The sequence below is a fragment of the Mytilus edulis genome, chromosome 3, assembly GCF_963676685.1.
Source record: "Mytilus edulis chromosome 3, xbMytEdul2.2, whole genome shotgun sequence".
Lineage (NCBI taxonomy): Eukaryota > Metazoa > Mollusca > Bivalvia > Mytilida > Mytilidae > Mytilus > Mytilus edulis.
Window position 1 is genome coordinate 49,634,987 of NC_092346.1, and position 126,787 is coordinate 49,761,773.

Sequence of the window (126,787 nt, forward strand, 5' to 3'; positions counted from 1 at the left end):
ATTAATCCCAATGTTTTTAACAAAAGTTGAAGGTGAGACAAAGACAAAGACCATTGAGTCACAATCATATTTTCAGAAAGTTGTAAGATCTTTCTTCTCTGGTAGATTCAGTATTGTTGTAACACTAGTTTATTGTCAATACAGATCCATTGAGTTCAACTACCACTACTGGATACCCTTGAAACTCATTTAAAAACACTTGAAGTAAAGTGCCTATATAAGCACTAAAATATAACATGTTTGAAATATACATAATTTATTTACAAACTTTACATATTGCTAATTTACTACTTACATATTTTCAAACTGTCATTTGAAATATTTGTATAAATGAAAAGAATAAATGTATCATTTGTTGAATCAATACATGTTTCAAATGAGATTAATCATAACACCAAAAACTACAATAGGTTTTCCATCTCTATGTTATTTAGTACAAATACACTGCTTTTGGTGAATATGAAGTTTTGATATATCAGAGTTGAAACATTGACACTATGCGTGTCAAGTTCTAAACATAAGTTTTGAATTGACACTATGTGTGTCATGTTCTAAACATAAATTTTGAATGGACAAAATCAAAAATCAAAAGATATATTTCTTTGGAATTCCATGTTAAGCCTAATGCAAATTTCACCTTTTTCCAAATAGATTTAGCTCACAAAACCTTTTCTCCAAACAACCATATTCCTGAACCACTTGCTAACATCTCCATTGTATTTATAAAGCTAGGAGACTGGAGACTAACTTGTGAACCCTTTTACAAATCACCAAAAAAATATCAAAAAAATACCATCATAATCTTTAACAACGCAACAAAATACAACCATTTGATTTTCATAAACTGACATAATTAAACACCATAAATCTTACTATAGTTATATTAAAATATATATAATGCCTATATAATGTTTGATAAATTCAAAATGGAAAATCCTGACTGATGAGAAATCAAAGTATAAATTTATTAGATAATAAATCACTATTAGCATAATTACATAAAAAATAATAAAAATAAATTAAGAACATTGACTCTCCATTCCTTTCAATGTTAACCATAGCTTGTTTTTGAAACTTCGGTCAATCAAAATTTTCTTACCAAATGACCAAAATATAACTGCGTGTTTAATAGAGGCAGACTAAGGATATTTCATTTAATTCATGGACACAAATTAATTATTGTTTGAAATTTAGATGATATTTTGCTAATATGCCAAATCAATCACTAGCCATGGAGAACGACAATTGTATTTGGTGCCGACTTAAAGAAACCAATTTGTATCAAATAAGTTCAAATTATCAAAATGAATCTATGAAATAAATTCAGAAAGAGCTGTTGAATATTTCTGAAATAAAAAATTTGCGTCATGCCTCTGGTATCATTTAAAAAATAATGTATAAATTACATTTTTTTCAAAAATCAACATTCAATTCCATATTTGTCAAAGTTTCTAAGAACAACACCTATATTCATGTGAACATTGCCCATGGCAACTGTATTTAGTCTGTATCTATCAGCTCCACTGTAAATCAGATCAGGATTCTTCAGCTGTGGTCCTCCACCAACAAAATATTGAGAAACTTGTTCTCTAAATGTTCCTGCTGGTCTCCATGTTGGACATGAAATTTTATGGGTACCAGGTGATGTAGGCACATGGCAAAATCCATATCCATATAGTTCATTCCGTCCAAAAGAATCCTGATGCCAAACTTGAAAATGAATTTTTGGCCAACCTGAAAAAAGTTTTTAAATTTATTTAAAGATTTATCTTCAATCAAACTTGCAAGTTTAAGGAGTCATGTCTTGTATATTTTACGTGGAGTATTTATGTTCAAGTTGACAAAATAATTCATAAAATCAAAATATTCCTTGATGCAATTTTGTTTATTATATGTTTTGTGTTTATTGTCATTGTGTGTTTTACTATCTTTTATAAGAATTTTATAAGGCTAGTTGTTTTCTTGTACTTATTATCATAGTATCCTTTCATTGTCATTCAACTGTTAGAAGCCAAAAAAGGGAGGTTTACTTGTAATTCTTAAGATAAAACAGTAGTTCAGGCTGGCATATGTTCATGTGCCTGTACAATGTAAGGATTCTCACAATCCACTTCAGTGGTTTTTTTAACTTGTTTTGTCATTCAGGTTATTTGGTATTTATGACAACTGAGGCATAGCCAAGGTTGACAATGTCTTTTTGAGGGGTTACAATCTGCTCTATAACACTTTAAGATATATTTGTTATTTAATTCATTATACTGATTGTTCTGAAAGTTCTGTTATTACTGTCCTTTTAATTTTAAATTCTAAGTAATAAACTATGATGTCTTGTACATAACAACCATCTATACTAAATAAAACACACACTTGATAAAGCATCTCCATGAAGGGTAATAGAGTATTGGAAATTGGGTAGAGTCAATTATCTCCCTTGTATAAACCAATCAAAATCTGATATTTTGATAAGAACTGAAGTGTAATATTTAATATTGTTTTAATTGAACAAATTACCTTGTAAACCTTTGGTTGTAAAGTGAACATCTATTGGATGAGCCCAGTATGCTTCATCATAATTTTGTGGGTTATCTACTTGTGTTTGTCCTTCTCTTAGACCAGACAAAGCTTTCCATGCTCCTCCTGATAATACAAAATATATCATAAATATGAATTGATATATGAGGTACATGTAGTTTTACATAAAAAAATATCTTATAGTATAAAAACAAATAACTAACACTGGACTTTGACTTTGTGGTCTTCATTGGTGAATGTAAGTTAACACTTTAATCATGCACATTGTTTATGGATATACAATGTAGGTCAATAACAATGAAGAAAACTATTTACTGAATTTGAATAATGTGTATCCTGTGTTATCTGACATACTGGAGGACCAGAAAAAATGTTGGATTCAGCAGGGTGTCGGAATACTCTGGCAGGTTTTTTTTTTGCAAGGTTAAGCAAATTGGGACCATGAAAATGTGTCGGTTAAAGCAGGATGTTGGAACACTCAGGTGTCAGAAAAGTCAGGTTACACTGCATAATCAATCATAACACACTGAAAAAGGGCTAATATACAGACAAAACAAATTCTCTAATCAGATTTTCTTCAAACAGATTATTTTCTTCAAAATTTTGCTGAAGACTACAAGTAAGTTTAATTTTGAATGTTTTTTATGTTTGCTTGCTATTTCACAGTCTTTATAATTCTAAAGAACTAGTCAAAGTTTATTCAAAATAAGTTTTAAAAAAATGTATGTATATGTTGTTTAATAAGTCTATTTCAACACACCTGTATGTATACCCCATTTACAAAACAAACTATGATCTGGAAATCCATCAGCACCAAGAATCTGTCCTATGATATGTACTTCTGCCATGATTCTGTAAAAATAAATCAATTACTCTATTCAAGATTCAATTATGTCGGAGGAAAAAAATAAAATTACACAATTTAAAACTCACTTATTTCACATATATATATGTAATTCAATTGAATTCTCTCAAATACATTTCCAAAAGTACATTATATGTTCATGTTCCCCATTTCCATTCTTAATTTTATGTTGTACATTTTTATGTATAAAATGTATCAAAAGTCAAATTAAAGGGACTCCAAAATTACTAGTCATGCTAGTGTACACAATTCAAAGAGGGAAACCAACGATCTAATTTACATATATATACAAACGGGAAAATACATATGAACAGAACCACACCAACAAACGATACATGTTACTACTGAACAATAGACCCAGAATCAATGCGGACAGGTGCATAAACATGCAGTGGGTATGGATAGTTTCGTTCCGCTGGCATACAATATAATTGCAGTTGAAGGCAACTCTTCTCCTTCAGAAGTTCTGCATTCTCTATTTTGACAACGAACATTTTTTGATGGGCCGGGAATGTAGGTGAGGGGGAAGAAAACTAATGTACAGGTATTTTCCCCTTGTTATATATTTATATCAGAGCACTCCCACTTTGGATATATGGGTTTAATGTTTAATCAAATTTTTACAAAAACATTTACATAGTGTGGTGGGGTGCTTATAGGTTTAAAATCATTAAATACAGGTAAGCAGGTAAGACTGTGATTTTAAATTAAGGGTTAATATTTTTTTATAATATTTACCAAAAAACAGACAGGATTATATTTCCGGATGCGGGAAGCAGGAATATAAATCTTAAAATTTATTTCTGTTTCGAATAAAATAGGTGCGGCCAGGTCTGTCAAATAAGGAATTAAATTGATGTGGCCTCAAAGTCATTATTGCAGTACTAGTCTTCTTCTTTAAGGAAATTTGTAAATGGATTCATGTGATAGCTTTATGAATTATGTAGTATTGAATAACACAGAAAGTTCTCTCTTTGGTATTTACATATGTATTATAAACAATGTTTGCAACATATGCATTTTTCAATTATAACTCTAGAATCCGGATCCGTTCGCGCCCATTCACGTTTGCACCCACTCATGTTCGCCCCTTTCACTTTCCCACCCTACATGCTCGCACCCAAAGTCTGTTCGCACCCTACATGTTCACGCCCAATTTTAATTGGTTTTTTTTGTAATCATGCAAGTTTTGGTAAGAGTATTCTTCTTGTCATTGTCTTAAAATAAAGTGAGACAGCATTTTATTTTTGTGTTGAATAAATCTTAATCATGTTTTGGATAGTGTATTGTTAAAAAAAATATAATCCTTTCTATAAATAAAGTGGGATTCTGTCAACGTTTTATTTTGTGTTGAATAACTCTTAATCATGTTTTGGTTACTGTATTCCTATAACTTTGTTTCATTGACTTGTTTCAAAACAACTAAGTGAGATTTTGACTACGTTTTTTTTTTGTGTGTTGAATAAATTTTATCTTGTTTTGGTTATAATAGTGTATTGCTTTATTTTATTGTTTAATTGTTTCAGATCAAAGTGACCAAGCTATCAAAAACAATTATCTTTTGTGGTTTTTTTTTGGGCCCAAACGTGTAGAGTGCGAACGGACCTTGGGTGCAAACCTGCGAGGAGCAAACGTGTAGGGTGCGAAAGTGTATTGGGCGTTAACGGACCTGATACCATAACTCTAACCATCTGGTGTCTCTTTCCTTTTGTGATAAATATTTCAAACAGAAAGAAAGCAATTAAATGAATCTTGTAGTTAAATTGGCAAACCATTTTATTTGACATGCCCAACCCGTCTTTTCGAACATAAAAATCAAAAGTAATTAAAACCCGCTAGGAAAATTCAAGTTCGAACATGGCCAAGGCACTTTAAACTCTCTTTTTGCTTACCACGCCGTAATTTAAGTAGATAAAATGCTGAATTCAGTAATTTTGTTATTAAATGGTTAAAACTTTTCTGATTTAGGCTTCTCTGATATCTTATATATCAGGAAATTTCATTTTCTTTAGAATAAATTGTTAATGTTCATTCCTGTCCACCATTTTTGTTGACATTAACAATTTGATATTTTCGTATTTTGCATAAATCCTATTTATCAAAATAAATTGATCTTGGATGAATAATTAGTTGCTATTTAAAATGAAACTCTTTGTTAAACGCTTTTAAAAATAAAATATGAAATAATAACATCCGAAAATAATTAGTAAACAAATGCTGATTTGGCACATGTGTGAGTTCTATCAAGATAATGACAACTTATCATATTTGTCAGTGTAAAATTCATAGCTTATAAATAATCAACATCCTGCATCTCCCTCATAAACAATCATCAATCTCTCATATAAATTTACACGTGTGCTCTTGCATTTTACGTCTAATAACCAATTCCTGTTCTGGAGAAGGAATAAAACACATTGTCCAATGCTTTAAGGTTCATCATAACCTTTTGGCTAAAATGGCCTTATTTACACCCCAAATTTTACTCTGAGTACAGACTAACCTATACACCTGCAACAGTTTTAAGGGATGGCAGGAACTAGATATATAAATTTTAAATGCATTTTATGTTTCAGAAAATTATAAACTTTTCTAGATTTTGCTATCCATTTTTTTTCGTTCCTGCAGAAGGTGCAAAAATTAACTAAGTAGTGAAAACGATTGAGAAGCTCCCCTCATATAATGAATGTTGTGAGTAGTATTGATTTAAATGGACAATAGACACCTGTAAACAATAGGTGATTTAACAGGTTTAAACTGTGTCACTGAATGGACCGTATCAAATGAAACTCGGGTGTTTGTTTATTTTGCTATCTTCTGCAGACTGGAAAAAAATGAACATCAAAATCCAGGTAAGTTTTTAATTTTCTGAAACGTAGACTTCATATAACTTTTATATATCTAGTTCCTGCCATGCCTTAAAACTTTCCTGGATGTACCAGTTTGTCTGTACTCATAGTAATTTTGGAGGTGTAAACACGGCCATATTTTTCAATTCCTTATGATGAACCTTAAATACATGTATAAACAATAACGATAATAATTGATAAATTCTTTATTTTTAGAAATCTGTCTGGCATGACCCTGGAATCTGTTCCGCTTGAACGTTTGACATCATACAACAATCACTTTTCCATCAATCTAATTAAAAACCGATCTCTCATCGCTCCCGTTTTCTGATATGTCGCATGGGAGATCTAACGAAACCGGCTTTGAGGTCACATGTGAGTGAACTAAAAGTTATAAATTTATAATGATATGCAAATGAGTTGATGACCTATTAGTAAGCCAATCAAAAAAGTTTATGAATTATTTTGACTGACGATTTCGTCGTAAATAAAATGAGTTACATCCCTTTACCTTTCATTAAACTTTCAAGATCGTGGAAGACTCAATTTCATTGGTCGAAAAAGACACACCTACGAGGTCACTCACATGTGACCTCAAAGCAGGTTTCGTTAGATCTCCCACGCGACATCAGAAACAGGAGCAATAAGAGATCGGTTTTAATTAGATTGCTTTTCCATATGAGCATCACTGATGAATCTTATGTTGACGAAACGCTTGTCTGCTGTACTAAATTATAATCCTGGTACCTTTGATAACTATTTACACCACTCATGGGTCGATGCCACTGCTGGTGGACATTTCGTCCCGGAAGGTATCACCAGCCCAGTAGTCAACACTTCGGTGTCAACATGAATATCAATGATGTGGTCATTTTTATGAATTTCCTGTTTACAAAACTTTGAATTTTTCGAAAAAAACTAAGGATTTTCTTATCCCAGGCATAGATTACGTACTTAGCCATATATTTGGCACAACTTTTTGGAATTTTGAATCTTCAATGCTCTTCAACTTTGTACTTGTTTGGCTTTATAAATATTTTGATATGAGCGTCACTGATGAGTCTTATGTAGACGAAACACGTGTCTGGCGTACTAAATTATAATTCTGCTAGTGGTACCTTTGATAACTATTATGACTTTGTTTAAGACCCCAAACTAATCAATGGTAACAACAGGTGTCATAATCTGTTGTTACAGGTAATCTGTTTATTGGATGGGTCTTTAATGATTACTATATTAATTCATTCAAATAGAATCGATAGAAGGAATTTGCATATACATGTAACAACACTATGTACTGTACTTTCCTAGTGTAAGAATAATTTGTACCTCAGCCATTGTCAGCTCAGGCCAACAGAATGTATACAAAACTTTCCCAAAAAATCGGATTGTGTCTGTTGCTAAAGTAGACCTTTATAAAACTGAATCACCCTATACTAGTATATAAGAATCAATTGGATATAATTTGTAGAATATTCCGTATTGATTTAACCTTCCATTAATGGCCTGTTATTAATGAATGATAATTGTATATATTTAAGATTGTTTTTTGTGCATAAATTAATATTGTCATTTCTTCAACGTTGTACTTTATTTGGCCTTTTTAACATATTTTGATTCCAGCTTCACTGATGAGTCTTTTTGTAGACGAAAATTGTGTGTCTGGCATATATATAAAATTTGAATCCTTATATCTATGATGAGTTTATTCTATCTAGAACCTCCCAAAAAAGGGACAAACCTTGTTTATACTGTCCTTTGCTTTCTGATGTTGTCCCTTTCTATTACCAGGAGGTAAAAATAACCTATTTGTAATATGGTATGTAATTTAAAAAAATTCATGGTAAATTTATTTTTTTTAGGAAAAAAAATGTAAATTAAATTCCACACTTTGATATATATATTGGAATCATTTTGATCTTATGTCTGCAAAGGGAGGTCATCATGTATCTGATACAGACTCGGATATTACTGTTGGACCAGAAGATAGTGACGTGACCACTGAATCACCACACAAATCACCAGTAAATCTTCCGTCATTAAGTAAAAGAAGAAGTGAAGTTCATGAGATTTCAGAGTCTGAAGAGGAAAGTGAAGAATATTTCATTTTGAAAGGGACTTCTAAAGGGAAAGGAAAATCTTCATTATTTAACTCATTGAAATCCACATCTGAACAAAACGAATCTAAATCACTTGTTAAACAAAGTAATAAATCATCAGCAACTTTGACTAAGCTTAAGTCACAAGAAAAGACAACAAAATCATCATCAGAATGTTTTTCAAAGTCACTAGACAACAGAACAAAGCCATCATCAGAAACTTTGACTAAGTCAATCGAGAAGAGATCAAAGCCATCATCAGAAACTTTGACTAAGTCAATAGACAAGAAGACAAAGTTGTCACCAGAAACTTTGACTAAGTCACATGACAAGAGAACAAAACCATCATCAGAAAGTGTGACTAAGTCCTCTGAGAAAAAGACTAAGTCATTTACAGAAATAGAGAACTGGTTAGATAAGATTGATTCCAGTCCAGAGGCTGAAAAGGTTGATATTAAAAAAAGATTTGACAGTCCAGTGGAGAAAGGCAAACATTCTGATTATAAACCATCACCATCTAGTGGCTTGAAGAGAAAACAGACAGTTTTACTTGAAGAAGAAAAGAAGACAGTTAGTAGGAGGAAACCTCCTTGTCAGTATGGGTCAAAATGTTACAGGAAAAATCCATCTCATCTTCAAGAATTCAGCCATCCAGGTAATTAAATAGCAAAGTTAAAAAAAGAGGATTTGCATCAATTGCCTGTCCTATCAGGTAGTAGTAAAATTTAACAAAAGAACATTTGTTATCATTGTACAAAAACAACCTGCTTGTTTCTTGTTCATTGTTTAGTGGTAAAAGAGCAAGGTCAGTTTGTCAGTTATATGCTGAAAGGAATAAGTCAGATTATTTGAATAATAGGTCTATGATATAGAATGGAAATACTTTTCATGATTTGATATTGCATGTTGAGCATTTTGTTTCAGGGCAGTTTTCAAAGCCACTTGTCAACTACTGATCACATTCTTGTTCGACTATAAAAATGTCTGTAAGAAATCAAATATGCTTTCTCTAAGCATGTTTAACCATTGCTATGGTTGTTACATGTACTCTAAAAGTAGAGATATTTCCCATGATCAAAATTAAACAAAATTTCAACATTTATATATTGTACAACAATAATAAATATATGCCTCTGATAGTTCACTTTTGTAATGTATAACATAAACAAAAGATATCTTAGCTTGGTTTTAGTTAAGTATCATAGAATCACATTCTTCAGGAAACATTTTGTGTTTCAGATGATAATCAACAGACATCAGGGAGTGGTAGAACCACACAAGAATCTCCACCAAGAAAAAAGCCAAAGATATCCATAACAGGTCCTCTATCTCCAGATCAAGTCTATAGTGAAGGACAACCATATAGTTTCTTCCTAACCAAAGTTCATGGTATACAAAACCAATACAACCAAGTCTTAGCAATGGATATCAAAGGTGAGAGATGATACTTACAGTAATTAATCTTATATGAATTTTTCAAGTGCCATTGGTTATTCATCTTGTACTATAGGCGATATCATGTGGTGCACATTTACAGCATAACTGTCATACATTTCATTTACCATCATAATATAACAAAACAATATCGATGACTTAAAGTCATTAAAGTGCTGTGTGTCATATTAACTTTTATGTTTTTGTACTCCCACTCTATAAGTTCAACAGAGATGAAGGGCATCTGTTAGGCAATTAGAATATTGGTATCTTTTATATTTGGTAAATTCTTGTGTTTGAAGAATTTGTTTTCTTGTGAACAGCAATAGCTATTTATAATGCTGTTCCTTGCTCAGATTTAATTTTGTAATAATTTCATGAAAACTGCCTTTTTTAATGAGGCAACTCTCCAACCAAAATGCAATGTGTAAAAAGTAAACAATTACAGGTCAAAGTACAGCCTTCAACAAGGAGCCTTGGCTAACACCAAACAGCAAGCTATAAAGGCCCAAAAGACTAGTGTAAAACAGTTCAAACAGGAAACCAACGTTCTAATCTACATGTATATAAAAAACAAGAAACACTTATGAACCACATCAACAAATGACAACAACAGAATAACAGACTCCTGACTAAGGACAGGTGCATACAATAGCATACAATCATATCTACATTTGAAGTTGTAACATAGAAACTCAGAAAGGCTAATTAACATTACATTGTGCTTAAAAATAGCTGATTTCAAAACTTTTGAATGAGTTATTTTTATTAACATAATTATCTGAGTGTTTTAATTTCAGATATACTGTCACCAATTATGGGAACATTGCAAGCTTCGTGTCAGGTATGTGGTTCATACTGTTTATCTTGAAGTTATTTATAAATTTGATGGAATTCTTGTGGTTATGGTATTGTAAACATGTTAGCATTATGCCTATATACATATACCTTTATATATATATCTTTATTCTCATAAACCTTGACCTTATCGCTATTTAGACAAATCCAGAAAAATAAATAGTAACATAAACAACTTCCTCTTTGTGTCAAGTGACACAAAACCATAGGTTATCAGTCAGAAACTAAACATTTGGAAACATTTAAATATTATGATCCAATTTTTGAAAGTGTTCACGGTGGTCCAAACATGTCTCTTGGAAAAGTTTCATGCACAATACATTGCAAAAACAGGCTCCTAGATAGCTTTAACTGGTTTGTAGCATATTGAAAAATTTGTGTAATTTCAAAACTTGTCCCGGTAGGAATAAATAACAATAAGATGTATTTTTGTTTTTGTAATAATTGAAATATTGCTATTTATGATTAAAGGATAAAGCATTAAGCATTATTTAAACAGTTTTATGGCTGTTAGTTTTCTTGTTTATGTTTTTCATTTGTCATTTCAAGGCCTTTAAATTGTCTTGTGGTATACATTTTGCACTTTTCTTGAAGGCTGTAGAGTTCCCTATAGTTTCTTACTTCAGCATCATTTGTTCTATGTTTAAGGGTTGTCTCATTGTCAATCCTACAACTTCTTATTTTTATATTACAAGAATTAATTGATTTGAAAAATTGCCCTCATTCACCTTATCACACAATTTACTACCTGCTGCTGTATTTATGTAATAATTGTTATTTAGTGTATGAATTGTGATCACAAATTCAGATTTATGTTCTAATATTTGCAACTTAATGAACAATTTAAATGCAGAGGAGAGATAATTTGACATGCAATATATAGTGATACTTCCTTTTTCAATCATATTTTAAAATCTGACTTTTTGACAAACACTCTGTCAAATAGTATATTTTATCTAGACAATTTTATAGATCTACTTGACAAGTCAGCAAAACTTATGTGACTGCAAAAGTATGAATTGTGGAATCTACTAAGTTTTTTTTCGCCAGTAATACAAGTACCAATTACACCAATTGACAAAAATAAAATTAAAAATAAGTTGAATATTTATTAATGTTGAGAGCAACAAGCTTTTTGTACAATGCAATATACAGGGATCAATGTATTTCACCGTACCTAAATAAGTACTGTGTATACCTAAATAAGTATTGTGTAAACCTAAATAAGTACTGTGTACTTATTTTTATTTGTTTGATATCAATTTTTGTGGATTTGATGGATACCAGTATAGGTTATCCTCAAATTATAATTGCATAAATATGGATACCAGTATAGGTTATCCTCAAATTATAATTGCATAAATATGGATACCAGTATAGGTTATCCTCAAATTATAATTCATAAATATGGATACCAGTATAGGTTATCCTCAAATTATAATTGCATAAATATGGATACCAGTATAGGTTATCCTCAAATTATAATTGCATAAATATGGATACCAGTATAGGTTATCCTCAAATTATAATTGCATAAATATGCTTTTGCTTTATATGCTGCAGTCTATGACAAAACCAGGAAATCAAGTATCCACAAACAAACAGTTTTCACAATTCACAAAAATTGGTATCGACAAAAATAAATGAAGCCACAGTTTTGGCTCACTATTTGCCATTGAGAATATCTAAAGCTTTTAGATTTTTAAACAATGGTGAGACAAACCAATATTTTCATAAAAGTTTTAAACACTCACCTAATATTCATATATATGAATATTAAAAAAGAAATGAATAGCTTTTAATAAGTATGAATTCAAAAACAAATATTAGAAGGTGGAATTACAACAGTTATCTTAAAGTGAGTACAATGATCTTTAAATCATGTTCTATTCATAATGACATAGCAGTAGTCATATAAGCAGTGAAGATATTGAGCTAGTTTAAGATAATGTCTCAAAATATTAAAACTTAAATGTGAAAATATATATCTATGTATAACAATAGTTGCTTGTTACAACTGTTGAAGTCATGCATGCACTTTCTTATATTAGAATGATGAAGTATTTTTGTCTGTATCTTTATCAGTAAAAAAAATATTTGTACATTCCATATTTAGTAGCAGCACATGGTAATGTGACAGAATATAAGTTCCCCCATAATATTTGTTCCAAAGAACTTTTAGCATATGTGTCAAAAGTTCTATTGGGAACTTTCCTTATATAATATTTTATCCAATGCTATAAGAAAATTTTCTTCACAAAGGATAAAATATTACATAAAGAAAGTTCCCAATGGAACTTTTGTCATATGCTAAAAGTTCTTTGGAATATAATTATGGACAATGTTTTATATAAGTTCCAAAAATATTTGTTATATTATAAAAGTTCCAGGAAAATTTTTATATTTAAAAAAGCTCCAGGAATATTTGTTATATTATAAAAGTTCTAGGAATATTTGTTATATTCTGAAGATAATTAAAGTTCTAGGAATATTTGTTATATTATAAAACTTCCAGGCATATTGGAATATTGGCTATATTATAAAGGTTCCAGGAATAGTTATCATGGTTATTAGATAATTTAATTTCTAGAAATATTTATTTTATGATCGAAGTTCTAGAATTATATATACTACAAATTTCCAAAATTATTTCTAGCTACAAATGTATGGAAGTAAATTTCCAATAATAAAGTACAGGCATTTTCATCTGAAATTTGTGGCCAACTTCATGCTTGACTAATGTATAAGTTAAACTTTCTAAATTGGTACAGACTAATGGACCATTTAGTTTAGTTAGTCACAGTGGAGCGTGCAGTAATAAAAAAATAAAAATATATATTCGTACCTCGTCTAGAATAAGAGCCAACATTTAAATACGTAAAAAAAATTGTATTCCTCAGACTCCATTCTTTGTATGTACTACATGAACAGGTAAATGTCATGTGAGGTGTACATTAATTAAGATCTAATCAGGTATAAAAAATCAAATGACACTCTTTTTTAAAGGAACAAATATTATGAAACCATATGATGTTTAAGTTCCAGGAAAATATCTTATGAAGGTGGAATTAATATTATGTAATGTTTGTTCTCAAAAACTTCTGTTATACAATGTTTTGTTCCAGGGGGAACAAGTATTATGCGGAACAAATATATGTTCACAGTTACAGTTATTTCTATTTATTTTCAGTTTAATTACATGTTTGAAGTTCCATGGTTAATGAAACAGTACCCGGAACAGTTCAGGTAATTTTGGTAATGAAGGGGAAATAACAATATCAAATCAGATTTTTCTTAATCACAATTCAATATTATTTACGCACTCCAAATTTATTTCAATGATTGTTGTGCTCTTGTAAATAAATATACAGGCTACACTGGGCAAAACAGTAAATAATCTTCAGATCAATGAAGAACTACTGATAACCTAAAGAAGAATCAGAAGAAATATATCAATAGACAAATGATAGTCAATACACATAACATCATTGGGAATATTTTTAATTTAAAAAAAAACCAACATAACGTTCTGTGCTAAATTTTCATATCTGATTTCTTCATCAATCATCCAAGTGGCAATGGGTATCAATCTAAATAGACACCTACATGTAACAAGAAGACCTTTCGCAGAAAAAAAAGCACCAACATGACCAAGGGGAAACTATTTTAACACTGCTACATTCTGTGTGAACCTGTTTCATATCAGGAGCCTGGGGTTCAGTTGTTGTCATTTATTCATAGTTCCTTTTTGTTCATTGTTTTGTTCATAAATCAGGCCTTTAGTTTTTGTGTTTTAATTATTTTACATTTGTCAATTTGGGACCTTTTTTGCTGGCCATGCGATATGGGTTTTGCTCATTGCTGAAGTTTGTAGAGTGACCAATAGTTGGAAACTTCTAAATCATCCGGTCTCTGGTGGAAATTGTCTCATTGGCAATCATACCATATCTCCTTAATTTATCTATACAGTAATCCAACAACACAATATTAAACAACATTGAATTGATAATATTACATTGGCTTATCTTGATAAGTTTTGATGGAATCTTATATGTTTAGTTGTTTAAACCTGGGAACAGTATATCTAACATAATATATATGTTCCTGTTTAAACTGACAGGAATTTTGATTGACTGCTAAAAAATATTATAATGGATCCTTATAATCTTAAGATAGAAAAATGATATGAATAGAATGGATTATTTAACTTGACATTAATGAGACCAATTCTACAATACCTGGTACTTTAAAACCAAAAATAACACCAAGAGTGCTTATTTATACCATGTGTCTAGCTCTAAATATCTAGAGTCTAGACAAGTGAATAAATGACACTGCAATAACAGAAATATGCTTGTTACAAGTATAATTCATGGTTCTCTAACATTTGAAATGTGTTTTCAAATGGAGACTGAAATATTTGCTAACTAAGTGGATGTATCTTTTCAATTTTGCTTAATTTTAAGATACAGACACAATATTTGCCCTTGTGTGTTGAAAGCACAGAATATTGGTATTTCTATGTTTATAAAGTATTGTTTATATGTTAATGTTGCATGGACATAAGTGATTTTAAAATGAACTGCAGCAGTAAAAGTTCACCCCCATTACTGGATATCAAAAAGGTTCCTGTAAAATTCTAAAGTGGCGCAGATTTCCAAATAACAATAAAGTCCATTTGATATTGTGGCAATAGTGGCATGTATCTTGTTTGTCATGTCAGTTCATTTAGTTCTCCATATTCCCAACCATAGTTTTTTTGCAGTGTCAGGTAAAAATTAAAGTGTTGTTAGGTATAGACACCTGTCTTTTGGTGAAGGCTGTTTTTTTATATCTTAAATGTCTTTTGGTTATCGGTACTTTTATTGTTTATTTAATCTGAATTGACCTTTACCCCACATATTTTTCTATATACATGTAGATCAATTATTAACTCTTTTTTATTTGTTTATAAAAAATCATAACGTAAATACAAAATGAATTGGAATGTTTATTTTACAACTCAAAGTTAAAGTGTTAGATTTTGAAGCCAGTGAATGTAGACCAACCATTACCATGCATATTTTGTTGTGTCCCTTGTGTTTTTATGTAGACTTTATCCTTTGCTGCTAATTGAAGTACAACACTTTGTGTTGCTGTCATCCATTCCGTAGATATTCCTCTGGCAGCAGCATGATTCTTTGCAGCTATTTTATCATTGTGCAGCAAGTTTGTAAAGAAGGTTTTTTCATGCAAAGCAAGTGTTGTCCATGAAAAGTAATATAGACCTTCATAAGGGGCAATAAAGTGTCCATTAGAAGTATCATATCCACTGCCAATATTAGTGACGACCGTATCATAGATCACTTCTCCATTGAAATTTTGTATGTGCTTCTGACTTTTGACTAGAAACCCAACCATTTTATGAGTGTCTGTAATAAATGATATAATAGAATGATACATGAAAATTTAACAATATTGCTTATTATTGAGTAAGTTCAGATGATTTCAACAAACTGTCAGTTTTGAATTGTCATTGAAGAACTTATGGTTGTTGACCTGAGAATGTGTAGTTTATTGTTGTTACTTTGTGCATTGTCTTATTATTTGTTGATGTCTGGTCATAAAGGGGACCTTAAATCTGATGCCATTTGTAGAGAGAGTGTCACAGTCTCTGCACATCAAGAACCCTTGCAACAACTCTGAGGGGTCTGTAGGTGGCCTGTTGCATGGCTTAATTTCTTTCCCTATTCAGTACACCCTCAATTTCCTGTGGCAGATAAAAATTTCCTCGACCTGCAACCAAGTTGACTCTATTACTAGACATACCTGTTAATATGTTCTCGTCCTGAACAGGCATGAAATATTTTCCACTGGACGTTAAGCAATCAACAATCAATCAATTATATTATTTGTCATCATTTTACTCTTGACGAAAGGTCCAATCATGACTTTCACGCTTACAAGAATAAATGATAAACAGTACATTGATTGTGTGTATTTTTATTGGAAAGTTTAGTTACATATATATTGTATTGATATCTCAATAGCATGAGTTCGAATCCTGGTGAAGGAAAAACAAAATTGCTTCAGCAAATTTGCAGATTTAACATTGTTGTGTTGATATTTAGAATAATTACGTATATATTTACTTACTCAAACCCTGGGATCCACATTCACATCTTCCCTCAGAACTCTCAACTAACTTGAGTTGATATTGAATACTTTTCCAAAGGTTGGCATTTTTAGCACATTGCTTGTTAGAAATAACTGTTGCTGCAAAAGTTATCCAAGCAATTATTCTGAACAGACTGAAACAGAAACACAATAATGAATTACTTTTAAAAGATGATTTTAAGAACTAGATTTTTTTTCTGATTCAATTATAGGGAATATACATGGTTTTGTTAATGTGTCAGACAGAATTTTAAAGATTAACCCTTTCATGAAAGGAATCACATTTTCATATTAAGTCCTGTTGAAAAATAATTAATCTAATCTACACAATCAGAATTAGAAATAATAGATTACCAGTATGATAATATAATTATAAATACATGTATATATAAAGTAGATTATCATAATGACATGGAAAATTAAAGTCCAAACAAAATGGACGAACTAATAAAGAAAAGAAGCTGTCAAAGATAAAAACACTGTTCCTACCTCATAGTTTCTTCAAGGTTAAGCTGAAGGGTAAATTCAGGTTTTGAAACTGTTTTGTCCATTATGATATTTTCAGGTACTTTTATTTGATTCCATGTTATATGTAACATCTGTTTGGGACATGCAAAGTTCTCATTAGTGATATTCAATACTTCTGTAGAACTTCTGTGTCGCCGTTACGTGGAAAATTGTCACATTTTTTGTAATTTTGAAAACAAATCTATGTGTTGTTTAGAGCACACATTTGGGAATTTAAATGGAGAAATGTAAACACACCTTTAACAGAGACACTTTTAGTTGAAAACAACTGCCAAGGTTCCTGCTAAACATGTGGCAAAGTTGAAATATTTTTTAGTTCAACTCTCCCATTTAGATTAATCAGAAGAACAACATCATTTTAAGAAGAGAAGATATCAAAAAGTCAGTTCAGAAAAAAAAACAACTTTGAATTTAATCTTTAATACAGTGGATTCTTATATCAGTAAACAACATCTAATGAATTATTTGTAAAATTGTATGTGCAATTATTTATTGATAGCACGACAAGACAATTTACACAGCAATTAATGTATTAATTGTTTTTATGCCCTCGCAAAGGGAGCATTAGGTTTTACCCTTGTCAGTCTGTACAATTATCTGACATCAATATGTATGTACGTTCCGATGTTTGTTTCCATTCTCCAACTTAAGTTTGCATTCAACAAATGTTATGAAACTCATTACCTTAAAGTTCAGACCAAGTTTGAATTTAGGTGGTACCACTTTTACCATTCTAGAATTATGTCCCTTTAAAACCTTCTATGCAAGCAGGTGCATCATCTGTGTCCCATGGACACATTACCCATTTATTTTAAATCTAATTATTCCAGTTTTAATTATCGGTCATTATTGGGTATATCTTAATATTTTACAGGTCTAAACCTTTACTTCTTGTACATGGTTTTACTGCTGGTAATAAAACAGCCTTGGAAATAGAAGCCACTAAATACTCCAATATAAAATTTTGTCAGGTATGCACATTTAAGTACAGCTCTTTATAAGAACCAGGCAGCCGCAGAGTGCCATATACATGTGATATATGGGGGGTTCCAGATTTTATCTATAATTGGACAAATAGAAGCAATAAATGAATAAAGCTCAAAAAATAATTTTGAGTGTGAAAATATGAGTGGTTGCCATGGTAACGGACACACTATTTTTGGGTTGTGAAGCATTGCAAAATCATTAAAAAATCAGCTAAATCACCACATTTTAGAGCCTGATTATGAATAGAATCATGCATTTATCATTAATGTTCATATGTAACATTTATACAACTTGGTTTAAGCTTCATTTTAGTGAAGATTGCATGTCAACCAAGTTTGTATATTTTTTGAAAAATTTTGCGAAAAAATGCATATTTTCAACATTTCTGAAATTGGGATTTTTTCGAAATTTTCCAATTTTCTCAGGTGTTTTTAGAAAAAGTGCAAATGTGTACAGAATAGTTAGCACTGTAGTAATGAAGACTGGATACTACTTTACCAAATTAAATAGAAAAATGTGTGGGATTTGTTTTAGTTTTATCACCATAGCAACCGATTTTTTCCTTGGAAACAGAGTTTTTATTTGCAGAATATTGCAGTTTTAGAGCTTAAATGTCCTGAATTGTTTTATAACCAATAAGAAAATACATAAAAACCAACTCAAACTTTAAACTACTATCGTCAAGTGTTGTTGACTTCAATTGTTACCACGGAAACACATATTATCCATAGCAACATCCACTTAAAAACTGCAAAAATAGAAATTTATGTAAAAAAATACATCAGTAGAGGGTGTTTTTTTTTCAAATTGGAATATGGCTTCATTCTTTGCTTCACTCAAAGTCTTGTCTGGGTTTTTTTTCCTTCAGATTGTTCAATAAATGTAATATATAATGTAACATTAGGGTTGGAGGGGGGGAGGGTTTAGGGGGGTATGTTGATTTTTTAAAATGTTGCATACAAGTAGATACTTAAAAAGATAATTACATTTGGTCGGACTTTGTTCCGAGTTCATCATCTGATTATCAATTTTTGGAAGTTAGCAGATGATGAACTTCATGGGTTTACAATAACTGGGCCAACCTGGCTTATGGCCAGGCAAGATAGATATGGCCCTAACAATTGTAAGAAAATTCTTAATTTCTTATGGCACACACCCGTCTAAGATGTTATTCCAGCATAAATCACAAAATTGACCTGTAACATAATATTAACAAACCAATAATAGAATCATTTGGTCAAAGCATTTCTAAACTGAAACTTAAGTGTGATGGACGGACGGATAGACAGACAGGCAAATTGAACACATTTTAAGTTGGTGGTGACTTAAAAAAAATAATAATAGTCAATTGTTGATCGCCAATATCAGAAGTCCAGTATAATGGAATCCTCTTTAAATATACATGTACCTATTAACATATCATTAATAACTCCTTTTATGTAATACTATCCTGCTATTAAAATTCAGGATCTCCAAGATAGACAAATAGAATACATCTGCTAAGTTGGAATTGTGCTAATCTCGGTAAAATAATTATGCTATTACCGGCAAGATTATCATATCAAAATTATCAAGCAAAATAATTGTATCAATTATGAATTATGCGTCGTTCTACATACATCTCATAAGTTCAAGATTCTGATAACATTATATCTTGTTTTGTGTGTGTGTGTGTGTCAAAAGGAAGGTTGGGATTGATTTTTGGAGTGTTGGTCACAACAGTTTAGGAATTAGGGGCCAAAAAGGGCCCAAATAAGCATTTTCTTGGTTTTCGCACTATAACTTTAGTTTAAGTAAATTAAAAAATCTATGAAATTTTTACACAAGGTTTGTGACCACAAAAGGAAGGTTGGGATTGATTAAGGGAGTTTTGGTTCCAACAGTTTAGGAATTAGGGGCCAAAAAAAGGCCCAAATAAGCATTATTCTTGATTTTCGCATAATAACATTAGTATAAGTGAATAGAAATCAATAAAACTTAAACACAAGGTTTATGACCACAAAAGGAAGGTTGGGATTGATTTTGGGAGTTGAGGTTCCAACAGTTTAGGAATAAGGGGCCAAAGAGGGGCCCAAATAAGCATTTTTCTTGGTTTTCGCACCCTAACTTCAGTATAAGTAAATAGAAATCTATGAAATTTAAACACAAGGTTTATGACCATAAAAGGAAGGTTGGGATTGATTTTGGAAGTTTTGGTTCAAACGGTTTAGGAATAAGGGGCCCAAAGGGTCCAAAATTAAACTTTGTTTGATTCCATCAAAAATTGAATCCTTGGGGTTCTTAATTTTTGGTCCCATTTTCAAATTGATCTACATTAAGGTCCAAAGGGTCCAAAATTAAACTAAGTTTGATTTTAACAAAAATTGAATCCTTGGGGTTCTTTGATAATTATGCTGAATCTAAACATGTACTTAGATTTTTCATTATGGGCCCAGTTTTCAAGTTTGTCCAAATTGTGGTCCAAAATTTAACTTTGTTTGATATCAACAAAAATTGAATCTTTGTGGTTATTTGATATGCTGAATCTAAACATGTACTTAGATTTTTGATTATAGGCCCAGTTTTCAAGTTGGTCCAAATTGGGGTTCAAAATTAAATTTTGTTTGATTTCAACAAAATTGTATATTTGGGGTTCTTTGATATATGCTTAATCTAATCATGTATTTAGATTTTTGATGTTTGGGACCGGTTATCAAATTGGTCCACATTGAGGTCTAAAGGATCCAAAATTGAACTTTATTTGATTTCATAAAAAATTGAATTCTTGGGGTTCTTTGATATGCTGAATCTAACCATGTATTTTGATTTTGGATATTGGACCATAATAGGTAATGTCCAATTTAAAATTTAAAGCTTTTAAGTTTAAGTTCTGAAACCACATTCATTATGTGTCAGAAACCTTTGTTGTGTCAACTATTTAATCACAATCCAAATTCAGAGCTGTATCAAGCTTGAATGTTGTGTCCATACTTGCCCCAATGTTCAGGGTTCGAACTCTGCTATCTTATAAAGCTGCTCCCTGCGGAGCATCTTGTTTTAGGTTCAAATTTCAAAAAAAATATTTTGCTATTCTCAACGTTTTTTTAACCTTTACATGAATTACGCCCCTATTTTCTGTATCTGTCTCTGTAACCTTTATAAAAGACTGCATTATAATCCCGAGATTTGGAATGAAACCACTAAGCTGAGAATATTTGCATAAATACAAGATTAATAACAGTAATAATTTGAAGACAAATTCCACACATGGTCTTATTTAATTAAATGCAACACTAGAAACAGTGCAGTACATACCAATGTTATTTTTCTTTGTAATTATCAATGTTTTCTAGTCCCAACAAGTTGTAATCATTCATGAATACAAGACTTTAGTGTCCCATGTGTAAAAAAAGAATAAATTTCTGATGTCCCACGCGTTGTGCACACATTTGATCGATTCAAGGTACAATGGCAAAAACTAAAATAAACACTTTTATGGCCGCGCCGCAATTTGGGAGGGGGGAGGGGGCGTTGTAGTAGGTTTAATCCATGTCCGTCAGTACATTAGTCGTCACAAAGTTGATTTCTATTTTGCAATTATAGTTTGCCTCAATCAAATCTTATGAAACATGTATACACAATGCTTATTACCACAAAACAGAGATCAAGTTTGAATGTTGTTGGTTAACTATAAAGAAATTTCTAAAAGTGACCATTTGATCTTAAGATGTGGTATAATTGTTAATAAGACAACTCTCTACAAGATACCAATGATCATAAGAAAGTATCCAGAAGTAAATTTTGTAAAAATAAAATTCAATTTTTTTCCGTATTTTACTTACAAGAGTGCACACGCTGAAATGTCTTGCCTTCTATACTAATCATTGATATTATGTTGATAGTCCTAAGTAAAAAGCTAAGCTTTAATACAACTGTCACATAAACTTAACATTAACCAAGATAACTAAACAAAGACCAATGAACCTTGAAAATGAGGTCAAGGTCAGATGAACCATGCCAGGCAGACATGTACAGCTAAAAATGCCTCTATACAACATATATATAGTTGACCTATTACTTATAGTTTAAGAAAAATAGACCAAAACACAAAAATTTAACACTGTGCAATGATCCGTGAAAATGAGGTCACGGTCAAATAAAACCTGCGCAACTGACATAAAGATCATAAAATATTTCCATACACCAAATATAGATGACCTATGGCATATAGTATTAGATAAAAAGACCAAAACTCAAAAACTTAACTTTGACCACTGAACCATGAAAATGAGGTCAAGGTCACACGACATCTGCCCGCTAGATAGGTACACCTTACAACCATTCCATACAACATATATAGTAGACCTATTGCATATAGTAGTATAAAAATAGACCAAAACACAAAAATTTAACTATAACCACTGAACCATGAAAATGAGGTCAAGGTCAGATGACACCTGTCAGTTGGACATGTACACCTTACAGTCCTTCCATACACCAAATATACTAGCCCTATTGCTTGTAGTATCTGAGATATGGACTTGACCACCAAAACTTAACCTTGTTCACTGATCCGTGAAATGAGGTCAAGGTCAGGTGAAAACTGTCTGACAGACATGAGGACCTTTCAAGGTAGGCACATATCAAATATTGTTATCCTATTACTTATAATAAGAGAGAATTCAACATTACAAAAAATCTGAACTTTTTTTTCAAGTGGTCACTGAACCATGAAAATGAGGTCAAGGACATTGGACATGTGACTGACGGAAACTTCGTAACATGAGGCATCTATATACAAAGTATGAAGCATCCAGGTCTTCCACCTTCTAAAATATAAAGCTTTTAAGAAGTTAGCTAACACCGCCGCCGCCTCCGCCGTAGCCACCGCCGGATCACTATCCCTATGTCGAGCTTTCTGCAACAAAAGTTGCAGGCTCGACAATAAATGGACTTATTTTTTTCTGCAGGGAAACATTACATTTACTCTGTGGTTAAAGTTTTTAGAATTTTAATAACTTTCTCAAACTATCCTGGGCATGCTGGGTTTGTACCAAACTTGGACAGAAGCTTATTTATGATCATAAGATAGTAATATCAAGAAGTAAATTTTGTAAAAAGATAAATCCATTTTTTCCGTATTTTACTTTTAAACGGACTTAGATTTTCTTCCAGTTAACATGACATACAGTCTGCAGTAAAATTTTTTAAAACATTTATTAGATTCATAAACTATCCTGGATTTTTACCAAACTTGGACAGAAGCTTCTTACAATCAAAAGATAGTATCAAGAGGAATATTTAAACCGATTTTTTTCCTCATTTCTGTTGAGCCTGCGATTTACAGCAAAAGTAGGCAAGACACTGGGTTCCGCAGAACCCTTACAAATTTATTCTTAAGGCATTCAAATGAATAAAACTTGAGGTTTCCCAAAATCTGACAAAAATCCCAAAACATGACAACTACAATGTACCTTAACTTAGCTCTGAAGCTAAAACCAAGTTATATCGATGTTATATAAGAAATTTATGAGAGAAAAAAAAATGATTCTATTTATAATCAGGCTCGCCGACCAAACGTTATCTTTTCAAAAATCTTCATGTATGATATCTTTAAAAAAAACTGAACCTACCCCCCCCCCCCCCCCCCCTTTTTTAACCTTCTAACCCCAATATTACATTATATATTACATTTATTGAAAAATCTGAAGGAAAAAACAACAGACAAGACTGTGAGTGAAGCAAAGCATGCAGTTATGTTCCAATTTGAAAATAAACACCCTCTATTTATGTATTTTTTTACATAAATTTCTATTTATGCAGTTTCAGAGTGGATGTTGCTATGGTTAATATGTGTTTCTGTGGTAACAATTGAAGTCAACAACACTTGATGATAATAATTTAAAGTTTTTATGTATTTTCTTATCGGTTATGAAAAAATCCTAGACATTTAAGCTCTTAAACTGCAATATTCTGCAAATAAAACTCCGTTTCCAAGGAAAAAATCGGTTGCTATGGTGATAAAACTGAAGAAAATCCCACGCATTTTTCTATTCAATTTGGTAAAGTAGTATCTAAACTTCATAACTACAGTGCTAACTATTCTGTACACATTTGCACTTTTTTGAAAAACACCAGAGAAAATTTGTTAATTTCGAAAAAATCCCAATTTCAGAAATGTTGAAAATATGCATTTTTCACAAAAATTTTCAAAAAAATTACAAATTTGGTTGACATGCAATCTTCACTAAAATGAAGCTTAAACCAAGTTCTATCAATGTTAGATTTGAACATTAATGAAAAATGCATGATTCTATTCATTATCAGGCTCTGAATTGTGGTGATTTAGCTGTTTTTTGAAAGATTTTACCAAGCTTAACCACCAAAAAATAGAGTGTCCGTTACCATGACAACCACTCATATTTTCCCACTTAAATTTTTTTTTTGAGCAATATTCATTTACTGCTTCTACTAGGCCAATTATAAATAAAATCTGAAACCATCATATATCGCACTCTGCCTGGTTCTTACAAAGAGCTGTACTTAAACAATATATGATACAAGACATTTAATATTTTTGTTTGAGGGTTGTTTGGTGATCGATGGGTGCATGAGTTTGTAATTAATGACAACTATAATGTCTTCCTTACGTTAATGTTCCTGGGGAGATGATACTGAATTTGATATAAAAGAAATAAGCAAAAATAAATTATGTATGTGATAGCTTTATATTTTTACACTGTAAAAATGTCATTAGGATAGATTTCAAAGAAACACTTTTAAATTTTGAGATTATTATCTATATACAACATTCCTAGAAATGTAAATAATGAATCTCACATTTTTTTCCATATTTACATATTCATTGCTCAACAATCACTAAAATAAGTGTACACAAATATTGATGACATGGATATTGGTGACGTTATCCAATAAAAATGAGTGTTACAACCGATGTTGCATTAGAATAAGTATATACCGTAATAGATTTACAATCATAGATTAAGTTTGATTCAATATCATAAAAAGGGAAGAACAATTTTTATGGTCTTTTTTTTCTTTTTAGGCAAGATTAGAAATGATATATGGAACACACCACACGTAAGTATGAAGTTATATGAACTTGTATGTGTAAATTTTTTAATAAAACAATCACTTATTTCAATACATTCTATGTAAATTTTATATATTTTTGAACAAAATAGAAATCACATGTACATGTAAAAATAATTTTATATCGTAAGATTCTAATGAAATATACCAAAATTATTCATTTTTGCATATGTATGTTTTAAGAAAAGGTTGTTTAAAAATTGTTGGCGATCACAAAACATTTTCATAAATTTGAGAATTTTGAGAATTTTGAATTTTAGGGGATACAGAAAAATATATTATAGGAGGGGGGAGTATATTTATATAACTTTAAACTAACCTTAAAGAAATTTAATAAATTATTTTTATGAACTAAATTATTTCTCACAAGAAACTCACAATTTTGTCCTGCAGTCTAAGTACCGTGCTAATACAGGTTTTTTTATGATTGTAGAAACATGATTATACCTGTGTTTGAAGACAGTATGAGAGAAGCAATTGCATTCTGGGTAATAGCTTTTTTTTTTTTATTATTGTAGAAAGATGATGATACTACTGTATGAAGAGGGAATGAGGGTTGTTATCCACACATCTAACTTGGTAGAAAGAGATTGGTACCAGAAAACTCAAGGGTAACAAATGACATTGTCAGAAATGTTGTATTATGGGAAATGACTTTTTCTTATCATCATCATGTAAAACCTGACGATTTAAGCATCACTATTTAGGATGCTGAGGTTACACAAATAAAATGTCTTTGTATATCTTTGTAATTCGTTAATTTAACCTCTAAATGTGATTTGTTGTAGACAAATATAAAAATAAGGAGATGTGGTATGATTGTCAATGAGATAACTATTCACCAAATGAAGTGGATGTAAGCCTGTTCATGGTAATGGTTAAACTAAAGAAAATGTCATGATTTTGATAAATAAAGAAAAGAATGGCCACGACATCAGCATATCATTTATTACGCATGCTTTTGTTAAAAGAAAAGAATGGCCACGACATTAGCATATCATTTATTAATCATGCTTTTGTTAAAATGTCTTTAATTGATGAATTTAATTATTTATTCTTTTTTAGAATGTGGATAAGTCCATTATTTCCAAAGTTAAAGAAAGAGGAGAATAAAAGTAATTACTCTAGAGGGGAGTCACCAACAAACTTCAAGAAAGATTTGTTAGACTATATAGGATCATATAAAGCCTACCAACTGAAGGACTGGCAACAACATATAGCAGACCATGATATGTCTGGTGCTAAGTATGTTCCTTAAAGTTCCTTAATCACAATATACAATATGTTATTCCTGAAGATTTAATTTTGTATCTCATATGATAACACAGTTAAAGTAAGGTTTAACTATAAATTTACTGCAGTACAATCTGTTTTCACAAAAATTACCTTAAGCAGATACTGTTGATTTATTGTTTGTTGAAAACCAATTTGCTAGAATTATTGATTAAAGGTAAATCACGAATTTAAAAGGTCATGAAAGTACATGTTTTCTAAAGGCTTGTAAGCCAACTGTGGCAAATCCAGTATATTTTTTCCTCAATCCAGGAAAATTGGTATCAGGATAATAAATGAATCCAAAGTAGTATGAACATTTCTGATTTCAAACAACATGCACCTATAAAACGCACTATTATATCTTTATTTAAACACCTATTCTGTCACATATTTGTGCAAAATTCAAAGGATGTTGTTAAAGAACACTAAAATAAGCAGACTTTTGTTTCAGAGTAGTTATAATTGGTTCATCACCAGGCAGACATATGGCAGAAAATAAACACAAATTTGGCCACATGAGACTACGCAAAGTTTTAAACACACATGGACCACCAAAAGACTTTGTGAAATCTTGGCCTGTGATTGGTCAGTATTCCAGTATTGGATCCTTAGGAGCAACTAAAGAGGCATGGCTTGCTACAGAGTTCTTACAGTCACTGGCAACTGTAGAGGGATCTAGTTGTGTACCATTAGCATCAATAAATCTGAAACTTGTAGGTCATTAATACATTTTAATAAGGTTATTTAATCTAGCTCAATATAGATATATTTTCATCACAGATTTAATGTTTTTATAAACATAAAGGTCTAGTTTTGGGAATGCTTGATAATAGCTTTTTACATTCAATTGCGGGTTTGTTGTGTGTATAGAGATACTGGAATAATTTCTTTTGAAGTATTATGTTGTCTCTCTAGATTTTTCATTTCTTTTTTAACTGGGCTGAAACATACACCATAGTCTTTCTGTATACTGATGAAGTAGTGATGTCACAGTTTCTTTTAAAACCATAATTTTTTAAACCATTTTGAATTCTTTCTTTTTTTTCCTAAAGGTATGATTTAAAAAAGTTCAGAAGGTTATCTTTCAAAAAGGAAAAAAGGATTTTACATGGCTAACCCTATCTATAATTATAGAATTTACATCAAAAGATAATTTAAGATAAGTTCTGAATGTTATCTTTATAAGACGAAAAAGGGATTTTGCATAACCTACCCTATTTAACTATAGACTTCTCAACATACAAAAGATCTTGCAAGTTACAATTCAAAGGATAACACTCCAAGAATAAAAAAATTACCAGTAAAATATTTTTTATGGCTAATGTTCAAAATTTATTTTAGATATTTCCTACAAAAGATAATGTAAGATGCAGTTTAGAAGGCTATCCTGCTGGAGCCTCTATTCCATATAGTATTAATGTTGCCAAGAAACAAACATATCTTACTTCTTACTTCCAGTAAGTAAATCTACATTATAGAATTTTTTTTATCAGGGACAGGGAGTCACCATTTGTTTTACCCAACATCAAAATGCCAATATTAAAAAAGGCTATTGGGTTTTATCAATCCAAGTTAACTAAGCAAAATTTATCTGCACAACTATAAATATCTAAATTTCTATTGATTCTGAGACTTAGTGAAGTGATGATTTTTTCAGGGGCGTTTGTAGTGATTTTATTTTTTTTGTATGATAGTTTCAGTCAGAATTAGGATAAAAGCCACTATTAATGTCTGTATCATCATCAAAAGTAAGGTTGAAAAATTATCAATGAAATATTTTTCATATATCATTCTGTTCTACATGTATGTGGCAGAAGATTCATTTAAAATAGTTTTTAAAAATACAAAATAAGATGTACGCATGTGGTTCCTTTTGTTTAATGTAACATTATTATTGAATTGTTAAGCCTATAATGTTGCATCAGAGTTTAGTATTGTTTAGGTCATTTTTTTCTGTTTGGGTCAAAATTTACAATTTTCCAAACATTACAATTACAGCCATTGGATATCTAAAGGAAGAGGAAGAAGTAGAGCAATGCCACATATCAAGTCATATTGTCGACCTTCACCTTCATCACAGGAAGTGGCCTGGTTCCTTGTTACAAGGTATTATTAAATGTGTGTGTAAGGGTAAAGCAGAAAATTTCTTCATTATTGTTATTAATTACAACAAATGTATTTATTAGTTATTTCTTAGAAAAACCTGAAAAATTTTGTTACATTAAAAACTAAAATAAAAAGATTTTCAATCAAAGTCAGCTAGCTCTCTAAACATTCAGTAGTGATTATACAATTACATTACTGCCTTTACTGGACTTGTCAATAAGTATTGTTTTGATAGAAAATTAAAAGTTATGACTTGAATATCTTTGGTCTCAAGGTCAACAAATTGATTTGAATCTGAAGACTGCAACAATTGGGAAAATAGTTTAATTGTTTTGTATTTGTTCTAATACAATATGCTTCTTATGTGAATATTACATAATAGTTATCATAGTAAACTTGATTTATATATGTTTTAGTGCTAATCTGTCAAAGGCAGCATGGGGAGCCCTGGAGAAGAAAGGAAGTCAGTTAATGATAAGGTCATATGAACTTGGAGTATTATTCTTGCCAAAGTTCTTTGTAAGTTAATATATATTCATGCAAACCAACATTACAAATATAGATGATAGTATTGAGACCGTAAGAAAAAAATTATGGTAACTTTCCATACCTTTATAAATGTTTGTAGAAACTACATACACTTACATATCTGAATACAACAGTGATCAACATTAGTTTTTAAAGTGTTTCCCCATGTTGAATATGCAGGCAATGAACATAGTTTTTTTTATTTATATAGTTGAAGTGCATTTGCTATTCAATGTTACCATTAGAAATGTAAAATCTGATTATTTTTAAACATTTGCAAATTCAGTCATGCCTGTATAACTTCAAATATGGATTTATGCTGCAATAATTAGTGAAAGTAAAGCCCTGCTTAAGCTAGATACTTTGAATCAAAACCCTGTTTATAACACTTCATACATTGACTCCAAAAAGTTACCATTTATTGCAGAACTGTAGTTTTATTAAAAAATATCACAAGATAAAATTTGATACATTTACACACAAAAAATTGTAGTTTTGTATTTATGAAAAAATTCAATTTGGCATAATGTAAAGGAATTAAATTATGTTAAATTCAAAATTAGTGTATTTTTTTGTTGAATGTTAAAAGCGCATAAATAATGGAAATTATGCCAGTAAAACCCTATTACAAATATACTACATTATTTTAAATTTAATTTATCAATGATCAAGAGGTATCCACAATGTTGATATCACCCATTTATCTATTACTTTTCAAAATATATGACTGGAGGAAGTTCTTTATATATTTATGTTTTACTTTCATACAGGGAAGTAAGAAAACAATACCCATCTCCAGTGATATTAATGATACAGATAACCTTTTGTTGCCCTATGATTTACCACTGAAACCATATCAGAAGGAAGGTAAGTCGTTGTATAATGTTCATATGACTGAGTATACACAAGTTCTGTACATATGTCATAATAAAAAAATCATTGGCAGAAATTTTGGCAATTTTCCATTTCAGAATCAAATGAATTTAAGGAAATATTTTCAAAAATTTTACAGAAATCATTTGATTGGTTCAGTGGCTGATTTATAAATTTTCATAATAAGGGGACCATTGACTGCTTAAGAGTGGACCCGCTCCGGTCATTCTTCAGTGATTTCATATATAATCAACCAAATTTTTCCAAGAAAAGGGGGGCCTAGGTCCCTCATAATCTGCCCCTGTGGTTAAATCATCATCCGTCAACTCAATACAGAACTCATTGTTCCTGTAATTACTGTAAACCTATTTATTTTCAGGAGTGATTTATTTTTGAGACTTCGAGAGTAGAAAAATAACGAGAATATAAATTGTCCAAAATATTTTAAACTTGGATCTTACTTATCAAACTACATCAAGCCACGAAAGTGGACTAGAAAGGGTAAAACATGAAATTAAGTATCCGCAAAAAATAAGTTGGTTAACAGTAGTTAGTATGATTTTTTAAGTTTTGAGTATTTTAGAATTTTTAAGATGGACAACTGTCAATTATTTTATTTTTCAGATCGTCCTTGGATATGGGATATAGCTTATAAAGAATTACCAGATTGTAATGGGAACATGTGGTGCCCCAGCTGACATTTTGATTGGTGTAATGACATTATTTATGAAATAAATTATGGTGCTGTTTCTATAGGAATTTTTATTTAAACCAATCACACCATTGTGCATGAAGTTTTATCTGATTGTTTCCTTTACCAGTTCACAAGGTAACACCTATCAAGAAAAGATGTCACCCTAACCAGACACATAACTTCAAGCTGTCCAGTGTTGGTTCCAACTTTATTCAGTCTGCTTATTATCATGGCAAGCACAGTACTATTGTACAAATGTATCATGATACAAACAACTTACTCTATTTAAGTTCAAATCGCTTCACTAAAAAAATATCCCAATATCAAAGATCAATGAAAAAATATCACAATATCAAAGACCAATGAAAAGTTATCACAATACAAAGACCAATGTTAAGATATCACAATATCAAAGACCAATGAAATGTTATCACAATATCAAAGACCAATTAAAAGTTATCACAATATCAAAGACCAATGAAAAGATATCACAATATCAAAGACCAATGAAAAGTTATCACAATACAAAGACCAATGAAAAGTTATCACAATACAAAGACCAATGTTAAGATATCACAATATCAAAGACCAATGAAAAGTTATCACAATACAAAGACCAATGAAAAGTTATCACAATATCAAAGACCAATGAAAAGATATCACAATATCAAAGACCAATGAAAAGTTATCACAATACAAAGACCAATGAAAAGTTATCACAATATCAAAGATCAATGAAAAGATATCACAATATCAAAGATCAATGAAAAGATATCACAATATCAAAGACCAATGAAAAGTTATCACAATACAAAGACCAATGTTAAGATATCACAATATCAAAGACCAATGAAATGTTATCACAATATCAAAGACCAATGAAAAGTTATCACAATATCAAAGACCAATGTTAAGATATCAAAGACCAATGAAAAGTTATCACAATATCAAAGACCAATGTTAAGATATCACATTATCAAAGACCAATGAAATGTTATCACAATATCAAAGACCAATGAAAAGTTATCACAATATCAAAGACCAATGAAAAGATATCACAATATCAAAGACCAATGAAAAGTTATCACAATACCAGACCAATCAATAGATATCACAATATCTCTAAATATTAAAAAAAAGATGCTTTAGTTTGCCTTAACAAAACTGATGAAACTTATATACAAAATGCTTATTTCAACAAAATACAGATCTAATTTGAATTAAAAAAATTAAACATTTAAAACTTTGAAAATTGTTGAAAATCACAGTTATAGGGACTTTTTTTACAATACCCCTACAGATTTTGAGCTGATTTTTGATATGTGAGACTACCATCATGTTTGTATCCAAATGCGTTATTGAAATTGCAGATTTTTCAACTTCTTGAATACGGGGCCATTCGTGTCGCTTTGACACATCTAGTTTTTATTGGAGTTATGCCCTTTGCACTTATTGGCCTCAATAAACTACTGAAACAGAGTGTCATCGCAACTCCTTTAAAGTTCTGCACAGAATTTTATGAACTTTGTAGATAAATGTAATAAGGACAAATTATGAACATGTTGATATGCATGGCAACAGGATATTATGATTCAATTTTTGTTGAGCCTGCGACTTTTGTCACAGAAAGCTCAACAATGGGATAGTGATGTGGCATCGGCCGCTGCTACGGCAGCAGCATTAGCTAACTTCTTAAAAGGATTATATTTTAGAAGGTGGAAGACTTGGATGCTTCATACTTTGTGTATATGCCTTATGTTACGAAGTTTCCGTCTGTTCGTTCTCCTTGACCTCATTTTCATGGTTCAGTGACTACTTGAAACAAAAAAGATTTTTTGTATTATTAATTTCTCTTTTATTATGAGTAATAGGATAACTATATTTGTTATGTGTGTACTTTGTAAGGTCCCCATGCCCATCAGGCAGTTTTCACTTGACCTTGACCACAATTCATGGATCAGTTAACAAGGTTTAGTTTTGGTGGTCAAGTCAATATCTCAGATACTAGAAGCTATAGGCCAACTATATTTGTTGTATGGAAGGATTGCAGGCTGTACATGTCTGCCTGGCATGGTTCATCTGACCTTGACCTAATTTTTGTGGTTCATTGGTCAATGTTTAGTTTTCATTGTTAAGGCTGTTTCTTAGAAACTATAAGCAATAGGTCAACTATATTTAGTGTATTGAATGATTGCAAGGTGTACATGTAATTATTGTTGGTTTATATGATCTTGACCTCATTTTCTTGGATCATGTTAAGTTTCTGTGATAGTTGTAGTTTAAAAGCTTTATATTTTGGACTATCAACATAATATCAATGATAAGTAAAGAAGGCAAGACATTTCAGTGTGTGCACTCTTTGATTTTATAAGAGCACTGCCCATTTTAACTTATTAACCTCACTATACTGCAGTCCATCTGTCCTGTTCTTGTCATTGCAACTCCTCTGAAACCACACAACAGAATTTCATGAAACTATGTAGATAATAAGGACATACCCGGTACTACAACAAATGTATATAGACGTGTATATCAACAGGAAATTATGATTCCATTTTCTTTCTAGGAGTTATGCCCCTTTGCATTTAATATGTGATGGTAAGCATTTGATAGTGTTTATTTTTCTTGTCAAGTTATATTTTGTTAGTCCAGTGACAATATGAAGAGGAGGAGTATGTGAGCATGCTCACAAAGGTTCCTTAATTAATGTATAGAATGATGTAAACTAAATGTATCGGTATGGCAGGGTCAATCTAATCTGGACCTCATTGTTTTGGTTCATTTTTTGAGTTCATTGTTCCATGTCAAGTTTTTCTGGTTAAGTCTTTTTATACGACCGCAAATTTTGAAAAAATTTTCGTCGTATATTGCTATCACGTTGGCGTCGGCGTCGTCGTCGTCGTCGTCGTCGTCGTCTTCGTCGTCGTCGTCGTCGTCGTCGTCGTCGTCCGGCGTCCGAATACTTTTAGTTTTCGCACTCTAACTTTAGTAAAAGTGAATGGAAATCTATGAAATTTTGACACAAGGTTTATGACCACAAAAGAACGGTTGGGATTGATTTTGGGAGTTTTGGTCTCAACAGTTTAGGAATTAGGGGCCAAAAAAGGGCCAAATAAGCATTATTCTTGGTTTTCGCACAATAACATTAGTTTAAGTAAATAGAAATCAATGAAATTTAAACACAATGTTAATGACTACAAAAGGAAGGTTGGTATTGATTTTGGGAGTTTAGGTCCCAACAGTTTAGGAATTAGGGGCCAAAAAGGGACCCAAATAAGCATTTTTCTTGGTTTTCGCACCATAACGTTAGTATAAGTAAATAGAAATCTATGAAATTTAAACACAAGGTTTATGACCATAAAAGAAAGGTTGGGTTTGATTTTGGAAGTTTTGGTCCCAACATAATAAGGGGCCCAAAGGGTCCAAAATTAAACTTTTGTTTGATTTCATCAAAATTGAATAATTGGGGTTCTTTGATATGCTGAATCTAACTGTCATGACTGTGTATGTAGATTCTTAACTTTTGGTCCCGTTTTCAAATTGGTCTACATTAAGGTCCAAAGGGTCCAAAATTAAACTTAGTTTGATTTTGACAAAAAATGAATCAATTAGGTTCTTTGATATGCTGAATCTAAAAATGTACTTAAATTCTTGATTATTGGCCCAGTTTTCAAGTTGGTCCAAATCGGGGTCCAAAATTAAACTTTGTTTGATTTCATCAAAAATTGAATAAATGGGGTTCTTTGATATACCAAATCTAACTGTGTACGTAGATTCTTCATTTTTGGTCCTGTTTTCAAATTGGTCTACACTAAAGTCCAAAGGGTCCAAAATTAAACTTAGTCTGATTTTAACAAAAATTGAAATCTTGAAGTTCTTTGATATGCTGAATCCAAAAATGTACTTAGATTTTTTATTATGGGCCCAGTTTTCAAGTTGGTCCAAATCAGGATCTAAAATTATTATATTAAGTATTGTGCAATAGCAAGTCTTTTCAATTGCACAGTATTGCGCAATGGCAAGAAATATCTAATTGCACAATATTGTGAAATATCAATTTTTTTTTAATTAGAGTTATCTTTCTTTGTCCAGAATAGTAAGCAAGAAATATCTAATTGCAAAATATTGTGCAATAGCAAGATTTTTTTTTAATTGGAGTTATCTTTCTTTGTCCAGAATCAACTTAAATCTTTGTTATATACAATATACAATGTATATTCACTTTTTACTACCATCTGATAAATTAAAACAATCTTTACCATTCAGTGATAACAAGCAGTTTTTTTACATCTTAATATTTTATGATGTATTTAAATGAGTAGTTATTGTTGCAAACTCCATTAGAAATTTTAATTGAGATTAGTTTTGGAATAAGGGAAAGGGGGATGTGATTAAAAAAATTGGGTTCAATTTTTCTCATTTGAAATTTCATAAATAAAAAAGAAAATTTCTTCAAACATTTTTTTGAGAGGATTAATATTCAACAGCATAGTGAATTGCTCTAAGAGAAACAAAAATTTTAAGTTCATTAGAACACATTCATTCTGTGTCAGAAACCTATGCTGTGTCAACTATTTAATCACAATCCAAATTTAGAGCTGAATCCAGCTTGAATGTTGTGTCCATACTTGCCCTAACCGTTCAGGGTTCAACCTCTGCGGTCGTATAAAGCTACGCCCTGCGGAGCATCTGGTTCTTAAATACTAAGAGCAAAACGTTAACTATTTGTGTATAGCATGATTTGAAGGTGTACCTGTCCCTCTGGCAGAGTTCATCTGACCTTGACCTCATTTATATGGATCATTTATAATGTAAAGAATACATGATACCTAAATTCAGATCTAACATGTTGCAACATGTTTTACAATACCTTCTGCTATTCTCAGTATACAATGTATACAATGAAACGTGTAGCATTTTTTCCATTTGTAAAGGGGCGAAACTCTAGAATGGTAAACGTGAAGCTATCCAAATTCAAACTTGATCATTGTTTTGTGGTAATAAGCATTCCATATATCGGGTAAGTTTCATAACATTTGTTTGTGGCAAACTAAAGTTGAGAACGGAAAGAAAATTCAGCATTTTTTCAATTTGTAAAGGGGCATAACTCTTGAATGGTAAAAGTGATGCTACTTAAAATCAAACTAAATGTATGTTAAGTGGTATTAGGCATTGTGTATCTGTTTTAAAACATTTGGTTGAGGCAAACCTAAGTTAGGGAACAGAAATCAATTTGGGACCTACCTACGTATGGACGGACATAGGTACAGACAGACAAGGGTTAAACTTAATGCCCCCTTTGCTGCAGTGGGGGCATTAAATAAAGGCAACAGTAGTATACTGCTGTTCAAAACTCATAAATCTATGGACAAAAAACAAAATCGGGGTAACAAACTAAAACTGAGGGAAACGCATTAAATATAAGAGGAGAACAACGACACAACATTAAAATGTAACACACACAGAAACGGACTAAGCATTAGACAAAATCTGATTAAAACTTATGTTATGTTATATCTACTTATATACATTTATAGTGTGATTGTCAAGAGATATAATAATAAATGCCAGATTAAAGAAACATGTAAACAATTTCTCTTTATTAAAATCTGTCAAACAGTTATTCTATTCATCAATTCAAATGATCCAGTACCACATGTAACAAGTCTTCCTGTCACTAACTGAGCAGATGGTGATTTTAATGAATCATGACTTCCATGGATACTAGCATTCACTAGAAAGTGCATTGTTGTTTCAAAACTCATTTGTTGTAAAGGCGAAGAACATGTTTCCATAGCAACTCTATTGAATGGTTTGTAAGATCCTTCAAATGTCATATAGTCTGCTAACAAAGAAAGATGGCGGTAGTCTACATCAATACCATAAGCACCAAATACATTCTGTACTTCCTGTAAAAAAATGAAATAACAAAATATAAATTAATGTGCAACATTTACAAAATTGTCAGTTTCCCAAATCAGGTCTTCAGAATAAATAGACGTGCAGATTAAAAAAAACAACAGGATTGCACTGTATCTAGAGAATGGAAAAAATACTGTAAATTCAGAAATTATTGTGTGCATTTATTATTGGGTTTTTGCCATTTTAGACTTTTAAATGCAATTTTAATTTTTACGATTTTGAGAAAAATCCTATTTAATTCATATAAAATATTTTAAAATGCGAGTTTTAATTATTGCGTTTACAACTCTGCTTGCATTTTTTGCAATAATAAAAACCTCGCATTAATTTCTGAATTTACAGTACTCTATGCAGTATTCTGACTCAAATGACAAGTCAGTTTTGCCATTTATAGTTTTTTTTTAAATTCAATATTTATCCTTTAATAAAATTGAAATATAACTTTAATATACATCCCACAATCAACTCTTGAACCAACATTTGGTAAATGATTATTCAATAATTGGCAAAGAAGCAAAATGGGAAAAAATTGTGCAGACAAAAGTGAGAGGAAACAAATCACTTGTTTACAAGGTTAGGAAATACAAGTTTGGATAAAGGAACAAAGATGCAGACACATAAATCACAACATACCCTGCTTCAATACATTTAAGGAGGAAGTTGTACAAAAAACAAATGAAATTACCTTTATAATAACTCTGCCAGCAGCTTCTATACCATACCTCTCTGCCATAGCATGGATATCGTTACTATATAAACGGGATATATCCAGGAAATCAGAATATTTGTACACTTCCTACAACAAAAGTATTCAATTATGAGGCATTCAGTGCAAAAAAAAATAATTCCCTTATTTTACCATTGGAATTTAATGTTAGATTTGAAGGATTTGAGAATCATGAATACTTAATAACATAGTATCCATTTCTAATGCCACAGAATAACAAATAGAAATAGTCTTATTTTGTAAAGTAGTACTAGTTACAAACTTATTCAGAATGGTTAACATTTTAAATCAGTTACTGAGGTAAAAACTTCTACCAAGATAAACCTATGCATGTATATGAATTCAACAGCATTCCCAATATCAATGGTCAACTATTTAAACAATCAACTAATTAGCAAACAACCTTTAGATGTTGATAAAAATGAAAAATAAAAACATTTGACACAAGCAATATAAATTATTGTAAATGGAACCCTGCGTCTCACCGGCAATTGCTGCTGTTAGTGTAAACGTTTAAGAATAAAGAGTGAGTCCACTTATCAGTAAAATACAGAATTTAAAAACAAAATCAAACTTTTCCCCACCCGCTCCCCTTACATCACTCAATTGTAAGTTGCTTTAGCTGTTTGTATATTCCCATTTAAATAGAAAAGTTACCAAGATATTAATTCCTTCTGTTTTGAGATGAACTTCTCCATTTTTTTGTGTGGACAGGAAACACCTTGTAACACCTGGTACTTCATGGACTACTGCTTTTCTAATGTCAAGGTCAATCAATGATGGTAAATCTATCTTACTGTCCAATATATTAAACTGTAAAAATATACAATTAGATCCTGGATTATAATCTAAATGTTAAATGTTTACAATTTTCATACTAAAGGCAACCCTATCAAAAATACCCCCTCCCCCCCCCCCCCTTTCTTATAAAATTACTATTTATTGAATGTCAAAATGTATTGTCCTTTTTCCAGTAACAGTGTGTTACATGTATAAGCAATTTTTATATTGCACCACAACAATATCATATATGCATAGTCAGTATTGTTTTTGAAAGTTTTTTCTAGGTACATTACAACAAAAATAAATCAGTATTGAATTGTTTGTTTTCTCTATTTATCAATAACTTGGTTATACTTGTGAGATTTAGACCATGACTCTAATGCTTGGTCCTACAAATGTCAATTGTCACCCCTAAATGTCATTTTCATGAATTTTGTATTTTCTTGCTTTTTTTTACTCATTTACTTCTTATTCATGTTTTAAGATATATACCTGTAAAGTTACTTCACACCATTCCTCTTTTTTAGTATCAAATTTGTAATCTTTTACTACTGCACTTGACTGTAACACACTCTGCAATTTATATGTATCAAGTAGATGATATTTTGCTCTAACAGCGTCACATGAAATATACATGTATCAATATATTTAGGTTGTACTTGTGTAAATAAAAAAAGATAATGACAGAGATAGCTATGATTAAGAAAATATGTTAGGATTGAGAAGGATAACATCAACTAAAACAGGTTTGGAATTTAAGTATCTCCCATAATATTTAGTCCTATTTAAGACCTATTTAAGAAAATATGTTAGGATTGAGAAGGATAACATCAACTAAAACAGGTTTGGAATTTAAGTATCTCCCATAATATTTAGTCCTATTTAAGACCTATTTAAGAAAATATGTTAGGATTGAGAAGGATAACATCAACTAAAACAGGTTTGGAATTTAAGTATCTCCCATAATATTTAGTCCTATTTAAGACCTATTTAAGAAAATATGTTAGGATTGAGAAGGATAACATCAACTAAAACAGGTTTGGAATTTAAGTATCTCCCATAATATTTAGTCCTATTTAAGACCAGTTATTCAGATGAGACATATGGTATTAGAAGAATATAGAATGCAACCTTCATATTAGAGGTACAAATCTATTATTCTAAAACATGAAGTGTAATTGTTACAACCATTTATTTTCATTCATGAGTATAACTTCTATAAGTTATTATCTTCTTTGAATTACAATTATCTTGTACAATCAGAATAGAACTTATTTTCTATTCTAACACTCACATTAATTCTAACTTCAGTTTTCTTTTTCTCCACCTTTATTGTACTTGTGATTCCTTCTTCCATTTCTTCTTCTTCAAGGTCATCCTGTGTTCCTTCCATTTCTACTACTTCTGCTTCTCCCTCTGGGTCTGTAATAATGTGAAGTAAGTAATAAGTATCAGAATTTGATTTGATATAATTTTTAGATTTTTTTGTGTTTTAACATCACTTCTAAGCACGGCATTTAGGTTATTTCGTGGTATCCAGTTTTTATTGGTGGAGGAAGACGGAGCACCTGGAGAAAACCACCAACCGTCGATAGAAAAACTGACAATCCTAGTCAATTAAGATTGGAGTCGAGTGCACCTGCACAAGTGAGGATTGACTCACAACCTCAGTGTTGACTGGCTAGTGATTACAATAGTAACTACTTAGACCACTCGACCACCAAGCTTAAGGCCACCAGTATCAGAATGGAGATCTTGTCTGTCTTAAGCTTTCCTTGGATGGTAAACTTTAATTCAGTATCAAAGCTAACAGCATCAAGGTATTGTGATGCTACAAAAAGCTACCTTAATCATTTTATAATGATGCTGTGATGGATGTGATACTATAATTTCTTATATAAAATGTTATTTCAAAATTCTTGGTTTAACTGAATGTTATATGAAACGCTGTTCAAATGATAATTGTCACATAATAATACCACTTCTCTATATTTTTATATTTTTTGTTAAGTTAGCAGATAAAATTCACAAACTAAATGGACAACAAACAACATCACTCCTTTATGTCATAAAACAATTTACTTGAAAAAAAATATTTTAAAAAGTTAAATAACAACTTTTTTTACCATCAATATCCTCTGCTTGTGTTTTATTTTCTTCATCTTCTCCTTCCTCTCCATCCTCATATTCCTTCTCCTCTTCCATCCTTCCTCTCTCCTTCACAGCAACAGCATCCCCGTCATCCTCTTCTATATCAGATAAATCTTCCTGCAGAGCTGTAGCAGCATCATGATTCACCCTTGGTGGTGGCCTCTGTGCTATTGTCCCTGTACTAGTCAGCCTAAATCAAAAAATTAAAAAGTGTTATATAAACTATAAGTGTTTTTTAAATTGTTAAATATCCCTACCAGTCACATAAAAAGCATATATAATGATATTATAGTATGCTCCTTGTGAGCCCATTTTATGGAGATAAAGCATCTTCTTCTTCTTACTCTTCTTCTATACAGCACCTCTTACTGAGAGGCATCTGTTAAACTATGTTGAGTATATAATTATGCAGTAACTACCACATCCAAAAGTTTGGGACATCAGTTAGAAATAAATATATGTGGAACTATATGTATTTTATTTTCTCTGGACTCTCTCAAGAATATATTCATCAAGCAAACTGTTGTAAATTAGGGATATTTTTTTTAATTTCTGGTCAACTTTTGAATAAGGAAACATTAATGTTTTTTTTTAATTTCATACAGGACTTCAGTGCCAACAAAGATCTCAATGTTTGCTGAAAAAATAATAATAAAGCATAGAAAACACACAATTTTCTAAGTAACTATACCTTGCATCTTTTAATTCTTTGATCTTTTTCTTGATCAGTGAAATGAGATGTTTGATGTACACAGTTTCCATATAATGTAGAATATTTTTTGGTCTGACACACAACTTATTCTTATAGTTTGCTGCTGGTAAGAAGTTAAACTTTACTCTGAATACTCTACTTCTATGGCTGGAATAAAGATGAGAACAACACATGCATTTTTAAACCAAATTAAGTAAAGTGAATTCACAATTGGTATAAGGCCAAAACAAATAATATGTGTGATTCCTCTACATCTTTGAAAAAAATAGGGTAGTTATAGGTAGGTATTTTTTTTATTTTACTATTTTTTTTTACATTGAGTCTATCGGAGGGACATTATGACTTTAACAGTGCTTCTCTAAAAATGACAATAAACATTAGGGTAGGCTATTTTTGAGCTTTAAAAACAGGGAGGGTAGGGAAATAGGAAACACAAATATTTTTTATTTGGCCTAAGAAATCATCAACAAATTGTTCTTGAATACTGTGAATTCAAAAGTTATTGCAAGGTTTTATTTTTGAAAATAATGAGACTAGGTGAGTATTGCAATAAATTGATTGATTGATTGATCGATTGACTGCTGGTTGATTAACATCTCAACTTTGGTCTGATTTCAATTGATATTCAGACAATCTGAATAGCTGAACATATTGTATAATTTTCTTTTTATGACTACTGTATTTTTTTAAGGATCCTCCAAGTACTTTTTTCATGTACAAGTTAGCTAAATGTTTTCTGTGAAGTTGCTTCTAGTGTAAACAAAATTAAATGTAAATATATATAGATACCTTTTATTAACTCCTTTAACTTTCAAATATTCACACACATTTACATCTCGAAGTACCTGTCAAGCAAACAAAATCAGAAGCAAGTTTTCTATAGAACAGTAATGACACCAGTCCCTTTCTAAAGAAGATACAAAAACTCTTCCCTTTTGTCACACATATCGTTCATATTGGTTAATTTTGTGATTTTGGCTTATTTCAAAGTCTTTACATCTTTTTCAAATTTATATGGTATATTCCTGTATTTCCATGAAAATAAAGCAATCATACATGATTTGAAATAACAGGTGTTTCCCTGGACATTTTCAACAAGTGGCAAACAATTTATGATGAATTCCATTGGTTAAAACTGAGCTGATTATGTATAAATGAATTATATATAAATTTTTTTCTTCTATTTGCTACATCCAATTTCTGTGATAGCATGACCAACTTCAAACCAACTTTTTTTCGCAAATACTTTATTTCACGTTTAGCCCTAACTATCCAATTTTGCGATTTTTAAATTTGCTTGATGTTGTAAAATAAGGAAAGATCCAAGTTTTACATATTCCCATTATTTTTCTACTTGTGAAAATCACCAAAATAAAACGCTCGAGAAAATTAGTTGCTTTACAGTATTCTAATTTGCAGGGGTTAAAGTAATGCTGGCAATACACTAATGATATTGTGACATAAAATAACAATGAGAATTCTTTATCATTTTCTCTGTATAACATCCTTTCATTTTAGCAATTTATATTCAATTATGAAATAAACAAGTATACATCTCCTGAAGTGCTATTTATCTTCATCAAGATACATTTTCAATTTCTCAACATGGTTTATGTACCTACCTCATTTAACAATACTCGATTGAACTTCATCTGTAAATGTTTAGCAACTTGTCTGGCTTCGTCAGTATTATTGACAGGTATATCCATAGAGGGAGTTTTAATAGCTGCACTGGCTACCATCAGAATTTCTCTTAATCTAGGAATACCTAAGGTCACGTTCATTTCACCACGTCCAGCAAAATGAAAAGTGTTCAATGTCATCTGAGTTGAAGGTTCACCAATTGACTGAAATATATACAAATGCATAATAAACAAATTGAAGAATCTTAAGCTTTTAAAAAGATGAAATTTATGTTTCATTTCAAATCTGATACATGATCTTATGTCATTCATCATCAAAAATTTCAGAAACAGTTTCTCAGATTTATTTTTCAAGATATTGTGCACAATGTCTAATGTAACTTAATCCTATATCTTTTTAATTTAGTTTGAAAGCTTTCAGAAGATTCGACGAGAATCACAATAATTAGAATTCACATACTGATATCTGATATATGTATTTGTATGTGGATATTCAGGATATCACAAATAATTAATACCCCATTTTTGTCCTTCTTCAAAAATTGCAATAATAAATTCTCCCAATAATTTCTGAATTTACAGTATGAAATTGTTTTTGTTTATATAAACTGTAACTTTTAAGTTGCAAAATCATAATTTAACAGCAACATGAGCCTATACATACTTAGAACAAGAATAGGACACCTTACTTCATTGGCAATATCACATTTTATTATTTAGTGAACTCTAATATTTTGGTTTTATCCTATTTCGATATATACTTTTAAAGTTCACATCAAAATGAACATGCATATTAAGTTTCAAGTTGATGAGCCGAGCCCACAACTTCATGGTAAAATACTTTTCGAAAAGATTTTAACCTGATACAGGAAGGATGAAATGATAAATGGACAAACAAACAAACAGACTATAGTTTACAGTAATTATTTACCTGTGAACACAACAATCCTACAGATTCACCTGGTTGTGCTAGAGCTTGCTGTACCTTGCTGTATAACAAGTTTGTGAACTCTTCTGGTTTCACATCTTTTCCTGCTGGAAGCTGTAATAAATATATGCATAATACTTGGTAAAAGTATATAAACTTGTGTATAATTCATTTAAATATTAAGTGAGATAAAAACAAAATGTGATGAAAGTTTCCTTGGTACAACAAGTGCTGTAAAGTATCAATATATCAGCAAGTGGCTGCATAGCCTATGTAAAAATTCCTTAATTATCAACTTTATCAAGCTTCCGACCAAATATTAAATGATTTGGAAGATAAGAAAATTTTTACAAAAGTGTTCAACCCAAGGTCTTTCTGACAGACAGACTGACAGAAGAACTGAGACTATACTGGCTTTCGGCAACTCAAGTAAAAAACAAATATGAAAATGATTTGAGTTACCTTTCCGAGTTCTTGGTGAGCAAATTGTTCAATCATACTGCCCATTTTTTCTGTAAATACTCCATTCTTCTCAAATGGTAGATACTTGGATGTAACAGGATCAGGACAAGGTCCCTTATTACTACAATATCTGTAAAATAGGAAAATATTGAGTTATTCTAAGATCTCAATATATATATCATATTAAAATACAAGCCCTTGAAATATTTCTACATGAATTCAAACCCCAAGGTCTAATTGACAGAGGGGACTCAAATTCTGTGTTAAAAGGCTTTCAGGAACACTTATATTCATTACTACTCTGTATTGTAATGGAAAAAAATGAACAATTTACAATTACTTTTTTCTGTCTTAAAATCGTAATTGTCAACACATTTTTTTACTAGCGTGGCAGTGCGTTTAAACAGATTCTCCTACTCATCAATTTCATACTTTTTTTTAAAACAACTAGACAAAAGAGGACAATCCAACAAACACATGATGTGATAGAGAAGGGCATTACAGTGTATCAAATTATCTGTAATACAATATGAACAGATTTTTCAAAGACAAATAAAGACCATGATAAGAGTTGAATATTTTTTAAGAATTTAGCATAACCCTCACCAATTCTGAAGACCAGGGAATTCTTCATGATTTGATAAAGGTCTACAAGTTAAAAGCTTATTCTAATTTGATTTTGACTGTTTTTATAAACCTCCACTTTTTGAATAAACCATGATTAAGTATTTTTAGTTTTACATTTTTATTCTACACTTACTTTTCCTTTTCACCAGCGTCTAGATTTCTCCACATCTTGGCCAACTGAAGAGCACCCTTTGTACGTCCATGACTATCTATTGAATCATCGTCACCTTCAATATCACTGTTTTCTCTACAAAATTCTAGGAAGCCAGAATCTCGATGATTCCCATGATTTCTGTGCCATTTCCTTATCTAATGGTGAGATTATCGAAAATATTCAATATTTCAGTAAAACAAATCAAAATAGCTTATTAAGAAATATACACTACTACAATATTCTTTTCAAGGGTCATTGTCTATTCAACAAGAATGTGTTCCAAGTACACGGATGCCCCATCCGCACTATCATTTTCTATGTTCAGTGGATCGTGCAAATGGGATAAAATCTCTAATTTGGCATTAAAATTTGAAAGATCATATCATAGGTAACATGGTTATTTTAAAAGTTTCAAGTTGATCGGACTTCAACTTCATCAAAAACTACATTGATCAAAAACTTTAACCAAAACTTTAACCTGAAATGGGACAGATGCATGAACGGAGGAACAGACGAACGGATGGACGGACGAACAAACAGACAGAGGCACAGACCAGAAAACATAATGCCCATAAATGGGGCGTAAAAAGGAATAATGTTGACTTGCTTTGATTCAATAACTCTTTTGTTGAATGGAAAAATTATAAAATGAGCTTCATTAACAAGAGGCTCTCAAGAGCCTGAATCGCTCACCTTAATTCTTTTGGTTAAATCTCTCATCAATGATTATTTTGGCTTTTCAATTTATTTAAATGTTTTTTGGATCGTCCTATTTTCTTCAAAAGCCAAAAAAAATAATCATGTTCTCCTATGTTCTATTTTAGCCATAGGAGCTATGCTTCTTGACATACAAGGAAATAAAATACAAAATTTATACTAGATACTCTGAAACTCATTTAGCCTAAGTTTGGCTGAAATTGATACAGCAGTTTCAAAGGAGAAGATTTTTTAAAGTAAGTCAACATGATGAACAAATTGTGAAAAAAGTCTTTAAAGGGCAATAACTCCTTAAGTGGTCAATTGACAATTTTGGTCAATTTGACTTAATTGAAGATCTTACTTTGCTGAACATTATTGCTGTTTACAGTTCATTTCTATCTATAATTATATTCAAGATAATAAACAAAAACAGCAAAATTTCCTTAAAATTATCAATTCAGGGGAAGCAACCCAACAACAGGTTGTCTGATTCATCTGGAAATTTCAGGGCAGATAGATCTTGACCTGATAAACAATATTACCCACGTCAGATTTGCTCTAAATGCTTTGGTTTTTGAGTTATAAGCCAAAAACTGCATTTGACCCCTATGTTCTATTTTTAGCAATGGCGACCATGTTTGTTGATAGATCATATCTTCGGATACAATTTACAAACTAGATACCCTAAGGAACATTCAGTTAAAGTTTGGAAGTATTTGGCCCAGTAGTTTCAGAGAAGAAGATTTTTGTAAAAGATTACTAAGATTTACGAAAAATGGTTAAAAATTGACTATAAAGGGCAATAACTCATAAAGGGGTCAACTGACCATTTCCGTCATGTTGACTTATTTGTAAATCTTACTTTGCTGAACATTATTCCTGTTTACAGTTTATCTCTATCTATAATAATATTCAAGATAATAACCAAAAACAGCAAAATTTCCTTAAAATTACCAATTCAGGGGCAGCAACCCAACAACAGGTTGTCTGATTCATCTGAAAATTTCAGGGCAGATAGATCTTGACCTGATAAACAATATATCCCCATGTCAGATTTGCTCTAAATGCTTTGGCTTTTGAGTTATAAGCCAAAAACTGCATTTGACCCCTATGTTCTATTTTTAGCAATGGCGACCATGTTTGTTGATAGATCAAAACTTCGGATACAATTTATAAATTAGATACCCTAAGGAACATTCAGTTAAAGTTTGAAAGTATTTGGCCCAGTAGTTTCAGAGGAGAAGATTCTTGAAATAGTTTACGACGACAGACGACGGACGACGACGGACGCCAAGTGATGGCATTATCTCACTTGTCCCTTCGGGACAGGTGAGCTAAAAAACTGCAGGCACTACACGCAAAGCAAGAAGTGGGACAAAACAACAACCCAGCTTTGAAAAGGGGGTAATAAAGATAACATGGATTGAATATGTATAATTATGGAAGGTTTCTATAAAATTTTAAGAGATCTTTCTACCTTTTTAATATGTGAAACACATAAATGTAAATAACAAGTAAAACTGTGAGCTACTGCTCATTGATGATACCCCTGAGAAAAATGTAACGTAAATATTCATGGGACGAACAGACTGACGGATGGACTGACGGATAGACAGACAGATGTAAAACAGTATACCTCACTTTTCAAAAGCGGGGGTATAATAAGAAAATGCAATTTTCTCATTTAAGAAAATGCTCCTGTGTACAATGTTTCCAATTGACCAAATAATCATATCAAATTCCCATATCTGAAATACTATATCTTTCCCAGTCCTAGTACATACCCTCTTCTGCCATTTTTTTACTTTCTTGTCAAATTCCATTTCCTTGTTTCCACCTTGTTTACTCTCTAAGATGTGTTTATTTTCTAGTAGTAAAGGGAACTGCTTCTGTTTTAGGAAACCTGTTTTGCAAATGTCAAGGCCATCTTCACCATAATTGAACTGAAAAAAATCAATACAGAATAAAGCTAAACATTTAAATATAATGAAATACTGTAACATGATTAAAAGAAAAATATTTCAGCACAGTTGGCCTTCATCGTTATCATTATCTTATTTGTAAATTATGTAATTGAATGTGCTTTATAACACACAAATTTCTGAAAAATTTGTCAAACATTTTAGTATTTTTCACCAAAAAACACTTAGAATGGCTGTTTCCTGGATGTCACAACTACATCTATTGCCATATCATGGATTTAAATTACTTATTGTCTAATTAATGTCTAATTTTGCATCATCTGAATTTAAACAGACACAAATTGAATACTTATATAATAAGTTCAAATTTCAGTATACAATAGTCCAAATAAGGTTCCTATATGCCACAGGCCTTTAAATTTTGGATTTTTTAAAATATTTTTAAAGAAGGCAATAACATAACTAACCTGTACAATACTTCCATCACTGTCTCTAACAGTCATATCATAGTTTACCATCACTCCCTCTAGATGTTTGATCAGACATCTCTGTAAATAGCCACTACGACTTGTCTTTACAGCTGTATCTACCAAACCCTATAATAAATGTACTTGGAAAATTCTATATACCGTCATTTTTTAATGAAAATGTGTAAATCTATGTTAGTAGTTCTTTGTTAATTTATGTATCATTGTCATTTTTTAAACTTTCTTTTGTTACCTATTCTGACATCAGACTCTAACTTCTTTTAAACAGAGTTTTACTATGCGTGTTGATGTGTGTTTTGGCTAGTGGTATAGGGGGAGTCTGAGATCTAACAAAACATGTTTAGCCCACCTCATTTTTGTGCCTGTCCCAAGTCAGCAGCCTCTGGTCTTCATTAGTCTTGTATGATTTTAATTTTAGTTCATTTATATATTTCGAAGTTTAGTATGACGTCCATTATCACTGAACTAGTACATATTTTTGTATAGGGGCCAAGTGAAGCAAGCCTCAGGGTGCAAGATTTTCCCGCAGGGTCAAAGACCCATTGGCGGCCTTTGGCTATTTTCTGCTATATAGTCGGGTTGTTGTCTCTTTGACACATTCACCATTTCCATTCTTAATTTGATACTACTCTGTACCCCTTTGACGTACCTCTCTACCTGCCATACAATGAAAATAATATTCTTGAGGTCTTATTCCAGTGAGAAACCTGCCAGAAACAAAGCCTCCAGCCATAGGAGATACATCATACTGGCAAAAAGATGGCAGAGTTTTCCCACTTAACATTAGCGGTGGTCGTCTTCCTTCTAATTCAATCTGTCCAAGCAAACATGATATCTGCATACAATTCACCTACAAATAGATAATAAATTTGACTTTCTAGATACAGTTTACATATAAACAAGAATATGTGTCCCAAGTACACAGATGCCCCACTCACACTATCATTTTCTATGTTAAGTGGACCGTGAAATTGGGGTCAAAACTTTAATTTGGAATTAAAATTAGAAAGATCATATCATAGGGAACACGTGTACTAAGTTTCAAGTTGATTAGACTTCAACTTCTTCAAAAACTACCTTGACCAAAAACTTTAACCTGAAGCAAATGGACGGACTAACGGACGCACAGACGGACGGACGAACGGAGGCACAGACCAGAAAACATAATGCCCCTCTACTATTATAGGTGGGGCATAAAAATTTAAAAAAAAACAAGATTAGAAAGGCCTGTTATTTGCACTTATATGGTACATGTATAAAGATAGGCATTATTCGTGAAGTCTTGTTGCCAAAACTAACTCAAGAACTATTTTATATGACTTAAATATTACTAAAATACCAATTTTCAAGGTTTTAATGGGTATACTGATGAACCACGAATTTAAATGTTCAACAAATTAATTTTCTATAAGGTTGTATAATGTTGATAAAACCAAAAACTCAAATATCCATGAAAAGGAAGGTTTTCTGCAATCCACAAAAATTGGTTTCTACACAAATACCTGTTAATTAACAGTACTGTGGATTCATTAATATTTGTTTAGGATACCAAATTTCCTGGATTTCGTGGGTAATGGGGAACCATGAATTTAAATGTTCAAATTTTCTAAAGGAATGTATGCAAACTTCGTCAAAACCACGAAATCAAATATCCACGAATATGCAATTTTTCCTCAAACCATAAAAATTGGTACCCACGAAAATAAATGAATTCATAGTAACTGTACTTACAGTAGAACCTTAAGCCCCTGACTGTCAAGTTAACTATACTTACAGTAGAACCTTTAGCTCCTGACTGAACCATTAACTGTAAGTTGTTTCTGGGAAAGACTTGTTCTAATCCACCCATACAAGCCCTGCAAAATAGTTCAAGTTAGGAAAGTATTAAAATCAAGCATGCATCACCATTGATGACTACATCTCATATTATTCAACAGGTCACGTGTCCAAAAAAATCATTGACTTTATATTGCTGTCCAAAACTTACGGAAAGCATGGAATGAAAATAAAAAATGTTAAAAAAAAAAGTAAAATCACAAAAATACTGAAATCCGAGGAAAATTCAAAAACAGAAAGTCCCTAATCAAATGGCAAAATCAAATGATAAAACACATCAAACGAATGGACAACAACTGTCATGTTCCTGACTTGGTACAGGTTATCATAGAAATATGTATTAATTGACAGGTATATCAATGTGTATTTAAAACAATTATTACAATGTGTATTTAAAACAATTATTACAATGTGTATTTAAAACAAGTATTACAATGTGTATTTAAAAGAAGTATTATATGACCTTGTTAATATCTTCAGTATCAACCAAAGATGCAAACAAAATGGAAAGAAAATGCTCCACTGTTTACACTGGCTGAGTGATTACAAGAGTGTGACCTTAAAAATCTACATCAAATGTTATTCTGCAATTGACTGCATATAATTATTACCTTGCTATGTCATTTTGTACTCTGTCTGTTTTATCTTTCATGCTTAGGTCTAGTTCTCTCAGCTGTCTATCATCTTTGTTAAAATGTGCAGATTTCAGGGCCTTTAGCATGACTTCCTGTTCTGGTAAACAATCAAAACCAAGGGCCTCTGCTGCAGCAGACGGGCCAACATTATTTGATATCTCTATAGCTTCTGTCCTTTTGTCATCAGCCTATGAATAAACAATTAATTTGTGTTGACGATTACTAAACTACTTAATGGCCGAAACGTTTAAAAAATTTGTTTAATACTACAATAAATTAACTAACTGATATTGTCTATGACCCAAAATATCAGTTGTATCATTTAAAGATTTTTTTTTTAAATGATATAATAAAATATGGCAGATAGTTGGTAGGCTCTGTTGAATGTGAAGGTATGATGTCTTTTAACAAACAATATCCTTCACAAACATGAATTTGTGAGATAACAGTATTTTTTCAGTTTTGAAATTTTTTTCTAGCCATTACTATTTTTATATTGAGCAAAGGCTTTCCCTAAAATTACATTTTACTAAACAAGGGATGTCTTGATGTGGGTAAAATATCTTTATGGCTCTTAACTTATTTTCCAAATACTATGTGTAAAATGGTCTTTTTAGGTGAACTGCATCAAATTCAACATGTTTATAATGTTAAAGCAGATACCTATTCAGACCTTATTTACAAAAAAACGTCAACACTGTGTGTTATTTAGATCTCCACATCTGGTTTGGACATTTTATATTTACTGAAGACTTTATGTTGATTTCTGGATGTCGTCTGTGATTTTATTGTGTTGTAAGTTGCTGCATCAAAAGTGTTTTACCCCAAATCTCATTATATTCTAATTCAATTAAGTTGTTGATATAGATTTGTTTCCTTTCTTCAATTTTCTATTTAATAAAAGAAGTTTAATTCAGACTTGGTTTTCCTCCTACTTTTCCTCCCATTTCTTATCAGAATACTAACCTTCTTAGTGACTAGAATATCTTGAACACCCAATGAAAATCCTCTTGTTGTTGCTAGGAAGTTGATAAATAATCTACCAAAACATGTCAATATTTGGCCTGCTACAACACCACCATATAACTAAAAATAAATATGTTCACAATTAAAGAAGAAATATTTTTCAAAAAAAGACGATGTGGTATGTTTGCCAATGAGACAACTCTCCACAAGAGACCAAAATGAAACAGAAATTAACAACTAAAGGTCAACGTACAGCCTTCACAAATAGTCAGCTATAGAAGGCCACGAAATGACTTTATATTCATATGCACATTTTATATTTTATTTACTACAGTATGCTGAATTTTTCTTTCTTTACAAGGTTAAAATAGACTTTTCTTGATTTAAAAAGAAATGGTTCTTGCTTTTTTTTTCTTTTTGAACTCCAACAGTATATACTTTTACCCTTTTTACAAAGAGCTGGTTGGATTTTATACATTCAATTCAATCAAATTTTTCAATGGCGTTTATATATTTTTTGTAGCTTCAACTATGACTGTTACCTCATTACAACAATGTACCAGTCCATAAGGTGTAGGACCATAATGACCTTTGTCAAGGACACCACATAACAACTCCCCATCCCTGAAGATCACATGACTTTCTCCCATGTCCTCTGATACATCCTCATGAATTCCATACTTTGGTTTCCTTCCTTCTGCCCAACTCTACAAAAAAAATCTAAATGTGAACATATGTACAGTAGTTGTCGTTTGTTTATGTAATTTTTACATGTTTCTTGTTTCTCTTTTTTTTTATATAGATTAGACAGTTGGTTTTCCTGTTTGAATGGTTTTACACTGGTAATTTTGGGGCCATTTATAGCTTTTTTTTCGGTGTGAGCCAAGACTCCGTGTTGAAGGCCATACATTGACCTACAATGACCTATAATGGTTTACTTTTATAAATTGTTATTTGGATGGAGAGTTGTCTCATTGGCACTCATACCACATCTTCCTATATCTATATATATAAAAGATTAGAAATGTAATATAAATTTGTGGCAACACATTTTCATTGTAATAAAAAGTGTATAATATTAGATTACATGCTTTCATGGGTCTATGATTTCCCACAACAAATCATAATGTTATAATTGCATGTTCAGTTTTCAACATACACAATTTTCTTACTTATACAGTATCAAACAAGTTTTGATTACATGTAAGTGGTATATATGTAGTGGATGTCTGCATAATCCTGATGTCTGCATAAAGTCTTGAAAAATCTTAGAGATCACCCAATTATGACCTTTTACCTTATTGAAATACTTATTACTTTCAGGAAATACATGAAGTTTTTCATTAAATAAAATATTTTTGAGGTATAGATCGATGAAATCATTTACAGGGACTTTTTTCATTACAATGTTATATCAAAACTAGAGGCTCTTAAGAGCCTGTGTTGCTCACCTTGGTCTATGTGCACTGACCATTTTGGTCATGTTGACTTATTTGTAGATCTTACTTTGCTGAACACTAATGCTGTTTACAGTTTATCTCTATCTATAATACTATTCAAGATAATAGCCATAATCAGCAAAATTTCCTTAAAAATTACCAATTCAGAGGCAGCAACCAAAGAACCAGTTGTCCGATTCATCTGAAAATGTCAGGGCAGATAGATCTTGATTTGATTAACAATTTTTCCCTGTCAGATTTGCAATAAATGCTTAGGTTTCAGAGTTATACTGCAAAAATCTACATTTTACCCCTATGTTCTATTTTTAGCCATGGCATCCATCTTGGTTGGTTGGCCGGGTCATCAGACACATTTTTTTAAAAAGATACCCCAATGATGATTGTGGCCAATCTTGGTTAAATTTGGCCCAGTAGTTTCAGGAGAAGATTTTTGTAAAAGATTACAAAAATTTACAAAAAATTAAAAAAAAATGACTATAAAAGGCAATAACTCCTTAAAAGGAGTCAACTGACCATTATGGTCATGTTGACTTATTTGTGGATCTTACTTTGCTGAACATAATTGCTGTTACAGTATATTTCTATCTATAATAATATTCAAGATAATGACCAAAAACAGCAAAATTTTCTAAAAATTATCAATTCAGGGGGAGCAACCCAACAACCGGTTGTCTGATTCATCTGAAAATTTCAGGGCAGATAGATCTTGTCTTGATAAACATTTTTACAGAATGACAAATTTGCTCTAAATGCTTTGGTTCCAGAGTTATCAGCCAGAATCTACATTTTACCCCTATGTTCTATTTTAAGCCATGGCGGCCATCTTAGTTGGTTGGCTGGATCACCGCACACATTTTTGAAACTAGATACCCCAATGATGATTGTGGCCAAGTTTGGTGAAATTTGGTGCAGTAGTATCAGAGGAGAAGATTTTTGTAAAGGTTAACGGCGACAGACAACGACGACGACAGATGACGGATGACAAGTGATGAGAATACTCACTTGGCCCTGTGGGCTAGGTGAGCTAAAAACTAATCAAGAGAAATCTAAAGAAAGAAATAATAAATTAGCATATCACAAAACACTTAAAGGGGCACCAGCTACGAGATACATTAAAAAATTAAATTATAGTTCAATCATTAATAAGAGAGAAATAGTGAAATAATATCATTATAAGCAGCCCTTATGGTTCAATTTTGTAAAATAAGCTATAAAAAAAAATCAATGATGAATTATTCAATTGCATCCGTTTTCATGTGAACTTCAATTTAATCCAATAGCTAGATATGATTTATGCATGATTGATGCGTGTTAGGCTATTAAAAGAAAAGAATATTAACACGGAAAGTAAAACAATGGTAAATCATTTGATTGACTGATTCGATCCACAAAAAATCATTTTTATACAGGTAAAATGGAAAATTACCTTATTCTTTTTACAATAAAATTGAAATCAAACAGACATAGAAAAATCCGTTTGCACGAAGTCCATATATCTATTTATATCAATGCTATGTTTATATTGTGTTATGTGACTGTCTGTTGTTTTTGTGGTCATTTGATAGTTAAAGTCATATGAAGCCAGTAGCTGGTGAAAAATAATGTTTATCCAATTCTTGAACCAATGCATGTATATATCATAAACTTAGTCTTCTGTGCACGTTTTATCATTTTTTACGTTAAGGGACGACATCAAAAGATCGATGTCGGATAAAAAACTTTATTCAAATAGTTTGGGGGTGGGGGGGTAAAAATCGCTGCAAGTTTTATTTATCCGACATTGATTTTCGGAATAAAAAATACAAGTTCAAATTCGCCCCTAACATTTACACGGGCTTTCAAACTAAATGAAAGTCGTCAAATCGTACCGGAAAACAATTTTATGGCCGAAACTATAGGGACGAAATTGACTCCATTATCTATGTCGCTCAAACGCTTAATCGATCGTGAATTTTGAATGATATGAAATCGTATACAGATCAACACAGATTGTTTGGGTTCTTCTTTTAATTCAGCACTCCATCAACATACTGATGATAACGTGCCGGGCACTGATTTTACTATAAATCTGTGCCGCGCGTGCGTGGGATATAAATTTTATTTACAGTGAATAATACGAAAATAAAAATAAAAATTTCAACATAACTTCGTTTTCTTCTGTTTTTGTACTATACATTTTGGTTAAAACTATATACATTGTGGAATTTATTTAAATGTTTAGATGTTTATTGAGAACAGATATTGGAATCTGTTCTCGGAAGCTTTCAAGAGTAGTACATTGAACTGCAGCTACTGGGAGAAGGTTCCATTGCAAGATTGTTCTAGGGTAGAATGAGTGCTCGTATGAGTCTTTAGTGGTTTGTATGGGTCTGAAAGAGTAAATATGTGAATGTTGTCTTGTTCTTGTATCAGATTGTGTAAGTAGGTCTGTCGGATATATGGCAACAAGATGATGTATAATTTTGTAGAGGAAAATGATGCGGGTTCTAATTCGCCTTTTCCCAAGTGTTGCCCAATTTAGAGTGACAGTGTTCTACAGACATTAAATAAAAATAACACAAATCCTATTCATTTTGAATTGTGCTTTTTCCTCTCTCCGCTGTTGGCACAATATTCACTTCAAAGCTATATATATTATATGAAATATTGAGCTGTTTAAAGAGAAAAAAACATAACCACAATGCCATTATGGACAGATGAAAAATGCAGAATCCATGCTGATTGTATTGTTAATAAAATTATGATTTAGCCGTATCTTTCCCAATGCATAAATTTACACCCACACTTTCTTCACACATTTTTAATAAAAGAGATGTTGAAGTCAATATACAAAACAAAAATACATTGTTGAGGAGAAAACAACATCCGATACAAAAGGTATACTCTGAAAGCATATATGCCCTTTATTGGTCAATCAATTTTTTCCAAATTAAGTTAAGAGGGGGGGTGGGGGAGTCAGCGAAAAAACTATGTGAATTAAGTTTTTTATCCTTCATTGAACTTTTGATGTCGTCCCTAAGATATCGTATAATCGTCAATTTTATTTCTCTCTGTCTGATATGATTTAACAAAAATGGCAGTTCATTAACTGCCGTCTTTTGAAGCCGAAGTTTACAGATTGTCACCTTATAGTAAACAATCAACAAAAAGCATGGATGTTGAGCACATGTTTAACATATACAATCAGATAATTGTTTATTTTATTGACAGATTCATGTTTATTGCAATCACCGGATTTTTACGAGAAGGTTCACGCTAAGGTCACTTGCATATATGGAAAATGTGTCAGCGAATTGCTTCCTGGAAGCAAGCAATTAAAATAAAGTATACTTCTTCTGAATGTGGACAAAATAAAGAGTTTTCTTCAGAAAAAAGTATACATACATAAGTTTTATCATGAAAACTATCCATTTAGTTATAAAAATCATATGCATCATTTTTTTAAATTTTAGGTTTCATATGACTTTATTTAGATGGCGTCTAGACTAAAATACACAGGAAACGAAGCTATATATTATAGAGCTCATACCCTGTAAATTGTTTGATTTGGACTTTTTATAATTTGGATTAAATTTTTTATATTGTTAAAAGTCTAATATGAGAATTTGATTCAAATCGTCCCCTTTAACATAAATGGTACATAATTTACATTACGAGGAGTTGTAATATAACATACCCTTTCATTAATCTTGGCTTTACCATCCAAATGTAAAGCAGGTTTACCACGAGGAATGACATTAATCAGAACTGTTGACAAAACCTACAAAACACATGTCAAAAATAAACACTTATAGCATTACATTCACCAACAAAGTTATTTTCTAACAAGTAAAAAACAATTTTCATGATTACCTTAATATAAAATTTTCAGAAGAATAGAGGACAAAAATCTTTAATTGACTGAACATTCTCAATTTCTACACTGTGTCACAAGTACTAAACAAATAACACCTTTCATATTTGTCTTTCATGTGCTTACAATGTATTTAATTTGATATTAATAAACATTGACTAACCTGTTTACCAGACCACAGTATGTACGGTCTAATCAAAGCTGGTTTCAACATCCTGATATTTCCATGCTTATCACCTAGTGCTGTGTACACCAGCTGACAATAGTCATGTCTAAATAAAAACGTACATATTAATAGATAAAAATGTATTTATTATTAGATAAAAAAAATACAAAAGAGTAATGGCAAGATTACAACAAAAGTCATGGAGACATGAAGCTGTAATCAAATCAAAACCTAAAACTACTATAAATTTAAAAGTTATTGCCTGCAATTATTTTTGCGAATTTTGAAGAATAGACTGAAATGCAAGATTTATTATTGCGATTTCAGGAAAATCTGCATACATTTGTATGTGTCATATATCAGAATGCTAGTTTTTATTATTGGCATTGCACTTCTCATTCAGTTGCATTATTCGCATTTACAAAAACCTCGCAATAATTTCTAAATTTACAGTACTACAATAGTAATAACAGTTTGTAACTGCATTAAAAAAAACCTTGTATATGATGTCCTGTAAAGAATACTTCCAATCGTTATTAGACATTGTTCTCATATTGTCAAACAGTAAATGAATGCCAAGCAAGTCTGACTTAACCAAATATCAAATCCATCTTTAATACAGAAGCCAAGTAATTTGTGAAGAAAATATTCCATGCTCATTGGTATGATAAATACTCAAATTATTGTCAGAAAGAAATTGCCTCTCATAATCATTCATACTATACAACTAAATATTACAGAGCAGGAGACCAATTATCAAATCATTTCATAATAGAGAAGCTGGGCACTATGAAAAAAAAAGTTATGGACAGATGAACAGACAAACAGATGAACCTATAGACAAGGACATTGCAGTATACCACCCACAATAGAGATACTGTGATGTTCTAAATATGTGAAATTTCTATATATTGTATTAGATATTTCATCTTCAAATAAAAAAAAAAAAAGAATTGTCCCTAGTACATGGATGCCCCATCCGAACTATCATTTACTATGTTAAATGGACTGTGAAAATTTGGCATTAAAATTAGAAAGATCATATCATAAGGAACATGTGTACTTAATTTCAAGTTGATTGGACTTCAACTTCATTAAAAACTAACTCGACCAAAACCTTTAACCTGAACCAAAAACTTTAACCTGAAGTGGGCAGACGGACGGATGAACAAACAGAAAAACAAGCGGACGAACACACAGACCAGAAAATATAATTCCCATAAATGGGGCATAATAAATGAGGCATATAAAAGAAATTACAAATTGGAATTTATATTATAATGCATCTGCTTTTAACAAGGAATAATGTGTAATAATACCTGTTGAAAAATCTTCCCCTCATTGTCAATGAAGCTCCAGCAATCATGTGATCTTGGATAAGGCCTGCCAATGGTGTGCCATCCTTTGGCACTAAATACTGATGGTCTGTAGCCACTATAATAAAGCATATAAACAATTTAATATTTCTGGTTAAAGATTTATCTTTAAATTCCTGGAATTTTTATTGTTTAAAAAAATGCTTTCTTCTGGGGACAATATTAAGCAGAAAAATAATTAATGTTTAAAATTGAGAATGGAAATAGGCAATATGTCAAAGAGACAACAACCTGACTAAAGAGCTTATAACAGCCGAAGGCCACCTAGTTTCCATGTGTCCTTCAAAATTTGTTCAAATGATCAAAGTATTGGAAGTTTCTTCAAAAGGGATTTTAATTTGGAACTTGTGGAGTCTTTTAGGGCTTTCAAAATCACTCAGAAAACAAAAGCATTGAGAGAGAAATTAAAGTCAATCCTCTTACCTATATGATAGGCTTCTGCTCTACATAGTTCATTCTGTGGGAAATGAGCATTCATTTCATCTCCATCAAAATCAGCATTATAAGCTTTACAATTAGCATAGTGCATTCTTAATGTTTTCTCTCCTGGTAATACTCTAGCCTACAAAGTAAATGACAAAAGGTCAATTATACAGCCATGTAAGATTCCTTAAGGGACAAACACATTTATGGTTTTATATCATTTCTTTTCAGATTTTACTGGATATAACTGATAAAACAGGTTTCTTTTTTTCTTTCTATAATTCTGCATATATTTTTCTCTTCAATCTATTTAAGTTTCTATATTTTGTATAAAAATTAGAAAGAGCATATCATAGGGAACATTTGTACTAAGTTTCAAGTTATTTGGACTTCAACTTCATCAAAAACTACCTCAACCAAAAACTTTAACTTTGAGTGGAACAGACAGAGGGAAGGACAATCGAACAGAGGCACAAACAGATACACATAATGCCCCAAACTAAAAAAAAATTCATATGTAAAAGGAAAATTATTAAATCCCTTTTTAACTGTTGAAAGAGCCACAAAATTTACCTGTATAGCCAACATCAAGTATAAATACAGTACAATCTTTTAATTTTTTTATCTCAGTTACAAGTTTAGAAAATATGGACATTTTGGAAACAGAAATCTCAAGTATGTAAATGATGACCAAACCTAAATGTGACATAAAAAAACTTTGTTTGTAGATTTCATAAAAATTAACATTGATTTCTCTAGTATCCCAAATGTGTTCCTGATTACAAGGTCTATCCTTATTTTTTTTAACCTGGTTACTCAGTTTATGATGTCTTGCCCAACCTTACCTTGTGTGCCTGGATACTAGATTTATGAAGTGTTGGTTGTCTGTTAAGCAATAGAACATCACCATTCTTCAAATGTCTAAGCACCTTCAAAACAAAATAAACAAGTGAAGCATTTAAAGAACTAACACAACACATTTCTTATTCATTTTAGAGGTACTGTATGGATTTACAATAATGTTGCAGAACCTGCTGAAAAATCTTCTTCATAAGGCAAACTAAAGTTAAAGCATGGAAATGGCAAATCTAGCAATTTTTCTATTTTTAAAGGGACATAACTCAAGAAAAATGAAAGTGACGCCACCAAAATTAAAATTTGATCAGTTTTTGGTGAAAATAAGCATTGTGTATAAGTTTATATACATTTAGTTGAGGCAAACTAAAATTAGAATGTGGAAAAGTCAAATTTGGTATAATTTTCATTAATAAAGGGACATAACTTGAGAATGGTGAAAGTGACGGCACCCAAATTTAAGCCTGATGTGTTTGATGAAAATTAGCTTTGTGTATAACTTTCATAACAGTAGACGAGACAAACTAGAGTTAGAAAACAGATGTTTTTTTATGTACAGACAGACAGATGTACAGATTGCCAAGGGTAAAACTAAAGGCCCCCTCCACCACATCTGGGGCATAATGAAATGGTTACATAGTAAAAATGTGCTAATTGTATGTAAAGTGCTATTATGGAGGCATTACCTTTTTACATCCCATCATAGATCCATTATTACTTGGTGTCAGTAGCTGTTTAGCTATAGCCTCTCTTTGGGTTTTATCTGTGGCACTTAACATGACCTTGCCACCATTTTCATTTACAACAAAGGATGCCCTAAAATGAGAAATGTCATAAACATGCTCACATTAACAACATAAACATTGATTTCAAAAGAGATGATTATATCAATTATATTTCAATATCTATTACATTAATTAATTACTACAGGCAATTTTGAAATCTTTTCAACAATTAACTAGAGGCTCTAAAGAGCCTGTGTCGCTCACCTTGGTCTATGTGAATACTTAACAGAGGACACAGATGGATTCATAACAAAATTGTGTTTTTGTGATGGTGATATGTTTGTAGATCTTACTTTACTGAACATTCTTGCTGCTTGCAATTATCTCTATAATGAACTTGGCCCAGTAGTTACAGTAGGTAATGTTAGTGAAAATTTACAAATTTTAAATTGTTAAAAATTGACTATAAAGAGCAATAACTCCTTAAGGGGTCAATTGACCTTTTTGGTCATGATGACTTATTTAGGTTTTACTTTGCTGTACATTATTACTGTTTATAGTTTATCTTTATCTATAATAATATTCAAGATAATAACCAAAAACAGCGAAATTTCCTTAATATTACCAATTCAGGGGCAGCAACCCAACAATGGGTTGTCCGATTCATCTGAAAATTTCAGGGCAGATAGATCTTGACCTGATAAACCATTTAACCCCATGTCAGATTTGCTCTCAATGCTTTGATTTTTGAGTTATAAGCCAAAAACTGATTTTACCCCTATGTTCTATTTTTAGCCATGGTGGCCATCTTGGTTGGTTTACCGGGTCACCGGACACAATTTTTAAACTTGATACCGTAATGATGATTGTGGCCAAGTTTGGAATAATTTGGCCCAGTAGTTTCAGAGGAGAAGATTTTTGTAAAAGATAACTAAGATTTATGGAAAATGGTTAAAAATTGACTATAAAGGGCCATAACTCCTAAAGGGGTCAACTGACCATTTCGGTCATGTTGACTTATTTGTAAATCTTACTTTGCTGAACATTTTTGCTGTTTACAGTTTATCTCTATCTATAATAATATTCATGATAATAACCAAAAACAGCAAAATTTCCTTAAAATTACCAATTCAGGGGCAGCAACCTAACAACGGGTTGTCCGATTCATCTGAAAATTTCAGGGCAGATAGATCTTGACCTGATAAACAATTTCACCCCAGGTCAGATTGCTCTAAATGCTTTGGTTTTTGAGTTATAAGCTAAAAACTGCATTTTACCCCTATGTTCTATTTTTAGCCATGGCGGCCATGTTTTTTGATGAAATGGGAATAAAAACACAAACTTTATTCTAGATACCTTAGGAATCAATCAGATGAAGTTTGGTTTGAATTGGTTCAGTAGTTTCAAAGGAGAAGATCTTTAAAATAGTTTACGACGACGACGACGACGACGACGGACGCCAAGTGATGGTAAAAGCTCATATTTCCTTTTAGGAAAGGTGAGCTAAAAACAGATTCTAGTGCAATTTGTATGGCAAATTCAAATTGACATTTTTGGATGCTGTGCTTTCGACACAATATATTCCATGTTTACTTGACTCCACCATAGCTATTTCCATGATGTCCTTACAAATTGCATACTGAGCAAATGTAAGTTGTTTTTTCGCTACAGTTCATTTTCTTTTGCATTGGGGTTTATGGATTAAAACTGATAGATTGATTGATTGTTGGTTTTAAAACGCCACTTTACACACTATTGGCTATATGGTGGTGGCCAGCTTTATTGTTAAAAGAAGCCAGAATGGAAAAGAAAAACATCAACCTTTAGCAGGAAAACTGGCAATCTAAGCCAATTAAGATTGGAGTCAAATGCACCTGTCAAGTGCAGAGCTCTAACTCACACCCTCAGATTAAAAAAGATTTCAAAACACTGCTGTTGACTGATTCAAGTAATTTAGAATTAAAACTTTAACTGTAAAACAACAATTCCATATGTATGCTAAGCTTCCACTATTCAAGTATATTAGGAGCAAGATTTTCATCTGCTCTTGAAAGCTTCATGGTATATCCGAATTCAGCTTGTATCTTATTGGAGCCTTCATAGTCATCACTTTGGAAAAATATCATAAAACTATAATCATTAATAAATATTTATTATACTAAATAAGATTATTGAAATTAACTTTCACAACAGATATGAAATGAAAAAAACAGTTGGCTTATTATTGAGGATTTATTATTATTGGTGATATACAAGTTTCAGTGAAATTCATGGGTAAAGGTGGACGACAAATTTAAATATTTCATGGAAGTAAAAAATAAAATACCCTTGAAGGCTTAACTTGGCAAAACAATGAAATCAAATATCTATGAAAAAATAAATGAATACATAATAAAGTATTACCCTGGATGTTTTAATGGTCCATTTATAACAGCTTGTCTTAATTCATGAACATTCCATGGCGTCACTGGCTGTGGAAAGGTCAACTTCTTAGCAAACACTTCTGGGATGCCAATCTCATTAGTATTTAAAGAAGGATCAGGGGAAATAACTGATCTACAAGCGAAATCAACACGCTTTCCCATCATGTTCTTACGGAACAATCCTTCCTTCTTCTCCAACAGCTGAAGTATAAATGTATCTTATTTATTAATGTTTCTATTGGACAAAACTTTGGTCATAGTTATTCCAAAATAAGCAGTCAAGTTTTGGTAATTCAGTTGCATATATCAGCAATGGCAAATATGAAAAAGACTAGCTAAACTCATTGTTGAAGGTTGTATGACCTGTAGTTTATAACTTTTATGTCATTTTGTTTCTTGTGGAGGGTTGTCTCATTGGCAATTATACCCAATTTTCTTTTTTTTTAAGGTAGGCCCAACAATGGCAAAAACACAGATTCAGTATGAGAACTTTTAATTTTCAAAAAATAACAGCCAGACAAGCAAATTTTCCAGTCATGTTCTTATCTTTCTGTAATACAAAATAAGAGAAAATTGCTTAAAAAAAGACAATTTCTAGAACATTTCTTTTTATGCATAAATTTTAATAACAATTTCAGTAGAAGACAAGGGTTTCACCTAACCAAACAGCTTCATAACCGTCCTCCAGTAGCTGTGCTAGTGAAGTACTCCATATGCTCAAATTGTAGAGCTGTGGCCTACTTTGACAGGGGTCGTCCCCAGATTCAATTTATGGAAAATACAGTGATAATATAAGAAGGAATGTCATGCAATACTGTTCAACATCAAATGAATTTAAACTATTTCCTGTATATAAACATATAGTTATGAATAGATTTTAAATATTTTACCTGTTTAATTCCATTTCTTTTTTCTGTAGATAATCTATCAAGTTCACCATCATAACAGCTGTTCACATGTGTTTGTAAGAATATCCAACCATTCTGTAACTTATCTACTAGTGTTTTCCCTGGTACAACGGATAAACTTGTCTGAAACACAAGATTCATTATAGGACTTCCAGTCAAAGTAAAAGGATAATTTTCAAAATTTGCATTAAAATTGTTTAAGGCTTCTTTCATTGTCTTTAAAAATTGTTTGTCAGGCTAATTTTGTTTCAAATTCAAGTGGGAAATCTTCTTCTTTCAATGACACATTTTTCATGGACAATACTTTATGAATCTGTACACTTTGTTGCTCTTCCCAACTTTTTAATTTTTGTCAAATTAGGATGATTGTTTTACAAGAATGCACTTGAATACTAAAAGTAATAGTATCTTTTATGTCAAAACACAACAATTTTATTCAATAAAACAGGTTGGGTTAAAGGAACCCCCAAAACATGACATGAATTGTAGGTGAGCTCAAACTTCTGTGAAAGTTCAAATTTGTTAGCCATACAATTTTACTGCCGAGAAATAACAGATGAAGTTTATTTTAATGGTCATGGTTTAATTCAGGTTGTTTTTATTGCCAACAAATTATCTCCCGTTTTAAATGATTGAATTTCCACTGTAGAGATCATGCCATTTCATGGGAGCTCTTGGAAATTAATCAGTTTAATCACTTTGTGTCATTACTGAGATTATCATACTTTTTTCAAATGTTTATGATTGATGCTTAGACAAATCTTTTATCTTGATTCAAATTTATTTCAATGGAATTTAGGAGGAGTCATCTTCAAAGTACAAAATAATTTACAATAAGCCAAGCCTGTTATTATACAACTACTTGTCTTTTTAATTATAAAAGAGAGACATTTTATCTGTTATCTTCATACTACAATTTACATATGTATACATTGTACCAGTAAATACATGAATATTGTAAAAATATTCCTAAATTACATGGCTGCAATTAACTTGTTATAAATATGAACAAAGATGTTAATTATCTTAATCTTTTCATTTTGATCATTTTTACCTTTTAAATAGAGAGCTCTTTTTCCATTGATTTGATTTCACTAAGTACCAACCACAATTCTAAATTATTGTTCTACTTAATGTATAGACTTACAGGTATTTCAACAGTCTCTGATTTATCCTTGTTTTGTTTATCCATCAAGTCTATAATCTGTCGTATTATTACGGAATCACTCAGAAGTCTGGAGAGGTTAGCAGTCTGAGGGTTCTCAAACTGTTTGTCACCCATTCTTGCTACCTAAAAATGAACAAATATATAATATATATTGGAACTTAGTTTTATATCATATGATAAAGGTAAACAGACAGAAAGTCACAGGATAAAAAGACACAGGTCATAAAGTCACAAATTTGATATGACAAAAAGTCACAAATAATTTTTTGACAAATTGTTTGAATATGTAAGATAAAATCTTGAAATATTTACTTTTTAATTCACAATGATTCATATATTCATGTTTAACTTTAGGAAATGTGTCATTATACTTGAAAAATGAAGATTTATTTAATTTTAATCATGCAAATGATATATTTCTTGGCACCATGAAGCCATTAAAGTGCCAAACCACTTTGACATTTTGATTTTTAACAATTACTTGATCAATTTTGATATTTTTTTGATAAAATTTGTTTACAAAGTTGGTTTATATACAATAGTTCAAGAAAAATACAAAAATATTTTTTTTAGAAATAAGCATGTTTTATTCAAAGAAAATAATCAGAAAAAATGAATTGTGACTTTTTGTCCTGTGACTTTCTGACCTACATTCATGATAAATATGGGAAGTGAATGCTTAAATCCTTGTTTCACTTAGAACATTACAAAGAAGATCAGAACAAAAATGATCTATTGTTTATGCCAAATTATGATCTTGTTGATGATTATAATACATTATTTTCCAACTGGTGCTAATTACTAAGAAAATTATGATGTCACAAAGCAAATATCTTCATGTGACAATGTCCAAAGACAAATTTTCCCTTGAATGACCCCAGTTCATCTAGCAGTTTATTTTTCTTATTTGTAAATCACACATTTTTAATGATATGTATCAGCAGGGGGAAATTATGACAAACTATAGGCTCTAAAGAGCCTGTGGCTCACCTTAGCGTATGAAAATCTACAAACTATATCAGCAAAATTTGACTTTTTAATAGATTTTGCCTCAACAATCATTTTTGTGATTCATCTATCATAATTTCTATTATATATGGCCTAATTAAAAGTATAGGTAATGTGAATACTTGTTTACAAGATATACTTACTGGCCTGAATCTTGATGGTGGTACAGGAATAACATCTAGAAAAAATATATCTGTTGACTGATCAGCCACATTTAATGACAGAGCTTTAAACAAATGTTTCAGTAATGTCTTATCATTTGTCCATAATCCACGCATGTGTTCCCTTAGCTCTGTAGGTGTTAAGTATCTCTGGGTACCAGTAGATTTGGATGGATTTTGATCCTCTTCCTCATCACCTGGATCTTCTTCTTCTTCGTTTTCTTTATTACTTTTGTCATTTTTCTTTTTCACTTTAGACTTATCTCTGTGAATAATAAAAAAAATATATTATAAACCTTCAAGAATCACTCATGGTCAACAAAACTAATAAATTCCTGCCATAAAATCAAATAAATATGGATTTTTATTTTTGTCTAAGGTCATGAAAGTAGTTACAGATAAATAGGAAGAACCTAAAATTTAATGCAGCATTCAGGTAATCAACCTCTAGGCCACAGTAAACATGTTAACTTATTTTTTTTAAAGATTGAATTTATTTTCAGTGTGTTGTTGTATCAATTAAGAAAGCACTTTTAAGGACTTTACTTCAAAAGATGTACAGTAGATATAGGATATTATGATAAAAAAAAACAAGTTGAGATGGTTTACAGCCAATTGCATTGAGTGTGTAGGTAATTCTTATCTCTTTGGTTAGCTTGCTTGATAGCTGAACAGTGAAGTCATCATTAGGTAACGTATAATATCCTCCTTTCAAACTAGGCTTATCATACAGACAGATAGATTGGTTATCTGTCGGACTAGTCTACTTTTAAAGGAGGGTAGTATACCTTACCTAATAAGGACTTCAGGGTTCAGCTAGCAAGCAAGCTTACCAAAGATATTAGCCTTGCTTACACACTCAATGCAATTGGTTGTAAGATAGCAATAATGAATAATGTAGCATGCCCATCAACTCATATATCTTATATTTTCTGAAAGCTTTATACAAATACATAACCACTGCTGCCACCAGATAGTAATCCCTATATCATTAATGCTGCAGCAATTATACACTAATCCATAAAAGATGATCCGTGCTGTAGAGTGGCTGAGTTTAGCATTAAGTATTTGCCTATACATTTAATAAATACTTACTTGGAAGATAATTTATGTTGCAGAAGTATCTTATTGAAATGCTCATGATGTAATTTCTTCTTTTTCTCTTGGCAATGTGGACATTTTATTTGCTTGGCCAAATACTCTCTCAAAAAGTTAGTAACAAATGATGTCCTGGCTGCCGTTATATGTTTTGATGAGTCTTTTTCTACTGTGCTGTCTACAAATTAAAGAAAAAATATTTTACAACAGAAAGACTGGTCACAGATTTCTTCTTATTTTATATACTGGAAATTGTTATTTTCTATAAGAAAATTGTTGTTCAATGTATGTGAAGGTTAGCCCAAAAGATCTTCATTTAGGAGGCAATAACTCCCAAGAGATTCATCTGAAAATTTTGGTCACAAAAGGAGTAGGTCCGGTAAGGACCGATTTTGGCCTCAAATTTCAGTTTCATCTGACGAAAAATTTTGACCACTTTTTAAACACTTAAGTGTCTATTTCATTTGATACAATTAGTTAATGTGAAAGATTATATCTGATTTAGTCATTAAAAACGATCCGATTCAAGCTCAAATATGAAAAATCTACCAAATATGCCGAAAAATGTCACTTTTCAGATGGTTTTTGTCAAAAATGAAAGTGGCCGCATCCGTGTTCATCCTCAACCTTTATATATGTTATGTATTATCATAAAATACAACTTGCATTTCAATATTAAGGATGAACACGAATGCGGCCACTTCCGTTTTACATGAAAACCGTCTAAAATTTAACTAAAATGCTAGAATTGTGAAGATTTCAGTAATTTAGCATGACTTAATGGTGCTAGTACCCAATATATGTGCATTCTATTGTCAAAAACAGCCCATATTTATGTAGCAGAAGCATTCTACTGTCCAATAAATAACTAAAAGTTTACATTTTAACAATTTTGTAAAACTGCTAAATTTTGAGGCCAAAAAGGGGTCTTACTGGACCTACTCCTTTGAAGTAGGTATAAATGTTATTATGAACTTTGTAGCCCCTGTCAGATTTTTTTCTCTGTTATGGTTTTAAGATCAAACACAATTGACGCATTGTACCCTTATGCTCTATTTTTAGCTATAGTATTTATTGACTGACCAAAACAAACAAAATGTATACAAGATATCCTAAGGAACATTCACCTGCAGTTTGGATAAAATTTGATCAGTAATTTCAGAGGAGAATATCTCTATATGTGCCTGTCCCTAGTCAGAAGCCTGTAATTCATTGATTGTTGTTTGTTGGTGTATATCATTTTTGTTTTTCTTTCATTATTTGGTACATAATTAGGCCATTAGTTTTCTCAATTGGACTGTTAAACAATTTTCAGTTCATGGCATTTTATAGCTGACTATGAGGTATGGGTTTTGCTAATTGTTGAAGGCTGTACAGTGACCTATAAATGCTAATGTTTGTGTCATTTGGTCTTGTATGAAGGGTTGTCTTATTGGCAATCATACCACATCTTCGCTTTTTTTTTATATTATGGCCATGTTAGTTAAAAAATGTTGGTAATAGCTAAATGTTGGCTTCATGAGATACAGATTTTTTTATTTATTTTTTTCCTTTTTTTTTTTAATCTCAACATGAATGGCTTCAAATGTGTTATTCTGTGTGAACAACAGTGTTGAGAAATAGTAAAAATAAAATATATATTTGAATGACATTCCCATGACTGTTTTAAATCTAACAATTCAATATATAGGACCAGGAAGGAATGTGCTTACCTTTTATCTGTTGTTGTACCCATTGGTTTACCTTGTCAGGTATCTCATCTGAGTCTTGCATTTCTATTTGAAGGTGGTTTCCATATTGTTCTACTTCCATGGCTGATGTCAAAAGTCCATGATCAAGTAATTCCATTTGACTTATGAATACTGCACTATTTATTGTTTTAACTGCCATTCGTGTACACTCAAAGCAAGATCCACATAAAGTCTACAAGAAAACTATTTTAATTAATCATTTACAAAATAATGGTCAAACCTGCATGCCTACAAATTTTTGTTTTGCCTTACAAAATCTTTGTTTTACCTGATGACACTGTCATCTGCCTTTCAAACACTTTCTTTTAATTGTCAGAATACATTTTTATTGGCTACAAACAGTGGTTGTCAAAGTTCCTTGAGGACTTAGCAACCATGCTTACCAGCTTACATTTACCTTACTTACATCATTATTTTGAGATGTACCTGTGGATTCATTATTATTTGTTGAATAACATTTTTCATGAATTTTGTGGATAAAGGTGAACCACTAGTTTAATAATTTAACAAAGTACAAATTTTCTATAGGCTTGATTGCAGACTTTGGAAAACCATTAAATCGTCATTGAAGGGCAATAACTCCTGTTAGGAGTCATCAGACGATACCAACAATGTTAACCTATTGGTAGATCCTTCCAAGTTGTTAATTTTTACTATTTAAAATTTCTCTACATCTATTAGGTAATAGGTAAAAACACAAACAAATATCATATAAAGGTCCTTAACTCAAATGAGGAGACATTTAACCTTGAACTTTTTAGTAGATCTTGTATTGTTGACTATTTTTTTGCCTTTGAAGTCAGTTGAGCTAAAAACAAGTTCATATCTTTTCATTTTTGTATGAAATAACATTATTAACAAACAAACCTTATACATTATCTTGAAAAATACAGGATTGAAAACAGGAACAGGAAGTTCAATGTGTCCCATATGTCCTGGACAATGGACAAAGTTGAGACCACATGTTCCACACACATCGGTTTTGTCAGTTGGACCTGAAAATATATCACAATTTACAAGACTGTAAAAAATTGACAGGCCAGACAAAAAATATCAAACAAACAACTATGAATTGTATTATTGTTTTATTTTTTTTCCTCTACAGAACCACCTTAATAAAATTTCTATTTTACCCAATATAATGCTTCTTTAACATTAAAAGGAATAAAAGCAATGATATTCTTTAAATGTCTAAGAAAATTCTGACTGTTTATTAAATTCTTATAAATATTCACACTTGGTTTCTTTTTAGTCTAATATACATATATATTCATGGTCTACTGTATTTTCATGCATAATTTTATGTGCTGTATCCATGTTTTTTAATCTACAAATCCCATGTTATGCATAGCACACTCTTTTAAGTATTTGTAATTTGTTTAATGAACTCGTGTTCCATTGACTTTTCAGCCAGGTACAAATTTATTACAACAATTACTGTGAAACATGATGATCAGAGTAAAGATCTAAAAAAACTCTCTGTACCTGTATTTTCCTGAAAAGCAAAAGCTATAAAATTGAGAATGGAAATGGGGAATGTGCCAAAGAGACAACAACCCAACCATAGAAAAAAACAACAGGAGAAGGTCACCAACAGGTCTTCAATGTAGCGAGAAATTCCCGCACCCGGAGGCATCCTTCAACTGGCCCCTAAACAAATATATACTAGTTCAGTGATAATGAACGCCATACTAATTTCCAAATTGTACACAAGAAACTAAAATTAAAATAATACAAGACTAACAAAGGCTAGAGGCTCCTGACTTGGGACAGGCGCAAAAATGCGGCAGGGTTAAACATGTTTGTGAGATCTCAACCCTCCCCCTATACCTCTAGCCAATGTAGAAAAGTAAACGCATAACAATACGCACATTAAAATTATATATATTTTTAATGTTAAATCTAAACCCCAAATCTGTCTATACATTTTTGTATTACATTTCATTAAGTTGTAAATGTTTCTTGGAAAAATTCCTTCAACAGTATTTATATTGTCATCCAAAAACAAATATTAGTGATTCACAAATGAACTGATGAAAAGACATAAACCATACCCCAACCCTTCATATACAGGTAAAATAATAGGAAGAAAATATGCATCCCTAGACTGTACCTAATGCTGAATCATATAATCCTCCAGGATTAGCATTAAGAAGTGTATCGAATGTCTGGGCATTATTTATTTCCTTCACGCTTAACTTCTTTATTTCAGTGTTGTTATAAAACTCAAAGCTGACAGAACAGAGAGTCTGCGTCACAATTTCTGTTTCCTCCATTGTTTTGACAAATCACATCTGAAAAAAAAGTAAGATGACACAATAATTTCAATTGTTAAATACAAGTTATGGCCTAATATAACAAATATCTGGAACAAACATATTCTGTGAATTTAAAAATTATTGCAGGGTTATATTATTCTGAATAATGCAACTGGATGGGTAAGCATGGCTATATCAGAACTCACATTCTGATATAGGATTCATATATCTATATGCATTTATTCATGATCATGAAATTGCAATAATTAATTTATTGCATGTTTGTCAATTCCTAAAAAAATGCAATAAGTTAACATAATAATTTCTGAATTAGCAGTAACAAGTCATCATGGTCATGCTGTAGGTAGGACTCACACTACTTCAGAATTATAGGGAGAAGTGACTTCTCTTTTTGAAACTGATAGGGAGAAGTGGTGAGATTTGAAAGAGAAGTGCTCATTCGCGTGGTGCGCTACAATATTTGGATTTTACTATAGTATAAAGGGTCATATGTAAATAATGTTCTTTTTATATTGTTTAATTCATATCTGAGTATACAATTAAAGTAACATTTCAAATTAAAAGTTGTTTAAGTTTTACTAAGGTTCTTGTGAGAAACTACCAACTAAATATTTAATATCTAGCACTAAAAAAAATATTTTTTTATTTTAAAAAATGTAAAGAAATTATAATATATCAATAAAATTTAATTCAAAACTATCTTGTGTATGAAATTCAGTTTTTCTCATTAAAAAAATATATAAGTTATTAAGCTGGGCCATAATATATTGATGTTAGTATAATAGTCTCATAGTTTAGCAACTTTAATCAATAGTTTGAAACAATCCATAAAAAATATAGGGAATTATAAACACCAATCAATTAGATGTAACCAAAAGTCTCTTAATGCATGTGGAATACGTAATTTGTCCCTTTGAGATCAATATTCTTCTGTCAACTGTTCCATCCGTACGTCCGTAGTTATTATTGTAAAAGTACGGATTTCGGTCATAGCTGGTCCAGTTCAGATCCGTAGTTTAAAAATCGGTCAATGGCGGACGAATGCAAGAAAATTTACAAAAATAAACGATGTTTGACAAGTTATTTGGAAAGGAACATGACGTTTTTAATGCAATAAATGGATTAAACATTTACTGGAGGCAACTTTTATCACGTTTAAATGAAGTAACAAACTTATTTTGCCACCGAAATTTAGGCTGATGTACGGTTTCGAGTAACAAGCACCGGAACTTGCGGACATGCACAAAGTGATAAAAAGTTGTAAATTTATCAAATAACCTGCTACACACTGCAAAGACAATGCTTTAACCTCTTTTCTTAAGATAATGAATCGTTTATGTCTAAATTTCTTTAATTATCATTAAAAAATTGATGTTTCATCAGCTTGGTAAAAATTGAAAATGTCCGATGACGGAAGCGACTGAAAGCGAGTCGTCAATAACAGGGCGACTTGTTTTCGCTTTTGGGGGTCGGGGAAAGCGAAGTGACGGTCAGGAAAGCGACTTCTTCGCCCAAGTCGCCTGGTAGCGTGAGCCCTGGTAGGTACAATCCCTTTACAGTCTTGATAGTAAAAAGTTCTAACACTTGCTTTAATTGCAAATCTTGTTTTTGTTAATTTACTCACAATATCTATAGACTAGTAATGATTTACAGCTTTATTCATTACATGTATTAAGGAAGGACTGTAATTTTTTTCTGTCTATGAAGAAATAACATCAAAAATGTGGTGCACACTAAATAACCAGCGTAAAGTTACAAAACAACGACCACACAGAGTCGTTGTTTTGTAACTTCCGTTGATCAAAGTTAAATGGACAAAAAAACAGCAACACCGCCAGCAAAAAAACTAATTAAAAGTGCAGTGATCTGGAAGGATTTTTTCTCTATGGGCCCAGGGCCCCTCAAAAATAAATTCAATGGGCCATTTTAAACAAGAGTGCACACGCTGAAATGTCTCGCCTTCTATACTAATCATTGATATTATGTTGATAGTCCTACATGTAAGTATAAAGCTTAGTTTTATTACAACTGTCTCATAAACTTAACATTAACCAAGATAACTAAACAAAGACCAATGAACCTTGAAAATGAGGTCAAGGTCAGATGAACCATGCCAGGCAGACATGTACATTTTGTACAGCTAACAATGCTTCTATGCAACATATATAGTTGACCCATTACTTATAGTTTAAGAAAAATAGACCAAAACACAAAAACTTAACACTGTCAATGAACCGTGAAAATGAGGTCACCGTCAAATAAAACCTGCGCGACTGACATAAAGATCATAAAATATTTCCATACACCAAATATAGTTGACCTATGGCATACAGTATTAGATAAAAAGACCAAAACTCAAAAACTTAACTTTGACCACTGAACCATGAAAATGAGGTCAAGGTCACATGACATCTGCCCGCTAGACATGTACACCTTACCATCATTCCATACAACAAATATAGTAGACCTATTGCATATAGTATGAGAAAAACAGACCAAAACACAAAAATTTAACTATAACCACTGAACCATGAAAATGAGGTCAAGGTCAGAAGACACCTGCCAGTTGGACATGTACACCTTACAGTCCTTTCATACACCGAATATACTAGCCCTATTGCTTATAGTATCTGAGATATGGACTTGACCACCAAAACTTAACCTTGATCACTGATCCATGAAATGAGGTCGAGGTCAAGTGAAAACTGTCTGACAGACATGAGGACCTTGCAAGGTACGCACATACCAAATATAGTTATCCTATTACTTATAATAAGAGAGAATTCAACATTACAAAAAATTTGAACTTTTTTTTCAAGTGGTCACTGAACCATGAAAATGAGGTCAAGGACATTGGACATGTGACTGACAGAAACTTCGTAACATGAAGCATCTATATACAAAGTATGAAGCATCCAGGTCTTCCACCTTCTGAAATATAAAGCTTTTAAGAAGTGAGCTAACACTGCCGCCGCCGCCAGATCACTATCCCTATGTCGAGCTTTCTGCAACAAAAGTTGCAGGCTCGACAAAAATCATGGGCCATGTTGTCAAATGAGTGGGCCATTTGAATTGACTACAGTGAAAAAGAAAAAAAAGTGTATATTTTGGCAAAGAGGTGGTGGTACAATTACCTTTATGATTCTAAATAATATCATGGATATTGTTCCTGTGATTTTGTAATTTCAATTTCAAAGAATATAAAATAACTTCTTCCAAACCGGACAATATTTAAGATAACCTTTATTTTCAATGTGTTAACTGGTACTGTTGTTTTGTTCATGTTCATGATTTTTTTTGGGGTCTTCGTCGATACCATACTTATTCCAGACTTTCCGTATTAGAGGACGTTTCTGACATTCGCTCTACAATTCTTGTATTATTAGTACTTCATCATGATGACAACAGTAACAGTAGAGAGTATCATTCATTGATAGAACAAAACAATAATTCACTGAAGGCATGTTTACAAAATGTCAAAACGAGCCAAAGACCAAAAAGTGACAAGGACAGTTAAGAGCCTTTTAAGGAGACAAAAACTATATTCATAAAAAGGCTTTGGGGTTTTTCAATCGAAATAATGGCAAGTTAAACTGGAAAAGATAATAATTAGAGATAAATCTCGTCCGTACTAGCCAAATATCACAAATTTAAAGTTGTTTATAAAAATCATATCATGAATGATCATGATGATGGTTAATTGCGTTTTTTGGGGTAATCAGTTATACCGTACTGTTCTTTTACCCCATTGGAAAACTCCCGAGACTTCCCAAAAATATACAGGTGCTCCTATCATTGGAGGAACATTACACAGTTGTGCAGACACACACATGGCGGCACGGAACACGATCGGAAATCCATTTTACAATATCTAAACATTTCGAAACCAAGTGAAAAATAACATGCGCCACGTGGGCGCTTACATAAGTCACTCTATGCGCCATTTCTGGTCGTTATGCGCTATAGGCGCAGGGCGCACGTCCTTCCCGATCACTGAAAGTGTTTAAACAGTAATATCATGAATATATTATGTCTGGAAATTGATATTCGATAAGGAAATTTACATGGGAACAGCAAGTACATTTACTCGTTGATCAGATCGGTAAGAGACATTTTATTAGATTTTAAAACAATTTTTCCTGACCATTGCCCCGATTTCTTGAAACAAAGTTGGCAACCTTTCGCTTCGCTCTATAGTCGAGATTCACGTTGATAGTAAACATGCATATTTAAAGTAAAAATATGGTATATTAGTATATATATGGAACAAATAAGTGATATATATTAAAAAATCTGAGATTTATGATAATAAGGGGGAGGGACAATGGGGGGCTCATTACAGGATCCTGTCCTCAAGCACCTATGATTGATATCTAATTGTTCTGCTTAAGTATGTAATAGATAAATTGAAACCTTATATGCAAATGGTGTTTTTATAATAGAACACTTCAGAATTGAGAAGAAAATTGTCATTTTATTTATTTCTATCAACTTTTAAATTTTTTGTTACCATAGTCAACATTACAGTAAGCATTTATCGCCTTCTCTAACAAAGAGCTTGGATTCTTTTGTTCTATTTCCACTGGTTTTCGCCTGAGTAATAGTAAATTAGCATAGTTTTCAATCACAGCCACTTATATCTATCCATAGAAAGACCCACTATCAATTTACTCGTAAATATACGACAAATTCAGAGTTCGTGAAAAGTGGTGGTCCTCAGGATTTTACCACTAAAATTTGGTATAGGACTGACACAGTTTGGGAATTTTTCAATAGAATTAATAGTGAGGACCTGCAAATTTTTTATCAAAGACCACCAGGGAAAAAAAGATTTCGCGAACTCATAAAAATTATAAATTTACGTTGAAAGTGTGTCTTCCTATGCCATTAGTCCTATAACATATGACCTCGGGGGCATTATTCACTATTTCTATTTGCTGTTCTGATATTTTCTTTTTACTATCAATGTGCCACCTTCAAAAAAAATAAAAAATGAAAATATCAGTATAAAACGTTAAAAATTGAATAAGAATGCGAAGTCATATGTGCCATGTTTTCAATTCCTTTTGATGAACCTTAGTCATAAATACTTAACAAATAGATTGTGATTTGTGCATACCTGCATGAAATGTGAACAAAATTTCAGCAATAGAAAGACTTATTATCCTAAATTATCACATTCAGAATAAAAACAATATTACCACATGGAGCATGGAACATTACAGCGCAGGGGACAGAATCTACTGTTACGAGTACGTTAAGTACATATTAACTAAAAATCAATTCCGGATTCTCAAATACTGAGATCCGTATATCATAGACAATTTATTTTTAATCAACATGGGCTGTAGTCCAAATCTAGCATAAATCCAGGCGCGGATCCAGAGGGGGGGGGGGGGGGGGGGGTTCCGGGGGTTGGAACCCCCTTTTTTTTGGACGATCAATGCATTTGAATGGGGACATGTAATTGGAACCCCCCCCCCCCCCCTTTGTCCTGGGTTAGGAACCCCCCCCCCTTTTAAAATGGCTGGATCCGCCCCTGATAATCTAACCTGAAAGTACCAGAAGATTTCTAATTTTAATCTTTAGCATTATACCCCAAATATACACAGAAAAAAGTCCCATAAAATCTTATTTGAGGAAGACTAAAAAAATCACCATTTAAAATTCCTATTCTCAGATCCGGACATCCTGGCATTTAAATTTTTCAAGATTTGCATTGAAAAGGGAGAAAACTCTTGCAAAAAAAAGGCAGAAATATCAATTTAATAAAATTGATACAAAATTATGATTTTACCGCTTCTATTCATCAGAATGTATTGATTCTTGATTTTTTTATTTGTCTTTAGGGTATAACAAACAATTATAAAGTTGTGTTCATATCTTTTATCAAGCTATAATCTAGATTTCGTAATTCGTGATTTGACCATTTATGATCGAATTTTTCAACATGTCAAGGTAAAGAATCTCAAATTTAATAAAAATAATTAAGCATGTATTATTCTTTTTGTGGTTTAAAGTTTCTTTAGACAAGTTAGATGCTGAAAAAATATAATTTACAGATATAAACAATACCAAATTTTCACATTATTTTTTCAAAATGGTCACAAAGTTTCAAATTTGCAAAAATTTTTCTTTAATGAAAAATGCACAAAAAAAAACACTACCCATAATACTTTGGTTTTGTACATTTCATGAGCAGAAGATTATATAATTTAGTCAAAAATCAACTTATAACTCCATCAAAGTATCATACTTTACATAAATTTCAAGAAAATCAACCAAAAACTGACCATAAAAGACTCATTTTTGCGAAGTTATCTCCCCTTCCAATGTTAATTTCCATAGGAAATTAAAATTGATTTTTAGTTTTTCTCAAGTTGGATTTTATGGGACTTTTTTTTTTTGTATATTAAGGGCATAATGCTATAGATTAGAACTCAAACATTTTCTGTTGCAATTAGTTTGAGGTTAAATCTTAGTTTGACTGGACTACTGAGACTACTATGTGTTATAGTACTGAGTAGTCTCAGATATGGGACAAAATATTACAAAATATATTTTCATCGAATGTAAAAAAATATATATAAAATACACAAAATAGAGAAAATGAGAAATACAAAATTAATGTACAAATGATTAGTTTGATGTGAATAGCTGAGTTTAATATTGATGCTTTGAAATTGATCATGATTTTAAAGAGTCTACTGATGTGCAATGTATGATGTTATCGGGCAGTTTGTCCACTCGGTTATTGTTCTCGGGTAGAACAATCTTTTCTGTATTGTGTTTTGCAGGATGGAACTTGGAAGCTGCTCAAATTTGAATCGGTCATGTCTGTCTTTGACTATTTCGACTTTTGTGGAATTATTTTAGACGGGTATTGCCTATCTTTTTGTGTCTTATATTGTAAAGCATTGCCAATCGTGAATCTCGTGCACGGTTCTTCTGTCAGACAGGCTGTGTCATCTTCAATGTGTTGTAATGTGTTACCAACGCTTGAGGTGTTTCTGTATTCGGGATCGTATTTGTTGGTTACAAGACAGGCAGCCCTTTGAACTTTGTCAATGCATAGATGTAATACCCATGGTCAATGCTATCTATGTCTTGTTGTAAAACTGAATCCAAAACAGGGCATGCATACTGTAAAGAACATCTTAATAGGGACTTGTATGCTTTAAATGGATGTTGAACTATTATTCAGGTTCCTAGAAAGCCTAGAGTGCTGTCAGTTTTCTTGCATAAAACATGTTGTTGGTTATACCATTTAAGGTTTGAGCTGATGGTTACCCCAGCTATTTTGCTGTTATTATATATGTTCTATAGAGTGATTGTGTAATTTGTAGTGAAATGTGATTTTTTTTTGTGTGACTGGAATAGCATTACACCTACCTGTGTGGTATGCCATTTTCACTGTGACGTAGTTTTCCAAAATGCTTTTTGTAATGTAATGCATCAGAATTTCATTTTGTTAATACTAACTTTTTATTAAATTCACCTACATATCACACAAATTCATTTGTGGTTTAAACATAATTATTTATAGTGTATAGGAAGCAAGTTATTGAAACTTATATTAAGTCCTTTCCACTTTGCGGGAGCGGCGAGTGCTGTCTTGAAGCGGTATTAGCGGGAAGTTGTACACACTTACCTATGTGTCTAATTCGCACCGTATCATTAAAAAGACGCGTAAACATATGAAAATATCTGAAAATCATTTGGTTTATACAATTCCCAGAAGTGCTGCAACGGATTTAATCCGTTGCAGCACTATCATCATTTGTCACATGCTTCAGCATTGTTAAAGGTCTTAAAGATGTGGTACAATGAGTTATATATCTAAAAAAAATATATAATACTATAATTTAATAATGTTAATATCATAACATTGTCACCTGTGTAAACAGAATATTTTGTTTCATCTATATACATACATGTATATATCTGGACTTGTCATTTCAGAGCCTTTTATAATGTTGCATCACACTTCTTGATTTATCATGCAATAATTTTTTTTGGTATTTGACCAAGTTTGCGACTACCACTGTTTCTATGCCCCACCTACGATAATAGAGGGGCATTATGTTTTCTGGTTGTGTGTCCGTTCGTCCGTCCGTCCGTCTGTCCGTCTGTCCCCCTTTATGTTAAAGTTTTTGGTCAAGGTTGTTTTTGACGAAGTTGAAGTCCAATCAACCTGAAACTCAGTACACATGTTCCCTATGGTATGATCTTTCCAATTTTAATTCCAAATTGGAGTTTTACCCCAATTTCACGGTCTAATGAACACAAAACTTATAGTGCGAGTGCGGAATCCTTGTATACTAAGGACACATTCTTGTTAATTATACTCAATAGATATGATTTGGTAATATAAAATAATAACAATTTAGCAAATTGCTACTCAATTTTTAACTTTATTCTTTTGTTGTGCTGTACCTAATATCACAGGTTAGGGCGGAGAGTGTTTAGCTCTCACAACATGTTAAACCCCGCCACATTCTTTTCATTGGCGGATCCAGGGGTCCTAGGGTTTGCAACCACCTCCCTTTTTACGATCAATACTTTTAAATGAGGATATATGGTTGGAACCCCCCCCCTTTTAAAAGAAGTTGGATACGCCCATGCTTTATTCGCCTGTCCCAAGTGAGGAGCCTGTGGATGAGTGGTTGTCGTCGATTTATGTCTAATATTAATTTTTCGTGAACTGGGTTGTTATAAATAAAACCGTTAGGTTTCTCAATTGAATTATTTAAGCGGCCTAATTTATAACAAAATAATTCACCAAAAAACAAATATGACAGACATGAACCAGCGACAACCACTGAACTACAGGTTCCCGACTTGGGACACGCATAAACAGAATGTGGCTGGTTTAAACATGTTTGTGAGCGCTCAACCCTCCCCTTAGCTGAGACAGTGGTGTAACAGTACAACATAAGAACACACTAAAAAAAATTAAACACTGTCGAAAAAGGCTTAACTTATCAGATATATTCACATAGAAATGCATTTAACAAAAATGAAGAGTGGACATTGACGGGTACTTATACATCCTCAAAACAAAAAGACACTTATTACATATATCAGAGTACTCGCAATTACTGGTAGCTAGTTCAAAGCAAATAACAAGAAATATGCACTTTTCCATGAAATCACTGATTTCCTATTCAATTTGCTAGTTGAAATTTGGTCTACAATACTACGGAAAGCGCATTACTCTGCGTAATATGTGTATATACATTATCTATTTAACATAACTTTGTTTTTCCACTAAAATAACAACCTTTTATCATGTTTTTTTACCGGTAAATAACATACTGCTGAAAGACCTTTCCTTTCAAAATTTAAGTAGCAAACTAAAACAATGTTTTTTGCTTCGATTACTTAACAGATAATTTGTATATGTATTTTCATGGATGGTTTCCTATATAACACAATCTAATTGTTTATGATACGTTCATTTGTTAAATCATTGACTGATGATTTTATTTCATCTTTCCCTTTATGTTGACATTAATCGTTGAAAATGCCAATTAAAAAGACAGAAATAGTCTTCTGTGATTGATTGAGACATGGCCACATCACATCTTGCCGATCATGTCTACACATCAAAATACTTTACGAAGTCATCTTTAAGAGGTCGAATTCATTTCGTTCAATCTTTTTTTCTCTTAAAGACATATGATACTTCAAATAAATAAAAAAACGGATATGTTTTGTACACTTGAACGGCTTATAAAACATGCGTCACATGGACCTTCTTTGAACACAATCCTTTTATCTTATATAATTCCTCATGAATGTACTGCTATTGATTTATTTTCTTTCCGTACTATAGTTCGCATATAGAGTTTTAATATGCAGTGACCTTAAACACGATACTTCTTGTTAGTACTAAAAGTACTTCGACATCCGCGAAGCGCAAATGCGAGGGAGAAATCGTGATGAAAGAAAGGGTCAACTTTCATGGAAGTAAGAAGGTGATTCTAAAGGGAACATTTTAACATACCAAATTCTTTAACAGCTATTATGACAAAATTCATTTAACATATGGAAACGAATGGAACCTATAGAAAAAATATACCGACCATTGCTTCATTGGATGTCTGTACACCGTGGGTTTTCACGTGCTTTATCAATCTGTAAACTTCGATAATAAAACACGAAACTTAATTAGCAGGCTAAGTTTTCAATAACTTGAATATTGTTTGTCGATTATACGTTATGAATTCGAGTAAATATTAAAAAAAAAACAATCATAAAGGATGCATTTCACCCCCAGTTTTTGGAGGGGTTCGTGTTGCTTAGTCTAGTTTTCTATGTTGTGTCATGTGTACTATTGTTTGTCTATTTGTCTTTTCATTTTTAGCCATGGCGTTAACAGTTTATTTTCGATTTATGAGTTTGACTGTCCCTCTGGTATCTTTCGTCCCTCTTTTAATGGACTTGGATTAGTATATTAGCGGCAATAAGTAAAATTAGACATTAAGATTAAATTCTAGGCCTATTAAAGTTATTGCCTTAAATTTTCATGCAATCAGATTATTTCATGAAATTTGGAGTACATGTTCAGTCTGGGAAATATTCTTGATATCGTATTCCAAACACGAATATATACATAAATCTCAATTCAATTTAATTCTTTAATTCTTTTAAAATATCTTAAAATTTTAGTATTTTTCCATATTCCTAAATGAATTAACTTGTATTCTTTGTTGTATTACAAAAAAATGATATGGTTCTAACAAAACAAAATACATGGCATGTTGACCTATTGATAGTTTATGTTGGCTGACTACTTGTTTCGCAGGTGGTTTGTAAACCTGAGATTATTATCTATGTTTTATGTATTTTAGTATACTTGCTATAGTATCATAGCTGACAATCTGCATATTGGGCAATTTTTCATAGATTGTCTTCACAGTTAGTTTTTTTTTTAATTCGAATGAAAGTTGTTAAATTTCTCCTTAAAAGGTTTCATAGGGTCAAAATTCTACTTCTTCAAAATTAGCTCCCAATTAAGCCACCGTAAAAATTAAAGCCATGGAGGGATGACGCGTGCTGTCAGTTTAGATCTTGCAATCCGATAAGTTTATCCATAAATCATCATTGCGATTCTTATAAGCCATGGAGGTGTATTTTACAAGAAAGTATATGTACTAGATATTAGCAACATTTAATGTACTTTTATGCCTTTAATCAACCTAAAACTATTGTCTGCATGCTCGTTTGTAAGGGCACATTTAAAAAAAAAATTAAATCTAATTTCGTGGAAAGGCAGGTAATAACTCTAGATAATATACACACAAAATGATTTGTTGTGCACAAAACAGATCCATCAGTAAAGTATGTTGTCAAGTGCTTTAAAAATGAAAAACAAAATGTTATTCAAACACACCAACTCTGTTATATACTCTTTACATAGTAGATTTGAAGCGACGATGAGGATGATGATGTATTAAATATTTTTTCTTTATACGTTTTCAAGACAAAATAGTCAACTCACACACGCCTGAAAATTAAAAAGAAAGGTGTACCCTTCGTTAACTTTTCGATAAAATTATTTCTCATTCAATAGATAATCCACACGAAACTGCTGGCCATGGCAGATACGCAAATTAATGTATTAAAAAAACTTACTCTTTTATCTTTCTGTGGATTTTTTCTCGCTTATGCATGAACAAAAGATCCAAATATATTTGTACCGACTACATTCGACTGTTTTGTGAAAAATGTGTTTTTAACCTAAAGGATTAAGAATATTTCGAAGCTCCATACTATAATAATTTAATAAAGAGCACGTTTTAACGTTGTATAAAACCCTAAACTACGTATCTACACTAAACGTTTAAAGCCCATAGAAAACAGATTTAGAAAGTAAAATCAAGGAAAATTCAAAACGGAAAGTCCTTAATCAAATGGCAAAGTCAAAAGCTCAAACACATCAAACGAATAGATGACAACAGTCATCTTCCTAACTTGTTGCAAGCATTTTTTTATGTAGAAAAATGGTGGATTCAACCTGGTTTTATAGCTAGCTTAAACCTCTCACTTGTATGACAGTCGCATCAAATTCCATTATAATGACAATGACGTGTGAACAAAACAAACAGAAATAATAGGATAAAATGTCAAAAAGGGGTAAAGCAGTCAACTTTGTGTTCTAATATTAATCACTATAAAACAAACAAATATGTATCAAAGAAGCACAAAAAAGGCAATAAAGAAAGCACATTAGCAAAAATAAAAGACAAATATACAAAACCTATAATAGAACAATAACACAATGAGGGGATGTAAAAGTAGAGTCACGTACGTCAAATGGATATCACTAAAAACACAAAAACAGACTAAACAGTACAAGTTATATTCATTAAGACAAATAAAAGAATATTAAGAAGGTAGACAACGTCAGTACCCAGAATCTATACTTCAAGACCATCGTGTACTATGTGTGGAGTTGATACGGACTATTTATCAACAATGTATTGGTACCTTCCGATGAACTTTTTTTAGAAAGAGGACGAAACATTCTTTGAGATACCCCTGGTTCATCAACTTTCTGCTCAGACACTTCAAATAATTCAACCTGGTCTTATTTTACCTCCTCTATACTATCAAGCAGATGCCCACTTGAAATTTGATTTTTTTCAGTATACGGATATGGATATTAAACTACACATGCTAGAAAATAATGAAACATTGATGCTTACGTTAAAAACGTAAAAAATGTAATTACAAATAGACAGGAAATACGAGAAAAGATTCGGAAAACAATTATGTAAAAAAAAATCTGCTAACCGAGTCATTGTGTTGAAATCCGATTTAGTTTATCCATACGTATCATTGCGATTCTTATATGCCAGTTGTATTTTAATAGAAAATGTATGTAGCAAATATTAAGCAACATTTAATATACATGTAATATACTTTTATGCCTTAAGTCAAACTAAAACTATTGTCTGCATGCTCGGTTGTACTGGGACATTTTTGAAAATAAAAAAAAAACATTTTGTTCATAGGCAGGCTAATAACCCTAGATAACACATAAGATGTTTTGACCTTTTTTACTGTGCGCAAAAAAGACCCACCATTAAAATATGTTGGCAACTATTTATAATTAAAACAAATGTAATTCAAACACACCTAAATAGAAGAATTCAAGCGAGATGATTTGCTTTATACGTTTTCAAGACAGAATAGTCAACTGAAACACGCATGAAAGGTGTACTCTACTTTCACTTTTCGATAATATTAATGTCTATTCTTTGGATTTCTTTTAAACTGATACATATAATCTACATATGAAATAGGCGAGTTACATTTTTCAAAAAGACGATGAGTTAACTACTTTAATGCAGCCAGCTGAGATAGGCTATATTACATATCATTCGAAAGCTTGTTGTCTGTTTTTTTCTATTTTACCCGGTCGTCGAAAATTCGTACGGTGTAAAACAAGGTCAAAGGTCAAGACTGAACATTCCCCAATTTTGCAAGATTAACACAGATGCCCATTTCTGGTTCTTCTATGATATTTATTATTCTTAAATCATATTACCCAGTTATAAACATAATAGAATAAAATACCATATTTACAAATCAAATGCATATTGAATTTAATTGCGCAATATTCACAGAAATTTGAAATAATTAAAAATCCGCAAAAAATTAATTAATTGCTCTAAAAGCAAAATATTTCTTAATATATCAATAGGTATATGGCATAAATGCATTATATTTATCGTTTATGTGCTATATTGTATTGTTTATTTGCGCAATTCTCTGTCCTGAATGTTCTTGCATTTATTTGTACTGTATTCCTGTCATGAAATGTAGTCATTTTGGCTAGCCACAAACCCTGGTTTAACCCATCATTTTGTTTTCTTAAAATGTCCTGTACAAAGTCAGGAAAATGGCCATTGTTATGTAATAGTTCGTATCTGTGTGTGTTACATTTTAGTGATGTGTTTCTGTTGTATCGTAATTCTCCTCTTATATTTGATGTGTTTCCCTCAGTTTTAGTTTGTAACCCGGATTTGTTTTTTTCTTAATCGATTTATGAATTTCGAACAGCGGTATATAACTGTTGCCTTTATCTATAGGTAGAGTATTTTCATTTTAAACCTTAATTGATATAATAATGGTCCGGAATCAGCCTTTTCAAACAGCTTTTGTAGTTGCCCTAAATACCACCATCTGAGAATAGGGACTGTTTTGCTTTTCATTGTTTATATAATACACCCATGGTTGTCAATACCATACAAAATGATCTAGCATATTTCAAAACTGTTTAATGAAATTGATTAAAGAATATAAAAGTTGTAATACATGTATATGAAAAACTAGGCTTAAATAATTATCAAGGGTACCAGGAATATAATTCAATATGCCAGACGCGCGTTTCGTCGGCAAGTTTTTTAACAGAAAATTTATAAAATTTACCATATAATTGATGTTCAAGTCAACACAGAAGTGCTGAATACTAGCCTGGTAATACCCTTGGGGACGAACCGTCCACCAGCAGTGGCATCGACCCGGTGGTGTTAATAGTTACCGAAGGTACCAGGACTATAATTAAAATATGCCAGACGCGCGTTTTGTCTACATAAGACTCATCAGTGACGCTCAGATCAAAATAGTTATAAAGCCAAACAAGTACTTAGTTGAAGAGCATTGAGGACCCAAAATTCCAAAAAGTTGGGCCAAAAACGGTTAAGGCAATCCATTCCTGGGATAAAAAAATCCCGAAAAATTAAAAGTTTTGTAATGGATTGAACGACAAACACGCATTTCGTCCACAAAAGACTCCTCATAAACGCTCGAATGAAAACAAGTTTAAAAGACCGAATAAATTACGGTGTTGAAGATCATTCAGTACCCAAAATTCAGAAAGGTTTTGCCAAATACAGCTAAGTTATCTATTTCTGGAGTAGAAACTCCATAGTATTTCAAAAGTTTTAACCAATGAGTAAATTTATAATGATGACTTTATAAGAGATAACTCATGTCAAAACAGAAGTGCTGACTACTGGTATGGTGATACCATTGGTGCGGAATCCTCATCAAGCAGTGGCATCGATCCAGTGATTGTAAATTAACTCATCATTGAAACTAGGAAAAACATTTCCATTCAAGTTTTGTTTACAAAAGACACAAAAGACAAATTAGTGACGATCGAAAAAAGTTTAAAAGGCCAAATAAGGTACGAAGTTGATTAGCATTGAAGACCCAAAATACCGACATATTTTGCCAAATTTTGTTATTTGGAGGACCGAATATTCAAAATTGTTGACGTCTTGTTAAATAAGAAATTGTCCGTCCTTGAACATTTAATCGTGATTTGACATCAATTGCTCCGTATGAAAAAGATATAGTCCAGATGGAATGCTTTCCATTGATACAGGGTTTAGCCGTATGGATGCTTTAAAACTTAAATTGTATGGTTAGAGTCACTATAAAATATATATAGTTAGTTTTGATTCTTGATAGTTTTCTTCCCATTACACCAGCTAATTTTTAAATTGTAATAATCTGCCAATTTAAAACCGATCAATTTATATATATTGCACCAACTCCAATTGCGATCTTTATATGCCAGTTTGTATTTTAGTTAACAAATGTATCTGATAGCTTTTGAGTATCGTTCAATGTACTTTTATGCATTTATTTAACTAAAAACAATTTTCTGAAATTTTCTCAAATACATATATTCTGTTGTTTAACTTGACCCATATATTTCAATTTTTAGTACAGCGAATTTTAAATGTTATTTAACCAAATATATATATATATATATTTATATAAATAGAATCTGAAGTGAGATTGTGTACCAGATATAAAGACATGAATGAATGAACAAACAACACTGCCCCGTGGTTAGAAATGCTGAAAAAGATCAATCTGTTATATTTTTGTGGTGTATTTGGGCTTATGCACAAAAAGATCAACTTGTATTTGCACCTGACCTGCACAATCGACTGTTTTTATGAAATTTTGTCTTCTCTAACAACGAGTTCCATTTTATTTGTTTAATTTCAACTGGATATCTGCCCGTTTGAAGCCAATATAATCAGATTTAAATAATTAGCATTTGGTCTTATTTCAACTTCTTTAATAGTGTACGTAATTTCCTGTGTTATTTTAAACTTGATATCAGCCAGTTTTTGTGTACAACTTGCAATAAATCCATGGATGATGAATGACCACATTAATCAGATTATTGATACTTAGTTATTTATCTGAAAAGAAACGATTTAAACCCACGATATATCGAAATCGTTGTGTAAACCACTCGGACTAGGTAAGCAGATTATATGAAAAACACAAATGTTATGTATAAATATTTCCTACCTGTCAGTATTACTTTATCAATAAACTCATCATATACACATGGAAAAAAGTATTGCAGCACCTTGATTTTTTAAAACTGGAAAAATCAGCCTTTTTTGGATGAAATATAACAAAATATTTGTATAATATTATTGAAACATAGTTTATGATAACATTGGCATTTTAACGAACAAAAATGTTTGAAAAAAAAATGATTTTTATAACCACAATTTTGATAACAAAATGAAGTGTTTTTTGTACAAAAAAATGCATTTTACAACTTTTACTGTAGTCGAACTTTACAACGTCAGACATTTCAAAATTAATCTTCAGATGACTGTTTACATCATGGTTGATCGTTATACGCCAAAGAATTAGACCTCTGTGCGCAGCCTCCATTCAAACGGATAACCGCATCTTAACGTCTTTTGATTCCTGCCCATAAATCGACTAATTTCTGATGAAGGACATTGTTTATTTCATGATGTGTTTGAATTGGGGTGTCCTTTCGCGGACTATCCGCACAATAGTGTCCCATATGCTCGATATGGTTCAAATCTGGGCTACGATCGGGCCAAGGAAGTTGAACCGAATTCCATTGGAACAATGGATCTTCCTCCACGATGCTAATTTCCAACTTTGGCGAGCTCTGCACTACATTGGATACGGAAAAGTGTGTGTCTGTTCGTAAGCAAAAGTCTCCGAAATAGTCTTATCGCACGATAACCAATAGCGATGAGTCGATCTCGAACAGTTCTTGTTAGAAGGCTCCTGTATGCCCACCACTCTCTTTTTAAGATTGTATTGTATGCAATGGGTTTCCTTCTGACCAACCTTCATTATGCTTGATTTTCCCTAGCAAATGGTATAAGGGGTCTTCTTTATCTCGGAAGGTCTTTAACATCGTTTATTGCCTGATTTTTATTCTCAAAACGACTTAAAGTGGAATGGTGATGACCAACAATACGTGCGGTTGTTGCAGCGACATCCCTGCTTCTCTCATGCTGATAATCTACCATCTTGCTGCAGTAAAGATTTGTCGAGGACACATTACAAGGTGTCAATCACATAACTTTAAAAACTTAGTTATTTTAAGTGTTGACAACAATGAGCATAAAAACATCTGTTTTGCTGTTTACGTGTACAGTAGCTGCATGTGCAGATAAGAACCTATCGAGTCGATACTTATTGATTAAACTCAGGTGATACTTAATGTTTAATTAGTTCTAATTTCAATTTCAATATGGTGTTGCAATACTTTTTTCCATGTGTTTAGATATCAGGACTAAATTTAGTATATACGCCACACGAGCGTTTCGTCTACAAAAGACTCATCAGTGACGCGCGAATCCAAAAAAGTTTAAAAGGCCAAATAAAATACGAAGTTGAAGAGCATTTTGCCAAATACAGCTAAGGTGATCTATGCCTGAGGTAGAAAAGCCTTAGTATTTCAAAATATTCAAAAATTTATAAACAGTAAATTTATAAATATAACCATATCAATGACAATTCATGTCAGCACAAAAAGCGCTGACTACTGGGCTTGTGATACCCTCGGGAAAATAAATCTCCACCAGCAGTGGCATCGACCCAGTGGTTGTAAATAAACTCATCATAGATACCAGGACTAAATTTAGTATATACGCCAGACGCGCGTTTCGTTTGCAAAAGACTCATCAGTGACGCTAGAATCCAAAAAAGTTAAAAAAAAAAAAAAAAAAAAAAAAAAAAAAAAAAAAAAGTCATATCTCCCGTTGTCATCAATAGTTTTGTTTTTGTTTTCTAGCAATGTGCAGTATTCTATCCATATCCGTATATTAAAAAAACTATGATTTTTCAGTATATCAAATTGAATATCGATAGTTAAGTGCTCTTTGCTCGAAAATTTGTATCGTTATTAGACACAAAATAAATACGAAAAAACAATAATGTAAAACATGATATTTTTTTGGCAATCTGCTGATCGAGTCCTGATGGTGAAAACTTATTACAAAATTTTTTTTTTAATTTTAGACACACTATTTTTAATTCTAAAATAGCTAGTGGCATTATTAACTCTAAATGTATTTATATAATAAACACGTGTTGTATGCGCATACTAAATCATAATTAAGGTATATCAATCACGATTGCACAGAAGCAAGTGATCGATGTCTTTACTATTTCATGGTACTGCATCTAGATTATTTCCTGATGTCGGTGTCATTATCTGCCAAATTTAGTAACATAAAAGTATTTCGTGCAATATCAATTTCATGTCGCGTCCTTTTCTTAACTATTTGTGGGTCATTTAGGGATGGAAAAAAAGTTGGGCTTTTTGTTTACATTTTCATAAATGCAACCGTTATAATTGTAAGCTGCAGTATAAAAACAATATTTTCTCAATGTCAGAAAAATATCAACGTTTTTGCATTCAATTTTGAACTGTTGAAGTGATTAATTAACCTCGCATTCCCTAATTTCTGCGCCTCATACAAAAAGCTGACAGATTTTCTGACATTGACCTCTTATTGTATATATATCAGATTAAAATAAAATAACACTAGTGGTTAGCTCAATGCAGGTCAGGATGAATATACTTTTATTTTCCTGTGTTCTGTGTTTGCTTTTAGCAACAACAGATGGACAGTTTGGCTTGTTAGGTGGGGCATTAGGAGGGGCAGGTGCTGCAGGTGCCGCAGCTGGTGCGAACTTAGGAAACCTAGCACGTGCAGCAGTAGGGGTTGGCTTACTCGGCAGTTTGTTTAATGGAGGAGGAGGAGGCGGCAATTTTGGTGGTAATTTTGGTGGTGGAGGAGGAGGAGATTCTTTCGAACGAGTGAACCTTATAATACCAGATGATGACGATGACTTTGATGGAGGCTTTGATGAATTTGGTGGAGGCTTTGATAACTTTGGTGGTGGAGGTTTTGATAACTTTGGTGATGGAGGCTTTGATAACTTTGGAGGAGACTTTGGTGGACAAGATGATTTTTTTTAACGGACCATGTTTTCTAAGCACTATCAGTATGTATAACTTTTGTTTTGTTTTTTCACAACACTGTGTCAATTTCACTACTGGTAAACTATCAGTCCCCGAGGGTATCGTCAGTTCTATAGGTGGTACACCGGTACTGACATGATTTTATAACAAACTTTTCAAAAATGGTTTATGAAAAAAGAAATTCGGGAAAATTAACTTAGATAAAACTATAGCTATTATTTTGAGGTCTCTTTTGGGCATATAGACCTTTAACTATTTTTATTCTTATTCATCATTGGCTTTTACATATTAGTATTTTGGTTTGAGAATTTCTGATGAAGGTTAAATCCAGGAAAGAGCATCGGACGCATTTGATTTTTATAGTGGTGTGTCATTTTTACTGTCCCCCCCCCTTTTTTTTTTTTAACACAGACACCTTTCGGTTTATCAACATCTGATCCGCTGAAATAGTTTTGAATAATTCAAAATTTTGACAAAATTTATTGTCCGTTTTTTTCAAATTTAAACAATCAAATTCATTTAATATTTATAACCAATCATGCTTTTAATCCAAAACAATGTATGTAAAATTCAAATCAAACAGTTAGTCCTGACAACATCCATGTTCTTTTTCCCCACATCAGAAATAACAAGGAAGTCTTGTAACTCTCAGAAGATGATTCTGCAGATATTACTGCAGCATTTGATCTTAGCCTCATTTCGTATATATTTGATCTTAGCCTCATTTCGTATATGTTGAATAGTAATGTTGCAAAACATTTTTGCAATTCAAAATCATTATGGTTATTCCGAAGAAACAAAAATCGAAATTTTCACCTGAATCACGATATCGGAGACATTTACGATTGTTCTTTGTTTTGTAACCTCTACAGTTAATATACATGTATATACAATTAATCTAAGGAAGCCAGTTTTCTGTCTTTAATACTCGTAATTAAATCACTAAACTTCATGCAGCATGATTAGATACTATCTTGAATAGTTTTTGAACACGAATGAGATGAATCCTAAAACAATTGTCATTTTCAGATGTGATGTGTTGCCTCTTCAACATTTCCTTATTTCTTTTTTGGTTAAAATCTTGAGTCTGTCAATGTTATATATTGTTCTTATGTAATTAGTAATAAATTATTAAATGACGATTAAATTGGTACATGTATCAACTTTTTTGTTTTTCAAAAACTTGAACTAGCATAGCAATAAAAATACTTAGACCAATTCATTTCAACATTTTATGTATGTTGTCATTAGAATTGCCTTAAATTACGTTACGTATATTTATTTACAATACAGCGTTATTATGTCTTAAAAATGTAAACATTAAAATGAAATTATATAATTATGGAAATGTATCCATATTGAGTAAACTATAAAACAGAAGATTGAAGTAGTCAAATAACTTACTGGTTTCATGTTATATACAATTTACGTAATTAAAGGCAACAGTAGTATACGGCTTTTAAAAAGTCAAAATGTAAGACATTTCCTCTGTATTCCCATGAAAAATTGGTCAGGTCACAGTTGCTAGGCTATATGTATATAATCCTATATTTTTAAGAATTGCGATAATCTTACAATAATCATATTCTTCACTAATCAAGAATTGGGGTATTATTTGGCAGAATACGGTATAAAATATTTTTATTTTTTTTTATTTGGTAGTATTGGAAATATGATTATTCTTAATATTTTTAAGAATAAATTTCCAGAGATTAATTTTACAAAAAATGACTGTATCCAACACTAACCTTACTAGACCAGAAATTAATTCGGATACATTTTGCGTTAATTCACAAAAGTTGAGTTGTTATAATTTTTTCATAATTTTACCATTATTTAATTTTCAAACCTACATGGTTGAACACACGTCGTTATCGTCGGATTTTAATGTCCCCATGAAGACTGAGCCCTCCCGAGCCGTATTATGAGTTCTATCGCTTGTACATAAAAAAATCAACACTGAGAAATATAGGTATAGTTAGTTCGATCATACTATATATTTACTTTTCACAACTTCTCTTAAATTTATACCAAACCGATACAACATTTTATGTGTAAGTATATAAGCTTGTGCATTATGTTTAAGGACTATTGAGGTATTTTTTTGCTAAAAACCAAAACTGAAAACAGTTGTTGGAAATTTGTGAGCCTTTGACTAACTAGAAAATTAACAATATTCACTGATGGTAGGCGGATGGTCGTTACGTAAAGTTATGGTTGGCCGAAAATGGGAGACAACTCTAGAGATAAGTTTTTCTTTTCCCATTTTCGTGTAGTAAAAGGTTCATTTGAGCCAAACCGGTTGTCTCATACATACTAATCGTGAGTGCGTTGATATTAAAATAAAATTTGATACATAGCACATTCGATTTTTCGTAAAATAGTCATTAATTAAAACATGCGAGCATGATGGTCGTAACTTAAATGTGTGATGATCATAACGTCAACTATAGTAATTTGGATGATGGTCGTTACCGACGCAAGATGGTAGTAACTTTTAAAAGATGACCGTAGCTCGAGTATCTAGACGAACTTTTGTCAATGTATTTTAAAAGTACTGTGCACATAACCAAGTACACTATTGCTACTCTTATTATGATATGCAGAAATTAAGCTAAAGAATGATAAAACAAACACAGTTCTGATGATTCCAAACGCCCATCATTTAGGAGTAACAATGATAACTGATCAACTCGCAGTAAGCCAAATAGTATGTTAGGGTTGAGTATGTATATACGTTCTACCATATGTTTAGGCATACAATGGTTCAATACACGTGTGTTCCCTCTTTTTTAATTTATTTAAGACTTAATTTTTATTATCTTCAATCATGTCGGCAGATGAAATTGTTGAGCGTACAATTTTTAACAATCATCCTTAACTTTTAATCAACTATTTTAGCTATCATAAATCATTGCCCCTCAAATATTCGGTTTTTGTATGTTCCTGATGGAGGTAAAATCAGATGTGCGCTTTGGAGTCATTCAGTTTTTAACATGTTGTTTTTGTTTTTATCGAATGCTAACGATCATATATTTCATTACATCATTGATATTAGTTCTAAGTATTGGCACGGAAGCAATACAGAATCCATGGTGTCACAAAAAATGTTGTGTTAGCCTCGAAAGTAGGATGTTGTTGATATAAATTTTAAACTGCTACCCGCTATACACGCTGCATTTAAGAGTAAGATCAAATATTAGTAGCTTGTAGCCAGGATAATTTTACAAGGTATATCTTAATGTACCGCGGTAACTATCAAACACATATGGAGGTTGGAAATAATGTTAATGTTATATGGTTATATTTTATGAATTATTCAGCTTGTACAATACAATCACACTGAGTTGAAGCATAAATTTCTACCTTCTAATATCATCCTGGCTCCAAGCTACTCATACATGTATTTGATTTAGTTTTTAAATTCAATGTGTATAGAGGATATCAATGTAGAAAGATATCAACAACCTTCTACATTAGAGGCTAACACAACGTTAAAAAAAAAAACTTTGATCAAAATTAAAAAAAAAACTAAAATTTGATTTTTTTTAAATTTTAATTGATAGTTAGTGTAACTCGGACCGAGATTGAATTATTAAATGTTGTATGTCACAGACTTTTCAAACCGATCAGCATTGGATAAGAAGAAAAGAACAAACGATCCTTTCCAAAACGTTCCTACACCAACAAAGGTCTCGGTGCCATCAACTTCGGCATTATCCCTCATCATAAATCAGTTCACTGGTAAATACATCTCTATTTGAACGATCAGTCTCATTTCGTTTACCTTTACTAAACCAATTCATACTAATATTTTCAATTACAAACACGTATTGCAGGATCTGAATATTGACGATGGCACGTGTGCGAGTGCTGGTTTCCTATTCATATATAACACAACTGGTCACATAATTACTGTCGAAATTACAATCGTCAATAACACTTCTAGGCGAAATCTGGTATCCAATTTTCACCTTGCAATGGTATTAAAACATTTGACTTTTCTGCCCTTTACACAAGCATTCTTTTCTCCAAATAAAAACAAGAAATTAAAAATAAAGTTGTCTTGCTTTGTCTAATTAAAAAGAATGTCCAACGTAGATACAAGTGTTTTGTCGTTGGGAGGAAAGAATTGTACATCGTAAAAAAATCACTCTGATTCAAACATTTTTTTTCTGAAACGGACAATATCAAGAGGCTTGATTTCTTTATTAACAAAATACTTTTTATGTTTTGGGGACGTGTTTTCAACAAACAATCGGCATTCCCAGGAGAACTGGGAAACAATAGTTTTTACTGTGCTCCTCTTCTTGCCGAACTTATCCTTTATTCACATGATGATGAATGCATACAGAAGTTTCTTATGAAGAATGAAAAGAAGCTTGAATTAATATTAAACTTCTTTTTCGGCTATGTAGATGATGCCTCACTAAATAACTCAATTTTTGGTGACCGGATGAACGCATCTATCCCAAATAACTTTCTATAAAGGAATCAACAGGTACAGTTTACTCTGCATTATATCTTGACTTTCATCTTAAATTACAATAGGGTCGGTTGAGTACAGCCCCTGACGACTAAACAGATGATTTCATATTCCAAATTGAAAAAAATCTATTCTATGTAGCAACATTCCAGTAGCACCTGCATATACAGTATACTGTAAACCAACTTATTTTCGCGGATACTTTATTTCGCGTTTGACCCTCTCTGGACCACTTCGCGGCTATTCAATTTCGCAATTTTCTGACTTACTTGATGAAGTTTAATGAATGATTCAAGTTTTATATATTCGCGACAATTTATATTCGCGTAATTTTTCTTCTCGCGAACGTCGCAAAATAATTGGTTTACAATATATTTTCCAGTTAATACGACATCCCAGGGCGTGAATTTCCAATCGTGATTTCCTTGATAGAGGGTTGTTGTTCACAAGGAAGGTTTAAAACCAATAGTTCCAAGTAGTTAAATTGAAATCAGCCATTCAAATATTTACGGACTCCAGCATGACTTGATTGACCATTATGGAATAGTTCTTTCTCAGATGGCGACGGGTATGTTTCAATTGTCGTAACCACTATCCCGCCTTGTTTCCCCCCGAATATAACCTATCAAATTAGACTTATAACGGTATTTGTACTTACACCAGCAACAGGTATCGTAGGTGAATCAGGATCTGCTTACTCTTCCGGATCATCCCCGGTTTTATGTGGTGTTTGCTCGGCATATAGTTTTCTATGTTGTGTTTGTTGACTGTTGTTTGTCTTTTAGCCCCCCCCCCCCCCTTTTTGCCATAGCGTTGTTCTTTATGAGTTTTATGAGTTTGACTATCCCTTTGGTTTCTTTCGTCTCTCTTTTAAGACAATTGTGCTCTGTCAGCAGATGTTCAAACAAAAGCTTTTCCCGAGTTCCATAGTATTTTTTAAGTCTAAATATTGCATTAGTAGAATTACTTTGTTTTCTATCATATTTGTTTTTCGTATATTGTATTGTATAAATTAGGCCATTACTTTTCTTGTTCAAATTGTTTCACAATAATCACAACTGTTTATATAGTATGAGTTTTTTTCTCATTGTTAAAGGACATACTATAATTGCTTTTATCTTCGTCAATTAAAATCTGTTTAATAGTTGTCTCAATGGCAATCGTACAACATAGCCTTATTTCTATAAAGATGTGTCATTAACACATAATCCTCCAAATAACGAACACCATTTAGATATTACATACGACAACAAATGACATTGTTTCCCAAATTGGGATAGGCAGGTGGAAATTAGGCTAGCTGTATCATTTACCCATGTAACACGTACAAAAAAAGAACAAACTATAAAAAAAAAAGTGCATACGCTTAAATATCTCGCCTGCTTCACTGATATCATGGTTGAATATATACCATAAAACAAATACAGTTAAACTATTGCTTATAGTATCTGAGAAACAGACCACTATGACGAAAATTGAACAGATGAAACCTTTCTTTCTTAAAACTGTTGTCAAGGTTAAATGTTCACCTAACAATCATTCCATGCACTAAATATAGTTGACCTATTATTTAGAGTATCTACTGACACATTCATGGCAACTGAACATTGACCAATGAAACATTGAAATGATGTCAATGTCAGATGAAATCTGAAAAATAGACATGTGAACCTTACAATCATTCCTTAATATACTGTCACTATTGCTTATAGTATCTGAGAAATTGACCAAACCGATAAATATAAACTTGCTCAATGAACCATGAAAATGATCAAGCTCAGATAAAACCTGCCAGACTGACATTTAAACCCTACTATCATGCATTCAATCAAATACAGCTGATATATTCCTGATAGTATCTGAGAAACAGACAAAACCACAAAAACCATCTGACCATGAAAATGGATCAATGTCAGATGAAACATGACAAAACATAAGTCAGTCAAGATGTAAGCAAGTTGTCACTAGTGTTCTCTTTGCACAAACTCCTCTTTTTCTAAAAAGAATCTGTTTAGCTGATAACAAGAAATATACAATGCAACTATAAGTGAAATATTCCGCATGGACCATAGTTCAACTGTCATTAATATATTTGTAAGACGATCATTTATTTATAATGAAAAACATAGAATACGTCATGAAACACATACATGGGGTAACAGACTGGGCTTTTTCGTACATCGGTTGTATATGATAAAAAGAATGATACATATCGTTTTTCATAACGGCCCGGGTATCATCCTCGGCCCATATCAGACCAAGACTAACGATATGGAAAAGGCCAGGTATGTACACAATATCAAAACTCATACATGTCAATGCAATCCCGCTGCAATTGTTTGCAATTGTTTTCATCTGTCCTATAAAGATTAGACCGTTGTTTTTCCCGTTTGAATGGTTTACACTAGTAATTTTTTTAACCCTTTATAGCTTGTTGTTCGGTGTGAGCCAATGCTCCGTGTTGAAGGCCGTACCTTGGCCTATAATGGTTTACTTTTAAAAATTGTTACTTGGATGGAGAGTTGTCTTCCTTTCATGAATGTGACCTACCGAATTAGACTATTTACCGGATTTGTAATCACATAAGCAACACGGCGGGTGCCACATGTGGAGCAGGATCTGCTTACCCTCCCGGAGCACCTGAGATCACCCCTAGTTTTTGGTGGGGTTCGTGTTGTTTATTCTTTAGTTTTCTATGTTGTGTCATGTGTACTATTGTTTTTCTGTTTGACATTTTCATTTTTAGCCATGGTGTTGTCAGTTTGTTTTAGATTTATGAGTTTGACTGTCCCTTTGGTATCTTTCGTCCCTCTTTTTTTTTTGTCTCATTGGCACTCATACCAAATTTCCTTATATCTATATCTGCATAATAAATATGCTTGTTAATCAATATTTCTTTCTAGAATACTTTCTGGAAATCTTGAATAGGTATACTTTGTAGCGCATTAATCCACAAGTTTTAATGCAAAATGATGGAAAAGTTAATGATGGCTTAAAAAGATTTAAATTCTTTTCTCTTTCACCAAACCTTTCTTTTCTGCAAAGATGTTAGTTTGAAGCATTCGTCCATTCAACTATGAGATTGTTTTGAAATAATTTCTGCATTCTTTCGAGAGAAAAAATGAATTGTTTCACCGCAATTATCAAAAATATGTCTTTTGACTGACATAAACTTCAAAACTCTTTTTATTCATATTTAAAAAAATAATTCATAGCCCTGTCTTAGCAATTTTTGAGAAAGCAGTATTCCTCGTTCAACAAAATCAACGTACTTTGAGCTAGCTCTAGAGTAACGTATCATTTGAGACACATATACTCCATATGCTGGTGCCGCTGGGATGTTGCTACACAGAAATGTTGACTATAGGAAATTTAAAATCATTGCGTTTGTCATAAAATTTGGTATTCAACCTACCATCAGTAGTCATTTCGAGAAAAAGGTCTAAATATGAAGCAGATTATAGTTCAGTTGGATATATTGAATGTAAGTGACCATTAATCTATTATTATTAAGAGACAGTACATCATCAATATACCGAAAGGTGAAATTAAAAGACTGGGCTAATTTCTTTTCTCCTTTCTGTACAAGCCCTTGGATAAATTCTGCTTCATAGGATTATAAAAACAAATCTGCAAGTAAAGGAGCGCAATTAGTACCCATTGGGATTCCAATAGTCTGTTGGAAAACCAAACCTCCAAATTCAACAAATATGTTGTCAATTGAAAAGTCCAGCATGGCAGTGATATCCTCGTCGGTATATTTTCCCTTGACTCTGTATGATTTTTCACAAAGGAAGCTGAATTCCAGTCCAAAACTAGATATTTAAAACGTCTAGTGCCCTTTTTGTTAAAGAAACATAAGCTGACGAGTTCTTTCAGTCGAGCTTTAAGTTTAGTATGTGGAATAGTGGTATAAAGAGTTGCAAACTCAAAGGTGTTAATGTTGGTACAATGTTTTAATGATTGAGATTGTAAATTCACCAATAACTCTTTAGAATTTTTCAGTATCAACATCTGATTAACACCACTTCTTGAATATGTCGTTTCGGAATATTTCTGAAGTCCTTCTTTGACTGCAGTGAGTATGGTAGTAAGAACTTTAGAAAGGGGTTTAGTGGAACACTTGGAAGAACCTGCAATATACCTTTCCTTATAAGGATTCTTGTGAAGCTAAGGAATCCAATATAAGGATGGAAGATCCTGGTCTTCATCCTTTGGATTAAAAACAAAGGAGATTAGAACCGATTTGGGGTTTTCCAGGATCTCCTGCTTCGTAAGCGTACTTAGTGTATATGTAGGATTTCCAAGTGTGTTATTTATCCCCAGTTCCTTAATCAGGCAGTCAATGTAGTGTTTCTTGCAAACAAAAACAATATTGTTTGAGGCCCGAAGTGAGAGGTTTAGCGCTATAAAACCAGGTTTAATCCTTCATTTTCTACATTTGAAAATGTCTGTACCAAGCCAGGAATATGACAGTTCTTGTTCAATCGTTTTTGATGGGTTTTGTCATTTGATTTTGCCATGTGATTATGGACTTTTCGATTGGATTTTCCTCTGAGTTCAGTCTTTTTGTGATTTTACTTCTGACCACGACTGGTTAAAGATCATGATACAAGAATTCACAATATATTTTTAATTATGTTTATTCCTTGACCGAAGAAAAAAACGAAATTAATAATACAACTTACAAGTGAAAGTAAGTTTAAAGTCATATGAAACGAGTGAAAAATAATGGTTTATCCAATTCTTGAACCAATGCATGTATATATCATTAACTTAGTCTTCTGTGCACGATTTTATCATTTATTACGCAAATGTATCGTATAATCGTGTTTTTCTCTCCATTTGTTAAGATGTGAAATTATGGCATCTCATTACTTGCCGTGTTTTGAAGCCGAAGTTAACCGATTGTCACTTTATAGTAAACAACAAATAAGCATGGATATTGAGCACGTGTTTAACATGTACAATCAGATAATAGTTTATTTCAGTGACAGGTCTAACGTGTATTGCGATCTCCGGAATTTTTTTTTTACGAAAAGGTTCACGCTAAGGTCACTCTGTATACGAAAAATATGTCGGCGAATTGCTACCTGGAAGCATGCATTTGAAAATAAAGTCAACTTCTCCGAAATGTGGACAAATTAAAGAATGTTCTTCAGAAAAAAGTATATGTACATAAGTTTAAGAATGAAAACCATCCATTTTATCATAAAAAAAACGTATGCATAATTTTTTTTAATTTGAGGTTTCATATTACTTTAATGTGCACGCCATTTAAGCTATTTGTAAATGCAGATACAAATTGTTGTTGTTTATGCACTTATACTGTCGTTTAAAACAACGATATTCCATATCACAATATTGGGTATACCATCATCGTTTCCGGAACACAATTATTAATACGCGAATATCTTCTCATTTTCTTAGCAAGACGTCGGAAATCAAACTTGGGGAAACCTATGTTAAGACTAAAATTTAAACAAAGTGTTTCGCAATGCGAGCACGACGAGGTCAAGCGATGTCGCTCTGAAAGATAAGTCTTTCGGCCAAGACATGACCTTAACCATTTAGGGATTTAATGATATTGGTACTATTGACAAACCTTTCATGCCTCACATTAAATTTAAGTCGTTTTATTGGTCGAAGAGGCTAGGGACAAAACTTTGCAATGTTGCATAACAGTACTCATATTATAGTCATAAATCAGAAACACGAAAACTGACGAAAACATATTTTTAAAATTATAAACAAAAAATATTAACCAGTTTGTTAACAATCAAATTCGATTAAACCGTGGAAGTATTATATTGTCGATATAATACTTCCATGATTAAAAAAATATACCTGTATCTTTCAGTTTAGACACTTATTTTTACAATTTTACTTTTAAAGAAATACTTGCTTTTTTAAATTTTTGTCAAAGAGTGTATATCGATAATTGTATCAATGATTCCAGAGACAATTATTTGAACAGATTCGTCGTTTCAACCTAAATTTTGTTGAAGTCTTATATACAATCTGAATAAAAACCTTTATTATTGTTCTTTTTCAGATAGACCTTGTTGACAACTATAAATGCCATGAGAAAACACTGAATAACTACCATGAATAAAGTTATTGTTAAAAGTAGTGTTTAAAAAAACATTACCATTCAGATCAATTTACATACTCATAAGCGCAACGAAAATGCCACAAGTTCAATCATTCAAAATATATAACACTCGAACGGATAACGATTGTTTTGTTTTGAGTTATTAATTATTACCCTGTAACAATATTTATATGCGTATCAGACTTTTTAAACGCAATAAATCATTTTATTTGTAGAATTCATAAAGCATTACAAAAAGTACTAGTTGTAATAAACTTTAGTATTACTGAGTTAAGTTTCAGTTATATATCTCAGGCAGACAGCAGATAATTGTAAAATAAGTAAATCTATCAAGAATAAATAATGCGTCGTCTGTATATTAAGACTACATTCACTCTGTATCATCTATCGAAATACCCTTCATATCATTACTAATGCTGACTAGACTGTTGAAGGGGCATTATCTGTCAAATCCATGTTCCACGATTTGACTTAAGTTCTCTCATTAGAGTTATAACATACTTAAACGTAAATCAAAATTATAAAAAGTCTGAAATAAACAATTTACAATTCATGGACTCGATAATATGTTACATCATTTCCGAAGACTACCGGCGGTCATATAACTCGATTTAAACATAAATATCGAGACAAAAAAATACCCTTATTTCACTTTCAATGTTGAAATTCTTTTCCTTTTAATAACTGAACACTACTAAACCATGCGTAATCCATCTCTAGTTAAGTGGTGAAATTAAAAGTCAAATGACTACGGATTCAGTGAGGTCGAATTATTCACTCGCAAGTGAATAATTCATCATCGATATTTTTTAGCTCATTTTGACAAAATTAAATCAAACTGGCTGCTTTAGGCAAATTAATATCTCTATTTCCCTTTCATTGAAGGAATTACTGGGTTTTTTTCCTGTCTATGAAGAAATAACATAAAAAAGTGGTGTACACTGAATAACCCGCGTAGCGTATTATTTAAAAGTGCAACACATTTTTATGTTATTTCAATAGACAGTCAATATTTATATTTTACTTCTAAATTCCATTTTAAGCAGGAGTAAATCATGAAAACAACGTTGATGACGTCATGGTCAAATGACAAAATCATGTCTATGAGATGATTGGCAAAACACTATCAGCCAACCAGAAGACGCGTTACATCGAAATTTAATTATTTATGATTGAACCAACAAAAAATCATATTTTTTTTATATCTCGTAGCTAATGTCCCTTCAAAGAAATATTATTAATTGTTGATTGTTTTTTGAAAAAATTATGACGGAATCTTCTAAATTGAAACGTTTCAAAGAGAGAAAAATTGACAATTAAACAGAATCAAAGGCCTTTTCGTGATCCATCAAGAGAAGCATACATCAGGGATGTCATTTTACTTTGCAAAGTATCATACTTCAAATATATTTCATATAAAAAGGTAAAATGTATAAAACTGCTGTAAACTTGTATAAAAGTATACAATCTTGTAAGGGATTTTCAGATTTCTAATGATGAATGTTAGAGTACGACCAGCGAAAAATGTATTCCCTACACTTTTTCGCTATATGTAAATAATTTAGAAGAATTTCTAGACGACAAAAAAGTAGATGAATTGAAAACTCGTTTAGATGAATTAAAAACTGAACTTAATAATTATCTTAAACTTTTTGTAATAGTGTACGCAGATGGTAATTTTATTGCCAGAGTCGCAAACAGACTCGCATAAACAAATTGACGCTGTAGCTGATTACTATTTATTGTTGAAATTAAAAGTGAATATATATATTTATACATAAAAGTAATATTGCTATTTTCTCTGAAGGTAAGTTATCTTATAACATTGGGTTTAAACATTGTAACATTGGGTTTCAACATAGTAGCATTTGGTTTACATATTGTTACATATCTATATGTTTTATAGTGATTTAGATGATAACACAATGTTAACTGTTGCCTTTTTACCTATTATATCTGCTTGTTTTGTTCACACATCGTTGTCGATATAATGGAATTTTATGCAACTGTTATACAAGTAAGAAGTTTAGCTAGCTATAAAACCAGGTTTAATCTACCATTTTCTACATAAAAAATGTCTGTACCAATTCAAGAATATGACAGTTGTTATTCATTCGTTTGATGTGTTTTATCTTTTGAACTTGGCATTTGATTAGGGACTCTCCGTTTTGAATTTTCGTCGGATTTCTGTATTTTTGTGATTTTACTTTTTATTTTACTAGAAATTGTTAATGCCTTTACATGCCTGATGGTCTTTATCTTTAAAACAGGATTTTTTTTTAATAGCACAACAAATCAAAGCAATACGTGGTATGACGTTATTAAAAAAAGAGGAAGATTGCTTGGACTTTTTGTTGAATGCTATATTAACTGTACTGCCTTCACACAGACACTTCTCAGGAAGAATAAAGCAATATCCTTTTACTTTACTATCTGCTATATATATGATGTTCTCTCACTAAATAATTCAAAATTTGGTGACTATGTTGAACGCATCTATCCTATCGAGTTAAAGATAAAGGATACAACAGACACAGCTAAGTCTGCCTCATATCTTGGCATTATCTAGAACTAAACATTTTACAGATGATAGCGGATATGACTTACATCTAGAAACTGAAAATAAGGGTCGATTGAAAACAAAACTTTACGACAAAAAAGATGATTTCAGCTTCCAAATTGTGAACTTTCCATTTCTATGTAGCAACATTCCAGCAACGTCTGCATACGGATATATATCTCTCAATTGATACTATACCGGGCTGGTATTTCCAATCATAATTTCATTGATAGAGGGTTGCTGCTCACTAAAAAGTTATTAAACCAAGAGTTCCAAATGGTTAGTTGAAATTAACCCTTCGTTGCGTTGTCATTTTATTTACGATCTATGAGTGTGACTGTCCCTCTGGTGTCTTTATCCCCTCTTTTAAATTATTTGACAAGATTATAACACCGTGTCATACCACATCTTTTTTTATTTATTGTTTATTTTGTTTCTGTTGTTTCGTTGTCGAAATGTACTTAATTGTATTGTTTAAACGCGTAATTCTCTGTCCCGAACGTTGTTGCATTTATTTGTTCTGTATTCCTGTCATGTAATGGTGTCATTTTAGTAATATTTTAAACATTGCCATAAAAGTGCGAGGTTTGCCTAGCAATAAAACCAGGTTCAACCCTTTATGTTTTCTTAAAAAGTCCTGTACCTAGTCAGGAAATGGCCATTGTTATATTATAGTTCGTTTCTGTGTGTGTTGCATGTCATTGTTGTGTTTCTGTTGTGTCGTTGTTCTCCTCTGATATTTGATGTGTTACCCTCAGTTTAAGTTTGTAACCCGGATTTGTTTTTTTTCTTTATCGATTTATGAATTCGAACAGCGGTTTACTACTGTTGCCTTTATTTATTTATATATTTCCAAAAAATTCTGAAATTTTATTATTTTTCATCCTTTTCAATGACAAATATTAAATTATCATGGTTCTTTTCGTATCTTTTCATTCAAGTGAAATTTAATGATGTTTCCTTGGTAAGTTTATTTCTTATAAACATTCTTGTCCTCCGTAAAGCTTATCATAAATATTTTTGATTTATTAAATAATTTTTTCTGATTTTTTATTTCAGTATTTTCATTTAACAAGTGTATAAAAGTTGTATTTACAATATTTGGGGGAAAGGGGTATCCTGTATTTGTTTCATTCACAAGGTCAAATCCTAAAAGAATTTAAAACCTTCTATTTGGAACATCAAAGCCTGTAACAAAAAATTCACAAACATTATCAAAAATTGAATAGTAAGAAGTTCAATATATTTGTTCCTTAAGTTTTTGATAAAACTTTGTTCATCTGTCTCATTCAGTCCATGAGGTTCAAGAGTGCATAGCTGATACATCTAAAATTTCTCTCTTTGTTTTATACTTTGGGTGTCCTTATTCACTTCTATTATTTGAAAGGTGATATTTTCAAAATATGCCCTGTTCTTAAGATGTGTCCGTGATTGGGCAGTTTCTTCCTTTCATATAAAACGACCGGTGATTATTAAGTCTGGTGTTGAATTTAGTTTCTGGTTCGCCAACATATTGCAGTTTGCTAGATCCACTAGTAAGAATTTAAATCCTATTTTCCGTTTACAGAGATGTTAAATCGCTGCTTTGATACTGTGCTGGTGAAAGAGTTTTCACTGTTGGTGACTTTACAGCACTTACAATTGATTCTTCCGAATTGTTTGTAAAACCTGATTTCAGAGCTCTCTTGTTTGTTTGACTTTATGGTCTGTAATAAGCAATAACAGGCGGAACGTAAAGAAGCATTATTTTAGGGAAGCGTCATTTCGATCTTTCGATCTTTATCTTAGGCTTTACCGAAAGCTTCTGTTATTATTTTGTTTTTGTATCCTCTTGATTTAAGTTGTTTTATGAGTTGTCCCATACGGTAGTAAAGTTTGAATTTCTAGGAGAAAATTCTCTTTATTCTGATGGTTTGACTGTAAGGAATGCTCCTGGCGCACATTTTCGGCTGAACATTTGAACATCTACAAAACTTTTTGATCATTGTAACAAGTTCAATCCCTCAGGAAAATTAACATCTGCACTTTCAAGCGAGAAAATTGTGTTTCTCGACACCACCACATTTCTAAATAACGGGGTCACTTGTTCTCTCACAAAGCAAACCAGTTTCTCTCTCCAAAAAGTTACATATGGAATGTTTTTGCTTCCTAATCTTGAAGAAGAAACTTCATATTGTCACATGTGCGTTAATCAAACTTTACATTTTGACCACAGCTCTTGACAATTTCGGCATGACCAAAAAAATAAGATGAAACAAGTATAGTTTCGTTTTAAAACTGTGGCAATACCATAATTTGCATACTTTTTTCATTTGCCAGTATATTTTCATATGCCAGTAGATTAATATATGTGAATATATGATAATTCACAAAAAAGATAAAAATAATGAAAAGAAATACCTCAATATTTTTTTCAAATAGGTAAAACGGAGGATTGTAACGGTTTAACATATTTTAATCGCTCGATGATTGGAACATCATGTGTAGTTTTCTAGAATAAAGTTACCTTTTATACAATCGGAAATTCCTTCAATTATAAAACTTTCTTCGCTAGCAGTAAAACCAGGTTCAATCCACCAATACCTTTACCATTCCGGTATATAACAGTTGTTATCCATTCGTTTGATGTGCTTGAGCTTTTGATTTTGCCATTTGATTAGGGACTCTCCGTTTTGATTTTTCCTCGGAGTATTTTTGTGATTTGACTTTTTTCTGCGCCACGAAAACTCAAGTAAAATTTATAATGTTCTCATGTAATAGCACACCCGCCCCTAGGTTCAATTTGTAATGAATATAATCAGTCAAACTCAGGAATAATGAAATATAAAAGTACGTTTAATCCATTTATTAAGTTTGGCAATTAAACATCACGACTTAAAGTTTATTTATGCCTGTATCAATCAAGGGTGCAGAGAAGCAAGTGATCGATTTTTGACATGCTTGTCTTTACTATTACATTACCATATATAAACGAAACATTTCTTATGATTTCATCACATTAGCTCAGTACACAACAAAATGCGTATACTTCTCTTTTCTTGTGTTCTTTGTTTGCTATTAACCATAACTAATGGACAACTAGGGGGCCTACTTCGGGCAGGAATAGGGTTATCTTTACTTGACAGTTTCTTTGGGGGAGGTGGAGGAGGAGGCGGCGGCGGCTTTTTTAATGGAGGTGGAGGACGAGAAGATACATTTGAACGAGTAAATCTAATAATTCCAGATGATTCAGAAAGATTTCCCGACTTTGATAGAGGATTTTCAAACTTTGATCAACAAACTGGATTCAATAATTTCCGATCTAATAATTTCGGATTCTTCGAAGACGATTTCTTCTAAGCTCTATCAGTTAGTATATATTTTATTGCCTTTATCTAATACTAGCTTAACACACGCATATTTCTCTTTATCAATGCTCTAGTCTGCTTCAGTAGCTCTGAATAATTCTGAAATAAAGTTACATTTTAAGTTTCATTGATTATGGTTATAAAAAGATTACAATTCTTTATAAATTGAACATACGTTTTCATTTTCTAGGTTTTTTTTGTAATTTATTTTTATTTCATCTGAAAACACACCAAGTATTGTGATACATAATTATATAGTTAAGTCATAATACATGTATTGATATTAAATTTTTCAATAACAGTCTAAACTTAAAAAATTAGTTATGCTAATTCTTCTAAATTTTCTACTCGATCATGCACATCATTAGAATACCTGAATATGCATTTTCTAGTTTTCACAGATTATGTTCCAATTACAAATAAATCAAATCTAAATCAAAAATCTTAATAACATTTATTTCTTTTACCACAACAGAAATAAGACCCGTGTTACTGCTAAAAGAGTATACGGAAGAATATTAGCGCCACATGTCACTTTTTGTTTGTTTGTGTCATTTCAGAAACTATTTCGTAAATTTGCAAAAATAATTTGCAGTAATTTTGCAAACATTTTGCGTTTGTATTTTCCGCATGCCAATTTTCAACTTATGTTTAAATTCTTCCAGCTAAATACTAACGTTCGGAAAACAAGTACTGCTAAAATAATCCCTGGTTTTCTGGAAATCTATACTATTGGCGCTTTAATTTTCAAGTTTTTTAATTTTTAATGCAAACTCCTGACAGGTTTCATTTCTGCAAATTTGCTGGTTAGTTGAAGTATACAATTACATCAAAGTTTTACGTTCTTAATTGGAATGGGTAAATTGGTAAAAACCTAATTTCCAAAAGATAAAATGATTTCGATTTTATGCAATTTTATGACTACCAAATAAAAGGATGAAAAAAGGACAAATATAAGATAATTTCATATCATTATTACAAGTCTCTTGTTGTCTCTTTTTATTCCTGATCAAAAATGAAGATTTGGTACACGAACGCTATCCATACTTTCTCCGACTGTTAATGACACTCAATTCATTGGATATTGGATGTGTACTGATTGATATTTTAGTCTTAGATGCATGATGTTTTTATTAGTTGTTATTGGCTTTGAACTTGCTGAAAGTAACTGCGAGTACTCTCAGATCTGTACTTAGTGTCTTTTTTTGTTGTGGGGATGTTTAAGCACCCTGCAACTTCCAGTCTGTGTTTTTGTTTGCTTTGTGTCAATCTGATGCGTTAAGCCCTTTTCAATTGATTTTTTTTTTATTGTTTGTTCTAATGGTGTACTGTTACACTACTGCCCAAGGTTAGGGGAGGGTTGGTGCCTTCAAGCACGTCAAACCTCGCCATATTATTTATGTACCTGTCCCAAGTCATGAGTCTGTTGCTCAGTGGTTGTCGTTTGTTCGTGTATGTCATATTTGTTTTTCAAATACCGTAAATTGTGTAGTTTTTGTTTGTAGTTTTATTTTGGTCTATTTGGCGCCTTCACTGAAAGTGCCAAAATTAAACACACGAAAATAAATTGTTTTGTTTTAAATTATGCCGTTAGTTTTCCAATAAAATTGTTTCATATTTATCATGTCAAGGCCTTTTATAGCCGAATATCTGGTATGAGCTTTTCTCATTAACGACGGCTGTAAAAGAGATGAAAGACTACTCCGTTTTAAAAGTAAATGAATACTGTCAAAGTTGTGAAATATTATGGTGATCTGTGTTTAAGTGTTACTTTTATAACTGAAAAATGATACTTTCGAAAAAAAGAAAAAAAAATCAGATTTATTTAGTCTAAATTTCAACAAAACCATAAATGCATTTGTGATCCCGTATATATTGATCATCTTAGTTGCATATGACGAAACCCTTTGAAAATTTTTGATCCTCAATGCTAAACAACTTTGTACTTTATTTCGCCTTTTAAACCTTTAGATTCGTGCTTAACTAATGAGTCTTTTATTGTAGACGAAATACGAGTCTAGCGTACACAAATTTTAATCCTGGTTTCTATTAAGAGTTTATTATAAGTATCTGTTGTTCGTATTTGTTACTAATTACTCATTTGAGCCGTGCAAACGTGCTGTTTTAATACTGAAACAGAAAATACCTATTAAATAAATGCAACAACCTTTTATGGTAAATTTTTCCATGTGACTTTGAATCTTAGTTTTCACGTAGGTCCTCATAACGGAAAACTTGAAAACTGTATGTCATATTAGTGGCGAAGCACTATTCACTGGGCTGGTGATAACCTCGGGTATTAACTGTTACACAGGCAGCAGTAATTGTACAATAAACTTTCCTCACACTTTTTAGGCTTATGTATTGACTAAAATTTGTTCAAATATGTAAAACATGTAAAAACAGTATATGAAACTATATTAAATTCAACGTTGTTGTACACATCAAATTTGGTTTTATTTTATATTCTCCCCAGGAACAGATTAATTGATTTTACAAAGCACAGTCATGATAAAGTCTATAAGAGCCTTTAGGGCAAACAAATCAACAATTACTCGACCAATACAATTAAACGGACTTTCGTTTACCTTCAATGTCAGATATTGTGAATGTGCCGGGAAGAAAATTTCACTGATTTATTGCTTTCTTCTTTTGATATTTGATTACCAAAAGATTTCTTTTGGATTTTATCGTCAATCGTATACCAATATTCACTGTTTATAAAAAATCTTTGTTTTTTAGGTAAATTTGGACTGCGTTGACAACCATAAACGCCATGAGAAAAAATGGAAAACAACCATGAATAAAGTTATTGTTAAAATGTGATGCAGTGTTTTTTCTATTGATTTTTTCTTCACATTTAAACCAATTTTTACATTCGTAAGTTAAACATGTTTGTGCCCAGAGGAGCATACCAAGGGTTTGAACACATAGGAAATGCCTAAGGAAAGTGTTTTCACACGCAAAACATTATTTTCAGTTCATCAAATTTGTTAACCTTTACATCGAACAAAAGCTGAAATCAATAATCACCAGCACGTTAATTCAAAAGCAGTCAAAAATTGTCTGCCTCACCTATTTTTTTTTTTCAATCGATGAAAATAGAAGCCGTTGTAGGAATGACGCGCTGTCAATAAGATCTTGACAACCAATATACTATCCATATAGCATCCTTACAATCCTCAAAGGTTCACTGGCTGTCAAATTCATGTTCACCTATTTGAGTCAAATTCCAATATTGGCTTCATAACATACTAGAACGAATATCCAAATTAAAATAGTCTAAAGAAAATTTAACAAAATGTGTACTCGCTAAAATATATCAGACTTCCGGGTGTATTTAAGTCTAGACGCCATCTTATTAACTATCGTGATGAACCCCGGAGACTGCTAACGTTCACATAACCCGCAATAAACAGGAATAGAAATAGAAAGCGACCTCGTGCAATTGGATTATTTTTCTAGGTCTGTTTTATTTTATGTTATAGGTTAACCATTAAGTTTATTATGGTTTTTACCTTTATAAGAATGATTTTTTTTTATCGAATCAGTGAACGAAATTGTTAACCTTTGTTATACTTTCAATGTTGACATTATTTTCCTTTTAATGACTGAACACGACTAATGCATGCGCAAACAATCTCTAGCTAATGAGTTGAATTGAAAGTCACATGAATATGGATCTAATGAGATTGAATTATTCAATTTCGAGTGAATAATTCATCTCTAATTTTATTTTGCTTATTTTGACAGAATTGAACCAAATGGGCTGATAAAAACGGATTATTAGAAACGAAGGAAAGATTTTTGGTTTATTATTATAGTATTAATGAATGGGTGCTTTTATAATGGCCCTGTTATATGTCCAAGGTCTGTAATAATGGTCGAGGAAGTCTGTAAAGGCCCGATGCAACGCCGAGGGCCATTACAGACATCCGAGGCCATTATTACTGACCGAGGACATATAACAGGGCCATTATAAAAACACCCATTTCTTAATACATTTATTAACCAACTGTACTCTCTTACTCTTTTAATGACACTTAAGTTTGAAAAAAATAATTTTACTTCACCATGATAAAGCTTTAAATATACCAAATATCAAAGATATTACCTAAGTTGAAAGAAGTTATGTGTTGAAAAACAGGATGAACAGTGATCCCTTTATATGGTTCTTTATAACTCTTTAATGTTTGTTACTGGTTACTAAATTAAACAAAATACAAAAAGGTATTATACTCTTTACAACTTAATTTTATTAACTTTATTAAAAACCCTTACTGGGCTTAATACAGACAAACGGGGCATTAATACAGGGCCATTACAGAAAAACAGGGCTAGTACAGAAAAAAACAGGGCCATTACAGAAAAACAGGGCCATTACAAAAAAAAACAGGGCCATTACAGAAAAAAAACAGGGCCATTACAGAAAAACAGGGCCATTACAGAAAATATGTAATTTTTAATAAATAGTCATTTTTGGCAATAATGTACTTAGTTGGTTAATAAATATATGTATATATATATGATGAGTTTATTATAAGTATCTATCGTTCGTATTTGTTAGCAATTACTCATTTGAGCCTTGCATACGTGTTGTTTAAATACTGAAACAGAAAATACATATTAAAGAAAAGCAAAAACCTTTTATGGTCAATTTTTCCATGTGACTTTGAATCTTAGTTTTCTAGTAAGTTCTCATAACGGAAAACTTGAAAACTTTATGTCATGTAATTTGTAGGATCCTTTACTATAGATAATTTAGATGATCTGTAAGAATAACATCTTCATGCCTTATATATCATGTACTGTAGTACGACGCTAGATTAAAACTGACGTGTAAAGGTAACACCCGGCCACCGAAAGCTTCATTTTTATGAAGCCCAGGTGGTCGTGTGGTCTAGCGGGACGGCTACAGTGCAGGCGATTTGGTGTCACGATATCTCAGTAGCATGGGTGCGAATCCCGACAAGGGAAGAACAAAAACTTTGCGAAAGCAAATTTACAGATCTAACATTGTTGGGTTGATGTTTAGACGAGTTGTATATACATAATGTACACAGCCATGTATCACCATCACTGCTGGTGATCCGATGGATAAATCTGTTGTAGAGTTGTCACTGGTGACACATTTGTAAAGAACGGGGTCATGACAACTGATCTCCACACAAAGAAAACTGATAAACACCAGTTCCTTTCTCCAAAAAGTTGTCATCCGAAACACTGCTCCAGGAGTATACCTTACAGTCAAGCCATCAGACTAAAGCGAATTTGCTCCTCGGAATCCAAACTTAATTATCGTTTGGGACAACTAAAAACACAGCTGAAATCAAGAGGATATAAAACCACAAACATCACAGACGCTTTTGATAAAGCCCAAGAAAAAGATCGAGCTAGCCTCATGGAATACAAAGATAAGACGACCCGTGCAGATAGAATTCCGTTTGTTGTAACCTTCCATCCGATTTGACAAATATTTCATCTACTATCCGAAAGCACTGGCGTCTTATCGAAACTGACTCTTCCTTAAAAGAAATTTTTCCATCACCTCCTGTTATTGCCTATCGCAGACCCAAAAATCTCAAAGACATACTTGTGACATCAAAAGTAAAGAAACAAGAAACTTCTAAATTTGGGTGTTACAAACAATGCGGTAGAAGCAATTGTAAGTGCTGTAAAGCCGCCAACACTGACCACTCTTTCAGCAGCACAGTAACAAAGCAGCGATACAACATCTATGTTACATCTAATTGCAAAACGGAAAATAGTATTTATATTCTTACTTGTGGAACTTGCAAGCTGCAGTATGTTGGTGAAACAGAAACTACATTCAACATCAGACTTAACAATCACCGGTCGTTCTATACAAAAGGAAGAAACTGTCCAATTACGAGACACCTCTTAAGAACAGGACATACTTTTGATAATATCACCTTTCAAATAATTGAGGTAAATCAAAATTGGGACTCCGAAAGGAGAAAACAGAGAGAAAGGTTCTGGATGCATCAGCTACGTACTCTTGAACCTGATGGACTTAATGAGAGGGATGAAAAACAGTTCTACCCAAAACCAAAGGAATAAATCATGAATTTCATTCTATTTAACTAAAACAACTATTTGTTTAGATTTAAAAATTGTTATGTACAATAAACGGCAAAAATATGTTTTATATACCCCATCAATCAATATGTTAAACTTTTACACAAAAACGTCAAGCTACAAAGATATTTTTTGTCATGCATCCGATTTCACCTAGATAGATGCACACGCCCGATGAAGCTAATTTGTTTAGCGAAATATTGCGTGAATAATATATGAAATATAACAACTAATTTTATAACACTCATTAGTGTGTTAAAGTTACATTCTTAGACACTTATATATATATATATCTATAAGTACGTCTGAGCCAGTGTATATATATCTATTCATAGGTCCAATCATAATTATAATTTCAACACTCATTTACATGCGACCCTAAATCACTCACATTGTAATACTTAAAAGATCAGGCTGTCTGTAATCATCTTTAAAACTTATACAACACTTATAGACTAGTTCCCTGTCCTTTATCTGTTAAGCTCCGACAAGGGTGGCTCAGATACCCCAATTTTTACTTCTCGGTCATTCTCGCCACGCCTCCAAATTGCCCAGATACCCATATGTTTTGCAAGGATAAGAACCAGCCTTACACAATTCGTTACAACTAAGATTTTCAACTACAAACACATTCAGTCATTGATAACTTGAAACTTCGACGACATTCAAGTTTTACTTCAAAATTTCACCTACTTATCTCTAAATAGAAATGCGCATATACCTTTATAGGGTACTTATTTATAAGGGTGTATAGGTTAAACATTTTCAAAGACCAATACGTATGGTTTCACCTTTTGCACGTTTCAATGACTGAGTACATTAAATTTTCACAAAATCCGATGTATCATGTTTAACTGTGAAGACCTTTTGTTGTGTGAGTTACATTAAAATCAATCAAAGCTTTTGTTTACATTATCTTTGTCATTCTTGTGCTTGGGTTTGTTTGTCCGTTTAGAAGTATAATAATCAAATGACAAAATCAAAAGCTCAAACACATCAAACCAATGGATAACAACTGTCATATTCCTGAATTTGTAAAGGTATTCACTGTTGCAGAAAATGGTAGATTAAATCTGGTTTCAAAGCTAGCAAAACCTCTCACTTGTATGACAGATGCATAAAATTCCATAATATTGACAACAGTGTTCGAATAAAGCAAACAGACATACTAGGTAAAAATATAAAAATAGGGGTACAGCAGTAAAAAATGTGTTAAAATCTTAATCACTATAAAACAAACAATTATGTAACAAAGACAGAAACCGTGACAAAAAGTCAAATAGACAATGCACTTATAAAGCAAAAACGAAAGACAGGAATACAAAAAAATACCATAAGTATTAACACAATAACACAATGACACAATGTACCGAGCAATGTCAAATGGATATTACAAAAAAATAGACTAAACAGTAAAAGTAATAATTTACAAAGACAAATAAAAGAATACTATAACACATTATTAAGATGATAAATAACGTAAGTACCTGTAGTCTGTACTTCAAGATCATCGTGTATTATTTGTTAGCGGCTGGCATGGAATATTTATCTTTTAAGGAGGCTCGAGGGTATAAAAATTTCAGAAAAAAAATAAATATTTGTTTTTCATTTCAAATTTTATTTGTTACCTTTTGTAGTTGTTACTTATTATATGGTACAAAAATCATTCAAAACAAACAATTCGTGTTGGCCCCAGATGACTTTTAAAATGTATACATCATTGAAAAAGTTCCAAATTATCTCCCTTTGGTGGAAAAATGCCATTTTTTGGCTTTAAAATTGAAATATCTTTTTTAACTTATCGGTGACCTATATTTTTTAATATAATTTCCATATAAGCTGTACTTAAACTAAATTATTGTAAAATTTGACCAATTTCTGTAATAAATTTCTTCCTTTTTTTTTTCGATATTACCTTTATTTCTCCTATTACTTCAACAGAAAAAAAACACATTTACAAATATGTATGCTTCTTTCGAAGGCAGATTGTGAGCGCAAATGAACGGTGACCCCACTTTTTTATTTTATTTTTCTGTTAACTATAAGATAAAGTTCATTTATAGAAAAATATAGAGAAATCCTATATAAATGATTTAGACCCGCGAACCCCCTTAACTTTTTTTGGAAAAAGGACGAGACGGTCAAGGAAACTCAGTAACATATGGTGAAAACTCCATAAATAGTACTTAATTGTTGCCGATGTTACTGTTTATTGCTTATACAAGGTACATGTATATTGAACAGATATAGCAGTATATTGCCGATAAGTCAACAAGCGAAATTAAATATAAATATAATGAAACATCAAATATATTATAAAAAAAGTTAAACTTTATCTATTGGAGTCCTATAAAGCAAAAATTCCCCAATGAATTTGAACAGTTTGCGCTCAGAAAAAAAATACAACTAAAAAAAAAAAAGAAAGAGAAGCGATAAAAAAAATAACATATTACTACCTGGAGGCCCTTTACTGACATAAATAATAACAAATTAAAGATATATGGTATACTTAGATAAACAGCAAGCAATCGCATAAACAAAAAAAACAAAGCTTTCAATAATGGAAACTTAACTGGTGGTTATAAATGGTCTCCCATCAACACAAAATTCATTAAACAAAACAAAACATTAAACTATAAATAGACTTTCGAGATTTTCTGAATTAAGACATGTACATGTGGCTAGTTAATCTGGTTTATTTAACACTCAACATCCTTGGTCGAATTTTAAATATATAGAGTCACAAAATGTGCACAGAAGAAAGTTAATATGAAAGTTTAAGAAAATCACTCACCTCTGTGATAGATGATTATAATAACAGAGCTACAAGTCAAACAAAAAAATGATTGATGACCTGTTTAAGAAATGATCCCTTTTTAGTACTAAAAGTAGGATCAAAATACAATTAACCTTCTTTTATGGTACTAAAGCCGTGATAAACCAATCGGCACTGTACTTCCACAAAATTATTATGTAATTTCAAATGAGCGTATAATGTATGTATCCCTGTTTTACGTTTTTCTCAATCTGAGACATCATCATTTAGTAAAGGAAAGTTAACACTACGAAAACACCTTGAAAGAAAGTCATACAATTTCTCATATATTTGGTAAAAGATTACCGTGATAAATTGTATTATTGAAGTAAAATTAAAAGGGAAGCAATAAATTTTATCGTTAGATTTATTAAGTTGAGATGGATACACTTCGTGAATGGTATCTTGAGAAAATTCTTAAAAGATAACAGAGAATACGACATCTAAATACATGCAGAAAATTATGTCAGGTGGTATTTGATTAGTTCTTAATAAAGTTTGGCTAAAACAGTAAAGAATCGAGTCTGCAATAAGAAATGACCGTTATGACGACATCCGGATATCAATACCATTTATTTCTTATTTTTCTCAATTCAGTGGTTCAACATTCATTGATAGTAAACAAAAATCTGATTAAAACGATGAAACGAATCGACATGGACTTACGAAGGCTTATATTAGAGGATTAATCAATTACTAAATGGCGTGTCTATCGCCTACATAAATTGTGCGATTTAGTTATGCAATATCTCTATCGAAAGCCGTGCAATTGATTTACCCCATTTTTGGGGGCCAAATAAAAACCGTAGTGCAAGTTATAAAGGAAAATAATAGAGGACACTGACTTATTTCTAGACTGTTAAACTTTGAAAGGTTTCATTTTGCTTTTAACATTCTTATATTTGCACCCCTTCTAACTAATCACAGGATACGACGTACATCAAGATTTCTACTTACTATTGTCAACATAAGAGTGGCCTGTACTGAAACATTTTCTGCTTACCTCTTCTGTACACATGCGTTTACCCTGTTTTCATAGGCTTCGTGTTGTTAAATCCTGAGTTTCCTTATTTGATAGTGGAATGTTGTTTTTATTTATTTTCTTGCAATGGTGCTGACTTGACTATATCCATAGACTTATTAGTATTATCATGTGTATCACCAATATACGCTTGATATCTTCTAACGTGTTGGCTTTAGACATTCTTGGTGATCATACCAGGTCATCAAAAGCCATCAAATAAACTACTAGGCTGGTGATACCCTCGAGGAATTAAAACTCCACCAGCAGTGACTTCGACCCAGTGGTTGTAAATAAACTCATCATAGATACCAGGATTAATTTTGTATTTACGCCAGACGCGCGTTTCGTCTATATAAGACTTATCAGTGACGTAGAATCCAAAACAGTTGAAAAGGCCAAAAAAGTACGAAATTGAAGAGCATTGAGGACCAAAATTCTTAAAAGTTTTGCCAAATACAGCTAAGTTAATATATTCCTGAGTTTGAAAAGCCTTAGTATTTCAAAAATTCAAACGTTTTCTAAACAGTTAATTCATGAATATTACCATAGTAATGATGATTCATGTGAAGTGCTGACTACTAGTCTGGCGACACCCTCGGGGAGCTAAAACTACAACAGTAGTGACTTCGAACCAGTGGTTGTAAATAAACTCATCATAGATATCAGGATTAAATTTTGTATTTACGCCAGACGCGCGTTTCGTCTACAATAGACTCATCAGTGACGTAGAATCCAAAAAAGTTTGTATTTGTTTTGCGCGAGAATTTTGTTTACTGCTTTTCATTGTACTTGCATGCTACTATTTAAATGTCTTTTTATCGGTTCATAAAAAAAAGAAATTATTCAATTTTTCTTGGTTTCAAATTAAGATTTAAAATAAAAACTTTTACCAGCTACCTCCTCTTTCTTTTAATTATGAAACAGCATCAAATGCCAGACTGATGGTTCAAAGATTATTGATAAAAAATAAACTTTATTAATCAATTTGAAATACGAGTACTAAAATGATATTTACTGATAAATTGAGAACACAATTAGATTATTTCGCATAAATAGTTTTATGAAAGGGTGAACTATAAAAAAAAAATGTACTTTTTGTCTTCTGCTGATTGCACTTAAGTTTAATCTTTGTAAACCACAGTTACCTTTTACCTTTGAGTAATAAATTTACATGCCACTTGTTGTAATTGAAAGGGTGAAACCTTTGAAAAAATCTTAAAAGCAAGATGTTTTTGTTTAGAAAATAATACCATTCATCAAAAATTGAATAAAATTCCCAACTACGACTTAAACCTACATGATATATTATAACAGATATGTTTGTCCGTGATTAATTCAAGAAGAGAACACATATAATGTTAAGCTATATAACCTAATGATCTGTTACATAAATTATAAAAAAAGGTTAGATCGATGAATACTTCAAAATAACATACGTTTTATAAACAAAACATATTTAAGGGAGAGTGATCGGCTTTGGGCACTGTACTGTATCTCCAAATACATATGAAATCTTAATGTAGTATAAACCTTATTTGCTCAGGCGACGATGTGTAGGTTTCTGGTGTTATGTGTAAATAAACTCATCATAGATAACAGGATTAAATTTTGTATTTACGCCAGATGCGCGTTTCGTCTATAAAAGACTCATCAGTGACGCTAGAATCCAAAAAGGTTAAAAAGACCAAATTAAGTACGAAGTTAAAGAGCATGGAGGACCAAAATTTCAAAATGATTTCCCAAATACAATTAAGGTTATTTATTCCTGAGGTAGAAAAGCCTTTCAAGTCAGGAATATGACAGTTCTTGTCCATTCGTTTTTTTATGTGTTTTGTCATTTGATTTTGCCATATGATTATGCACTTTCCGATTAGATTTTCCTCTGAGTTCAGTATTTTTGTGATTTTACTTTTTAGTATTTCAAAAATTCAAAAGATTTGTTAACAGTTAATTTATAAATATGACCATATCAATGAAAGACATATAGGACGTCCTCACCGTCATCAATGCGTAAACATTATTATATTCCCGCTCTGACTCTTATCAATGAATACATTTCTAGCGTTAGGTATCATATAAATTCTTTCTATTATCAATGCATACATTTCTAGTGTTAAGTAGTATATTCTTACTCTTATCAATGCATACTGATGAAGACATAATCTTTCAGGTTGCATTTCTGTAAATATTGACAATGCAATTTCCCATAGGAACTCCTTTTACGGCTAAAACTGTACCACTTTTACTATGAAGTTTTGAAAAAAATCTTATCCTAGAATTGAAAGTTCATATGCACCACAATTTTTTTCAAAGGTCAAAATATAGGGCTGTGCGGCATATTTTCAACGTTTATATGCCCTGAACTTCTCAGAGTTTAAACTTACACTAATTTTCTTAACTACCCCTACCTCGGACTCGGACTCGGACTTCTCTTGAACTGAATTTTAATGTGCGTATTGTTATGCGTATACTTTCTACATTGGCTAGAGGTATAGGGGAGGGTTGAGATCTCATAAACATGTTTAACCCCGCCGTAATTTTGCGCCTGTCCCAAGTCAGGAGCCTCTGGCATTTGTTAGTCTTGTATGATTTTTAATTTTATTTTCTTGTGTATAATTCGGAGTTTAGTATGACGTCCATTATCACTGTACTAATATACATATTTTTAGGGGCCAGCTGAAGGACACCTACGGGTGCGGGAATTCTCGCTACATTGAAGACCCATTGGTGTCCTTCGGCTGTTGTCTGCTCTATGGTCGGGTTGTTGTCGCTTTGACACATTCCCCATTTCCTTTCTCAATTTTATTTCTTGTTTTAAATATTATGTTATTACTGGTATCAGTGCAACATTTCTAGTGTTAAGTATTATATTATTACTGTGTTATCAATGTATAAATTTCTAGTGTTAAAGTAGTATATTCTCAATGCTATCAATTCTTTCTGTTACAGTTCAGTGACATTAACTGGGACATCACGATCTAAAACAGAATCAGTCAGGGAAGGGATGCCTACCTGGTTAAATATATCTCTAGTTAATACAAAAAAGAATTTTGAAACTGACTTTATGATTGACAACATATTTGTTACGTTTAGAGGACACGTTTTTCAACAAACAATCGGCTTTGCAATTGGACCAACTGTGTTCCTCTTCTTGTCGACTTGTTTCTTTATTCGTATGAGGCTGAATTCATACAGGAACTTCTTTGAAAGATATAAATGAAGATAGCAGTATCCTTCGAGTTTGCTTTCCGCTATATAGTTGATGTTCTCTCGATAAATAATTCCAAATTTAGTGCTTATGATGAACGCATCTATCCCATCAAACTTGAGATAAAGAATGCAACAGATATAGTTTATTCTGTCACATATCTTGACATTCATCCATCTAGGAATTAACGTTTCATATGTGTTAAGGGATATGTTCCGAATGTCGTAACTACAATCCCGTCCCCTTTTCCCGAATTAGAACTACCGAATAAGACTTATTACTGGGTTCGTCATAACATGATCAACACCACAGGTGTCACATGTGGAGCAGGATCTGCTTACTCTTCCGGGCCATATTTGATAACCCCAAGTTTTTAATGAGGTTTCGTGTTGCTTAGTCTTTAGTTTTCTATGTTGTGTTTTGTGTTCTACATTTTGTCTGTTGGTTGGGTTTTTTTACAGGATCTGCATGAAAACTTTATCTTGTAGAGGGCGCCAGTTCATTAATGTCTCTTGAATCGTGTAGGTTTTTTTTTGGTGAATCGTTTGCCTCGGTATATTTGCATCCCTCCAGTCTTTGGGTAGTTCACCCGTGTCGAGCGAGCATTGCATTATGTATGATATGCAAAATTGGAACTAGTAAATCAGCACTTTCTTTGGGTATGCGGTTTTGAATGTTGTTATGTCCGGAGAAACTGTATAGATTGGTGTTTTAGTTGTTTCTCCACTCCCATTTTGGCAATAGTGGTTGGTGTTATATTGGTTTTTAAACTTATTCTTGTTGTTGGTGAGTTAGCGTCTGATGTTGTTGCAATGACAGACTTGAATTGTTATAATAGTAGTTCAGGTTTCTCTTGAACTATCGCTGATGAGGATAGGTAACTTTTTTAATGGTACGAATCCTCCAGATACTTGGCATTTTGATTTGATGTACTTCCAAAATGCCTTTATATCGTTGTTGATTATGCCCTTAAAGATGTTTTGGCTGACATATTCTTATTCTGCTTTTTATGAGTTGTCTCTTGCATTCCTTTTTTGTAAGGCCTACAGTTGGACCATTTGCTTGTTTTCCTGGCTTGTTTGTTTAACCTCTTTTTTCTTAAGCATTGTTCTCTCCATATTTTTTATTTATTGAATGTTGTTCCGGGATTTTGTTTCTGTATTAGGAATGTTGGTGTTCATGTTGTTTTGAAGGTGTCCAAAAGTTTCTGAACCTCATCTCCTTGTTGTCTTTCTTTAATTTGACCACTTATAGTGTATGTTTTCTGCCTCTATTTTGTCATCCTATAAAGCAAATTCTTTAGTTTCCAAGTCGGTGATAATGATATCGTGATTTAATATTGTTTATCTTACTTTTTTTAACAATGATTTGTTTTTATGGCAATATACTTTTTTTAGAACAATAAATATTTGTTTTATGAACAATTATCTATGTTTTATGCATATATATTTTATTTCATGAACACATTTTTTTAAATATATATATATATATATATATTGTATTAATGAACATATATTCGTTTTTACGTACAGTTATTTAACTTTATGGACCTATGTTAAATTTTTCTTAATATTGGACAGTTTGACACGCCATAATGATGAATAATTCACGTATAACTTTTAAACAAATATTAAAAAGTGTTCATGAAGAAGGCAGATTAATATTGTTTTTCATAAAAGAGGGACGAAAGATACCAGAGGGACAGTCAAACTCATAAATCTAAAACAAACTGACAACGCCATGGCTAAAAATGAAAAAGACAAACAGAAAAACAATAGTACACATGACACAATATAGAAAACTAAAGAATAAACAACACGAACCCCACCAAAAACTAGGGGTGATCTCAGGTGCTCCGAAAGGGTAAGCAGATCCTGCTCCACATGTGGCATCCGTCGTGTTGCTTATGTGATTACAAATCCGGTAAATAGTCTAATTCGGTAGGTCACATTCATGAAAGGGAAGGGGATTGTAGTTACGACGTAAGGAACATATCCGATATCATTTGTGAAACGGTTATTCCATAACGGTCAACCAACTCGGGATGGCGTCCGTAAAATTTACGAAGGGATGATTTCAACTTCACCATTTGGAACTCTTGGTTTAATAGCTTCCTTGTGAGCAGTAACCCTCTATCAAGAAAATCATGATAGGAAATGCAAGCACGGGAATATCGTATCAATTGGGAGATATATACCCCGTATGCAGGTGCTGCTGGAATGTTGCTACTTAGAAATGGAAAGTTCACAATTGGAAAGCTGAAATCATCTCTTTTGTCGTAAAGTTTTGTTTTCAACCCACCCTCATTGTCAATTTCTAGATGTAAGTCAAGATATGAAGCTGACTTAACTGTATCTGTAGTATCCTTTATATCCAATTCGATGGGATAGATGCGTTCCACATAGTCACCAAATTTTGAATTGTTTAGTGAAAGAACGTCATCTATATAGCGGAAAGTAGAGTTAAAGGATATTGCTAACTTCTTATCTTTCTTCCTAAGAAGTTCCTGCATGAAGTCAGCCTCATAATAATAAAGAAACAAGTCGACAAGTAGAGGGGCACAGTTTGTTCCCATTGGGATGCCGACAGTCTGTTGAAAAACACGTCCTCCGAACGTTACAAATATGTTGTCAATCAAGAAATCAAGCATCTTGATAATATCGGTTTCAGAGAATTTTTTGTTTGAATCAGAGGGATTCTTTACAAAGTATGATTTATCCCTCCCTAAGACAAGATACTTGTATCTACGTTGGTCATTCTTTTTTATGAAGCAAAGTAATACCAACTCTTTCAATTTGTCTTTTAGTTTGGAATGTGGAATACTTGTGTAAAGAGTAGAAAAGTCAAATGTTTTAATACTGTTACAAGATGAAAGAGAGTTAGATTGTATGTACTCTAAAAGATCTTTGGAATTTTTAAGTATCCACATCTGATTCACGCCACCTCTAGAATAGGCAGTTTCACAATAACTTTGAAGCCCGTCTTTGATTGCTGATAAAATAGATGTTAATAATTTAGAAAGAGGTTTCGTGGAGCACTTGGAAGACCCAGCAATATACCGTTGTTTGTAAGGACACTTATGTAGTTTAGGTATCCAATACAGTGATGGAAGATCCAGTTCTTCATCTTTGGTTGAAATACCAAAGGAACAAAGAACAGACCTATGATTATCCAGGATTTCCTCTTTGGTAAGTGTCGTGAGGGTACATGTTGAGTTTCCAAGTGAATTGTCTATACCTAATTCGTTTATCAAGCAATTAATGTAGTGACTTTTACAGACAAAAACGATGTTATTTGGGGCTTTGTCTGCGGGGACAACAACATATTTATCATGGATGTCGGATAAGTGTTTAGCAACATTTGGGTCTTTAAAGATTGACGTAGCATGGGCATTGATGGACCCATTCAGTTTCTTAATTCTGATTTGTATTAACGATCTCACTGCCTTAATCCATTCGGATAGAGTGTCTACGTCTTCCTTTTCACGTTTAGCCCATTGCCTGGCATAATCCTCGACTGAGTTCATCAAAATTTTAAAGTTGTATTTCCAATTGATGGATTTAGGCTCACGATATTTCGGACCTCGATAACACACTTCGTAGAGAAGTGTTATTGACAATGTTAAGGTCACCGGTAATAACGTGGCCAGCAGGATTATATGTGAATTGGGAACTAGCACAAGTGCAATCAGGAGGTTTAGACTTGAAGTCGTCAATATCGAGATTCTGCAAAACGCGTTTGTAATTGAAAATTTTAGTTGCAATAGGTTTGGTATAGGTATAAGAAATTATTGGTACAGACTGGTCTTTGAAATAAGGAGGTATTTTCGATTGAACTAATTTATGATGAAGGATATTACCTAGGTTGATGCCATCGAGAACTTTGTTGGCAAAGGAAAGATTTAGAAAAGATCTTTTCTCTTTTTCATCTTTTCCCATGCGAACTGGCTTGAAAAGTCTGTGACTTGCAATGTCCGAAATTATAGCTTGAAGTTTGTATTGGTTTGAATGAGGGTTTGTAACAGTGGATTCCAAACATAAATTGAACAGAGAATGAAGTTTTGAAAGGGGTAATGAATAAAGTTTCGTGCGAATGTGATGAATACCTAACTGCTTTTGTATGAATGACAGCAAGTCATTACTAGAGACATCATGCAGAGAAGGTGGTGTATAATGACGATGACCATGACTGCGTCTACGTCGAGGAGTCGAGTTGAAAATATTCATCACATTCACCGAGTTACACGAAGGACTAGATAGAATACCTATACCATCAATTTTGTCATTGCAGCCATACGGTGTTGCAGTTCCCAATTGTCTAATCCAGTAGTCTTCTTTTTGTCTACGGAGAGTCGTTGAAAGATTAGGATTGTTAGAGCTATGGTATAACTTTTCGATAATGCGAACTGTCATAGAAACGATGGAATGATCGGGCTGATTGAAATGCTGGTATAGAATGTCGTTAGCATTGAGGTTAATGTCTGATCTTTGACCGCACATACGTTTGTTTAGCCTTCCTTTCGTTTCACCGACGTATACCAATCCGCAAAGGTTGCACACTAATCCGTAGACGACATTTATCGACTTACAATTCAGATCATCGTAACTTCTGGTAAAATATGACTTCTTGGTCAAATTGCTAGTGAATGTTATATAAAATAGTGCGTTGTGTATATATCATATTATATTGTATGTACGTTACGAATATGTTTTCTTTTTATTTTGAGGCCTCTTGGGAAGACTAGTTTTAACTAATGAGATCATCCGCTTGAAATAAAGATTATGTATTTATTTATTAATTTATTATTTTGCTTGAAAAGAACGGTATATTGCTGACTCTTCCAAGTGCTTCACGAAACATCTTTCTATGGCAAGCCGTTCTCGTCAAAACTATGTTTAAACCCTTTTTTCGAAAAAAAAAATTACACAATGAGATTAAAAACCTAAAATAACACACTGAGAAATCGAAATTACAAAATTACACACTGAGATTAAACAAAATGAAAAACACACACTGAGAAATGTAAGTTACACACTGAGATTTTAAAAGGACACACTGAGATTAAATGAATTGAAAAACACACACTGAATTACACACTGCGATTTCAAAAATACACATTGAGATTAATATGCAAATTACTAATGAATATTCATGAGATGAATAATTCAACAGATTAATATCTTGGTCACTAGAACTCTTGTCATTATAATGAAATGCGGTTCCTTCAACCAACGCTCATAATAAATTTCAAGACTTAACATCGTTTTTTTGTTAACTCATATTCATAAGTTATTTGTCAATATGATTCAGATTAATATTATTGCTAACGGTGTATCGGGATTTTTTGCTTAAAACTGTTTAAGCATAGGTCCTTTTTCGAAAGTCTTTCAATTGTTACCCTGATTTCGCAAGGTAATCTTTTATATTTTTGTTGTTACGTTTATATGTTATTATAGACACTTGGCTGAACATGTCATTGCATTGTTTGTCTTTTTGTAGATTGTTCCAATGATTTCTTATAATTTTAAAGTTTTCACCATTCGGTTATATCAGAGACATATAATACGTGTCTCTGGTTTTAAGCTTGTAATAGATTAAGATTACGTATGCTAATTAGATATGTGCGCATAAAAAGTGCGCACAAATCTCAGTGTGTAATTTTAAATTCTCAGTGTGTAATTTCAAATTCTCAGTGTGTGTTTTTCAGTTTATTTCATCTCAGTGTGTCTTTTTGAAATCTCAGTGTGTAATTTTCAATTCTCAGTGTGTAATTTTCAACTCTGTGTGTTTTTCATTTTTCGTAATCTCAGTGCGTCTTTATAAAATCTCAGTGTGTAATTTCTTATTCTTATGTCTAATCCTATTGTCAATGTTTTTGGACAATAAAATATGTTTAAACTAAACTAATTTCTTATTCTCAGTGTTTGTGTTAGGTTTTTTAATCTCAGTGTGTTTTTTTTTAAATTCTCAGTGTGTAAAATTTTCGAAAATGTTTTTAACATAGTTTTGACGAGAACGGCTTGCCATATCTTTCTACATTATTAAGATCATTGTTATCAGCACATCTATTAAGCCATTCTTAAAATTTATTGTGAAACCATCTATTCTAAAGGTTCTAGATATGGCTTGAATCAGATGTAGATACTAAAAATGTCCATGTCTTTTAGAATACAAACAATTTTATTTTATAATCTAAGACTTTTTCATCTTAAATGTTTGTAAATGCAATAGTATTAAAACCTTTGACTTTTTAACGCTTTATATAAGTATTCCCCATTCCAAACAAAGACAAATTGAAATATTTGGTCCCGTTTTGTTTCATTAAAAAGAGTCACCAACGTAAATACAAGTATCTGTTCTTAGGGAGGGATAAATTGTATTTTGTTAAAACAAATCACACTGATTCAAACAAACAAATTCTGTGAAATTGACATTATCAAGATGCTTGATTTTTTGATAGACAACATATTTGTTACATTTGGAAGACGTGTTTCAACAAACAATCGGCATTCCCTTGGGAACAAATTTTGCTCTTCTTCTTGCCGGCGTATTCCTTTGTTTTAATAATGCTGGTTTCATACAGAGGATGCTTAGGAAAGAAAGAAGTTAGAATTATCCTTTAACTTAACTTTCCGC

At 31.9% G+C, this 126,787-nt stretch overlaps 4 protein-coding genes across 6 annotated transcripts; 2 read left to right on the forward strand and 2 right to left on the reverse strand.

Moving 5' to 3' along the window:
• Positions 1-239: 239 nt before the first annotated feature.
• On the reverse strand, positions 240-5,463 carry LOC139516708 (B9 domain-containing protein 2-like). The gene is made up of 4 exons (XM_071306964.1): positions 5,290-5,463; positions 3,293-3,384; positions 2,512-2,637; positions 240-1,734 (listed from the first exon to the last, which is right to left on the reverse strand). Exons 2-4 carry the CDS (start codon positions 3,378-3,380, stop codon positions 1,421-1,423), a joined length of 528 nt encoding a protein of 175 aa, XP_071163065.1. The 5' UTR covers positions 3,381-3,384; positions 5,290-5,463; the 3' UTR covers positions 240-1,420.
• A 130-nt stretch (positions 5,464-5,593) lies between these two features.
• Positions 5,594-30,931, forward strand: LOC139516709 (tyrosyl-DNA phosphodiesterase 1-like). 2 transcript variants are annotated; one of them, XM_071306967.1, is made up of 15 exons: positions 5,594-5,667; positions 8,109-9,000; positions 9,585-9,779; positions 10,580-10,623; positions 13,828-13,883; positions 18,196-18,292; positions 25,354-25,388; positions 25,919-26,011; positions 26,466-26,645; positions 27,127-27,388; positions 28,017-28,132; positions 28,674-28,781; positions 29,198-29,300; positions 30,080-30,176; positions 30,807-30,931. In XM_071306967.1, exons 2-15 carry the CDS (start codon positions 8,169-8,171, stop codon positions 30,878-30,880), a joined length of 2,292 nt encoding a protein of 763 aa, XP_071163068.1. In that variant the 5' UTR covers positions 5,594-5,667; positions 8,109-8,168; the 3' UTR covers positions 30,881-30,931. The 2 variants fall into 2 exon arrangements, with proteins under 2 accessions (XP_071163068.1, XP_071163067.1); XM_071306966.1 differs by having other exon boundaries at positions 5,595-5,630.
• Positions 30,932-36,461: 5,530 nt separating this feature from the next.
• Positions 36,462-76,492, reverse strand: LOC139516710 (DNA-directed RNA polymerase I subunit RPA1-like). 2 transcript variants are annotated; one of them, XM_071306969.1, is made up of 34 exons: positions 76,387-76,492; positions 71,020-71,200; positions 69,774-69,901; positions 68,868-69,078; positions 67,153-67,333; positions 66,040-66,322; positions 64,868-65,011; positions 63,703-63,843; positions 62,793-63,013; positions 60,351-60,480; positions 59,655-59,738; positions 58,810-58,948; positions 58,330-58,444; positions 57,008-57,116; positions 56,668-56,751; positions 52,074-52,238; positions 51,532-51,651; positions 50,542-50,753; positions 49,869-49,950; positions 48,744-48,944; positions 48,074-48,202; positions 47,469-47,627; positions 44,965-45,140; positions 44,205-44,334; positions 43,746-43,856; positions 42,794-43,018; positions 41,961-42,016; positions 41,151-41,318; positions 40,435-40,649; positions 39,603-39,730; positions 38,801-38,881; positions 38,183-38,338; positions 37,484-37,594; positions 36,462-36,785 (listed from the first exon to the last, which is right to left on the reverse strand). In XM_071306969.1, the coding sequence occupies exons 2-34, from the start codon at positions 71,180-71,182 to the stop codon at positions 36,489-36,491; spliced, it is 5,055 nt and encodes a 1,684-aa protein (XP_071163070.1). In that variant the 5' UTR covers positions 71,183-71,200; positions 76,387-76,492; the 3' UTR covers positions 36,462-36,488. The 2 variants fall into 2 exon arrangements, with proteins under 2 accessions (XP_071163070.1, XP_071163069.1); XM_071306968.1 differs by having other exon boundaries at positions 76,305-76,441.
• A 13,549-nt stretch (positions 76,493-90,041) lies between these two features.
• Positions 90,042-101,223, forward strand: LOC139516711 (heterogeneous nuclear ribonucleoproteins A2/B1-like). Its single transcript, XM_071306970.1, has 2 exons — positions 90,042-90,520; positions 101,039-101,223. The coding sequence occupies exon 1, from the start codon at positions 90,072-90,074 to the stop codon at positions 90,492-90,494; it is 423 nt and encodes a 140-aa protein (XP_071163071.1). The 5' UTR covers positions 90,042-90,071; the 3' UTR covers positions 90,495-90,520; positions 101,039-101,223.
• The last annotated feature ends 25,564 nt before the right edge of the window (positions 101,224-126,787 follow it).

What these genes read in the sequence shown, in the direction of transcription:
- LOC139516708 (XM_071306964.1), bottom strand. Translation starts at nt 3,380, where the DNA reads ATGGCAGAAGTACATATCATAGGACAGATTCTTGGTGCTGATGGATTT. An exon ending in TAAATGGGGTATACATACAG is followed by an intron (nt 2,638 to 3,292) that starts GTGTGTTGAAAT and finishes TTGTATTATCAG; the next exon opens with GAGGAGCATGGAAAGCTTTG. An exon ending in TACAACCAAAGGTTTACAAG is followed by an intron (nt 1,735 to 2,511) that starts GTAATTTGTTCA and finishes AACTTTTTTCAG; the next exon opens with GTTGGCCAAAAATTCATTTT.
- LOC139516709 (XM_071306967.1), top strand. Translation starts at nt 8,169, where the DNA reads ATGTCTGCAAAGGGAGGTCATCATGTATCTGATACAGACTCGGATATT. An exon ending in GCCTGGTTCCTTGTTACAAG is followed by an intron (nt 28,782 to 29,197) that starts GTATTATTAAAT and finishes TATATGTTTTAG; the next exon opens with TGCTAATCTGTCAAAGGCAG. An exon ending in GAAACCATATCAGAAGGAAG is followed by an intron (nt 30,177 to 30,806) that starts GTAAGTCGTTGT and finishes TTTATTTTTCAG; the next exon opens with ATCGTCCTTGGATATGGGAT.
- LOC139516710 (XM_071306969.1), bottom strand. Translation starts at nt 71,182, where the DNA reads ATGGAGGAAACAGAAATTGTGACGCAGACTCTCTGTTCTGTCAGCTTT. An exon ending in CTAGTATCCAGGCACACAAG is followed by an intron (nt 58,949 to 59,654) that starts GTAAGGTTGGGC and finishes TTTACTTTGTAG; the next exon opens with GCTAGAGTATTACCAGGAGA. An exon ending in ACAAGCAGAGGATATTGATG is followed by an intron (nt 39,731 to 40,434) that starts GTAAAAAAAGTT and finishes ACATTATTACAG; the next exon opens with ACCCAGAGGGAGAAGCAGAA.
- LOC139516711 (XM_071306970.1), top strand. Translation starts at nt 90,072, where the DNA reads ATGCAGGTCAGGATGAATATACTTTTATTTTCCTGTGTTCTGTGTTTG.